Source organism: Pseudophryne corroboree, chromosome 4 (assembly GCF_028390025.1).
Source record: "Pseudophryne corroboree isolate aPseCor3 chromosome 4, aPseCor3.hap2, whole genome shotgun sequence".
Lineage (NCBI taxonomy): Eukaryota > Metazoa > Chordata > Amphibia > Anura > Myobatrachidae > Pseudophryne > Pseudophryne corroboree.
The window spans coordinates 271391987-271530809 of NC_086447.1; the positions used below are offsets into that span (position 1 = coordinate 271391987).

Consider the following 138823-nt stretch of genomic DNA (forward strand, 5'->3'; position numbering starts at 1 on the left):
CATGCCCGGACATAAAGGGCCTGCTGGCACCTGTAGTCCACCTGCAAAGAATAGTAATATTGTTCTTTACAGGTAGCCTACAGGTCCCAGCAAGCCTGCCCCAGCATGCTGGCACTTGGAGAACCACAAGTGCCAGCATGCCCGGACATAAAGGGCCCGCTGGCACCTGTAGTCCACCTGTAAAGAAAATATTAATATAAAACACCACACGTCTTGAAAATAAGCTTTATTAAACTGGGTCTTCACCTGGGGGCGGCGGCCTTTAAGCCCTTTTGCGTGGCCGCCGCCTTCCCAGGGCTTCCGGCGTCTTCACCTGGGGGGGCGCCACCCCCCCAGGGCTTCCAGCGTCTTCACCTGGTGGGCGGCGGCTGCTAAGCTCTTTTGCATAGCCGCCGCCCAGCCAGGACCTCCGGCGTCTTCTCTCTTCAGGAGCTCTTCACTGCTCCTCCTCCGCCGTCGGACTGACTCTCCTCCGCCTCGCGCTGACTTATATAAGTCAGCCGGAGGGGGCGGGGCGATGACGCAGCGAGCCGTGATTGGCTCGCGGCGGCCATCTTGAATTTCAAAAATGACGCTGAGGCGCCATTTTTTAAACTGGAACCGCTCTGCTGCCAAACTCTGCAGGATAAAGATACATTTCCGCCGCCGCACAGCCGCCGCAACCCGCCACCCGCACCGCCGCCGCCCGCACCACCACCGCATCCCGCCACCCGCACCATCGCCGCATCCAGCCGCCCGCACCTCCTCCACCAGCGTCACCGACACAGTGATTGACAGCGGATCCAGTGACGGATCCGCTGGCCAATCACTGTGGCCTCACTGACAGGGACGTGCTTTCATAGGTTGAAAGCACGTCCCTGTAGGAAAGCGGCACCACTAATGGTGCCGCTTTCCCATATATTTTCAATGGGCTTTTACAGCCCATGGCTAGTCCCCGCCCGTGCCCGCCCCCCGCTCCCCATACTTTCCCCAGTGACAACGGGAGGCACCACGATCGGTGCCTCCCAAACACATACAGAGGGGAGCAATGCAAAGAATAATATTAAGAAGATACATATGACACAGAATATGTGTCATATGCATCTTCTTTGTATTATCTTAATCATTAATGACAGGGGAGGCACTGCCTCCCCTGCCTCCCCTGACTGCACGTCCCTGCTGTCCTCCTACTATATACTGCGCACAACTACAATGCAGCACAGATATGGATAGTATACTTGACGACACAGAGGTAGAGCAATGGACTACTGTACCGTACTGCTATATATATATACTGGTGGTCAGCAAAATTCTGCACTGTCCTCCTACTATATACTGTGCACAACTACAATGCAGCACAGATATGGATGGATAGTATACTTGACGACACAGAGGTAGAGCAATGGACTGCTGTACCGTACTGCTATATGTATACTGGTGGTAAGCAAAATTCTGCACTTTCCTCCTACTATATACTGCACACAACTACAATGCAGCACAGATATGGATAGTATACTTGATGACACAGAGGTAGAGCAATGGACTACTGTACCGTACTGCTATATATATACTGGTGGTCAGCAAAATTCTGCACTGTCCTCCTACTATATACTGCGCACAACTACAATACAGCACAGATATGGATGGATAGTATACTTGACGACACAGAGGTAGAGCAATGGACTACTGTACCATACTGCTATATATATACTGGTGGTCAGCAAAATTCTGCACTGTCCTCCTACTATATACTGCGCACAACTACAATGCAGCACAGATATGGATAGTATACTTGACGACACAGAGGTAGAGCAATGGACTTCTGTACCGTACTGCTATATATATATACTGGTGGTCAGCAAAATTCTGCACTGTCATCCTACTATATACTGCGCACAACTACAATGCAGCACAGATATGGATAGTATACTTGACGACACAGAGGTAGAGCAATGGACTACTGTACCGTACTGCTATATATATACTGGTGGTCAGCAAAATTCTGCAGTGTCCTCCTACTATATACTGCGCACAACTACAATGCAGCACAGATATGGATGGATAGTATACTTGACGACACAGAGGTAGAGCAATGGACTACTGTACCGTACTGCTATATATATACTGGTGGTCAGCAAAATTCTGCACTTTCCTCCTACTATATACTGCACACAACTACAATGCAGCACAGATATGGATAGTATACTTGATGACACAGAGGTAAAGCAATGGACTACTGTACCGTACTGCTATATATATACTGGTGGTCAGCAAAATTCTGCAGTGTCCTCCTACTATATACTGCGCACAACTACAATGCAGCACAGATATGGATGGATAGTATACTTGACGACACAGAGGTAGAGCAATGGACTACTGTACTGTACTGCTATATATATACTGGTGGTCAGCAAAATTCTGCACTGTCCCCCTACTATATACTACAATGCAGCACAGATATGGAGCGTTTTCAGGCAGACAACGTAGATATTTGCAGCACACTGAGCACAGATATTTGCAGCACACTGAGCACAGATATTTGCAGCACACTGAACACAGAAACTGAGAAAACGCAGCCACGTCCTCTCGCTATCATCTCCAATGTACGAGTGAAAACGGCGGCGACGAGAATACGACAGCGGGATGATGACGTTCGGGCGTGTTCATGTAAACCGAGCAAGGCGGGAAGATCCGAGGCTGCCTCGGAACCGTGTAAAATGGGTGAAGTTCGGGGGGGTTCGGATCTCGAGGAACCGAACCCGCTCATCTCTACTACAGATACACTCTCCATATACCACATTTTATCAAAATCTGAGCTAGTGATATAAAATTTTAACAAAAAGTGTGTTGATCTGACACGGAATGACCCAGTAGTAAAACAGGCAGGCCCGGCGCTACCCGCTCAGCAAAGGGATGCAGAGCAGGTAGGCGCCAGGCCAGGAGAGGCGCTGTCTCTGCTCTGCATCCCTGCTGCTGCGCTGGCCTGTCCCCCCCTGCTGCTGCTGCCGGCTGCTTTGCCACTAAATGACAGGCAGCAGCGCCAGCAGCTTGGACCCTCCTCTCCCCCTCACCTGTGACAGCGGGGTTGGTCGGGTTGGTCTGGGCCGAAAAGGGGGCGTGGCTACACGGGAATAGGGGGCGAGATACACGGAACCAGGCTGCTGCTGCTGCTATGGCCAGCCAGACTGTTAGGTAAGTGGAGGGAAGTGTGTGTGTGTGTGTGTGTGTGTGGGGGGGGGGGGTTGTTTGTATAAGTGCCATTTCTATGGGCATTACATAAAAGGGTCACTTCCACTATGGACATTACATATAAGCGTCACTACCACTATGGGCATTACATATAAGCGTCAGTACCACTATGGGCATTACATATAAGCGTCACTACCACTATGGGCATTACATATGAGCGGCACTACTACTATGCACATTACGTAAAAGCGCCACTGCTACTATGCGCATTACGTATAAGCGGCACTACTGCTATGGGCATTACGTAAAAGCGTCACTGCTACTATGCACATTACGTATAAGCGGCACTACTGCTATGGGCATTACATATAAGCGGCACTACTACTATGGACATTACGTAAAAGCGGCACTACTGCTATGGACATTACGTAAAAGCAGCACTGCTACTATGGGCATTATGTAAAAGCAGCACTACTATGGGCATTACGTAATAGTGGCTCTGCTACTATGTGCATTACGTATAAGCGGTGCTACTACTGTGGGCATTATGTTTAAACTGCGCTACTACTATGGACATTACGCATAAGAGGCACTACTACAATGGGCTTTACATATAAGGGGCGCTAATACTATCGGTGTTACGTATAAGTGGCGCTACTACTATGGGCATTACGTATAAGGGGCGCTGCTATTATGGCCATTACGTATACAGGGTGCTACTACTATCTATGGGTATTATGTGTATAAGCGGCACTACTACTTGCTGTGTAATGTGAATACGATTGTGCTACTGAGTGGCGTTAATTGAAATGGGGGTACTTTGTGTGGCCTTGCCCATTCCTTGTGAGACCACACCCCTTTTTCTAGCGCACGCTGTCCCTTTATAAAGTGTGGGAGGGCGCAATTTTATAGATTTCAGGAGGGCGCCGAACACCCTAGCACCGGCCCTAAAAACAGGGGTTCACTGACAAATTATTATAGAAGTGCTTGCCACAGAATCAGGTGAGGAAGAATCAGCAGTTAGTCTAGAAAGATTCACTAATTATAGATATCAGACATAGGCGTTTCTATCATGGGTGCGGGCCCCTGAGTCCAGGGGGGCCACACCGCACACATTGCACCCATATTTTAATACTTACTTCTCCGGAGTCCAATGTCAGACGCTGCAGCCGCAGCTGTCGCGGAAGAAAATCCCTTCCAATATGTCCGCCGCACATGCGCAGTATGAATTTTGTCTCCAGAACATGGTGGGCGCCATGTTTCCAGAGACCTGCGCATGCGCAGTAGACTCCTGCTCAATGCCGGAGCCTACGGCGCTGTGGAGAGGAGGGGGCCCACCCGGAGTCTACACTTGGGTCCCCTCCTCTCTTAAGATGCCCCAGGTGTCAGAGGTTCTCAAACGTGTTCCTCAAGGCACCCCAACAATTTAGGTTTTAAGTATATCCAAGGCTCAGCACAAATGGGTAAATCAAATAAACTGATGTACTAATTAAGTCACCTGTGGCCAAGCATGGATATACTTAAAACCTGGAATGCTGTATTGCCTTGAGGACTGCATTTGAGAACCTCTGGTGTATGTACTGTCTATGTACATGTACACAAGCACAGCTCATATTTGTTTATTGTTATATATTAGAACACGCTGTTCTACCCGTTCTTTGCACGGGAGTTTCTGATTTTCATGCCAGCAAATATAAATGAATGTTAAACATGTGGTAAATCTCTAGAGATGTAAATTTAAGACGTCTAAATGTAAGTAAATATTAATCCATGGGCCCTCATTCCGAGTTGATCGCTCGCAAGGCGATTTTAGCAGAGTTACACACGCTAAGCCGCCGCCTACTGGGAGTGAATCTTAGCTTCTTAAAATTGCGACCGATGTATTCGCAATATTGCGATTACTAACTACTTAGCAGTTTCAGAGTAGCTTCAGACTTACTCTGCCTGTGCGATCAGTTCAGTGCTTGTCGTTCCTGTTTTGACGTCACAAACACACCCAGCGTTCGCCCAGACACTCCCCCGTTTCCCCGGCCACTCCTGCGTTTTTTCCGGAAACGGTAGCGTTTTTTCCCGCACGCCCATAAAACGGCCTGTTTCCGCCCAGTAACACCCATTTCCTGTCAATCACACTACGATCGCCGGAGCGATGAAAAAGCCGTGATTAAAAATACTATCTCCATTGTAAAATTACTTGGCGCAGTCGCAGTGCGAATATTGCGCATGCGTACTAAGCGGAATTTCACTGCGATGCGATGAAAAATACCGAGCGATCAACTCGGAATGAGGGCCATGGTTCTTAGCATTACCCGAGGAGCACCAGTAGCAGATACGGGTAGTTTATTAAATTCTACCCACTGAAGGTGCAATCCAAATTTTGATCCGATTGTCTGTTTGGGCATTATCGTTCACGCAACACAAGCCATGCATCGATAATGACGTCATTATGTCAAACCCCTGTTCATCCCCTTAGGGGAGGTTTATTAAATTCTAATTACGTAGTTTTACTATTTTCCACATGAAGAATACCTATAAATTTTAGCTTCCTAACATATCGGAAAGTAAGAGAAATAGAGGTGAGTCAGTCAGTCAGTGAGTGAGTGAGACATATACGGTAAAAAGTGAGAGGACCATTTTTGTAGTTTATTAAATTCTACGCACTGGAGGTGTAATCCAAATTTTGATCCAATTGTCCGTTTGGGCGTTATCGTTCATGCAATGCAAGCCACGCATCGATAATGATGTCATTATTTCAAACCCCCTTTCATCACCTTAGGGGAGGTTTATTAAAATTCTAATTATGCGAACTTCCGGGGGCGGAGCCAGCGAGTATGGCTGCCTTTTAATGTGGCTCCCTGAGCTGAATTGGAATCCACAACGATCCCCTAATATTAACAAAAATTGGGACTTCAAACACCTATATTTTCGTTGCTGACACCTGAGGGATCTCAGGACTGCACAATTATTGGGGAGACTTGCCAAATACCCCGGAGTCAGGCCATCGGAAGAGACGGCCGGCAGGCTTGCCAACATGGCGTGGGCGCGAAAATGAGGCTGCCTATGTGAACGTGCCCTGATGGTTCATATCCCTGGTGATGCTTGAGCCCACTTGAACTACAACCCCTACAGACCTAGAGGACGGCGGCGCTGTGAGCGGTGAGCCCGTGGAGCGGGGCTGAGAGGGAAGGAAAGACGCCTGATCGGAGGACGCTGTATGCATGTGCCGCGTCTCGGACGGGTGCCCGGCCACTGAAAACAGCTGCAGGTGCTAACCTCCCAGCGGGACGCCAGAGCCGCTTGCGAACACGGATGAAGAGGAACCGCTGGCAGCCTTGTCCCTGCTGAGCCCGCGACACGCTGGCTGGACCGGAGGGCACTTCAAGGCAGAACAACTGCGGCAGTGGACAGCGGAGTTTCCCGCACGTCACCCGCAGCGCGGTGATCGGAGCCTAGACAGGAGTTTAAAAGCGGAGACCACAGGACCACACACACACGGCTCCCCGCAGTGCCCCTCCAAGATCCGCGCCTTTTGTTTCTTCTACCTACCCAGGTACTAATTCTGTGTGTACACCCCTTTTCTCTACTTATTAACATTCCTTATAACTACCTACACCCTTCCTATACTTGAATCCGCCCCCCCTTATGTGTTTCCCACATCCCCCCCTTCCCATATTTTCCCTCCCCACTCCATGATCCCTTCTGATATCTCCCTCCCCTCTACTCTACACATTTCTCCGGGACAACAGGACGTAGGCTGTGATCAGCTGTTTGTCACTCCGTATAATAATCACAGGGCACAAGGTGGACTGCTCTAATTTGATTTACGGACAGTTTATGGACTGGTTCTAATTGGCTCCCACACCTATCAGAGAAAGTGGACGATCCTATACACTGGGGAGGTTCTTTGATAGAGAACTTCTACGATCCCCCTTTTCCCCCTGTTTCACATTTCTTACCTCCACACACAGTACAGGTTTTCAGACTTTCCACAGAGTTAGAAACGTTGTATATGTGCCTGTAGTGACACCTGGTGGCGGGATTGAAAATATCTCTTAAAATCTAACTTGCAGGCTGCTGCCATCGATTTAACATACTTACTTGTTGTATGATCCGCACAGGTTCCACTACGCTTGGTTCTGCTACGGGTTTAAATTTTTGCTTTTATTCCTAATTTCTTTTTTTTTTTTTTTTTCCCCTCCCTTTATTTATCACGAAATTGCTATGACCCTTGCATATGCTTCTGAACTAGACGACTAAGATATGATGTCTGTTATGTGAGTGGCAGTTGCTACGTCTCTTATCTACCGTTCATTTGCCCGTACACGACTACCGGCGTTGGTGTGACCGCTGGTCTTTTGACCTCCGGCTCTATATACTTGCCAGGTGCCCTTTTATGTACAAGCTACTCATTTTGTGATAATATGTAGTTAACGTTTCACTTTCAGAGTCTAACGAACACATCTCAGTAAGACTTATGTATACTTTATAGGGGTTATTTTACTACTGTGGTTATTATTGGTCCCCCCTGCTCTGCTTCTACCGCTGGTCTGCCGTGGTATGGACAAGTATTTGGCTAAGAGCCAAAATCCCTCCGCAGACATGCCTAGTTCCGCGGCTAAATCAGGCTATAAACGCCAAACCAACCAGAAAACAAATGCTTCTCACCCACCCTCTCCTCCTTCTCCATTATCGGGAGGAATTGAGGACACCCATTCTATCCATATGGCAATTCCGTCACCAGCGGATAATGCCAAAGAAGTTATTAACATGCTAATGCCCCTCATTGATAAAAAATTCGAGGATCTGCATGCGCGACTAGACACATCTCTAGCTAAGATAGAGTCAAACACGGCTAGAATAGACACTTTAGAACAACGAACCAGCGATGCTGAAGACTCGGTTCACGCGTTGCAACAAGAACTAGCGATTAAATCTCAAACTATACACACCATGGTCGAGAAACTTGATGACCTGGAAAACAGGAATAGGAGATGTAATTTACGTTTTATCGGCATTCCCGAAGAGGTAACTGACACACAATTGCAGGATTACGTTGGGAACCTTGTCCCGTCTGCTCTAGGTCTGCTAGATTCTGACTTGCCACTGCCAGTGGAAAGGGCGCATAGGCTGGGTGCAATTCGCAGGGATAGAGGTAACCAATCTAGACCTACTATTGCTAAATTCTTGGATTACAGAGACAAAGAAAAAGTACTGCAGGCTTACCGCGCTGCCCCAGAGCTGCGAGTGGGGGGTCATAAAATCCTGGTGTTCCAAGACTTCTCAGCCTTGGTCTCACAGAAACGTAAGGCATTCTCGGAGGTCTGTAGGTTTTTAGTAGACAAAAAGATAAGATTCGCTTTACTCTATCAAGCCAAATTGAAAGTAACTGAAAATGGCCGCACTCAGTTATTTACTGACCCCCAACAGGCGAAGTCCCACTTCCTTAGACATGGCCCGCCCTCGCCTGCTCGCTCTAATGCCAGTTCACGGGACTAGGTGGGTCACACTCATATAGCCCCTAGTCATACTATCTTCTCAGGGGGAAGGGGTGCTTGACCTGAGCCCACTTGGCAACCACACCCTTACAATTATCGTTTATTTATTTGCCGCCATGCCAATGAAGGAGGGGGCTCTGGGGGTCGGAGGGCCGGACGCACTTCCCCCTTTTATTAGGTCTTACCCAAGATTTTAATATTTACCTAGACTCTGAAGGTTTTGTTTTTTGTTTTTTTTTGGCTTTTTGTTTTTTCTCAATCTTCTCTTTGTTTTTCATTTAGGATGTTTTGTGGGTTTTCTATAACTGCACTACAATGTTTGTTGTTTGTGTTGTTTTTTGTTCATGAACGGAGCATTCCCTCCATTACGGTGGGGAATCCTCAGTTTGTTGGCATGGGTCAATTAGATGACCCACGTTTAGTTATAGTTCTAAAACATGGAAATGCATTACTTCACCTGAAATTACTGTATGTGATAACCTGCTCTGTACCCCCAGCAGTCTCCAGGGGTTGTGTGACGGGGGAAGGGGGCTGGGACCTGAGCGCCAAAGTCTCTCGGACCCCTGCTGTTATACTCTCTGAGGGGGAACAGTTGCTCCCAATTGGGAATGTTTGGGGCGCTCCGGGGAACCTCAGTCATCTCTTCATCGCCGATGATGGCGGATGATATTAGCCGCACAGCTGCGGGCCGGGAGACCAGCCACCGTTCTATACTGTCTTGGAACGTGGGTGGACTAAATACCCCGATCAAGAGAAAAAAAGTACTCATTCACCTTCGTCGGAAAAAACCCTCTATTACCTTCCTCCAAGAAACTCATTGGAGGCTGGGCGATGAATCTACTTTACGAACCCCCTGGTTGGCGGAATGCATACAGGCCTCTTACTCCTCAAAGTCCAGAGGAGTGGCAATCTTGTTTCATAAACACTTGAGATACGAGATTCTCCATACACTGGTGGACCCTGAGGGCCGCTATTTAATTCTTGATGTGGAGATTGAGGGTAGAAAATTTACCTTAGTGAATTTATATGCACCCAATGTGGCAACCGGGGAATTTTTACGTCACATTACGCAGATTCTAGCCAGCAGAACCAATTACTCTTTAATAGTTGGAGGAGACTTCAACGCGGTGGATGACCACATACTGGACAAATCGGCTCATGTTGCTAGACCGACCTCCCCATGTTGGCAATTTATACAGGAGATGAAGGAACTCTTAGAATTGAGTGACCCATGGCGCTTACTAAATCAAACGGACAGGTCTTATAGTCACCTTTCTAGGGTACACGGCACTATGTCCTGGATAGATTATATATTGCTGGCCAATCATCTATTGGATCAGGTGAAAAGTACTGCATTGGACGATATTGTTATCTCGGACCATGCTATTGTACGATTAGAGCTATATGTGGACTCCCGGGGGGGCGTGGACCGCCTTTGGCGTTTTCCGGATCACCTATCAAATTCAGAAGATTTCAAGAAATTCCTATTACATTCCTGGCATAATTTTGTAGATGACAATATAGCACATTGGGATGACACGGTCCTTTTTTGGGAAGCGTCAAAGGCGGTGTTGCGAGGTCATATAATAGGTTACGTAGCAAAGTTGAGGAAGGACAGCTCAAGACAATATCATATTTTACACAACGCTTTGTCCCAAAGCTTCAACATGTATAAAGCCATCCCCTCGGAGGAACATCTGGAGGGATATGTCAGAGATAAAAAATTACTTGATGCCTTTCTGACGGCTCAAGCTCAACAACGCTTAGACTACACCAAATTTCATTACTATAAGTGGGGCAACAAAACTGGTAAACTACTGGCCACTATGTCTAAGCCGAGAAGACAGCGCTCCTTCATAGCAGCGTTGAGAGATGATTCCCTGAACAAAACTTACACAACGACAGATGACATTTTAACACATTTGAGTGATTATTACACTGCCCTTTATAGCCCCATACCCCCACACGAAGAGTTACAAAGGGAATTCCTGACTATGGCGAATTTACCTCACCTCAGTACTGATCAGCAAGAGGCGCTTGACGGGGACATAAGGGAAGAGGAAATACGGGAGGTTATTGCTTCTCTACAGCCACACAAATCGCCTGGACCAGATGGGTTCACAGGGACATACTATAAATTGTTACAACGGGAACTGACACCGACGTTGTTGGAACTATTTAATAAAATCTACAGGGAGCACCCAAACTACTCTTCCTTTTCTCAAGCATTCACGACACTAATCCCCAAACCGGATAGGGATTTAATGTCAGCCAACTCATATAGGCCCATTACTCTTTTAAACTCTGATTTTAAGATTTTTACGAAAATAATGGCCAATAGGTTACAATTGATTCTCCCTGACTCACTGACGGACCACCAATATGGCTTTGTTCGGGATCGCCAATCAGTTAAAGCCATCCGAACAGCCATAGCGGCCACAATTGCGTCGAGGAATTCACCCCATTCAGAACATATCCTCTTAAGCCTAGATACACACAAAGCTTTCGACACTGTGGCGTGGCATCATTTATTTGATGTGTTGGAGTGTAGGGGCTTCAGCGACAGGTTCGTGAACCTCATTAAATATCTATATACTGCCCCGAAAACCTCGTTATTGGTTAATGGCAAACGCGGTACTCAAATTACCATGCAAAGGGGCACTAGGCAGGGCTGCCCATTATCCCCTCTTCTCTTTAATTTGTCTATAGATCCCCTCTTCCGAGTTCTACAAGACTCCACCGTTTATAAGGGTATTCCTATTGGAAACATGGAGATAAAATTATCTGCCTTCGCGGATGATGTTCTATTATATATAGGGAACCCTAGAGAGTCATTACGGGATACTTTGAGATTGTTAGACGACTTTGGTAAAATATCGGGCTTTCAGGTTAACCTTGCCAAGTCAGTAGGTTTATGTTTAAAAACCGGAATAAGAAGTCCAGGGTGGGGCCGCCAGCTGCCTATCAAGTGGGCTCCCACATATATCACGTACTTGGGCATCAAACTCCCTAAATACCCATCAGAATTATACAGGCTGAATGTTAAGGCGGCGATTGACAACATAGCGAAGGAGTTGGAGGCTTGGAAGAGCTTGACGCTCTCATACCTAGGACGGGCTAACTTGATTAAAATGTGCACATTCCCCAAACTGTTGTATATCCTGCAATCCCTCCCTGTACTGCTTAGTAGATTTGACGTAGCATACATAACTAAATTGTTTAGACAATTCATATGGAAGGGTAAAAGACCGCGTATTGCTATGCATAAATTACAACAGCCTAAAATTAATGGGGGAATTAATTTCCCAGACGTCCAAAAATACAACCATGCTTCTTTATTGAGATTTTTAAGAGACTGGTTACATGATAGTAACACTTATGCTAATACACAGCTGGAGGCACAATTTGTAGGGTCCAGAAACCTAATATCTTTCCTTCACGGGGTGGAAGCGGAATTCGACCAGGAATTGAAAGATAACCCTCTTCTTTGGTCGACATATCGCCTGTGGCATATTCTCAGACGCGTTAGAAATTTAGGGGGGCACAAGTCCTTGTTTCAGACGTTCCTGGGCAATCCGGAGTTCCAACATGGGGAGGCGGTCTTTCCGTTCACGCTGTTCAGTAGAGGGGGCCTGAAAAACATACGTCACATAATTAATGAGGGTAGAGGGAAGCCATTGACATTTGCAGAGGCGCGGGAGATTTACCCATTTATCTCTGACTTCCCGTTAGCGTTCTTTCAGATGCAACATTATGCCAGCTCAGTGATCACAGCTCTTTCGGAGGCGGATTTTACTAACGATTTAGATACTATGCTATTGACCCCGCCTGCCACGAAACGAGCTATGTCCATACATTATAGAAAACTCACCACTTTACTCGACCATTCTGCATCACAATATGGGATGCAGAAATGGACATCTGATTTCCCTAGGCTTACCTGTGAAATACTTTTAAACAGCCTGCTTCAATCCTGTAAGCTATTGCCTTCGGCACAGTATCAAGAAATGTTCTATAATATTATCCATAGGACCTATTTCTCCCCACATAAGCAATATTTGGCAGGCATGACGGATTCGGATAGGTGTCTGAAATGCCATACGCCCGAATCCGATCTCATGCACTGTTTCTGGCTATGCCCGATTATCCGACGTTTCTGGCTGCAAGTACGGCGGTATGCCATGGATGAGCTGATTAATTTTATCCCCTTCACGGCGGAATGGGCAATTTTCGGAATTCTTCCACCGGGGCAGAGAGTCACAAAGGGATGCAAAAGGTTACTTTTGGCAATAAGTGCGGCTGCACGAAAGGCGATTTTACAGGCCTGGATCCTTAAAGATCCTCCTACCTTACTTCTATTCAAAGGGAAATTACACCACCTATTTCAAATGCATTGGATAGAAACTACTATACAGAAAGATAAACTGGTGGGGCAGTTCTTTGAATCCTGGGAAAGCTACATCGCCACCCTCCCCACTGATTTTCAAATTAGAATAAAGAATTCATTGAAAGAAACGCTATGGTATGAGACCAGATCGGCGGTTGGTGACCCTCCTATAGTAATAGTAAATTGATTGTTGGGGGTGCTGCATGGTCCCGGCCTCCTCATAAACCCATAGTATGGAGACTAGCAGGGTTTTTTTTTCTCCTTTCCCCCATTCTTTTTATTTATTTATTTATTTTTACTTTTATTCTGGGGTTCTATCGCTTATAGTCTTTTTACACGGAGGTGTATTAAGTGATGTTATGATGTGTACATGCCTCTGCTCAACACTACATCTGATAACAGACCGAAGATCGGGGCGTGGCCTGGCTGTGAATGGAGTCAGAAGCAGAGTTACTGAGCTCCTCTGACTACCAGAGTCTAAAAGCAATTAGACCCCTCTTGCAAGCCCCCCTGGGCACACAACGATCCTCACTATTTCCCCAGGCCCCCCTGCTGAGACCCTGAAGGAACCGCGGAGTCGGGGAGCAGTTTTCACTGCTCCTGCGGATTGCGGCCTTCAGACCAAACGAAGCCGGGACCTCGATTTTTGGGCCTCTCCGAGGAAGGCTCCAGGAACCCGCGGACCGCAACTCGGACTCATTCCGGGGCCCGAATCCGGATAAACCCGCTGCCAGCAGCTGAGGAGGACCCACCCAAGGCCGGCCAAGCACCTCTAAAGAACCATCTACCCGGGGATCCGGAGATAGAAGGCCGGAAAGGGACCGGACGGACGCCCGGCAGACCTCACGCAAGTAAGTCCCCTCACTGCTTGCCAGCACCCCTGTAGCCTCTAACCCTCTCACCCGGCCCCACACACCGCTACAGACATCCCCCTGTACGCGGTGCACACCAAGAAGGTCCGCACACTTCAGACGGAATCGGGGCCTACACGGCTGTGAGACCAGGGCCTCAATTTTCACATCTCCCCGCCGACGAGCTCCAGGCCCAAGGAGAGTCTGAAACGGGTCCCACAGCGGCGCCCAGCGTACCCTCCGCCTCCACACCCAATCCCAACCCCCCAGTCACCCACCAGACGGGGCCACACAGTCCAAAAAGCACTGGGGCAGCATCTAATCAGCGACTCTTCAGGCCTGCATGCTCCTCAGTGGCCATCTTGGATCCTCTGGCACCCCTGGTTGTAAAAACTCGGAGTTTTCACTCAATATCATAATCTCCGATTCCGGGGTCACCTATATTAGAAGCAACCCTGCAGCCGTGGCCTGGACACCTGTCTGAACAGATCCCTGTAGCTTGCACTCTCACCTGTGTGGTCTCCTATACTCTGAAAAAGGCCTCCGGGATGTATATGTAATTCACCTCCCTTCTGCTGCACGGCACGGGACAACACCCCATCCTCTTCACAGTTTTTGATTTTTTCCTATACACCTGCGCAGAGTCATCCTAGATCAAAAGGATCATGTCTAACAGGAACCGTAAAGCACCCCCGGGTGACTCAGCGGCATTCTTCGGCCCTAAACGAGGCAAAAATACGAATCAACACCCGGTCTCACCCGGAAACACACAAGATACGTGTTCCTCTCCGGCTAGATCTGACTCAGCCCTTACGGTCGATGCGGATCCATATGACTCTTTAGTGCAACGCATAGCGACCACGTTCAGAGTTGAACTGCGCGCGGCTATCCAAGAACTTAAGACAGAAATGTCCTCCCTGGGGTCCCGCACCGACGCGTTAGAGCGCAAGACCGACGACATCTGCAATTACCAAGATGTGGTCACCCAGGAGGTCTCGGAACTACGATCGGAAGTCGACCTCATACGCGAACAAGTAGAGGACTTGGAAAATCGCTCGCGCAGAAATAATCTGCGAATACGCAATGTACCCGAGTCTGTGGACACCCCTACACTGCCGGAATTTCTCATGGGCCTCTTCCAACAGCTACTCCCGGATCTCTCGGACGACCAATTTTTGTTGGATCGAGCGCACAGAGCCCTTCGCGCAAAACCACCTCCAGATCAACCACCTAGAGATATTATCCTCCGCATGCACTTTTTCCACATCAAAACGAAAGTGCTCAACGCTTGCCGAGGCACCCCGGCTATCCCATACAAAGGATTAAATCTCCTAGTTTTCCAAGACCTTGCCCCCTCCACCCTCAAAAAACGGAGAGAAATGTTACCCGTCACTAAAGCCCTACGTAACCGCCAGATCCTCTACAGGTGGGGATTCCCGTTTGCCCTACAGTTCACGTACAACGGCCGAACCCACTCAGTCAAGAACCCCGATGATGGACTGTCCGTACTAAGACGACTGGGACTTTTCTCGACCTCTCCCCCTGAATCTTCCTCAGACTCAACGGACAACCCGAAGTCGAGAATCCCCCCGCAAGCTGAGTGGTCGACCGCCCGCTGAATGCCCAGGATTTCTAGTTCAAGGATGAACAGAAGGTTTTTCTTTCCATAAGAGTAATGTTTTGGAATCATTGTCTGTATAAATGTTAATGTTTGTCTGTTGGTCTCGCCGGGTGCCGGGGCGGGGCCCCCCGCTGGGTCCCCCGCGGACCGTCTTCCCGACGCCCTGAGTTGTCGGCGTCGCGGATGGAGCGGCGGGGGTGCCCCGGGGTGGCCTCGTCCGGGCGCCCGGCGACGACACAATGACGCGTTCGCTTGTAAGCTTAAGAATTGTTTATCTCCATTAACGGTTCCATGTTTAAGTTCACCCTTGTTCAATTCTTAGGCTGTGATATCTCATCTGTATACGCCAGGGTATCATCTTTCCTAATACCAAAACCAAGCAGTCGCTGGGTTTACCCACCGACTCCTGCGGTTCAATCAAGACCCTACCTAAAAGATATTGGGGTGTTCCCCCCTCCCTGCCGTGCAGATTACCCCCCTCCCCATGCTCAAGTTCATATCAACCCTTTTTGTGTTGCTATGCTCAATTGACACCAGACGTTCCTCTGGTCGCCCCCAGGTCTCGCCCCCACAACACCGGACCTCCCTCCCAAACGGACGGAGTCCATCAAAGGTGTTGAACGTCGTGTCTCTTAGACTACGACCATACCCGGATACTTGGTTGGCCGCGAGGCCCCAATTTCCCTTGTTTTGATCTCCCAGCTTTTTCCGTCCCGCCCATATCCCCCCTACACAGCTCTGCGCTACCCCCGCGAGGGTTAGACCCTCCCTAAGCCGAAACCGGCTCTGGAACCCCCCATGACTCTTAAATTTGTGTCACTGAATGTCAACGGACTCAACTCCCCCCAAAAGCGTACTATGGCCATCCAATATTTTAAAAAACAAAGGGCGGACATAATTCTTCTACAAGAAACACATTTCAAATCGATACACCCCTCCCTTACCTCGAGAGCTTACCCCCAGGCCTTCTACTCCACTACCCCCCAAAAACGTAAAGGTACCGCCATTCTTCTCCACGCCTCACTCCACTGCACTGTCGAGAACTCCTTTTCAGACCCCAAGGGCCGCTTCAATATAGTAGTACTCCAACTTGGAAACTCTTTCTTAACTGTGGCCTCAATTTATTCCCCCAATATGGAGCAGGGTTCCTTCCTCAGCGACTTCCGCCCTCAACTGGAAAAAATAACAAAGGGACGAGTGGTCGTCGGTGGAGATTTTAATGCAATACCAGATCTGATATGGGACCGCACCCAATCCAGTAATCCCAGCCCATCGACAATCAGGGAATCCAGACGACTGACGGACTACATAACATCTTCGGGCCTATACGATGCCTGGAGAGTACTACACCCATGTGAACGCACGTACACCCACTACTCAGTCCCCCACAAATTACACTCCAGAATAGATCTATTCCTGGTAGACTCCTCCACTGTACAGGGCTTGGTCAGAACTTCAACTTCCCCGGTGGTATGGTCAGATCACTTAGCAGTGTCCCTGACCATCGACTCCTCCCCTGCACTCCCTACAACTTTTCGATGGAGATTGAACACGACCCTCCTATTGAAAAAAGAATACCTTACCCAGACGACTGAAGTCTTGAAGGAATTCTTTACTCTAAATACCACTGACGAGATCTCACCTGCAATAATATGGGAAGCGCATAAAGCTTCCATTCGAGGTCACTTCATATCCCTAACGAAAGCGCAAAAACTGAAGGACCTCCGGGAGGTCGCGGATCTCGAGATCCAAATTAAAGAACTCACAGCTCGACACCAGCGTACCCCCAAACGCACGATCTATAGCAAACTCCTGGCCCTTAAAAGCCAATTATATCAAATTCTGTCGGCCAAAGCGGCTAAGACCATGCGATGGCTACAACACAAATTTTATTCAAAGGGTGACAAGGCGGACTCCCTCTTGGCCTCTCGCCTACGGGCCCGCAAACAGAGAAATAGGATCCTTTCCCTAAAAGACCAGCAACACAAAGTGACATATGATCCCCAACAAATTGTCCATTGTTTCAGGAATTATTATCAATCCCTATACAATCTCCCCACCCCGGAGGACCCCACCAGTCTACAAAAACGTATAGATAGTTTCCTCTCTTCTAGCTCCCTCCCAACCTTATCTCAACTTCAGATAGACTCACTTAATCAGGAAATTTCCCCTGAAGAAATTGATCTCACAATTAAATCACTAAGGAATTCATCAGCCCCTGGCCCAGACGGTCTACCGGCCCTATACTATAAAAAATTCAGTGGAACACTGACCCCGGCCCTGACGATGTTGTTCAATGCTATTTTGGCTGGTACGCCCTTCGACAGCGCCACCACTAGAGCAGAAATAGTGGTCATCCCCAAACCCGGCCGCGATCCCACGGAGTGTAGTAACTACCGCCCGATATCATTACTGAACTCAGATCTGAAGTTATTCGCAAAAATACTCGCTAATCGCCTCGCGGTGATGATCGCCTCTTTGGTCCATCCGGACCGAGTCGGATTCATCCCAGGCAGGCAAGCGTTTGATAACATCAGAAGAGCTATTGATACCCTGCACTTTGCAGACGCCTCCGCAATTCCCTCCTTAGCGATGGGATTAGACGCTGAAAAGGCGTTCGATCGCATATCATGGGCATATATGGATCGAACACTTCGACGCTTTGGATTCACGGGCCGATTCCTTACGGGCATTGAATCCCTTTACGCATCCCCTTCAGCCAGCATCCTAGTAAATGGCCAACTGTCTCCTCCATTCACGATTGCGAATGGTACAAGACAAGGCTGCCCTCTGTCACCCTTAATCTTCGCGCTGATGATGGAACCATTGGCGTCGAGGATCCGCGATTGCCCGGATATCTCAGGGATTACAATTGGTTCCTCTCAATTTAAAATCTCCCTATATGCAGACGATATCTTGCTCACTCTCTCAAACCCCCACATCTCCCTCCCAAACCTTCTACACGTTATACAAGAATTTGGACTCGTTTCAAACTTTAAAATTAACGATTCTAAAACGGAGGTGCTAGACTTTCATCTCCACGCCCAGTTAAAGAAATCCCTGCACAGTAATTTCAAGTTTGATTGGAAGAAATCTCACCTAAAATACTTAGGCGTCTTCCTCACTAGACAACACTCCCAACTATTTAAAGCTAACTACCCTGAACTTATACATAACGTCACTAGAGATCTGCAGAAATGGTCAGATCAGTATATTTCTTGGTCCGGAAGAGCCAACGCCCTGAAAATGAACATCTTGCCTCGACTCCTATACCTATTCCAGGCACTCCCGATACGAATACCCTCAAAGGTGTTCGCAGACTTACAGAAGAAATTTTCACATTTCCTGTGGTCAGGTAAAAGACCCCGGGTTCGCTTCAAGACACTCTACAACAGGAACAGAGAGGGTGGACTTGGAGTACCTAACATTAAACTATATTATTACGCGGCCCACCTATCTCAGGCCGTCTTATGGCACTCACAGACAACGTCACGTAGATGGGTTCAATTGGAATCCGAACTCGTACGTATGAGATCCATCTCCACCCTCCTCTGGATCCCACGAACTGATAGACCACCAGAAAGCGCTAATTTCCCGTCAATATTATTTACTGTCACACTCTGGGACAGGCTCACTAAGATTTTCTCCCTATTGTCCTCCCCCCCCGCTCTGGCACCCCTCTGGAACAACCCGTCGTTCCCCGAGGGACAGCTCGCTCATACTTTCCCACACTGGCAGACGCACGGCCTACTGTTTATTAACGACATAGCACCATCTCGCTCTTTCCCAGCCTTCTCCGATATTCAGAGTAAATATAATCTACCCCCACACTGCTTTTTCCAATATCTACAATTGCGTAGCTTGCACATTGCATATTTACACTCACATAGTTCCTTAACACGCTCACCTCTCGAGTCATTATGCTTCCTGCGATCCCCTTCAAGGGGCCTTCTATCATCTATTTACCGGCTCATGCTCACCCATGATCTTCCCACAAGGACCCCCCATGAAATAGCCTGGGAAGCTGAATTACAGGACCATCTAGAACCAGACACCTGGGAACAAATTAAACAAAATCTTGTATCCTCAGCGACCTCAATCAGACATAGAGAAAATTTGTTTAAAATTTATGTCCGATGGTACTTGGTTCCATCCCGTCTCAGTAGAATATTCCCCTCAGCATCGGACAGATGTTGGAGGAATTGTGGGTCAGAGGGAACCCTGCTCCATATATTCTGGGATTGTCCTCGGATAACACCGCGCTGGAAAGCCATTCGGAATTTGATATTACGAATAACCGGAGTAACGGTGCCCTTCTCCCCTACTTTCTTCATATTTCCAAGGCCCCTCCCCGGAATTCCAAAACCTAAACAAAAACTCATTTGGCACATTGCGACCGCACTGAAATGTAAGATTGCCTTCCACTGGAAATCGCATACAATCCCCTCCATTGCGGCGGTGATTGCGGCTGTATGGGATACGTATCACATGGAGTTCCTCTCTAGCATAATTGAAAGCAGGGCGGAAACCTTCACAGAGGTCTGGTCCCCATGGTTGGCTCACTTCAAATGCCCCCCTCCGTTGACATTCGGTTTCTAATATACTAACAAAATGAATAACAAATGATTGCATTGCTGTATCCCCCCCCTCCCCCCTTCCCCTCTTTCCTTCTGTCTTTCCCACCCCCTTCCTCCAATGTATTTTGAAAAAACTTCAATAAACAGTGTTTAAAAAAAAAAAAAAAAAAAACAGACCGAAGATCTGGTGTTAATTGGCATTGAGGATTTTTCTGCTTAATGTATTTGATTACTTGCATGTACATATTTCTCGATAATGCGGAACCTGATATTTTTGTATTGTGAAGTGATGCATTGTTAATAAAAATGATTACGTTAAAAAAAAAAAAATTCTAATTATGTAGTTTTCCTATTTCCCACCTGCAGAATACCTACGTTAAATTTCAGCTTCCTAACATATCGGGAAGTAAGAGAATTAGTGAGTGAGTGAGTGAGTGAGTGTGGGCTTTTGCATTTATATATATCTAGACAGTGCTCGAAATGGGGAGGTATACAACGGCATACCGGCATACCGCTACTTCGAGCACTGTACAGGGCTGACGCAAAGGAACTGAGCTCCTGGTCCCCGGCGTGGAGCCTTCAGCTCCGCAGACAAGCTCTTGCACCTCAGCACCCAGCACTGCTCAGGGAGCCGGCTAGCGTTGTCCCCCTGTGTGCGGCACACTCAGGCTGCAGTGGGTCCTCACTCCCCCCACCGCCGCACTGGGAGCCGTGGTCCCAGACTCCCAGCTGCAGCAGGGTACAGCTCTCTCCACACCCGGGCACACCGGGGTTAACAGGCTGTCCTGCCACCTTGTGTGGCTGAGGTGTTTGAAGCTTAACCCCCCCAGTTCCCCCCGCGCAGCACACCGGGGGTTAACACTGGATAGTGCTGCCGGGCAGCAGTAAGTACGAGTGCTGCGGCCCTGGACAGGTCTTCTGGTTGCACAGCTCCTTTACATCCCCGCCTTCCTGGAGCAGCACGCGGCCACCAGAGAGGGTCCGGCCGTGGCAGAGCAAACATATTAAAAAAAATAGTTTTGTTTTTACAGTTGGCGACTATTAGCACCAGTATTACATTTTCAAAGTGGCACCTAGCACCTTTTGTCCCCGAGCACATGCCACGTCGAGCACTGTGCCAGGGCCGACGCAGAGGAGCATGGGGAGCCGAGCTACAGAGGGGGCACCAGGAGGAAGATGCTGCTCACCCCCTCCTCTCCCTTGGTTGTAGGGGCTGCCGGCCACAAGAGGGGGCAGAGACTGGAGAGCATGGAACTCAAGGTATGAAACCACTGGCAACGAGCATGAAACTGCTGGCAACAAGCATGAAACCGCTGGCAACGAGCATGGAACCCAGGGAATTAAACCATTGGCTACAAGCATGAGACCCCTGGCAAAGAGCAGGTGATTTAAAAATAATTAGAGGCCTTACTGTGGGCATAATTTGTAAGGGACATTATTGTGTGTGGAGCATAAAATGGTGTCAGTGGCATAACTGTATGTTGCATAATGTGTAATGGGCCTTATGGTGTGTGGAATAATGTGTAAGGGGCATTACTATAAGGAGCAAACATGACAAATAATGTAAAGGGCATGAATCTGATTTATTCCTGTGTTTTTGTTTTTCCTGTTTTGTATAGGGGGCTCTACCTGGCGTAACGTGTATAAGAGGTACTACTCTCTTCAACCACTGTATATAGATGTAGGTAGAGTATCTATTTAGAGGTGTCTGTGTATTAATTTTTATACAATACAGGTATATACAATATCCTGTATAATATATCTACATTGTGTATGCTTGTGTGTGTATTTCCTGTATAAAACTTAATGTATTTACAAGTAAAGTATTTCTTAGAAAAAAATCTATTACTGGTGATTTAAAGAAAATTAAGTGGCACTTCCAGTAAAGTGCCATTAATACTATATTTAGCCTTTGGATTTTTGAGACCCAATGCATGATTTTGCATTTTTTTTTTGGCAATAAACTGTAATTGCTACACTCTTGACCATTCCTCTAGTCTACCTAGATCCTCAATCATTTGTTTTACCCGACCTGGTGTGTCTACCCTGTTGCATACATTTGTGTCATCTGCAAAAAGGCATACTTTCCCTTTAATGCCATTTGCAATGTCACTAATAAAGATTGTTAAAAAAGCACTGGTCCAAGTACAGATCCCTGGGGTACTCCACTGGTAACATTCCCTCCTGTGAATGCACTCCATTTACCACAACTCTCTGTTTTATATCCTGCAACCAAGATCTTATCCATTCAATAATCCTAGTATCCAATCCCAAGCTTCCAAATTTATTTAGCATCCTGCGATGTGGAACAGTGTCAAAAGCCTTACTAAAGTCTAGATAAGCTATATCCACAGTTCCACCTTTATCCATCACTAGTAACACAGTCAAAAAAGTCAATAACATTTGTTTGACATGATCTCCCCCCAGTGAATCCATTCTGTTTGGGATCCTGTAAATTGCTGGATTTGAGATAGTCTACAACTCTTTCTTTAAAGAGTGTTTCCATCAATTTCCCTACTACTTATGTAAGACTCACTAGTCTGTAGTTGTTTGCCTCTTTCTTGCTTCCACTTTTGTGCAGTGGGACTACATTCGCTCTTTCCAGCCCTCAGGAAATTCCTGTAGCTAATGACTGGTTGAATAATTATGTCAATGGTGCTATCAGCACCTCTTTAAGTTCTTTTAGTATCCTTGGATGTATCCAATCTGGCCTCATAGATTTGTCCACTTTCAGCTATGAGAGTTCTGTTAGGACCTTCTCCTCTGTAAATGTACTTGTTTCATTTTACTGAATATCCCTGCAACTTAACTGTGGCTCCTTCCCCTCTCTTTCAGTAGTGAATACTGAGCAAAAATAATTTTTAAGATGATCTGCTATTACATTGTCTCCCTCAACAAGACTCCCAGTCTGTCTTTAGTTTTATTATTCCGCCTTTTGTTTTTCTCCTTTCGCTTATATACCTAAAAAAAGTTTTGCCTCCTTTACCCACTGACTGTGCCATTTTCTCCTCAGCTTGTGCCTTTGCACATCTGATTACCTTCCAAGTCTCCTTCTGTCTAACAAGATATATCTCTTTGTTTTCATTATTTTGTGTCTGCTTATATTTCCTAAAAGCCATCTTTTTTGCTTTCACAATATTTGCTACTTCTTTTGCACACCACACTGGCTTCATTTTCCTTGTGTTTTTCCTAACACTTTTGATACAAAGGTCTGTTGCCTTTAATATTGCACTTTTTAATGTTTCCCACCTCTCATGCACTACTTCCAAGTCCCTACACTCTTCCAAAGAATCGCTTACATATTTTCCCATCCCTACAAAATCAGCTCTCCTAAAATCCAACACCTTTGTTTTTGTATGGGATGAGTCAGTCTTTATGCTGAACCATGCTGCTTGATGATCACTGGATCCCAGGTTTTCACCCACTTTCTTTTACGTCCGATATTCTGTCTCCATTTGTAAGTATTAGGTCTAATATTGCGTCTTTCCGAGTGGGCTCCCTCACCAATTGGTGGAGGGATGCTCCTTGAAAGGGAATTTAAAATGTTCCTACTTTTAGTGGAACTAGCAACAGACACCTCCCAGTTTACGTCAGGACGATAAAAGTCTCCCATGATTATTACCTCTCCTTTTAATGTCATTTTAGTTATGTCCTGCAATAGGTTCTTGTCCAGTTGTTCTTCCTGTCCTGGTTGCCTGTATATCACGCCAATACGAATAATCGACTTCTCCCCTGTTTCTATGGTCACCCAAAGGGCTTCAGGTTTTTTTTCAATACTTTGTATTAAGGTAGTATTTTTTATTTTTTTTCATACATTGCTACCCCTCCTCTTATTTTTCCAATTCTGTCCTTCCTAAATAAAGTACAGTATATCCCGGTATAGCTATATCCCAGTCATCATTTTCATTGCACCATGACTCTGTAATTGCCACAATATCTAGATCATCCCTTGTCATTACTGCAATTAGTTCTGGGATTTTGTTTCCTAGGTTCCTAGCATTTGCACACATAGCTTTTAGAGTATTGTTTGTGCTTTTTCTATTCCTAGCTATGTTCTTCTCTCTGCCTATGTTTATTTGGTTTTGATCTGCATTATCTTCTGTTGCTGTAGACATGCTTCTTATTCCCTTTGCCTGCAGAAACAATACCTCTGTGTTGAGGGAGCAGATTGCTTTATTCCTATTTGGTTCACTGTAGACAGTGAACAATCATGAACGATCTAGCAAATATTGACCTTGCTGCAAAGTCTATCAACGATTTTGTTGTTTATCCATGGAAGCGTGCCTAGTGAACGATCTAGCCTGTATACACAGAACAATATTATCGTTTAACGACCTATCTAGCCAAAATACAGTAGTTGGCTAGATCGTCCCTTTTGTACCCAGCTTTAGATGCATCATCGCTTGGAGAGTGATAAAATGGGGAAAGGAAAAGTGCCAGCCAATCAGGTCCTAACTGCCATGTCACAGGCTGTGTTTGAAAAATGGCAGTTAGATGCTGATTGGCTGGTACTTTTTCACTCCCCATTTTATCACTTTCTGAGTGATGATGCATCTGGCCTTAATATTTGTTAGGTTTGTGCCTAGAGGCCCCTAACTATCACTAAACAGACATTACAAGTACAGGGTAACACATGGTACAGGGTGACACATGGCACGGGGGGCATAGGGTAAAACAGGGTACAGCGGAGCACAGGTTAACTGAGTTCAGTAATGTGCGTGGAGAAGGCCAGAGGGGCAAGAGGGATCCAACTGGATCAGGGCCCTGGGATCAGTTCCCACAATCAAATTCCAAAAATGTTCTGCTGCGGAAACAAGAGGCCCCACCCAGAGCCGGCCCTAGGCATAGGCAAACTAGGCAAATGCCTAGGGCATTTGGTATGCTTAGGGGCACCAGCAGCTTCTGCTGATTAAAATGATATGCGGCATGCCTATATTCTGTGGAAATCACTGTAATGTAGCATTTTGTATGCAGATACAGCCGCAGTCACACACAGAATATAGGCATGCTACATATCATTTTAATCAGCAAAAGCTGCTTGTGAATCCTAGCCACATAGTAATGCAAATAAGATGCATTTTCATAAACAAAAGGCGCCCCAACGTTAGCGGAGCTGCCAGCTGACTCATGCCAGGCATGTCCTGCAGAACTAGCGGCGGTGCTAGGGGGCACCAGCCAAAATCTTGCCTAGGGCATCATATTGGTTAGGGCCGGCTCTGGCCCCACCCCTCCCAAGAAAAAGCAGAGGCAGTTGTGAAACTCAAAGTTGCTGAGGGTAGGGTCATGAGGCAGGGATAAAAGTAGTGAGGCTGACCTTAGCAGGCACATTATGATGCCCTGACCAGGCGAAAGACCCCAGACCACTCTGCATAGCGCGCGACAAGGTGTCCTTCCACATGACGCATGCATCACCCTAGCACACAATCACAGGGGCCGCTGGGAATGGTAGTGTCAGTTAGTGATGAGCGGGTTCGGTTTCTCGGAAACCGAACCCCCCCGAACTTCACCTATTTTACACGGGTCCGAGGCATACTCGGATTCTCCCGTATGGCTCGGTTAACCCGAGCGTGCCCGAACGTCATCATCCCGCTGTCGGATTCTCGCAAGATTCGGATTCTATATAAGCAGCCGCGCGTCGCCGCCATTTTCACTCGTGGATTGGAAATGTTAGGGAGAGGACGTGGCTGGCGTCCTCTCCGTTATTGTTGAACTTGATTGTGCACTATTGCTTAATTGTGGGGAGGGCTGGGGAGCAGCTGTATAATATAGGAGGAGTACAGTGCAGAGTTTTGCTGATCAGTGACCACCAGTTATCCGTTCTCTGCCTGAAAAAAACGCTCCATATCTGTGCTCAGTGTGCTGCATATATCTGTGCTCACACTGCTTAATTGTGGGGACTGGGGAGCAGCTGTATTATATAGCAGGAATACAGTGCAGAGTTTTGCTGACAGTGACCACCAGTATACGTTGTATGCCTGAAAAACACTCCATATCTGTGCTCAGTGTGCTGCTTTATTGTGGGGACTGGGGACCACCAATATAATATTATATAGGAGGAGTACAGTGCAGAGTTTTGCTGACCAGTGACCACCAGTATATAATATATAGCATTACGGTACAGTAGGCCACTGCTGTACCTACCTCTGTGTCGTTATTAAGTATACTATCCATCTAGATTCTATACCTGTGGTGCATTTCAGTTGTGCAGTTTGCTGACACAGTGACCACCAGTATATATAGCAGTACGGTACGGAAGGCCACTGCTGTACCTACCTCTGTGTCGTCATTAAGTATACTATCCATCTACATTCTATACCTGTGGTGCATTTTAGTTTTGCAGTTTGCTGACACAGTGACCACCAGTATACTATATATAGCAGTACGGTACGGAAGGCCACTGCTGTACCTACCTCTGTGTCGTCATTAAGTATACTATCCATCTACATTCTATACCTGTGGTGCATTTTAGTTTTGCAGTTTGCTGACACAGTGACCACCAGCATACTATATATAGCAGTACGGTACGGAAGGCCACTGCTGTACCTACCTCTGTGTCGTCATTAAGTATACTATCCATCTACATTCTATACCTGTGGTGCATTTTAGTTGTGCGCAGTATATATAGTAGTAGGCCATTGCTATTGATACTGGCATATAATTCCACACATTAAAAAATGGAGAACAAAAATGTGGAGGTTAAAATAGGGAAAGATCAAGATCCACTTCCACCTCGTGCTGAAGCTGCTGCGACTAGTCATGGCCGAGACGATGAAATGCCATCAACGTCGTCTGGCAAGGCCGATGCCCAATATCATAGTAGAAAGCATGTAAAATCCAAAAAACAAAAGTTCAGTAAAATGACCCAAAAATCAAAATTGAAAGCGTCTGATGAGAAGCGTAAACTTGCCAATATGCCATTTACGGCACGGAGTGGCAAGGAACGACTGAGGCCCTGGCCTATGTTCATGGCTAGTGGTTCAGATTCACATGAGGATGGATCCTCTCGCTAGAAAACTGCAGTGCCACTCCTAGATGGGCCAGGTGTTTGTGTCGGCCACTTGTGTCGCTTAGTTTAGTCACACAGCGACCTTGGTGCGCCTCTTTTTTTCTTTGCATCATGTGCTGTTTGGGGACAATTTTTTTGAAGTGCCATCCTGTCTGACACTGCAGTGCCACTCCTAGATGGGCCAGGTGTTTGTGTCGGCCACTTGTGTCGCTTAGCTTAGTCACACAGCGACCTTGGTGCGCCTCTTTTTTTCTTTGCATCATGTGCTGTTTGGGGACAATTTTTTTGAAGTGCCATCCTGCCTGACACTGCAGTGCCACTCCTAGATGGGCCAGGTGTTTGTGTCGGCCACTTGTGTCGCTTAGCTTAGTCACACAGCGACCTTGGTGCGCCTCTTTTTTTCTTTGCATCATGTGCTGTTTGGGGACTATTTTTTTGAAGTGCCATCCTGCCTGACACTGCAGTGCCACTCCTAGATGGGCCAGGTGTTTGTGTCGGCCACTTGTGTCGCTTAGCTTAGTCACACAGCGACCTTGGTGCGCCTCTTTTTTTCTTTGCATCATGTGCTGTTTGGGGACAATTTTTTTGAAGTGCCATCCTGTCTGACACTGCAGTGCCACTCCTAGATGGGCCAGGTGTTTATGTCGGCCACTTGTGTCGCTTAGCTTAGTCACACAGCGACCTTGGTGCGCCTCTTTTTTTCTTTGCATCATGTGCTGTTTGGGGACAATTTTTTTGAAGTGCCATCCTGTCTGACACTGCAGTGCCACTCCTAGATGGGCCAGGTGTTTGTGTCGGCCACTTGTGTCGCTTAGCTTAGTCACACAGCGACCTTGGTGTGCCTCTTTTTTTCTTTGCATCATGTGCTGTTTGGGGACAATTTATTTGAAGTGCCATCCTGCCTGACACTGCAGTGCCACTCCTAGATGGGCCAGGTGTTTGTGTCGGCCACTTGTGTCGCTTAGCTTAGTCACACAGCGACCTTGGTGCGCCTCTTTTTTTCTTTGCATCATGTGCTGTTTAAGGACAATTTTTTGGAAGTGCCATCCTGCCTGACACTGCAGTGCCACTCCTAGATGGGCCAGGTGTTTGTGTCGGCCACTTGTGTCGCTTAGCTTAGTCACACAACGACCTTGGTGCGCCTCTTTTTTTCTTTGCATCATGTGCTGTTTGGGGACAATTTTTTTGAAGTGCCATCCTGCCTGACACTGCAGTGCCACTCCTAGATGGGCCAGGTGTTTGTGTCGGCCACTTGTGTCGCTTAGCTTAGTCACACAGCGACCTTGGTGCGCCTCTTTTTTTCTTTGCATCATGTGCTGTTTGGGGACAATTTTTTTGAAGTGCCATCCTGCCTGACACTGCAGTGCCACTCCTAGATGGGCCAGGTGTTTATGTCGGCCACTTGTGTCGCTTAGCTTAGTCACACAGCGACCTTGGTGCGCCTCTTTTTTTCTTTGCATCATGTGCTGTTTGGGGACAATTTTTTTGAAGTGCCATCCTGTCTGACACTGCAGTGCCACTCCTAGATGGGCCAGGTGTTTGTGTCGGCCACTTGTGTCGCTTAGCTTAGTCACACAGCGACCTTGGTGCGCCTCTTTTTTTCTTTGCATCATGTGCTGTTTGGGGACAATTTATTTGAAGTGCCATCCTGCCTGACACTGCAGTGCCACTCCTAGATGGGCCAGGTGTTTGTGTCGGCCACTTGTGTCGCTTAGCTTAGCCATCCAGCGATCTCGGTGCAAATTTTAGGACTAAAAATAATATTGTGAGGTGTTCAGAATAGACTGGAAATGAGTGGAAATTATGGTTATTGAGGTTAATAATACTATGGGATCAAAATGACCCCCAAATTCTATGATTTAAGCTGTTTTTTAGGGTTTTTTGTAAAAAAACACCCGAATCCAAAACACACCCGAATCCGACAAAAAAATTTCGGTGAGGTTTTGCCAAAAAGCGTCCGAATCCAAAACACGGCCGCGGAACCGAATCCAAAACCAAAACACAAAACCCGAAAAATGTCCGGTGCACATCACTAGTGTCAGTGCAGGCGCTCTGCTGCAGTGAGCGCCGAAGAGGAATGCCAAATTCAGAGGACACGGATCACCAGAGAGGTGATTTAGCACACTCCCATATCGGCAAGATGGGGGTTAACACATGCTGCCAATAACATGACCCGTTTCACCGCGATAATGTGGTGAAGGGGGACTACACGTATAACGATAGCTAAGGGAATATTTATACATTTTACCCCTCAGAGGGAAAGGAAAGTTGAAGTTTAAATATTTTCATTTGTGTAAAAATATATCCCAAACTGAATCATCTGTGCTGACAAAGATCTACGCATATCAGCAATCAAACCTTCTTCCCATTCCTGGTTACAGGACTTTTTTTGGGCTGCACCTACTCTGTACAAACAACTCCCTCATTCAGGGCTTAGGGCCTAATTCAGACCTGATCGCAGCAGCAAATCTTTCTCTAATGGGCAAACCCGTGGGCGTAATTCAGACCTGATCGCAGCAGCAAATTTGTTATCTAATGGGCAAAACCATGTGCACTGCAGGTGGGGCAGATATAACATGTGCAGAGAGAGTTAGATTTGGGTGGGGTGTGTTCAAACTGAAATCTAAATTGCAGTGTAAAAATAAAGCATTCAGTATTTACCCTGCACAGAAACAAAATAACCCACCCAAATCTAACTCTTTCTGCACATGTTATATCTGCCTCCCCCGCAGTGCATATGGTTTTGCCCAATTGCTAAAAAAAATCCTGCTGCGATCAACTTGGAATTACCCCCATGGTTTTGCCCATTAGCTAACAAATTTTCTGCTGCGATCAGGTCTGAATTAGGCCCCATGTGCACTGCAGGTGTGGCAGATATAACATGTGTAGAGAGAGTTAGATGTGGGTGGGTTATTTTGTTTCTGTGCAGGGTAAATACTGGCTGCTTTATTTTTACACCGCAATTTAGCTTTCAGTTTGAACACAGCCCAGCCAAATCTCATTCTAAACCTCTGTTCCACACTCACTGTCTCCCCCCTCACTGTCCACCCCCACTGTCTGTCTGCCCCTTCCCTTTAGAATGTAAGCTTTCACGAGTAGGGCCCTCTTCCCTCGTGTGCTTATCCTTTTCTTAATTTAATAATCTTCAACTGCACCAAATCCTGTGGTTTTCTGCCATCCTGATTTTTATGTTCGTGTCGTCTTCTGCTGTAGCTATGTTTATTTACCCCGTACTTGTCCTATATTGTCTTCACCTGTAAGTTACTGTTTTCAAGTTTTGATTATTTGTTTATGTACTCCGTAACTGGGCGTTGCAGAACCCTTGTGGCGCCATATAAATAAAGGATAATAATAATAGGCACATAACATAGGAAATTAGTGTCACTAAAAAATTTAATTGCACAAACAAATCTGCATGCAGTGAGCTAAACCAGGGTACACACTACACAATATGCTCCATGAGCGATAACGTCAGTGTCTGCCCTTGAACCCCCAGGTAAACAAAAAATCGTCTAGTGTGTACACAGTTTAACACAGTGCATGACTTCACCTGCCCTGGGTGAGGGAGAGGGCAGCCTGCAGCATTAACCGATGCAGGAGATGATATTGTGAAAATCCCATTGGCTGCCTGCATTGTCCTCTGCACAGTCCCTGCTGTGCTCCTCGGGGTACAAGCACTAAATTGTGGGGGATGGATGAAATCAGCTGCAGGTATACACGCCCAAACTCACCCAGTGGGAGGCCACTATAATCCACATTCCACACAGATTTCCCTGTCCTCTGGCTGATGGCAGACATTGCCATTCTGCTGCTCTCAAACCTTGCGCACTGATGTCACTCACTGAGCATGCCCCGATGGTAGATGCTAGATCTAAGTGGACTAAAGGACCTCTGATGTCACAACCATGTGACCCGCCATGGCAGGTGGAGGGGCAAGGTTACTATTCATGTGGACATCTATTGGGAATAGTAACCTGCCCGAAGCATAATGAGTGAAGCGATTTGAGGAGGTCCGGTGTTCTAAACTTGAACTGACCATGCCCCTCTCCCTGCCATCGCTTACATGGTTATGAGATCAGAGGTCTTTTAGCCCACTTAAATGTAGACTCAACCCTGCCCCAAACTTCCTGTATGACATCTTTCCTATCTGAGCAGCCGAGGCATTGCACAATGCACAGTGTTCCGCCCCAAACTCTGAAGTCGCCGTCCCCCAACACTGAAGGCTCCGCCCCAAATACTGAAACCCCCCCACATAATTATTGCATACAATTGGTGCGGTGGCCCCCACCGCACTTTCTTGTTATGATAAAGCACTTTGCTCACAGACAGTGTCAGCGCCATATACCCCACCCTCCCACATTAGAGGGAAGGGCTTTAAGTCAGTGGGTCCCACTGGGGAATACTCCAACTCCCCCATAGGCCAGTCCAACCCTGTCTGCACTAAATACTGTAAATACATGCTAATAACAATAATGCCATTATTCTTGCTAAGAGTAATCACCCAGGAGAAGTGTTTTAGCCTGACATCTAGTGGCAGATTGTTCTAAATAGTACAATATCTAATATTTATGTTGTGTGATATTTAATGACTCATTTCCTCAATGCAAATGCTGCAATTTACTGATAAACTTTTAGAGCTTTGGACATTTATTTGAATTAGCAGTATTGCTGTGGTAGTTTGAGAAATGAGTATAGAAACTGCATTTAAAGGCATAGCATATCTTAACTTACAGTTTGTCAATGGAAATAAAAATATTATATTACACTAATAAATGTTATGTAAAAATGAATACAAGGATAACTAAACCTTAACTAAAATCTGTAATCTCTCTCTCTCTCTCTCTCTCTCTCTGTCTCTCCACTAGTATCTGTCCATCACTAATCAAACATGCAGTGATTACTCAGGATTCTGTCCCTAACTCTCACTCACACTACTGTCCCATCTCTCAGCAGCTCCCACACCACTCCATGCTACTGTGTGAGAGACTTGCTTACACCCGCCTAACCAGGGCTTAAAGTGGTCCTGGTGAGGTGGTGGAACTCATGGAGGAGGACCATGGAGGCACCAGGACCTGAGGAAGGAGTAGGTGGCTGCAGCTCATTAGTAACACTAGTGCCGCCTGTATCATCAATTGACGCAGATAATGGGGTGGGCTTTTCTGTTGGAATTACTGTGCAGGGCAATGGAGATGGTGGAACTAGTTCCCCCTACCATTACAGGTGGTGGAACTCAGTTCCACCTCGTTCCCCCCCACTTTAACCCCTGCGCCTAACACATTTTCTTCATTCTCACAATTTAATGGACCCACCACTTCAGTCAGACTTTTGTTCCCAACACTTCACAGAGACAGCACTGACTAATGGGGCGCATAGGTCTGTGATGTATTGCCCCAATTCCCCTTTATGCCGGGGTTGAGGAATCGTGTAAATCCAACATTTGGATTTCTCCAATTTGCCGATTTTGACTAAAAATGACTGGGATTGACAAATCAGGCATTTTCAATAAACAGAATTTACCTGATTCTCCGATGGATCGCCGATTATCAGAGGCCGCTGATCTGATCACTGCTAAATCTAAAGGTCATTACTCGCTTCTTATTCTTCTAGATCTATGCTGCATTTGACACTGTTGACAACTCACTGCCCATACAAACACTACAATCCCTAGGTCTTCAGGACACAGCACTATCCTGGTTCTCATCCTACTTATCTAATTGCTCTTTCAGTGTTGTTTCTTTGAAGTCTGAATTTACTTCCTCTTTGCTACCTTTATCAGTCATAGGTCAAAAAAAGAAAACAACAGGTGCTAATGTGTACCCGTGTCCAGTCTCAATAAATGATGGGTGGTATGAAGGAGATTTGCCTACTCGTCTGTGGGTGTGGGGGACTAACCAAAAAATCATGAATCTCCAGCAACTTACGGGTGAGTAGGCAATTATGGGAGAAACCCTTCAGTGTGGGAACTGCTATCTCTGATGTAGATAGGGAAGCAGTCAGGATCCCGGCTGTCGGAAACTCGGCAGTCAGAATACCGACGCTGGGATCCCGACACTAGTCTAAATGCCAACACCGGCATTCAGAAAGGGGGCAACATCCCTGCGCCTGAATCCTAACAACCGTGATCCTGAACGAGGATGCACCGCAGCGCTGCAGACGTAACCCGTGGGGGGGGGGGTTAGGTTTTGGCTGCGTCCCAGGGGGTTATGGTTAGGCTGCGTCCCGGGGGTTAGGTTTAGGCTACGGGGCGGGAGTGTAGGTTTAGGCAGCAGGGATGAGGGGCTAGGTTTAGGCACAAAGGTTAGGGTTAGACTGCAGCTAGGGAGGGTTAGGGGAGAGGGGAGAACACCCTTAACTCACCCCTGTTGGTATTTTACACACTGGCAACCTGGCATCTGTATTTCGCACGCCGGGATACCATACGCCGGGATCCCTTACTGATCCCTGTAGATAAATGGTTCCCTGTGACGCTTTGCAGTAGCTCACAGGAATCCTCCAACATGAAATAAAGTTCAAAATGTAAAAAGTGCATACAATCAACTGCCATCAAGGTGTGTTAGTACGCTGTCAAGGTTTGTTAAAACAATTGTTATTTTTATTCAGCAGTGTAAATGTAGACACTCAGGGGTAAATTTACTAAGATTCGTATTTTCCCGTTTCAGGTCAAAGTTCAATCACGAATGACATCGAAAGTGTAAAACTGCAACTTTTTGAATTTGTTACGATGGATTTACTAAGCTGTCGTATTCGGGTTTTTCTTTTCTTCCGATGTCGATGTCATTCGTGTTTTTTTTGTGTTTTTTACGGCAGTGATTAGCAAAACACTGCCGACTTTTTTACAATTAATCTCGGCCGGATCTGTGTGATCCGTGCTGGGGTTCTATTTTTTTTTTTTTTTAATTAAACACTGTAAAATTTTAAAAAAAAATTGCGTGGGGTCCCCCCTCCTAAGCATAACCAGCCTCGGGCTCTTTGAGCCGATCCTGGTTGCCGAAATATGGGAAAAAAAATGACAGGGGTTCCCCCATATTTAAGCAACCAGCATCGGGCTCTGCGCCTGGTCCTGGTCCCAAAAATACGGGGGACAAAAAGAGTAGGGGTCCCCCGTATTTTTAAAACCAGCACCGGGCTCCACTAGCTGGACAGATAATGCCACAGCCGGGGGTCACTTTTATATAGTGCCCTGCGGCCGTGGCATCAAAAATCCAACTAGTCACTCCTGGCCGGGGTACCCTGGGGGAGTGGGGACCCCTTCAATCAAGGGGTCCCCCCCCCCCAGCCACCCAAGGGCCAGGGGTGAAGCCCGAGGCTGTCCTCCCCCATCCAATGGGCTGCGGATGGGGAGGCTGATAGCCTTTGTTGTAAAAGAAAAGATATTGTTTTTAGTAGCAGTACTACAAGGCCCAGCAAGCCTCCCCCGCATGCTGGTACTTGGAGAACCACAAGTACCAGCATGCGACGGAAAAACGGGCCCGCTGGTACCTGTAGTACTACTACTAAAAAAATACCCAAAAAAAGACGAGACACACACACCGTGAAAGTATAATTTTATTACATACATACACACATACATACATACTTACCTTAAGTTCCCACGCAGGTCGGTCCTCTTCTCCAGTAGAATCCAAGGGGTACCTGTTGAAGAAATTATACTCACGAGATCCAGGGGTCCAGGCTCCTCGGGAAATCCAGGGGTAATCCACGTACTTGAAAAAAATAACAAAACGGTGTCCCGACCACGAACTGAAAGGGGACCCATGTTTGCACATGGGTCACCTTTCCACGAATGCCAGAAACCCACTTTGACTTCTGTCTAAGTGGGTTTCTTCAGCCAATCAGGGAGCGCCACGTTGTAGCACTCTCCTGATCAGCTGTGTGCTCCTGTCCTCACTGACAGGCAGCACACGGCAGTGTTACAATGTAGCGCCTATGCGCTACATTGTAACCAATGATGGGAACTTTCTGCCCTGCGGTTGACCTAAAGTGACGTCACCGCTGAGCAGAAAGTTCCCAGCATTGGTTACAATGTAGCGCATAGGCGCTACATTGTAACACTGCCGTGTGCTGCCTGTCAGTGAGGACAGGAGCACACAGCTGATCAGGAGAGTGCTACAACGTGGCGCTCCCTGATTGGCTGAAGAAACCCACTTAGACAGAAGTCAAAGTGGGTTTCTGGCATTCGTGGAAAGGTGACCCATGTGCAAACATGGGTCCCCTTTCAGTTCGTGGTCGGGACACCGTTTTGTTATTTTTTTCAAGTACGTGGATTACCCCTGGATTTCCCGAGGAGCCTGGACCCCTGGATCTCGTGAGTATAATTTCTTCAACAGGTACCCCTTGGATTCTACTGGAGAAGAGGACCGACCTGCGTGGGAACTTAAGGTAAGTATGTATGTATGTGTGTATGTATGTAATAAAATTATACTTTCACGGTGTGTGTGTCTTGTCTTTTTTTGGGTATTTTTTTAGTAGTAGTACTACAGGTACCAGCGGGCCCGTTTTTCCGTCGCATGCTGGTACTTGTGGTTCTCCAAGTACCAGCATGCGGGGGAGGCTTGCTGGGCCTTGTAGTACTGCTACTAAAAACAATATCTTTTCTTTTACAACAAAGGCTATCAGCCTCCCCATCCGCAGCCCATTGGATGGGGGGGGACAGCCTCGGGCTTCACCCCTGGCCCTTGGGTGGCTGGGGGGGGGGACCCCTTGATTGAAGGGGTCCCCACTCCCCCAGGGTACCCCGGCCAGGAGTGACTAGTTGGATTTTTGATGCCACGGCCGCAGGGCACTATATAAAAGTGACCCCCGGCTGTGGCATTATCTGTCCAGCTAGTGGAGCCCGGTGCTGGTTTTAAAAATACGGGGGACCCCTACTCTTTTTGTCCCCCGTATTTTTGGGACCAGGACCAGGCGCAGAGCCCGATGCTGGTTGCTTAAATATGGGGGAACCCCTGTCATTTTTTTTCCCATATTTCTGCAACCAGGATCGGCTCAAAGAGCCCGAGGCTGGTTATGCTTAGGAGGGGGGACCCCACGCAATTTTTTTTGAAAAAATAAGCACTTTCCCACCCCTTCCCACTGATATACATGCACGGATCTCATGGATCCGTGCATGCCTATCCAATCACGAATAAAAAAAAAAGGTCTGTTTTTTTTTAGCACTTTTTTACGAGTTGTAATTTTTCACGGCAGTGTTTGTTTGTTTTTTGCTTTGCACTTCTTAGTAAATGACCGAGATTCATACTTAAACAGCCGCGTTTTGACCGATGGTGTATTCATTCGTAATTTTTTACTTGGACTTGCAAAAAATTACGAATGCCCTCATCTCTGCCGTGATTAGTGTTTAGTAAATTACCGAGATGACACTTTGATGAAAAAACGGCATCTCGGTCAAAATCGGGAGCTTAGTAAATTTCCCCCTCAGATTTATATCTTTCTGAATTCTGAGTTTGATATTTTCCTCTTAAATATTCAAATAAAAAATACTATAAATATTTCTGTGTTCTGGTGTCTTCTTTGGGGAAGGTTATAATATCTATTATGTCCAGAGTCTATATTACAATATTCTTCCAAGATATTCTAGTATTGATCTGTCAATATAGAGTCTCATTGAAACAGTTTTATTCTTAATTCTTCACATCCCCAGGGAAATATATCACAAGGACATAAAAATATTAATATAAAAGATAGGGAAAGGAGTGATACATGATATAAATAATATTTCAAGGGAAATCTAATTTTCCACTGTGCGGGTCAACTTTAAAAGCCTCTAATATTAACCAAACTACACCAACATATATCTCTTTGCTTATCTGAAAATATCTCCCAGTTTGACCTCTCTAATCAGCATCTGAGTTTTTCATCCACACGCATTACTTGATCCCATTCGCGCAGTCACAGGACTTTTTCCAGGATTTGCTCTAGTCTCCCAACCTTCCCTTATCAAATTCCAGAACCACCCACCTGCATAAACTATCCTACCCAATTGCATCCCATCTATACAGGTGCATAGCCAGAACATTGTGGGCCCCATAGAAACATTTTGAAAGGGCCCCTGCCTCACTGCTTTTAGAGAGATACCTCTCTCTGCATCTATTGTTATCTTTGCACCCCAGATGGTTACCTCGGATGGTTCCTCTGCGGGCAGGATGTACTTCATGTGTATCTTTCCGTACTGGATATAGCATACTACTACACAAGTGTCAGATTTCCCATATATGCGTTGGGCTCTTGTATAGCTCACCTCCCACAGTGAAACCTTCATAGTGCCCCCAACATGGCTGCCTCATCTGGTACGCTTCTGGATGGGATGAAAATTACATGGACCTGAAAGTTTTTTTGGGACCCAACTCTGAGCGTTTGGATGCTGCAATCACCCCTTTTTCTCTAACGTCCTAGTGGATGCTGGGGACTCCGTAAGGACCATGGGGATAGACGGGCTCCGCAGGAGACATGGGCACTTTAAGAAAGAATTTCGGTTCTGGTGTGCACTGGCTCCTCCCTCTATGCCCCTCCTCCAGACCTCAGTTTGATACTGTGCCCAGACGAGCTGGGTGCTTTTCAGTGAGCTCTCCTGAGTTTGCTGAGAGAAAGTATTTTGTTAGGTTTTTTTATGTTCAGGGAGCTCTGCTGGCAACAGACTCCCTGCATCGTGGGACTGAGGGGAGAGAAGCAGCCCTACTCTCTGAAGCTAGGTCCTGCTTCTTAGGCTACTGGACACCATTAGCTCCAGAGGGATCGGTACGCAGGATCTCACCCTCGCCGTCCGGTCCCGGAGCCGCGCCGCCGCCCCCCTCGCAGAGCCGGAAGACAGAAGCCGGGTGAGTATGAGAAGCAAAGAAGACTTCACAGGCGGCAGAAGACTCCGTGTTCTTCACTGAGGTAACGCACAGCACTGCAGCTGTGCGCCATTCAGGCTCGGACTGGCCTGCCGGGGAACCGGTGGTTCCACCGGTGGGTCACAATCATGTTTAGCCACGCCCACTTCTGTCAGGGGGCGGGGCTTGTCAGTCAGGAGTTTGCAGAAGAGCCGAGCATCTGCTGCGCCGCACCACACCACGCCGTGGTCCGGAGGGGAAGGCACGCATCCCCTGGAGGCTGGAGCCTGCAGTCGTCAGTGGGCAGCGGTGGGCCGCGGCTCCCGTCACCCAGTCAGCAGCAGACATCACATTTCCCTCCCGGGCGGCCAATGCAGTCAACTGAGTCTGAGTGGCTGACTGCAGCAGGTACACGCACCTCCCGTACAGCATGTGAGGGGGTGACGCGCACCACCCCCTCCCCCGCCAGCACACAGTATAACCGCGCACCCCTCTCCCCCGCCGGCGTACATGTCCACCGCACCTCCCCCCACACATGTCCACCGCGCACCCTCTCCACCCCTGCCTGGATCACAGCAGCAATGGAGGCAGAGCATGATCAGCCCTGCTACTAATTCTGGTAGGCAAGTCCTTCTCCCCAGTGCCCAACAGTGCTGCAGTATTATATTAGATGTGCCCCCCTAAGACTGTATATAAAGGACCCCTGTATAGTGTCTGTGTGTATGGACCCCTGTATAGTGTCAGTGTGCGTGTATTGACCGCTGTATAATGTCAGTGTGTGTGTGTGTGTGTGTGTGTGTGTACCCCTGTATAGTGTCAGTGTGCGTGTATTGACCCCTGTATAATGTCAGTGTGTGTGTGTGTGTATGGACCCCTGCATAGTGTCAGTGTGCGTGTATTGACCGCTGTATAATGTCAGTGTGTGTGTGTGTGTGTGTGTACCCCTGTATAGTGTGTGTGTATAGACGCCTGTATAGTGTCTGTGTGTATGGACCCCTGTATAGTGTCAGTGTGTGTGTATTGACCGCTGTATAATGTCAGTGTGTGTGTGTGTACCCCTGTATAGTGTGTGTGTATAGACGCCTGTATAGTGTCTGTGTGTATGGACCCCTGTATAGTGTCAGTGTGCGTGTATTGACCCCTGCATAATGTCAGTGTGTGTGTGTGTATGGACCCCTGCATAGTGTCAGTGTGCGTGTATTGACCGCTGTATAATGTCAGTGTGTGTGTGTGTGTGTGTGTGTGTGTGTGTACCCCTGTATAGTGTGTGTGTTTAGACCCCTGTATAGTTAGTGTGTGTGTGTGTGTGTGTGTGTATGGACCTCTGTATAGTGTGTGTATGTATGTATGGACCCCTGTATAGTTAGTGTGTGTGTGTGTGTGTGTGTGTGTGTGTGTGTGTGTGTGTGTATGGACCCCTGTATAGTGTGTGTGTGTGTGTGTGTGTGTGTGTGTGTGTGTGTGTATGGACCCCTGTATAGTGTGTGTGTGTGTGTGTGTACGTGTGTGTGTATGGACCCCTGTATAGTGTCAGTGTGTGTGTGTGTGTGTGTGTGTGTGTGTGTGTGTGTGTGTGTGTACGGACCCCTGTATAGTGTCAGTGTGTGTGTGTGTGTGTGTGTGTGTGTGTATGGACCCCTGTATAGTGTGTGTGTGTGTGTGTGTGTGTGTGTGTGTGTGTGTGTGTGTGTGTGTGTGTGTGTGTACGGACCCCTGCATAGTGTCAGTTACGCCTCTGCCCTCTACCTGTTATCCAGTGTCTCCCTGTCACCCACTATCTACCTGTTACCCTCTATCACAGCGTCACACACTATCTCCCTGTCTCCTATGCTTCCCCAGTCACCCACTATCTCCCTGTCACTCAATATCTCTGTCACAGTCTATCTCCCTGTCATCCTCTCACCATGTCACCAGCTATCTCCCTGACACCCTCTCCCGGGGCGGGGGGGTTTAGGGGCAAAATATTGCCATGGGAATCAAAATAGTTAGGGCCAGATGTTCAATCCAAATTTTTATCTTATTGTCTGTTTTGGGGCGTTATTGTTCACACAACGCAAGCCACGCATGAATGATGTCATTATGTCAACCCCCATTTCATCCCCTTACGGGAGGTTTATTAAAATTCTCATTACGCAATCTTCCTATTTCCTATCTGAAGAATACCTATGTTACATTTCATCTTCCTAATATATCGGGAAGTAAGAGTCAGCGAGTGAGGGCTTTCATGTGTGTGTATGTATATGTGTGTGTGTGTAGAGATGAGCGCCTGAAATTTTTCGGGTTTTGTGTTTTGGTTTTGGGTTCGGTTCCGCGGCCGTGTTTTGGGTTCGAACGCGTTTTGGCAAAACCTCACCGAATTTTTTTTGTCGGATTCGGGTGTGTTTTGGATTCGGGTGTTTTTTTCAAAAAACACTAAAAAACAGCTTAAATCATAGAATTTGGGGGTCATTTTGATCCCAAAGTATTATTAACCTCAAAAACCATAATTTACACTCATTTTCAGTCTATTCTGAATACCTCACACCTCACAATATTATTTTTAGTCCTAAAATTTGCACCGAGGTCGCTGTGTGAGTAAGATAAGCGACCCTAGTGGCCGACACAAACACCGGGCCCATCTAGGAGTGGCACTGCAGTGTCACGCAGGATGTCCCTTCCAAAAAACCCTCCCCAAACAGCACATGACGCAAAGAAAAAAAGAGGCGCAATGAGGTAGCTGTGTGAGTAAGATTAGCGACCCTAGTGGCCGACACAAACACCGGGCCCATCTAGGAGTGGCACTGCAGTGTCACGCAGGATGGCCCTTCCAAAAAACCCTCCCCAAACAGCACATGACGCAAAGAAAAAAAGAGGCGCAATGAGGTAGCTGTGTGAGTAAGATTAGCGACCCTAGTGGCCGACACAAACACCGGGCCCATCTAGGAGTGGCACTGCAGTGTCACGCAGGATGTCCCTTCCAAAAAACCCTCCCCAAACAGCACATGACGCAAAGAAAAAAAGAGGCGCAATGAGGTAGCTGTGTGAGTAAGATTAGCGACCCTAGTGGCCGACACAAACACCGGGCCCATCTAGGAGTGGCACTGCAGTGTCACGCAGGATGTCCCTTCCAAAAAACCCTCCCCAAACAGCACATGACGCAAAGAAAAAAAGAGGCGCAATGAGGTAGCTGACTGTGTGAGTAAGATTAGCGACCCTAGTGGCCGACACAAACACCGGGCCCATCTAGGAGTGGCACTGCAGTGTCACGCAGGATGTCCCTTCCAAAAAACCCTCCCCAATCAGCACATGATGCAAAGAAAAAGAAAAGAAAAAAGAGGTGCAAGATGGAATTGTCCTTGGGCCCTCCCACCCACCCTTATGTTGTATAAACAAAACAGGACATGCACACTTTAACCAACCCATCATTTCAGTGACAGGGTCTGCCACACGACTGTGACTGATATGACGGGTTGGTTTGGACCCCCCCCAAAAAAGAAGCAATTAATCTCTCCTTGCACAAACTGGCTCTACAGAGGCAAGATGTCCACCTCATCTTCACCCTCCGATATATCACCGTGTACATCCCCCTCCTCATCATCATCTTCTCCACATTTTCTGGATGTAACCTCGTACGCCGATTGCTGACAAGGTGAGCGGCGGCACTAAACACTCTTTCGGAGTACACACTTGTGGGAGGGCAACTTAGGTAGAATAAAGCCAGTTTGTGCAAGGGCCTCCAAATTGCCTCTTTTTCCTGCCAGTATAAGTACGGACTGTGTGACGTGCCTACTTGGATGCGGTCACTCATATAATCCTCCACCATTCTATCAATGTTGAGAGAATCATATGCAGTGACAGTAGACGACATGTCCGTAATCGTTGTCAGGTCCTTCAGTCCGGACCAGATGTCAGCATCAGCAGTCGCTCCAGACTGCCCTGCATCACCGCCAGCGGGTGGGCTCGGAATTCTGAGCCTTTTCCTCGCACCCCCAGTTGCGGGAGAATGTGAAGGAGGAGATGTTGACAGGTCGCGTTCCGCTTGACTTGACAATTTTGTCACCAGCAGGTCTTTCAACCCCAGCAGACCTGTGTCTGCCGGAAAGAGAGATCCAAGGTAGGCTTTAAATCTAGGATCGAGCACGGTGGCCAAAATGTAGTGCTCTGATTTCAACAGATTGACCACCCGTGAATCCTTGTTAAGCGAATTAAGGGCTGCATCCACAAGTCCCACATGCCTAGCGGAATCGCTCCCTTTTAGCTCCTTCTTCAATGCCTCCAGCTTCTTCTGCAAAAGCCTGATGAGGGGAATGACCTGACTCAGGCTGGCAGTGTCTGAACTGACTTCACGTGTGGCAAGTTCAAAGGGCATCAGAACCTTGCACAACGTTGAAATCATTCTCCACTGCGCCTGAGACAGGTGCATTCCACCTACTATATCGTGCTCAATTGTATAGGCTTGAATGGCCTTTTGCTGCTCCTCCAACCTCTGAAGCATATAGAGGGTTGAATTCCACCTCGTTACCACTTCTTGCTTCAGATGATGGCAGGGCAGGTTCAGTAGTTTTTGGTGGTGCTCCAGTCTTCTGTACGTGGTGCCTGTACGCCGAAAGTGTCCCGCAATTCTTCTGGCCACCGACAGCATCTCTTGCACGCCCCTGTCGTTTTTTAAAAAATTCTGCACCACCAAATTCAAGGTATGTGCAAAACATGGGACGTGCTGGAATTTGCCCATATTTAATGCACACACAATATTGCTGGCGTTGTCCGATGCCACAAATCCACAGGAGAGTCCAATTGGGGTAAGCCATTCCGCGATGATCTTCCTCAGTTGCCGTAAGAGGTTTTCAGCTGTGTGCGTATTCTGGAAAGCGGTGATACAAAGCGTAGCCTGCCTAGGAAAGAGTTGGCGTTTGCGAGATGCTGCTACTGGTGCCGCCGCTGCTGTTCTTGCGGCGGGAGTCCATACATCTACCCAGTGGGCTGTCACAGTCATATAGTCCTGACCCTGCCCTGCTCCACTTGTCCACATGTCCGTGGTTAAGTGGACATTGGGTACAACTGCATTTTTTAGGACACTGGTGAGTCTTTTTCTGACGTCCGTGTACATTCTCGGTATCGCCTGCCTAGAGAAGTGGAACCTAGATGGTATTTGGTAACGGGGGCACACTGCCTCAATAAATTGTCTAGTTCCCTGTGAACTAACGGCGGATACCGGACGCACGTCTAACACCAACATAGTTGTCAAGGACTCAGTTATCCGCTTTGCAGTAGGATGACTGCTGTGATATTTCATCTTCCTCGCAAAGGACTGTTGAACAGTCAATTGCTTACTGGAAGTAGTACAAGTGGGCTTACGACTTCCCCTCTGGGATGACCATCGACTCCCAGCGGCAACAACAGCAGCGCCAGCAGCAGTAGGCGTTACACGCAAGGATGCATCGGAGGAATCCCAGGCAGGAGAGGACTCGTCAGAATTGCCAGTGACATGGCCTGCAGGACTATTGGCATTCCTGGGGAAGGAGGAAATTGACACTGAGGGAGTTGGTGGGGTGGTTTGCGTGAGCTTGGTTACAAGAGGAAGGGATTTACTGGTCAGTGGACTGCTTCCGCTGTCACCCAAAGTTTTTGAACTTGTCACTGACTTATTATGAATGCGCTGCAGGTGACGTATAAGGGAGGATGTTCCGAGGTGGTTAACGTCCTTACCCCTACTTATTACAGCTTGACAAAGGGAACACACGGCTTGACACCTGTTGTCCGCATTTCTGGTGAAATACCTCCACACCGAAGAGCTGATTTTTTTGGTATTTTCACCTGGCATGTCAACGGCCATATTCCTCCCACGGACAACAGGTGTCTCCCCGGGTGCCTGACTTAAACAAACCACCTCACCATCAGAATCCTCCTGGTCAATTTCCTCCCCAGCGCCAGCAACACCCATATCCTCCTCATCCTGGTGTACTTCAACACTGACATCTTCAATCTGACTATCAGGAACTGGACTGCGGGTGCTCCTTCCAGCACTTGCAGGGGGCGTGCAAATGGTGGAAGGCGCATGCTCTTCACGTCCAGTGTTGGGAAGGTCAGGCATCGCAACCGACACAATTGGACTCTCCTTGTGGATTTGGGATTTCGAAGAATGCACAGTTCTTTGCTGTGCTGCTTTTGCCAGCTTGAGTCTTTTCATTTTTCTAGCGAGAGGCTGAGTGCTTCCATCCTCATGTGAAGCTGAACCACTAGCCATGAACATAGGCCAGGGCCTCAGCCGTTCCTTGCCACTCCGTGTGGTAAATGGCATATTGGCAAGTTTACGCTTCTCCTCCGACAATTGTATTTTAGGTTTTGGAGTCCTTTTTTTACTGATATTTGGTGTTTTGGATTTGACATGCTCTGTACTATGACATTGGGCATCGGCCTTGGCAGACGACGTTGCTGGCATTTCATCGTCTCGGCCATGACTAGTGGCAGCAGCTTCAGCACGAGGTGGAAGTGGATCTTGATCTTTCCCTAATTTTGGAACCTCAACATTTTTGTTCTCCATATTTTAATAGGCACAACTAAAAGGCACCTCAGGTAAACAATGGAGATGGATGGATTGGATACTAGTATACAATTATGGACGGGCTGCCGAGTGCCGACACAGAGGTAGCCACAGCCGTGAACTACCGCACTGTACTGTGTCTGCTGCTAATATATAGACTGGTTGATAAAGAGATAGTATACTCGTAACTAGTATGTATGTATAAAGAAAGAAAAAAAAACCACGGTTAGGTGGTATATACAATTATGGACGGGCTGCCGAGTGCCGACACAGAGGTAGCCACAGCCGTGAACTACCGCACTGTACTGTGTCTGCTGCTAATATAGACTGGTTGATAAAGAGATAGTATACTCGTAACTAGTATGACTATAAAGAAAGAAAAAAAAACCACGGTTAGGTGGTATATACAATTATGGACGGGCTGCCGAGTGCCGACACAGAGGTAGCCACAGCCGTGAACTACCGCACTGTACTGTGTCTGCTGCTAATATAGACTGGTTGATAAAGAGATAGTATACTCGTAACTAGTATGTATGTATAAAGAAAGAAAAAAAAACCACGGTTAGGTGGTATATACAATTATGGATGGGCTGCCGAGTGCCAACACAGAGGTAGCCACAGCCGTGAACTACCGCACTGTACTGTGTCTGCTGCTAATATATAGACTGGTTGATAAAGAGATAGTATACTCGTAACTAGTATGTATGTATAAAGAAAGAAAAAAAAACCACGGTTAGGTGGTATATACAATTATGGACGGGCTGCCGAGTGCCGACACAGAGGTAGCCACAGCCGTGAACTACCGCACTGTACTGTGTCTGCTGCTAATATAGACTGGTTGATAAAGAGATAGTATACTCGTAACTAGTATGTATGTATAAAGAAAGAAAAAAAAACCACGGTTAGGTGGTATATACAATTATGGACGGGCTGCCGAGTGCCGACACAGAGGTAGCCACAGCCGTGAACTACCGCACTGTACTGTGTCTGCTGCTAATATAGACTGGTTGATAAAGAGATAGTATACTCGTAACTAGTATGTATGTATAAAGAAAGAAAAAAAAACCACGGTTAGGTGGTATATACAATTATGGACGGGCTGCCGAGTGCCGACACAGAGGTAGCCACAGCCGTGAACTACCGCACTGTACTGTGTCTGCTGCTAATATATAGACTGGTTGATAAAGAGATAGTATACTCGTAACTAGTATGTATGTATAAAGAAAGAAAAAAAAACCACGGTTAGGTGGTATATACAATTATGGACGGGCTGCCGAGTGCCGACACAGAGGTAGCCACAGCCGTGAACTACCGCACTGTACTGTGTCTGCTGCTAATATAGACTGGTTGATAAAGAGATAGTATACTCGTAACTAGTATGTATGTATAAAGAAAGAAAAAAAAACCACGGTTAGGTGGTATATACAATTATGGACGGGCTGCCGAGTGCCGACACAGAGGTAGCCACAGCCGTGAACTACCGCACTGTACTGTGTCTGCTGCTAATATATAGACTGGTTGATAAAGAGATAGTATACTACTAATATTATATATACTGGTGGTCAGGTCACTGGTCACTAGTCACACTGGCAGTGGCACTCCTGCAGCAAAAGTGTGCACTGTTTAATTTTAATATAATATTATGTACTCCTGGCTCCTGCTATAACCTATAACTGGCACTGCAGTAGTGCTCCCCAGTCTCCCCCACAATTATAAGCTGTGTGAGCTGAGCAGTCAGACAGATATATAATATATATAGATGATGCAGCACACTGGCCTGAGCCTGAGCAGTGCACACAGATATGGTATGTGACTGACTGAGTCACTGTGTGTATCGCTTTTTTCAGGCAGAGAACGGATATATTAAATAAACTGCACTGTGTGTCTGGTGGTCACTCACTATATAATATATTATGTACTCCTGGCTCCTGCTATAACCTATAACTGGCACTGCAGTAGTGCTCCCCAGTCTCCCCCACAATTATAAGCTGTGTGAGCTGAGCAGTCAGACAGATATATATAATATTATATATAGATAATAGATGATGCAGCACACTGGCCTGAGCCTGAGCAGTGCACACAGATATGGTATGTGACTGAGTCACTGTGTGCTGTGTATCGCTTTTTTCAGGCAGAGAACGGATTATAAATAAAACTGGTGGTCACTGGTCACTATCAGCAAAACTCTGCACTGTACTGAGTACTCCTAATGCTCCCCAAAATTAGTAAATCAAGTGTCTCTCTAATCTATTCTAAACGGAGAGGACGCCAGCCACGTCCTCTCCCTATCAATCTCAATGCACGTGTGAAAATGGCGGCGACGCGCGGCTCCTTATATAGAATCCGAGTCTCGCGATAGAATCCGAGCCTCGCGAGAATCCGACAGCGTCATGATGACGTTCGGGCGCGCTCGGGTTAACCGAGCAAGGCGGGAAGATCCGAGTCGCTCGGACCCGTGAAAAAAAACATGAAGTTCTGGCGGGTTCGGATTCAGAGAAACCGAACCCGCTCATCTCTATGTGTGTGTGTATATATATATATATAATATATATATATATTCTCTCTCTCTCTCTCTTTATCTCTCTCCCTAACTACTTTAAAAGTGCAGGATCATTGGAAGTTGAGGGGCCCCAGAGATATCAGTGTACCGGGCCCCAAAATTTCTGTTGCTGGCCCTGCGTACAGTCACCCCAGCCAATCAGCGTGGTGCAAGATGGCACCTGTAGCCTCCGCTCAGTGACCCAAGCATTCCTTGCCGCCACTCACCCCTGCTCAGTGCCGGCTCCCTGTTGCTGCCCACTCAGTGTCTACCAGGACGGCTTATGCGCCAGCACCCGTCCCTGCTGTTACTCCTCCATAGTGCTGCCACCTCTGCTGCTCCTCTCCTTTCTGCGGTGGACTGCTACCCGCCGACGGCTGCTTGACTGTGTGCCGCCTGTGACCCACTTGCCCCTGATGCTGCCCTACCGTCGACGCTGGTGTTCCTGCTCCCTGGGCAGCATTTGGGACCTCTTTTGGCAAAGTTAAGCATATATACAGCTGGGCACTGTATATATGTATGAGCCCAAGCCAAAAAATTGCATATTTAAGCGGGACAGAAGCCCGCCGCCGAGGGGGCGGGGCTTATTCCTCAGCACTCACCAGGGCCATTTTTTCTCCACAGCTCCGCTGAGAGGAAGCTCCCCAGGCTCTCCCCTGCAGATACACGGTAGAAGAGGGTAAAAAGAGAGGGGGGGCACATAATTAGGCGCAAAAAGCAATATAAACAGCAGCTACTGGGTTAACATTAAGTTACTGTGTTATTCCTGGGTTTATAGCGCTGGGGTGTGTGCTGGCATACTCTCTCTCTGTCTCTCCAAAGGGACTTGTGGGGGAACTGTCTTCAGAGAGGGCATTCCCTGTGTGTGTGGTGTGTCGGTACGCTTGTGTCGACATGTCTGATGAGGAAGGCTATGTGGAAGCAGAGCGGGAGCAAATGAATGTGGTGTCTCCGCCGACGGCGCCGACACCTGATTGGATGGATATGTGGAAGGTTTTAAATGATAATGTTAATTCCTTGCACAAAGGCCCTCATTCCGAGTTGTTCGCTCGGTAAAAATCTTCGCATCGCAGCGATTTTCCGCTTAATGCGCATGCGCAATGTCCGCACTGCGACTGCGCCAAGTAAATTTGCTATGCACTTAGTAATTTTACTCACGGCTTTTTCATCGTTCTGGCGATTGTAATGTGATTGACAGGAAATGGGTGTTACTGGGCGGAAACAGGCCGTTTTATGGGCGTGTGGGAAAAAACGCTACCGTTTCCGGAAAAAACGCAGGAGTGGCCGGAGAAACGGAGGAGTGTCTGGGCGAACACTGGGTGTGTTTGTGACGTCAAACCAGGAACGACAAGCACTGAACTGATCGCAGATGCAGAGTAAGTCTGAAGCTACTCAGAAACTGCTACGAGGTGTGTAATCGCAATATTGCGATTACTTCGTTCGCAATTTTAAGATGCTAAGATTCACTCCCAGTAGGCGGCGGCTTAGCGTGAGCAACTCTGCTAAAATCGCCTTGCGAGCGAACAACTCGGAATGACCTCCAAAAAGTTAGAAAAAGCTGAAGCCTCGGGACAGTCAGGGTCCCAACCCGTGCCTGATCTTATGTCGCAGAGGCCGTCAGGGTCTCAGAAGCGCCCACTATCCCAAACTGTTGACACAGATACCGACATGGATTCTGACTCCAGTGTCGATTACGATGATGCAAAGTTACAGCCAAAATTGGCTAAATCCATCCGTTATATGATTAAAGCAATTAAGGATGTGTTGCACATCACAGAGGAAACCCCAGTCCCTGACAAGAGGGTGCATATGTATGGGGAAAAGAAGCCGGAGGTAACCTTTCCCCCCTCATACGAGCTAAATGAGTTATGTGAAAAGGCTTGGGAATCTCCAGATAAAAAACTGCAGATTTCCAAAAGGATTCTTATGGCGTATCCTTTCCCGCCAACGGACAGGTTACGCTGGGAATCCTCCCCTAGGGTGGACAAAGCTTTAACACGCTTATCCAAGAAGGTAGCCCTGCCGTCACAGGATACGGCTACCCTCAAAGATGCTGCGGATCGCAAACAGGAGGTTACCCTGAAGTCCATTTATACACATTCAGGTACCTTACTGAGGCCGGCAATCGCATCGGCTTGGGTGTGTAGTGCTGTAGCAGCATGGACGGATACCTTATCTGAGGAAATTGATACCTTAGACAAGGATACTGTATTGTTGACCCTGGGGCATATTAAAGACGCTGTCCTATATATGAGAGATGCTCAAAGAGACATTAGTCTACTGGGTTCTAGAATAAATGCTATGTCGATTTCTGCCAGAAGGGTCCTGTGGACTCGGCAATGGACAGGTGATGCCGACTCAAAAAGGCAAATGGAGGTTTTACCTTACAAGGGTGAGGAATTGTTTGGGGAGGGTCTCTCGGACCTGGTCTCCACAGCTACAGCTGGAAAGTCAATTTTTTTGCCTTTTATTCCCTCACAGCCTAAGAGAGCACCGTATTATCAAATGCAGTCCTTTCGATCACAAAGAAACAAGAAAGTCCGAGGTGCGTCCTTTCTTGCCAGAGGCAGGGGCAGAGGTAAGAAGCTGCACAACACAGCTAGTTCCCAGGAACCGAAGTCCTCCCCGGCCTCTACAAAATCCACCGCATGACGCTGGGGCTCCATAGGCGGAGCTAGGCCCGGTGGGGGCACGTCTTCGGAATTTCAGCCACAAGTGGGTTCACTCCCAGGTGGATCCCTGGGCGATAGAAATTGTGTCTCAGGGATACAAGCTGGAATTAGAAGAGATGCCCCCTCACCGATACCTCAAATCGGCCCTACCAGCTTCACCCAACGAGAGGGAAATAGTGTTAACTGCAATTCACAAATTGTATCTTCAACAGGTGGTGGTAAAGGTTCCCCTCCTTCAACAGGGAAGGGGTTATTATTCGACCATGTTTGTAGTCCCGAAACCGGACGGTTCGGTCAGACCCATAATGAATTTAAAATCCCTGAACATATACCTGAAAAGGTTCAAGTTCAAGATGGAATCGCTGAGAGCGGTCATCGCAAGCCTGGAAGGGGGGGATTTTATGGTGTCTCTGGACATAAAGGATGCATACCTTCATGTCCCCATTTATCCACCTCATCAGGCGTACCTCAGATTTGTGGTACAGGATTGTCATTACCAATTTCAGACGTTGCCGTTTGGTCTCTCCACAGCACCGAGAATATTTACCAAGGTAATGGCGGAAATGATGGTACTCCTGCGGAAGCAAGGGGTCACCATTATCCCGTACTTGGACGATCTCCTCATAAAAGCGAGATCAAGAGAGCAGCTGCTGAACAGCGTCGCACTTTCTCTGGAAGTGTTACGGCAACACGGCTGGATTCTGAATATTCCAAAGTCGCAGTTGGTTCCTACGACTCGTCTGCCTTTCCTGGGCATGATTCTAGACACAGACCAAAAAAGGGTTTATCTCCCGATAGAGAAAGCTCAGGAACTCATGACACTGGTCAGGAACCTATTAAAACCAAAACAGGTGTCAGTACATCACTGCACTCGAGTCCTGGGAAAGATGGTGGCATCATACGAGGCCAATCCCTTCGGCAGGTTCTATGCGAGGACCTTTCAATGGGACTTACTGGACAAGTGGTCCGGATCACATCTTCAGATGCATCAGTTAATCACCCTATCCCCCAGGGCCAGGGTGTCACTCCTGTGGTGGCTGCAGAGCGCTCACCTTCTCGAGGGCCGCAGATTCGGCATTCAGGACTGGGTCCTGGTGACCACGGACGCAAGGTTGGGGAGCAGTCACACAGGGAAGAAATTTCCAAGGTCTGTGGTCAAGTTAAGAGACTTGCCTTCACATCAACATCCTGGAACTAAGGGCCATATACAACACCCTACGTGAAGCGGAGACCCTGCTTCGCGTCCAACCGGTTCTGATTCAGTCAGACAACATCACCGCAGTGGCTCATGTAAACCGACAAGGCGGCACAAGGAGTAGGGTGGCGATGGCGGAAGCCACCAGAATTCTTCGCTGGGCGGAGAATCACGTAAGCGCACTGTCAGCAGTGTTCATCCCGGGAGTGGACAACTGGGAAGCAGACTTCCTCAGCAGACACGACCTCCACCCGGAGAGTGGGGACTTCATCAGGAAGTCTTCGCACAGATTACAATTCGGTGGGAACTGCCACAGGTGGACATGATGGCATCCCGCCTCAACTAAAAGCTATAGAGGTATTGCGCCAGGTCAAGAGACCCTCAGGCGATAGCTGTGGACGCCCTGGTCACACCGTGGGTGTTCCAGTCGGTCTATGTATTTCCTCCTCTTCCTCTCATACCCAAGGTGCTGAGGATAATAAGAAAAAGAGGAGTGAGAACAATCCTCATTGTTCCAGATTGGCCACGAAGGACTTGGTATCCAGATCTGCAAGAAATGCTCACAGAGGACCCGTGGCCTCTTCCTCTATGACAGGACTTGTTGCTACAGGGGTCCTGTCTGTTCCAAGACTTACCGCGGCTGCGTTTGACGGCATGGCGGTTGAACGCCGGATCCTAGCAGAGAAAGGCATTCCGGATGAGGTCATTCCTACGCTGATAAAGGCTAGGAAGGACGTGACAGCTCAACATTATCGCCGTATATGGCGAAAATATGTTGCTTGGTGTGAGGCCAGGAATGCTCCTACGGAGAAATTCCAGCTGGGCCGTTTCCTTCACTTCCTACAGTCCGGAGTGAATTTGGGCCTAAAATTGAGTTCCATTAAGGTCCAGATTTCGGCCCTATCCATTTTCTTTCAAAAGGAGTTGGCTTCTCTACCTGAAGTTCAGACGTTTGTAAAGGGAGTGCTGCATATTCAGCCTCCTTTTGTGCCTCCAGTGGCACCTTGGGATCTTAACGTGGTGTTAAGTTTCCTGAAATCCCACTGGTTTGAACCACTTAAAACGGTGGAGTTGAAATATCTCACATGGAAGGTGGTCATGCTATTAGCCTTGGCTTCGGCTAGGCGTGTGTCAGAGTTGGCGGCTTTGTCACATAAAAGCCCCTATCTGGTTTTCCATGTGGATAGAGCAGAATTGCGGACCCGTCCACAATTTCTGCCGAAAGTGGTTTCATCTTTTCATATAAACCAACCTATTGTGGTGCCTGTAGCCAGAACGGCTAGGGTCAGGAAAACAGAGTCGTTGTTTATCCTGTATGCATCCAACAAGCTTGGTGCTCCTGCTTCAAAGCAAACTATTGCTCGCTGGATCTGTAACACGATTCAGCAGGCTCATTCTGCGGCTGGATTGCCGCTGCCAAAATCAGTTAAGGCCCATTCCACTAGGAAGGTGGGCTCTTCTTGGGCGGCTGCCCGAGGGGTCTCGGCATTACAACTTTGCCGAGCGGCTACTTGGTCAGGTTCAAACACTTTTGCAAAGTTCTACAGGTTTGATACCCTGGCTGAGGAGGACCTCTTGTTTGCTCAATCGGTGCTGCAGAGTCATCCGCACTCTCCCGCCCATTTGGGAGCTTTGGTATAATCCCCATGGTCCTTACGGAGTCCCCAGCATCCACTAGGACGTTAGAGAAAATAAGATTTTTCTTACCGGTAAATCTATTTCTCGTAGTCCGTAGTGGATGCTGGGCGCCCGTCCCAAGTGCGGACTTCTTCTGCAATGCTTGTATATTGTTATTGGTTCAATAAGGGTTATGTTATGGTTGCATCAGGGTTTGACCTGATGCTCTGTCGTTTGTCATGCTGTTAACTGGTTGTTTTCACATGTTATACGGTGTGATTGGAGTGGCTGCTATGAATCTTGCCCTGGATTACCAAAATCCTTTCCTTGTACTGTCAGCTCTTCTGGGCACAGTTTCTCTAACTGAGGTCTGGAGGAGGGGCATAGAGGGAGAAGCCAGTGCACACCAGAACCTAAATTCTTTCTTAAAGTGCCCATATCTCCTGTGGAGCCCGTCTATCCCCATGGTCCTTACGGAGTCCCCAGCATCCACTACGGACTACGAGAAATAGATTTACCGGTAAGTAAAATATTATTTTGTGTCATCTCTTCTAGGGGTAGACTATTCCACCCTGGGTAATCCTATGCAGTGCGCCCAAGACGGCTGCCTCATCTGGTACCTTGTGAGGGTGGAATACACAACCCATGGAAGTTATTACCCAAAATGCCTACAACAATACTGCATTACGCTTATGTGCAGTCTAGGTTTTCTTTTTTATGTCTGTGTGGCTTGTCTATTGCTGTCAGGCCCGGGGAAAAGGGGGGTCACAGGGAACACCCGTACCAGGCCCCGAGGGTCTGAGGGGCCCAGCCGAGGATCTGGGACAAAAAACACAGGCCCGCAGCACCGATTAACACTTTTTAGCCTGTCTGCCCGCCACCAAAACTAAGAGTCCAGGCACACCAAACCCCCCCTTCCCCTTACCCTGTCACTTTGTCCGTTCCTTGCCTGGTGGTGCATGCGGCCGACGCAACGTCATGCCGCTGCTCCAGCCCTTCCCGGTCTCCTGCCACCACTGAGTAGCAGCTCCGAGCCAGCCCAGCACACAGCAGGTGTGACCAGCCTCCTGCCAGCACCAGACACTCTCGGACACTTACAGATAGAGAGACACCCTGGCTGTAGTGATGGTGAGTCACTGGGTCCTGGCACCCTCCCTCACCATCGTGACAATCTATGTCTAGTTTACGTGTATACGTATATACACACACACACACACGTATATCTATGACACACACGTATATCTATGTGTGTGTGTAGATGTATACATATAAGCATGTATATGTGTTTGTGTTCCAGTAATGGGCACAGGAGCTTTCAGTTTGTGTTCCAGCACAGGGGTCGAGGTGGGAGGTGTCAAAGTCGAAAAAATATTGCAGTACACACATCACGTACAAACTACACACAGATGGCCTCCGTGCGCGTACTTGTTCTGCAGTGCGTGCACATATTCGCAATTTGCGTATGGTCACTCCTGCGGTCCTGCGCATTAGCGCGTGGTATGAGTATTTACGGTAGAGTTTGTGAACGCATGGAAAAGCCTTCAAAACACATTACATATTTAATCCAAATAGTGCACATTTTACACATAGTCTCCCTGCACCCCACTAGCAAGTTACAACAGTTTAAATGGTATCAGAACAAAGGGATTCACCTTTACAGGATAGGAGGGGACAGAACAAGGTTATAAGGTGGTGTTTGGTATCCAGCTGTAGGGTATTTTAAGGGCAATATTCTGGTGTTGGTTTGCAGAAGATTGCACATTCCAGCGAATAGTTATGCGCAGGAGCAGAATATAGATATAAACTGTATTTACTGTACATTTGGTATGCAGCGGGAACCCAGAGGAGACCACCCAAAAGTGCATCTGGAACAGACATCGCCCACCTATTCAAACCAACCTATGACCTCTCCTGTACTGTAAATGACCATCCCTGTGTCCAATGGACAAAGAGATTACAGTATCCATTGTGTTAAGTTTTGGAAGATTGTATAAATGAGCCAGCTGCATGCCTGGTCAGAGACAGACTCAAAGGGTCATCTACCCAGATGACTGAGGACCAGACTGGGAAGCGCGGCGAAAACCAAACACGTATGTACCATTGACTGTAGCCATTATTCTATTGTATTGCTTTGTTATTGTAACCCCCTTTCAGTAATAATATGGTGTGGTGTCGGAACCCGGCATTTTAAATACAAACTGGTGTCGCATTTTCTTTTCCCTGATAAGGTTATAAGTGTATTACTATCACATGTATAGCTATTAAGGGTTCACGGTGTATCTTTAGGTGTGTACGCACTGAGTGTACTTTGTACAGCCAGCGCAGCGTTTGTACGCAAAGTACGTACACGGTACGGGGCTCTGTACGCTAATGGTGTAATAAGTACGTAGGTTGAGGATTAACTATAGCGGCCGCAGCGGCTCCATTTAGGAAATGTCTTTTTAGAGTGTTGCTTTTAGTCCTGTATGTAAATCAGCATTTACAGAGGGGGGCCGCAGGGATATCAGTGTACCACATTTTTGTTGCCGGCCCTGATTGCTGAATTACTTAAATCTTCTGTATTATGTGCATTGTTTTTGATCACTGTAAAGTGCCTTGGGTACTGCTGGAGAAAGAGTGCTTTATAAATATATTATTATTAGTATTATTATTATTATTATTATTATGTGCTATTTATTTGCAGTGTATTTCTTTTTTTGAGCTTGATGGTGATTTGTGAACCTGCAGCTTATAACTAGAGATGTGCACCGGACATTTTTCGGGTTTTGTGTTTTGGATTCGGTTCCGCGGCCGTGTTTTGGATTTGGACGAGCTTTGGCAAAACCTCCCTGAAATTTTTTTGTCGGATTCGGGTGTGTTTTGGATTCGGGTGTTTTTTTTCAAAAACCCCTCAAAAACAGCTTAAATCATAGAATTTGGGGGTCATTTTGATCCCATAGTATTATTAACCTCAATAACCATAATCTCCACTCATTTCCAGTCTATTCTGAACACCTCACACCTCACAATATTATTTTTAGTCCTAAAATTTGCACCGAGGTCGCTTGATGACTAAGCTAAGTGACCCAAGTGGCCGGCACAAACACCTGGCCCATCTAGGAGTGGCACTGCAGTGTCAGGCAGGATGGCACTTAAAAAAAAATTGGCCCCAAACATAACATGATGCAAAGAGAAATTAAAAAAAAAAGAGGTGCAAGATGGAATTGTCCATGGGCCTTCCCACCCACCCTTATGTTGTATAAACAGGACATGCACACTTTAACAAACCCATCATTTCAGCGACAGTGTCTGCCACACGACTGTGACTGAAATGACTGGTTGGTTTGGGCCCCCACCAAAAAAGAAGCAATCAATCAATCTCTCCTTGCACAAACTGGCTCTACAGAGGCAAGAAGTCCACCTCCTCCTCATCGTCCGATTCCTCACCCCTTTCACTGTGTACATCCCCCTCCTCAAAGAGTATTAATTCGTCCCCACTGGAATCCACCATCTCAGGTCCCTGTGTACTTTCTGTAGGCAATTGCTGGTGAATGTCTCCACGGAGGAATTGATTATAATTCATTTTGATGAACATCATCTTCTCCACATTTTCTGGAGGGTGGTCTTCTGTTTGCCGGCGGTCGGGCTCCCGGCGCTCAGTATACCGGCGCCGGGAGCCCGACAGCCGGCATACCGACAATTATTTTCCCTCGTGGGGTCCACGACCCCCATAGAGGGAGAATAAAATAGTGTGGCGCGCGTAGCGCGCCACCGTGCCCGTAGCGTGGCGAGTGCAGCGAGCCCGCAAGGGGCTCATTTGCGCTCGCCAAGCTGTCGGTAAGCCGGCGGTCGGGCTCCCGGCGCCGGGATGCTGGTCGCCGGGAGCCCGACCGCCGGCCAGCCGTAGTGAACCCTTTCTGGAAGTAACCTCGTACGCCGATTGCTGACAAGGTGAGCGGCTGCACTAAACACTCTTTCGGAGTACACACTGGAGGGGGGGCAACTTAGGTAAAATAAAGCCAGTTTGTGCAAGGGCCTCCAAATTGCCTCTTTTTCCTGCCAGTATACGTACGGACTGTCTGACCTGCCTACTTGGATGCGGTCACTCATATAATCCTCCACCATTCTTTCAATGGTGACAGAATCATATGCAGTGACAGTAGACGACATGTCAGTAAACGTTGGCAGACCCTTCAGTCCGGACCAGATGTCAGCACTCGCTCCAGACTGCCCTGCATCACTTCCAGCGGGTGGGCTCGGAATTCTTAGCCTTTTCCTCGCAGCCCCAGTTGCGGGAGAATGTGAAGGAGGAGCTGTTGACGGGTCACGTTCCACTTGAGTTGACAAGTGTCTCACCAGCAGGTCTTTGAACCTCTGAAGACTTGTGTCTGCCGGAAAGAGAGATACAACGTAGGCTTTAAACCTAGGATTGAGCACGGTGGCCAAAATGTAGTGCTCTGATTTCAACAGCTTGACTACCCGTGAATCCTGGTTAAGCAAATTAAGGGCTGCATCCACAAGTCCCACATGCCTAGCGGAATCGCTCCGTTTTAGCTCCTCCTTCAATCTCTCCAGCTTCTTCTGCAAAAGCCTGATGAGGGGAATGACCTGACTCAGGCTGGCAGTGTCTGAACTGACTTCACGTGTGGCAAGTTCAAAGGGTTGCAGAACCTTACACAACGTTGAAATCATTCTCCACTGCGCTTGAGTCAGGTGTATTCCCCCTCCTTTGCCTATATCGTAGGCAGATGTATAGGCTTGAATGGCCTTTGCTGCTCCTCCATCCTCTGAAGCATATAAAGGGTTGAATTCCTCCTCGTTACCACCTCTTGCTTCAGATGATGGCGGGGCAGGTTCAGGAGTATTTGCTGGTGCTCCAGTCTTTGGCACGCGGTGGCTGAATGCCAAAAGTGGCCCGCAATTCTTCGGGCCACCGACAGCATCTCTTGCACGCCCCTGTCGTTTTTAAAAAAATTCTGCACCACCAAATTCAATGTACGTGCAAAACATAGGACCTGCTGGAATTTGTCCACATGTAATGCATGCACAATATTGGTGGCGTTGTCCGATGTCACAAATCCCCAGGAGAGTCCAATTGGGGTAAACCATTCTGCGATGATGTTCCTCAGTTTCCGTAAGAGGTTGTCAGCTGTGTGCCTCTTATGGAAAGCGGTGATACAAAGCGTAGCCTGCCTAGGAACGAGTTGGCGTTTGCGAGATGCTGCTACTGGTGCCGCCGCTGCTGTTCTTGCTGCGAGAGGCAATACATCTACCCAGTGGGCTGTCACAGTCATATAGTCCTGAGTCTGTCCTGCTCCACTTGTCCACATGTCCATGGTTAAGTGGACATTGGGTACAACTGCATTTTTTAGGGCACTGGTGACTCTTTTTCTGACGTCTATGTACATTCTCGGTATCGCCTGCCTAGAGAAATGGAACCTAGATGGTATTTGGTACCGGGTACACAGTACCTCAATCAATTCTCTAATTCCCTGTGAATTAATGGTGGATACCGGACACATGTTTAACACCACCGCAGCTGCCAAGATCTGAGTTATCCGCTTTGCAGCAGGATGACTGCTGTGATAGTTCATCTTCCTCGCAAAGTACTGTTGGACAGTCAATTGCTTACTGGAAGTAGTACAAGTGGTCTTCCGACTTCCCCTCTGGGATGACAATCGACTCCCAGCAGCAACAACAGCAGCGCCAGCAGCAGTAGGCATTTCACTCAAGGATGCATCGGAGGAATCCCAGGCAGGAGAGGACTCGTCAGACTTGCCAGTGACATGGCCTGCAGGACTATTGACTTTCCTGTCTAAGGCGGAAATTGACACTGAGGGAGTTGGTGGTGTGGTTTGCAGGAGCTTGGTTACAAGAGGAAGGGATTTAGTTGTCAGTGGACTGCTTCCGCTGTCACCCAAAGTTTTTGAACTTGTCAATGACTTCTGATGAATGCGCTCCAGGTGACGTATAAGCGAGGATGTTCCTAGGTGGTTAACGTCCTTACCCCTACTTATTACAGATTGACAAAGGCAACACACGGCTTGACACCTGTTGTCCGCATTTCTGTTAAAATAATTCCACACTGAAGAGGTGATTTTTTTTGTCATTTGACCAGGCATGTCAATGGCCATATTCGTCCACGGACAACAGGTGTCTCCCCGGATGCCTGACTTAAACAAAACACCTCACCATTAGAATCCTCCTTGTCAATTTCCTCCTCAGCGCCAGCAACACCCATATCCTCATCCTGGTGTACTTCAACAGTGACATCTTCAATTTGACTATCAGGAACTGGACTGCGGGTGCTCCTTCCAGCACTTGCAGGGGGCGTGCAAATGGTGGAAGGCGCCACCTCTTCCCGTCCAGTGTTGGGAAGGTCAGGCATCGCAACCGACACAATTAGACTCTCCTTGGGGATTTGTGATTTAGAAGAACGTACAGTTCTTTGCTGTGCTTTTGCCAGCTTAAGTCTTTTCATTTTTCTAGTGGGAGGATGAGTGCTTCCATCCTCATGTGAAGCTGAACCACTAGCCATGAACATAGGCCAGGGCCTCAGCCGTTCCTTGCCACTCCGTGTCGTAAATGGCATATTGGCAAGTTTACGCTTCTCATCAGACGCTTTTAATTTAGATTTTTGGATCATTTTACTGAACTTTTGTTTTTTGATTTAACATGCTCTCTACTATGACATTGGGCATCAGCCTTGGCAGACAACGTTGATGGCATTTCATCATCTCGGCCATGACTAGTGGCAGCAGCTTCAGCACGAGGTGGAAGTGGATCTTGATCTTTCCCTATTTTACCCTCCACATTTTTGTTCTCCATTTTTTATTGTGTGGAATTATATGCCAGTAATATATCAATAGCAATGGCCTACTGTACCGTACTGCTATATATATATATATATATACTGGTGGTCAGCAAAATTCTGCACTGTCCTCCTACTATATACTGCGCACAACTACAATGCAGCACAGATATGGATAGTATACTTGACGACACAGAGGTAGAGCAATGGACTACTGTACCGTACTGCTATATATATACTGGTGGTCAGCAAAATTCTGCACTGTCCTCCTACTATCTACTGCGCACAACTACAATGCAGCACAGATATGGATAGTATACTTGACGACACAGAGGTAGAGCAATGGACTACTGTACCGTACTGCTATATATATACTGGTGGTCAGCAAAATTCTGCACTGTCCTCTTACTATATACTGCGCACAACTACAATGCAGCACAGATATGGATAGTATACTTAATGACACAGAGGTAGAGCAATGGACTACTGTACCATACTGCTATATATATACTGGTGGTCAGCAAAATTCTGCACTGTCCTCCTACTATATACTGCGCACAACTACAATGCAGCACAGATATGGATAGTATACTTGATGACACAGAGGTAGAGCAATGGACTACTGTACCGTACTGCTATATATATACTGGTGGTCAGCAAAATTCTGCACTTTCCTCCTACTATATACTGCGCACAACTACAATGCAGCACAGATATGGATAGTATACTTGACGACACAGAGGTAGAGCAATGGACTACTGTATATACATACTGGTGGTCAGCAAAATTCTGCACTGTCCTCCTACTATATACTGTGCACAACTACAATGCAGCACAGATATGGAGCGTTTTCAGGCAGAGAACGTAGATATTTGCAGCACACTGAGCACAGATATTTGCAGCACACTGAACACAGAAACTGAGAGAACGCAGCCACGTCCTCTCGCTATCATCTCCAATGCACGGGTGAAAATGGTAGTGTCGCGCGACTCTTTATATGCAATACGAATCTCGCGAGAATACGACAGCGGGATGATGACGTTCGGGCGCGTTCATGTTAACCGAGCAAGGCGGGAAGATCCGAGGCTGCCTCGGAACCGTGTAAAATAGGTGAAGTTCGGTGGGGTTCGGATCTCGAGGAACCGAACCCGCTCATCTCTACTTATAACATCTGACAGTATGTGTTCCGAGCTGAAAGAATTGGGATAGTGAGTTGTTGCAAGCCTGTCATTGAGTCTGATTCAGACTCCCACTCATGTGTCTTTTGCATTTCCTCCGATGTGACTTTAGGTGCGCCATCGGTGCAGCATCACTCACACCATAGAAACTTGCAGTAACCCTATAGCAGATAGTCTGAGCATGGCCTCCTACAAATGCTGCTTTTAGGACCCTGCATCCAAATTTGGTTAGAGAATCAGTATTCCTGTGCTGTGTGACACAGACGCACGAGCCAAAGGGAAAACATCGTCCATTTGCAAATCGGACCCATTATTAGGAGATTTTCCAGCCACTTTGCCTTTAGTACTTTAGTACATTCAGCTGTTTGTAAAAAACCCCCCCCCCCCCCCCCCCCCCAAGAAAGAAAACAAAACAGAAAATTGTACCATAACTTCCAACATGACCCTCTCCAGGAGGGACAGAATGCTCTGCTACTGGACTTCCCTCTTAATGTATGATTGCCATCACCTGTGCAGAAACACCTTTCTTGTCCATTACCCTGTTTAACACAGGTGCAGACAATCATACATTAAGAGAAGAGCCTAATGCCCAGGGTCACCTTATATGCCTGACGGCCGCACTTTATCTAGGGCCTAATGCCCGCTAATATGGCTCAGGCCTAATGCCTGCTGTTGTTCCATGGGCATAGTGACTGGCTAATAGGGGCCATGGGCCTAGTGCCCACCTGCTGTGCCACAGGCCAGAGGCCTGACTTTGCCCACTGGCCTAATGCCCGAAAAATAGGGGCCATGGGCCCGACTATACGTGGCCACGTGCCGAGAGGACCCGACTAGTTACCCACAGGCCGGGAGGGCCTGACTGTGCCTACGGGCCTAGTGCCTGATCCCTGGTGGTCTAGGGAGGAGAGAGGGTAGCAGGGGCACCTGAAAAGTGCATACCTGACCCGGTGGGAGAGGCACCAGGGGGGGAGCTTCGTCAGCTCTTTTTCTTACCACCCCTGGTGGCCTCTCCGGCACTCCTCTTTACTCTTCGGCCGCTGGCCCGTCCTGGACAGCTGCGCCGCCGTCACCTCTCTGCGTACAGCCGCCGCTGGACATCTTATTCCCGGAGCCTGGTGTCTTCTGGCCTCTTCTGCGGCCACCGGAGCTCTTCCCACCGCGTCTTCTTCTCTTCAGCGCCGCCCGGCTTTTCGACGCTCTTCAGCGTTGCTTCCTGTCTTCTCCTCCTGGCGGCATCATCAGCGCATTTCCGCACGGTCCTCTTGTTCGGCTCCCATCCGGCGTCTGACGACAGACGCCGGGGGCGGGGCCTATGACGCGGCAAATGCCGATTGGCTCACCGCACCTTCCTGTGATTGGCCGGCGCCCCGCGAGCCATAATTGGCTCGCGGACGGCGCCGGATTTCAAATCCCACGGGCGGTGCTTTCCATTGGCGGGCAAAATGGCGCCAAGTGTAAAGCGCAGCTGCCGCGCTGCTGCCCGCTTACTGACAGGTGCTGGGGACAGACACACTCCCCCAGCGACGGCCACCACTGTGCTCTGCAGGGGACGCAGATCCCCTGCACCCTGCACCCTGCCGTTCTAATGTGCCCTGGAACACAGGGCACATCTCTACATTTCCCCCCCCCCCCCCTTTTCCTTTGTAGTCCCTACAAAGGTCCTCACGAAGTCCATTATCCGCGGGTCAGGGAATTCCAAGGTCCTTCCAGAGAGGGTGCGTTCGAGGGCCCAGCCCTGACAGACTGTGACCACAGATCCTTCCTCCGCCGGCTCAGGGTTCCTCTTCGTACCTCCTGACCTCCATCGGTGGATCCTCTGGGTGAGTGGCAACTCATCATGTCCACTTACTTTAGCCCACAAGGGGGAATCCTCTTCCACAGGGACAACAGTCACCCACTCTTGGCCTCCCATATCGTCTGGGGCATCATCACTGTCTTCAGGGTGTGGGACCGACCACCACCCAACAGTGGAATCATCCAGGGCATCCATTTCCTCCCGGGCAACAACCACAATCTGTTGCATTTCCTCGTGGGGCATCTCCAAAGGTCCTACGTCTTCCTCTGGAACGGGTCCTCCCACGGCATCACAATCCTCTCCCCGTCTGTCTGTCCAACTTGCTACTTCCGGCAGGTATTCTTGCTCCAGGACTATCTCCTCCTCTTCACGGAGGGCAATCAACTGTGAGCACGGCTCCACCCAATCCTGCCAGTCACACTCATCGGCACTCCCGATGCCAGAGTCTTCCTCCATCTATTCTTGGAGGGATTCGTCGGCGGACATCTCACAGTAGTCCGAGTCCTCCTCCACCGATACCTGGACTAGGGGACTATTTTCTTCCCCAGCGTACTTCGTCTCTTCCGCTGGCATCTCTATTTCCTCAGCGTACTTCTCTTCCGCTGGCATCTTGTGGTACCCAGGACACACCTGTTCCACACGTCCTGGTCGTGGACAGTTCCAACGCGGGGAAATTCCGGACGTCCTCTTCACTGGGTCTTCACTCTTTTCCTCGCAGCGTGGTTTCTTCTCCCCCCAGTCGTCCACCTCCGCCTTATGCTGGAAAGGATCCTTCTTTGCTGGGGTCACTTTCTTGGGGCAGAGTAGGTCTGCGGCATCTTCCCAGGGACACTCATTGGCCGAATGTCCTGGTCGCCGACACTTCCAACAAGGGAGGGTACCACCTGCTTCAAGACGGGTTCCTTGGCCACCTCCTTCGCTGAGGAATCTTCACCCGTTGGTTCCGGCTCAGATGAAATGGGCACCTGCGAACTAACTTCAAGCAGGCTCTTCCGCTCCATTTCTCTGGTTTCTTCCTCCCATCTCTGGGCACGAGCATCCGCAATCATCCGGTCTTCATTTCACGGACAGTTGGGAAGCTCATGTCCCCTAGCCTCACAGAGCACACACACGGGCTCTGCAGCCACCCGGTTCCAAAGTTGCTGACGAGACTCCGTCAGCTGCTTCACCGTGGCCTCGTAGTCTGTCCTGTCCTCAGTCCATGGACACTCCGGAAGCCGATGTCGGGGATCTCCACAGCCTTCACACTAGAAATCAACCTCCTCTTGGCTCCACTCTTCGTCCCAGGGACAACTGTTATGCTCATGCACGTAGTTTCCGCAGAGCAAACTCCAGGACTCTTTCTTCGGTTGGCCCTCCTTCAGTCCGCTTGCTGGACCAAATTCTTTGAGGATGTCTATCGCCAAGTACACTCGTCGGCAAAATGTTGCATTTGCCAACATTTCTTGCAGGGCACTTCCCATTGGCGGCCAAAATGGCGCCAAGTTTAAAGCGCCGTTGCCGCACCGCTGCCAAACGGTGCTCACTGACTGGCGCTGGGGACAGACACACTGCCCCAGCACCGGCCACCACTGTGCTCTGCAGGGGACGCAGATTCTTTGCACCCTTACGTTTTGATGTGCCCTGGGACACAGGGCACATCTCTACACCAGAAGTAGAGCATTGTGTCCCTCCTGGAGACGGTCATGTTGGGAGGTATGTTGTACACTTTGGCAAATATTATTCATATTCAAGTTTCATGCAGTTCACTGTATATTTATAAATATCAATCATCCATAGTTTCACTAATAATCTAACCGACTAAAATTATTATTTTTAAACGATTGTGTAGGTTCACAATGTTGGTGTATCCTACAAAATGACAAATTCACTCAACAATGGTTTGCACAGTCTCTTCCAACTTATTTTCCAGTTGCTGTCATTATGGGTGTATTAAATAAAATTTTGGTTGTGCTCTATGTATATTATAATAATAATGAAATCACAAAACAGTACCAACGGAACATGCAGGTAAGCCGATGGGGCAAGGAAATTGTTGTTGGCTGTCTCTACTCAAAAAAAAAAAAATGTGCTGCAGGTGTGGCTACAGGTCATTCTCCCATCAGATTATTTTGGAGAAGTTCTTCCATGTCCACTGGATGGATTGGCTGAAGGCATCTTTGCAGAAGGAGATATTCACCCTGTGGCTTTCCTTCTTCTCATTTCTCTTTATGTTTTAAAGTAGGGTCTAATCCTATTCCTATTATTGTAATTGTATTCTCTTTTATATTTATGCTTATCATTGTTACACAATTACTTTATTGTAATGTAGATCTGATTTCTGATTTTGTAAAGCAAAAATGTTTAAGATTTTTTTTTTTATAAAAGCATCAACAATGATTTAAGTGTTACATTTTGCTTTGGTTGTAATCCTGTAAGCATTCCTTTCAGTCTACCATGTTCATATTTATTTGGAATGTCCACCACAAGGGTGTGGATTCCGTGTAAGAGGCTAATGCTGTCATGCTGTGTCCCAACTTTTTTGTTGTTTTGTTGCCAGAATAGTATTTAAATCCTGCAAAGTGATCAACAGAACTGGCGGCGTCCAGACATAGAAGTGTTATACTCCAGCACACCCTAGAACTGATCGCTCTGCGCCGTTTCTTCCGTAGTTCCACAGGCAAAGCACAAACCTACTGTGCCAGATGGCTGACTGACTGCAGTACTGATGTTGTGGATCTCATTCACACCTTCACAGCATTGCATAGCATATGTCACATTGGCAGCTGTGAGCTTGTTTATCTATTTTTAATGCTTTGTAGTAGAGATGAGTGTAGCGCTGTGCTGTCCCTCGGTGGCAGAGAGGAATACATTGGGCTGCTGCTTAAAGCATACACAGTCAATGCACAGTGTGCCACTGAAATTGTTAACATACTATGATATTGCTGTTTTTACTTCTCCGCATTTTTAGCAGTAATTGACGTAATTCAGGAGGAAGTGCTGCTGGGAACACAGTCATTGTGTACTCTGAGTGTTTCACTTGGGTGAAATTTGGTAAATACAGAGTTGTGCTCATACAGAAAGAATTTCACCATGAAGGTGTTTTGGAATAAGGATTTTATTACTACACTGCATATGACAATGTAGTTAATAGTTTTACAGTAAGTGCAATTACATACTCTACTATTGGTATATCGTTGGAGAAGGTGTCTGAATAGTTTGGCACTTTTTGCTTGAAACATTTGTAACGGAACTATATTCAGTCGCTCAGCATTTGATGGAAATACGAATAGGCTTAAAGCTGTCTGTATTTTCAAAACAGAGAATGTTAGTTCTATGTTTAACAATATATGCTAAACTGACAACACACAGGAAAGTCTTCCCCTCAGTCTGGCCAGTCCTATACTATAGATCAGTGGTTCTCATCCTCGGTCCTCAAGTTACATAGGGGGTCATTCCGAGTTGATCGCTCGCTAGCAGTTTTTTGGTTGCTCCCTTATAGCTATGTTTCTTGAAACTGATGTTGAATGTGATCATATAGTGATCGCTGTTTCCGAAGGTCTCCCCAACTTTAGTGTTTGATATAATGTCCACATTATTGGTAATAACTAGGTCCAGGATAGTTTTACCTCTAGTTGGGTCCTCGACTAATTGAGTCAAGAATTGATCCTTCAATGTATTTAAAAACCTGTTGCTCCTAGTTTTTAAACATGAATCGTTACTCCAATTTATATCAGGATAGTTAAGGTCTCCTAACACTAGGATGTCCCCCATTCCAGCTGCTTTTTCAATTTGCTATAAGAGTTGTTCCTCCTCATGTACGCTAATATCCGGTTGCTTGTAGCACGTGCCAATGACTAGTTTCTTTGCTTCAGTGCCCTCACTTGTGATCTCAACCCATAGCGACTCCACGTTATCTCCAATCCCCTCATAAATAATATCTATTAAGCATGGTTTAAGAGATGGTTTAATGAAGAGACATACCCCTCCTCCCCTTTTGGTAGCCCTATCCCTCCTAAAAAGAGAATAAGCCTCCAAAAACGCAACCCAGTCATGAGAGTCGTCCCACCATGTTTCCGTAATACCTATAATATCGTATTGAGACTTTGATACAAGCCATTCGAATTCTCCCATTTTACCTGATAGGCTTCTTTCATTCGCAAGTACCCCCAACAGTTCATGTTTTCCAGGTCACCTAGCAGTTGAACAGGTGTATTCATTACTCACTGACACATTATAAAAGACCCACAGGTGGATATTATTTCACATGCAATCCTGTGAGGAGACCTGGAAAACATGAACTGTTGGGGGTACTTGAGGACCGAGGTTGAGAACCACTGCTATAGATCACCACTCAGTATTTGGGGTCAATTTAAGTAGATGCGAGTTTGTAAAAGTGAACTTGCATCACAAAACTTGCATACATCACGGCAACGTGCACATCTGAGAAATGTGATATGCAATTAGAAATGGCAATTTGCAGGATGGTGATTTTGCACTTTTTTTTCAATAATAGGTATCCTGGAAGACATGCATGAAAAATTGGGGAAACTGTCCTGGACCCCAAAAAGTGGCAACTCATTACTTTCTGTACTATATTATGCTATGTATCTGTTAAGCTTGAGTCCTATTGGAAAAAGAGCGCTATATAAATAAAATTATTATTATTATTATTATTATTATTAACTCATATAGCAGGACTATATAGAAGGCGGTTAGTGGTCATAAGGAAAGGACTTGTTGTTCCTACAATCTGTCAAATGGTTTATTTTTACATTTTTCTAAGCAATGGTGAAAAAGTGATATATAATAAATATTATTATTTTTTTACTGTTATATACAGGTTTGTAAAATATTGGAAAATACACTTTTAACTCCCATCTGCTAGTTCAAAACTCCCTTTCAATAAAACATCACACCATAAATGTCCCACATAATTTTAACCCATTGTGGGGCTTTTAAGAGGAATTCACCTGAAAACGTACCTTTCTATACTGCATACTTGCCTACTCTCCCGGAATGGCCGGGAGGTTCCCAAAAATCGCGTGGCACTCCTGGCCACCCAGTAAAGTGGTCAAGTCTCCACATTTTGCTCACCCCCCGCCACCAGCCCCCTCTTACCTCCGCATGCCACTCTTGCCACCACATCTTCTGTTCATGGAGGAAAAGTGGGCAGGCCGATGACACGATTCATGCTGAATCACATCATCATAGTCCGGCCCCCCACTTTCAATGTCAATAATGTGGGCATTGTAAAGCAGAGGCAGAGCGGTGATGAGGCGATCTTCACACCCCTGGACCACCCCCATTTTCTGGAGCCAAACTGACTGCTTCCTCCTGGAGGGAGCAACTATTAAGTCGGCAAGTATGATATTGACACATTATACTATTTAAACCCCTCCATGTGCATGATTATTCATTAAGATGGCACAGAAAAACACGAATTTGCTTGGAAAATGCAATGCAAATTTGTCATGATTGAATCAACCCCTGCAATTGCTACTGTATGTTTTTTTACCACTGTGAAGCATATGAGTGTCCCTGTCTGTAAGTGTAGCAAATAGGGACAACACTTTGCCCCAAAAGGGACATAGAACCAGATAGTACCACCAGATATGGAGTGGGGAAGCAGCTGCCTTATTGCATTTCCAACAATTGTCAGAAACCCAGGGAACATTTGTGTAAGAGCAACAGGCCTTAAGTTGGATTTTTATTATAAAGTTTCTAACGATTGGGGTCTGTTTGGATTTACAAGTCTTGTTCCCAGTCTCTGGTGAATTTAGGAAGTGTCTGAAATGTTTGTTCAGTCAGCGATTTAGAAAGAAAATGCGTTGGGTGCAAGGGAACTACACACATGCCCTCAAAAGGTGTCAGGGGTCTGACAGATACATTCTTGCTTTGAAGAAAATGCTTGAGCTAAAGGTAATCCCAAACTTCGGAGTCTTCTGTAGATCATCAAAATAAGACACACCTGCAGTTTCCACCAGTTGACCAAATCGTACCACCCTCTTCTGTAACCACAATCAAAATGCAGTGTTTAATATACCTAAAGGGGATACTGTCAGCAATTTATAAACCCTTCAAACACTAAAATGTACCATGTAGGCAGTAAAGGCAAATGCCAGAAGGGACGATGTCCTGATGGACGCTGGTCCAGCCACAGAGATGTGCTGACTGAGCAGTTTAGCCTCCCGGTGCTCCGCTCAAGTGCCCAACACATTGAAACACAAGGGCATGCTAATAGGCCACGACCCGTGAGCCATGACCACGCACCCTTTCAGATGATCAGGGACCTCTACTATGCCAGGGCCATTGTACAACCCCAGTCCACCCTGTACTGGACAATAAGTAATACAAATCAAACAAAGAATAAAGAAAATAGATAAGCTTAAACACATAAGGTATATAGTACATTCAGCAAAACAAATCAACCAATGTATAAGAAAAACATAAAAACATAACAAGCATGCACGAGGAAGACAAAGGAAAGATGAGACAGAAGGAGGTGAAAAGGGTCCTGCTTGTGATAGCTTACAATCTTCTAGAGTGAGAGGAAGCAACTCTGCAGTGTTCACTAACATAGAAGGGGGAATTCAATTGTTTGAAAAGTCGGTTGGGTGTCTATTTTTTCCTGTCTATTAGATAGGAAAAAACAGACACCCAACTGACTTTTCAAACAATTGAATACCGCCCAGAATGTACACACAAAAAACTCTGTTGGATGATTACTTTAAATAGTGATCACCTCCTATTTATCACCTTGCTGTGTCATGACTAATGCTCAGCTTGCTGAGCTTGTGATTGAGGACAGTGGCTGTGATAGCAACACAGCTGTATAATAATGAAGCAGAATAATAAAAACACAATTAACATGCCCCACAGAAGAGAGGCCCTGAATTACGGGCTGTGCTAGATGTACTATAATGCAAGTTACGCCATTCCCCCCTTTTTCACATCAGCAAATAAGAACCTACCATTGGCTGGTGTGGACTCATAATGGAAAGTATTGCCCAATTGAAAAGAAGCAATAATGCTGTTAAAGTAAACACATTGTCATGCATGGCAAGTCAAACTGCACAACCTTCTTTATACAAGTTTCCATGATCTTATTTATCTAAATTAAAGAAAATTCACCCAATGGTCAATTTTCATTTGTAAACATATTTGACATTTTTTTTAAGCTTTCAGTAAACACTGGCTTACCATTGTCCTTTTGTCCAGCACAAGTGGATCCTGACCTCCATACATATGACATTCCACTTCCCAGAAACATGCCGAGTAATGACAGTGGTGATTCATTAATCTACCTGTGAAATGTCTATTCTGTACAGAGCCGAAAGAACTCACAAAGCTAAATTAGAAGAAAATGTTCTAACAGCACTTTCCAAATCCCAGTATGGACTTCAGAACTGTTTGTCTAGAAAATGAATCCAGCAATCTCATTAAAATCAAGAAGTGAAACAATGAGGCACATTGACATGTTACTGGTAATATGTTAATGGCACGATATGCCCTACAGATGTATCCTCTGCAGTAACTGCATACGTCAGCCATGAGTCAACAGTAGTTATTCCATGGGCAGTTTAAAGCAACAGTGCACCCTACATTGCACCACCATATCTTGTATGTTTTGGAGCTACCATATTGTATGGTGGGTAGCGTAGGTGAATCTCCCTCAGCAGGGCTGGATTAACAATGCGGCAAATGTAGCTGCAACTCCAGGCCACCATGAAAATAGGTCCAGTGTCCCATGCGTGGCAGCAGACTGGGCTGGGTGCCTTGTATGTGATTTGCTCTTGTGATCGGCTGGCTAAGTGGTCTTTGATACAGCTTTAGTTGCTTCACTCATTTGCAGCATTTGGCCAATACATCCAGAGGCGTATCAAGAGAGGAGGAGGCTGTGTGCAGGATCTGTCTGGGCCCCCTCCTCTCTTGCCAACAGCGCTGTAGAGTCTGGGCACTAGGGTCACTAGGGGACTCTAGCGCTGGCACAGAGTCTAGTGCGTATGTGCAGGTCTCTGGGAAAATGGTACACCGGCTATTTTCCCAGAGATTTTCTTACTGCGCATGCGCAAAACACCTGAAGAATGGCCACCGCGCCATTTTCCTAGTGATTCCTGCAGTGCTGTTGCTGCTGATGCATAATTCCGGATGGTAAGTATTGAAAAAAATAGGTGCAGGGTCTGCTTTTGATAGTCCCTCTTACTTACCTTACTATGCCAATCTCACTACCCTTTCACAGCCTATGCCAGCCCCACTGCCCTTTTTATACATATGCCAGCCTCTCTGCCCTTTTCCTGCATATGCCATCCTCTCTGCTCTTTACTAGCCTGTGGCAGACTCTCTGCCATTCCCCTTTTCTGCCCCAGCCTCTCTGCCCATTCTTGTCTGTGCCATCCTTTCTGCTGTTCTGTCTGAACCGGACATGATGATATTATCCTGTCTTAGTCTCTATGCCAGCCCCCTTTTGCACCAGTCCTTCCCTAGCTGTGCCCACCGCTCTATTCTTCTACTGTCTACAACAGCCTCTGGCGATCTTTTTTCCAGCCTTTCTGTTCTTCTCTTGTCTGTGCCAACCTTTATGCTGTTCTTATGCCTGTACCAAACATTCTGTTCTTCTCATATCTGTGCAAGGCACTCTACCCATCTCCTTCTGCCTGATTCCTGACAGAGGGTGGAGCCAAGATGAGGGGGGGGGGGCATCATAAAGGGGGAGTGGGGCTGAGGTTCATTAAACTGGTATGTATTTATGTATTAATCTCATATAATTGAAGAGAGAAGAGAGATTGAGACGGTTGAAGATAGGTGCTAGCCACACCCATGACACACTCCTGTGCAGACCACATTTCCACAGCACTTGTCATACCCTTCAAATCATTAGTCACAATGCCATGGCGCTCATCACACCCTCTGTCATTCTACACAATAGGCCCTTGATAATTTTCAGCTCCAGGCCCATGTGGACTGCCTCCTGAGGTCTAGCTCAGTCCCTATGATCTGTTCTTTGTGGACAACTCAGCATGCAGGATATTACTATAAAAGTATGTGTAGTTCAGGTGCAGCAGTGTACATGTTAGATATTGGAATCTGGCTATGTCAGATTCACATTGCTGTACATTTGTTTTATACTTGCAGTACCATGTTTCACCAGTGTTTTGTTGTTCAGTGCTATTGTGCAGCTTGCTGCAAAAGTGTGTTGCTTTATGTTTGTTTGCAGTCAAGTAAAGTGAAAGCCGCATACTGAACTCAGCTCCTGGTCTCCATGAGGTATATTTACAAAGATTCGTGTTTTTGCCGTTTTTAAGGGTGTTTGAACTCGAATGGTATCGGGTGCATTTTACTGCAACTTTTTGAATTCTGATACGATCATTCACTAAGCTGCCGATTTTTCCAAATTCGTATTTTCCGATGTCGATGTGATTCGTAATGTCAGGCAGTGTTTTACGGGAGTGATGAGTAAAACACTGCCTGACAAAACACAAGGAATCCCGGATGGATCTGTGAGATCCGTGCAGGGCTTCATTGTGTACCTTAAGAAGGTGTTTAAAGTGTTAAAAAATCCGGAAAAAATTGCGTGGGGTCCCCCCTCCTAAGCACAACCAGCCTCGGTCAGCGGTTGACCGAAAGTAACCTCACCGCTGACCGCAAAGTTCCCACCATTGGATACAATGGAGCGCATAGGCGCTACATTGTATCTCTGCCGTGTGCAGCCTCACAGACACTAAAGGAGCACACAGCCAATCAGGAGAGTGCCACGACGTGGCGCTCCCTAATTGGTTGAAGGGACCCTCTTTGACAGGAGTCAGGGGGGGTCCTGGCAGTCGGGGAAAGGGGTCCCATGTGTAAACATGGGACCCCTTTCAGTGCGTGGTCGGGTTTCCGTTTTTTTGTTTTGCCAAGTATGTGGATTATACAAAGAAGACAAGCAACACTGGATTATGTGAGTATAATTTTTATCACAGGTACCCCGAGGATTCTACATGGAGAAGAGGAGCGAGCCTCGTGTGAACATAGGTAAGTATGTATGTTTGGAGGTGTGCATGTATGTAATAAACTTATACTTTCACGGTGTGTGTGTCCTGTTTTTTGTTGGGTATTTTTTTAGTAGTAGTACTACAGATACCAGCAGGCCCGGTTTTCCACCGCATGCTGGTACTTGTGGTTCTCCAAGTACCAGCTTGCGGTGGAGGCTTGCTGGGACTTGTAGTACTGCTACTAAAAACAGTATTCTCATTTTTTACACAAGGCTATCAGCCCCCCATCTGCCGCCCTTGGATGGGGGGGACAGCCTCGGGCTTCACCCCTGGCCCTTGGGTGGCTGGAGGGGGGGGGACCCCTTGACTAGTTGGGTATGTAATGCCAGGGCCGCCGGGACCACAATAAAAGTGTCCCCCGGCTGTGGCATTATGTACCTGGCTAGTGGAGCCCGGTGCTGGTTTAAGAAATACGGGGGGACCCCTACGCTTTTTGTCCCCCGTATTTTTTGAACCAGGACCAGGCGCAGAGCTCGGAGCTGGTTGATGAAATATGGGGGAACCCCTGTCATTTTTCCCCCCATATTTTGTCAACCAGGACCGGCTCAAAGAGCCCGAGGCTGGTTATGCTTAGGAGGGGGGACCCCACGCATTTTTTTTCTGTTTTTACACTAAACACACCCTTTCCCATAGATAACCATGCACAGATCTCACTGATCCGTGCATGGTTATCCAAACTCGACTGGAAAAAGCAGGTCTATTTTTTTGCTGCTTTTTTTAACGATTCGCAAAAAAATAGACCCGCACTTGAGCACTCAGAGACTAACACCCAAATACGAATGAATAGTGAATACCTGTAGTGTATGAAATAACAGCCGCGTTTGACCAAAGGTCTATTCATTCGCATTTCAGAACTTTGCCGTTAAATCCATTACGAATTGACCAGACACTGCCGAGATTTGTGCTTAGTGAATTCCCGGATTGGGACTTTGAAAAAAAAACACAAATCGGACAAACTCGATTCTTTAGTAAATATTGGCCCATGTCTGTTTGTGTCAATGAGCACTTACACAGACACTACAATTGGCGACGAGTGGCTTCTGAACCCAGGCCACATCTGTTAGACCAGAAAGAAGTGGCAGTGTTTGTGAAAGAATCACCGTGCACTCTGTTAAGCTGCAAGCACTGGTTAGGACCCATTGCCATGGCTCTGCATATAGGCACCTTAAGTGACTTTGACATTGAAAAAGATGACTGGTTTCTCTATACCAGGCTTTCCCAACCACGGTCCTCAAGGCACACCAACAGTGCAGGTTTTAGTGATATCCAGGCAGCAGCACAGACGGTTAAATCAAAATAAGTGAGCTACTAATTAAGTCACCTGTGCTGAAGCCTGGATATCACTAAAACATGCACTGTTAGTGTGCCTTGAGGACCGTGGTTGGGAAAGCCTGCTCTATACTAAAAGGCTGGAACAGTATTTTCTGGCAAATAACATTGCTGTAGATCAGGCATTCCCAACCACGGTCCTCCAGGCACACCAACAGTGCAGGTTTTAGTGATATCCAGGCTGCAGCACAGATGGTTAAATCAAAATAATTGAGCTACTAATTAAGTCACCTGTGCTGCTGCCTGGATATCACTAAAACCTGCACTGTTAGTGTGCCTTGAGGACCGTGGTTGGGAATGCCTGCTGTAGATAATCAAGTACCAGTCCTATTGGGTACGATGGGAGGAAAAGCCTATGGTCTGCTCTGCAATTTAACGTCCCATGTGATACCTGCAACTAAGTCTTATGCAGATATTGTTAAGATTTTACAAGAACACCTGTCCCTAAAGGGGGGTACTCACGGAGCGATATTCTAAGCAATCTGACTAGATTGCTTAGAATATCGGCAGGATCGCTCCGTGTGTAGCCCCCTCGGCGATAGCGATGCGCGGCCCCGCACATCGCTATCGCCGCTGCTAGATTGGCCTGCATGCAGGCCAATCTAGCGGGTCGCTCACTTCACCCGCTGGGTGAAGTGAGCGGCCCCCCGTCTCCCCCCGCACGCTCAGCACAGATCGCGCTGTGCTGAGCGGCAGGAGAGATGTGTGCTGAGCGGTTCGCTCAGCACGCATCTCTCCTTGATCGGCCCGTGCGTACTGGGCTTAAGCCTCTCCTGATAGCAGAACGGTTCAGATTTCATAAACGTACCAAGAGGAGGGGGAATCAGTGGCTGCATATGTGGCAGCATTAAAAAGAGCACTGTCAGTTTGGAGATGGCCTGAATGATGCCCTGAGAGACCGTCTGGTGGGTGGGATTTTGGGGGTAATTCCAAGTTGATCGCAGCAGGAAATTTTTTAGCAATTGGGCAAAACCATGTGCACTGCAGGGGGGGGGGGAGGCAGATATAACATTTGCAGAGAGAGTTAGATTTGGGTGGGTTATTTTGTTTCTGTGCAGGGTAAATACTGGCTGCTTTATTTTTACACTGCAATTTAGATTGCAGATTGAACTCACCACACCCAAATCTCTCTCTGCACATGTTATATCTGCCTCCCCAGCAGGAGACTCTGGACTTATACATTGTTCAAAAAGGCGGTGCAGCATTGTGGGGTCGGGAATGGCTACGAAAAATTCAATTAGACTGGTCAGTCATCAAAAGCCTGAGCGTCAGACACACACACACACACACACACACACACACACACACACACACACACACACACACACACACACACACACACACACACACACACACACACACACACACACACACACACTGTCTTTGTCCCTGAAAACAGTCCTTAACCAAGCTACAACTGTTTTTCAACCAGGCATTGGGACTTTGCAACTCATAAAAGGAAAGCTAATGCTCAATGATGGAGCTGTTCCCAGGTTCCATAAAGCGCGGCCAGTATCGTACACTATCAGACAGAAGGTGGAGCTGTAGTTGGACCGGCTGGAAAGTGAGAAAATCATATCCAAGATGGATTGGAGCCCTTGGGCAACTGTAGTAGTTCCTATTGTAAAAAAAAATGGCACAGTACGGCTGTGTGGGGATTTCAAGGTCACCATAAATCCAGTATTGCAAACTAATCACTAGCCATTACCAAAAATTGAAGATATCTTTGCAAATCTGGCTGGAGGACAGAAATTTAGCAAGATTGACCTAGCTGATGCTTATCTACAAATGGAGATAGAGGACGATTCCAAGGTGTTCCTCAGCATTAACACACACAAAGGACTTTACAGGTACAATTGGTTGATATTTGGCATTGCTTCTGCCCCTGCCCTTTAGCAACGAGCCATGGACCAAGTGTTACAAGGTGTTCCTGGTACCCAGTGCTATCTGGATGACATTATTGTGACAGGTTCTTCTGATGCAGGACACCTCCAAAATCTTAAACTGGTGTTGTAGCGGCTTGAACAATATGGGCTCAGAGTCAAAAGAGACAAGTGTGAGTTCTTCATGGCCTCTGTCACACACTGTGGGCACACAATTGATACAAATGGACTACACAAATGTCAAGAAAAAGTGGAAGCTGTGTTAAAGGCTCCCCCACCAAAAGACGTGTTCAATCTTTGCTACTTAGGATTCATTAACTATTACCACAGATTCTTGCCTAACTTAGCCACAGTTCTGCATTCATTACATCAGTTGCTCTAGCAGGGTCAGAAATGGTTATGGTCTACAGAATGTGAGCATGTTTTCACAAAGGCAAAGGACTTGATAACATCAGACATGTTGTTAACCCACTACGATCCCTCGCTTCCTGTTAGAGTGGCCTGTGATGCCTCATCTTTTGGCATTGGAGCTGTCATGTCACAGATTATGCCAGATGGACAGCAGCGTCCAATAGCTTTTGCACAGATTGACAGAAACCATAAGACTGATTTGGGGAGTTAAACTATACAATCAGTATTTATATGGCAAGAAATTCACACTTGTGACTGACCATCAACCGCTTTTGTCCATCTTTAACCCTCAGAAAGGTATTCCTGTCATGGCGGCTGCAAGGATGCAGTGCTGGGCCCTGTTCTTAGGTGGACATTGCTATACTATAGAATTCAAGTGGACTGCACAACATGCCAATGCAGACAGGTTGTCCCGACTGCCTTTACAGACTGCCCCATTGCCGGGTGTAGTATGCGTTGCCGGCGGTCGGGCTCCCGGCAACCAGCATAATGGCGCCGGAATCCTGACCATTGGTATACCGACAGCTGGGCGAGCACAAATGAGCCCCTTGTGGGCACGCTGCGCTCACCACGCTGTGGGCACGGTGGATCGCTACGCGCGCAACACTATCTATTCTCCCTCCAGGGGGTCGTGGACCCCCAAGAGGGAGAAAAGTTGTTGATATGCCGGCAGTTGGGATTTCAGCGCAGGTATGGTGGTCGTCAGGCAACCTGAAGACCACCCCCATTGCCACAGACAACTGAGGATTCGTGGAATGTTTTCACGATGACACAAGTGGAATGTCTTCTCATAACTGCCAGTATGATCAGCTCGGGACCCTATCCTGGCTCAAGTACTCACAGCCATACAAAAAGAGTGGATTGTACCTGTGCGTCGGCAGTTTGCTCCTTACTTTCATCGGAGGCGTGAGTTGACCGTTGATATCGGTTGCCTCCTGGGGGTTGCGGATCATCGTGCCTATCAAGATGTGTGCAAGAGTTTTGGAGGAGCTCCATGTGGGTTATTTGGGTGTGGTCAAAATGAAGGCACTTGCCAGAAGTTTTGTATGGTGGCCAGGCTTGGATCAGTTGGAATAGTTGGAGGATCTGGCCACAGAATGTTCCGGGTGCCAATCTGTTCAACATATGTTTGCTCCAGCACCATTGCATCCATGGGAGTTGTCATCCACTCCAATGCAGTGGACACATGTGGACTTTGCAGTGGATGCCTGTTCAAAATGGCCTGAAGTTTTTACAGTTACTTCTACTACAGGTGCATTCACGGTGGAAGTTTTGAGGAATCTTTTTGCCAGAACAGGGGTACCAGAGCAGTTGGTCAGTGACAACGACCCTCAGTTTACCGCTGAAGAGTTCCAGACTTTCCTGAAGAAAAACGTAATTCGTCATATTACCCGGCTACAAATGGACTGGCTGAATGGTTCATACAAACCTTAAAGCAAGCTTGCCGTGCCATGCGCACAGACAGGGGGGGCATTCTGAGTTGATCACTCGCTAGCTACTTTTAGCAGCTGTGCAAATGAATAGTCGCCGCCCACGGGGGAGTGTATTTTATCTTTGCAAGTGTGCGAACGCGTGTGCAGTCGAGCGGGATGAAAAAGTTTTTTGCAGTTTCTGAGTAGCTCTGGGCTTACTCAGCCCTTGCGATCACTTCAGTCTTTTTGGTCCCGGAATTGACGTCAGACACCCGCCCTGCAAACGCTTGGACATGCCTACCTTTTTCCAAACACTCCCTGAAAAAAATCAGTTGGCACCCACAAACGCCCTCTTCCTGTCAATCTCCTTGCGATCAGCTGTGCGAATGGATTCTTCATTAAATCCATCGCCCAGCAACGATCCGCTTTGTACCCGTACGATGCGCCTGCGCATTGTGGTGCTTACGCATGCACAGTAGTAACCTGTTCACTGCACTGCGGAAAATGTCAGCAAGCGATCAACTCAGAATGACCCCCAGGGGCACTTTACAACACAAGCTCTCCAATTTCTTGTTTGCCTACAGGAATGCGGTTCATGCCACAATGACAGGGTACAGAATATAGGGATAGCAATATGTGTGAGATACACGGAATAGGAACCACACAGCAGCTATTGGCACACACAGTCACAAGTACAATGCAGAAATGATTACAAACAACAAAAAAACTGCACTGGACTAGCAATACTAAGTAAAGCTATGTATGTATACAGATATAACAATGCACAGTAAATACTGGATGTATATCACAGGATACTTGTACTAAATATCCCTATAGTTATGCACTTGTTCTTAACTAACACTCTCTAAACAACATGTAGAATACTTAAGTGTCCTGTAAATGCACAGCGCTGATGAGGCAGGTGGCTTTACAGAGAAGACATTGCCCAGCAGTCCCAGAATCACTGCAGGTCTGTGTAATGGCGCCGAAACGCTGACAGGGAGTGAGGGAGAGAGATGCAGCTCCAGGGCGGGAACATCTGCTGTAGATGGCGCCTGGGGCTGCGGGATGGGCTACAGGTCAGAGCCTTATCCCCTCTGCTAGACGTCACCACCGGGTACTATGGAGCCTGTACTAAATGGATTTTCGTAAATCCGACCTGTGCTCCTTGCCCTGGTGGATATAGCGGGGTCCCTGCACGGCCACAGTGTCCACGCCAGCGGTGCAGTCCATCCTTGGAGACCGTGATTGGATCGCGATTTTGGCGGGTCCCACCTGGGGGACCCTCTTACCTCCTCCCTATTGTGTGGCCACGCGATCCAGGAGAGCAGCGGTGGTATGTGTGCCTGGTGAGACCGGAGTGCCTCCGCTGTAAGTACCTGGCAACCAGAGCGTCGGAGTATACAGCGCCGCTGGGGGCGGTGAGGGAGCCACAGCATGATATGTCAGTATGACATATAGCACCAAGTGCCTATGCTGCGGCCCTTAAAAGTCTTCTTTCTTGTCTCCACACCAAAACCTGAATACAAGGCTAGCTGGATCCGATCAGGAAAGCAGTCAGACAGGGTCTCAGAATCATGGATATTCACAGGCTGACAGGTTCTCACTAAGAGCATGAACTATCACCAGCGATTTTGGAGAGACCAGGAAGGGAATATAAATGGTGCCTGCACCAATCAGAATGCTGTAGTCTAATTAACAAAACTCTATGCAGCTGCCCTGCTGCACGTAGATCACACCCTAAGCAATGGGGAACGCCATCTGCCTCCATTGTCCATGTTGCTAGGAGTCCGGCGGCTCCCAGTGCCCAGTGTCTGCCTGTTGCTAGTCGCCGGGTGTGGACCAGGAGGCATTGCGTCCGGCGTCAGCCTGTTGCTAGGCGCCTTGCGGGAATCAGCGGGAGATGCGGCTTCCCGGCTCCCAGGCAATGGCCGGGACGTGCGTCTCCTGCTGCAGCTGCTGCTGACACTAGCATGCATCATTGGCCATTGCAATGTTGTCCTCATCCTAGCTGTATGCTAGACCTTTGAGCTCCTGCAGATCGCTAAACCTGCTTTGCCTACAAGTGCAACTTCTCATCATCAACCATCTCTCAGCACTCCTGGCTCTAGAATTCCAGTTCAATCTCAATGTCCAGTATTCATGTTCAATTCTATTGTCCAGTATTCTGGTACAATCCCGGTGACTCCAGTATTCCGATTCAATCCCGGTGTCCAGTATTCTGTTTCAGTCCCAGAGACTCCACTATTTCGGTTCAGTTCTGGTGACTCTAGTATTCCAGTTCAACTCTGGTGACTCTAGAAGTCCGGTTCACATCCGGCGACCCCAGTCTGTTAACTCCCTACTGGTATCAGATCCTTTGAGTTCCTTTATCTGTCCCACCTGTGCGGGATACAGTCTCATCCAACCCCAGCTCATGATTAGGAATTATATTATATCCCAACTTCTGTCCAGCCGCCTTTTACTCAGGACCAAACAAAACCCCTAGTCCGGTTCCAAAGACAAACACAGTCATGACACTGTGCCCAGTAATAAGATTTTATTGATAGTGTTTTGGGGGAAAGGGGATACAAAATGAAGTTCCAGACATAATAAAAAATAAATCCTAACAGGGAAAGAAACGCTGTGGTCAGATAATTTAAACCAATTCCCTATAACAAACAGTCAATTCAAGGCATTGTTATTCCAATCCTAATTGGATTGCATACTAAAAGCTTTCTTTCTGGCATATCAGACTATCCAGATGAGAGTTCATAATTATACACTGTGGAACTAATTAACCATACTGACGTCATTGGTCTGTTTATTACATAGATTTAGCGTTGGAGTGTTTATTACACTCCCTACTGCTTACTATCAGTTGGACAGTTGTGGATCTAGTTCTCTTCAGCCTGTCACTGGAATGTATAAGATGAACAACAGTGCACTAAATGAATTATCTACATCATAGACAATTGTCCAGCGGGGACATGACATCTAGATACAGTATGCATGTGATATATGGATTATTCATTTTATGTGGTTAATTAGTTAACTATTTCTGTTACATTATTAAATAGGAATTATATGTTATTTTTTTACTTATATGTAGAAATTGTTCATATTGGTATTTTAGGTAAATATTTGATTTAAACAGACATATTGCCAGTTCTGTGGGTCTTGTTCCAGACTAAAGTTTGTGATATGCCATTAATCATAACAGTTATTTATATAGTACACACATAGGGGGTAATTCAGATCTGATAGCTACTGTGCATTTTCGCATAGCGGGTGATCAGATCCGAACTGCGCATGTGTATGCACTGCAATGCGCAGGCGTGACGGACAGCTGCAAACTGGATCGCCGGTCAGCTACAGGTTTTGTGAAGGATCCATTCGCACGGGCGTTTGCAAGGTGATTGACAGGAAGAGGGCATTTGTGGGTGGCAACTGACCGTTTTTAGGGAGTGTCTGCAGAAGCGCAGGCGGGACCAAGCGTTTGAAGGGAGGTTGTCTGACGTCAAATTTGGTCCCGAACAGGCTGATGTGATCGCAGTGGCTGAGTAACTCCTGGGTTGCGCAGAGACTGCACAAAATCAGTTTGTGCAGCTCTGCTACACATGCGTTCGCACACTTGCGCAGCGAAAATACACTCCCTCTGTAGGCGGCGACTATCTGAATGCAGGACAGCAAGAAACGCTGCCTAGCGATCAGATCTGAATTACCCCCATATTCCACAGCATTTTACTTCCCCAGTGTAGCTATATTCGGTATCACATGTACACACACACAACCGCCATACATTTAGAGTCTGTGTGGGTATCGAACACAAGTCCTCAGTACTGTAAAGCAGTAATGCTGACCATAGCACCAACCATGCTGCACATACTCAGTATATTGGTAGGCCTAATCCCACATAAGGAAATAGTTTTTTTTTCTCAAAAGGCACTTTGCACTTACATTTTGAATAGATATTTTGCTATGTAAAAATCACAGAATGAGCACACTTTACACGCCCTAATAATGATAAGGATGATGGTGACAAAAGTAAATGCAAATGAGTGAATGAGAATAAAAGGTAAAAAATTAAAATAAGAAATAATTAAAAATACAATTAATGAACAAAGAAACTAAAATCAAATAAATGGGAAATAAAAGACAATGAATGAAGTAGTGGTCATATGAAAATGACTGGGTAGTAAGACGAAACACTGACATAGAACTGGGAATGAGTAAAGTCAAGGGCGTAGGTAGCTACCATAGGTGCAGGGAGTACAGCTGCCAAGAGGGGCCCATTTTCCCTGTCAAAGTTACATGTTACCATATACGGTTTTCACCATTGGGTTATACAAATGGATCCTTACAAAGTTTTGCCTTGGTGCCTACAATATATCTAGCCCCTGGACCAGGTGGTATACAATGAACTGGAGGGCATTATAATGTTAAATAATATGAACTAGGGCACTGCAATGTGGCACAATATAAAATGGGGGCACTATAGTGTGGTATAGTACGAACTGGAGACACTATGTAGTAATATGAATTGTAAAGTTCTGTGTTGCATAATGTGTACTGGCAGCCCTACAGTGTTACATAAGGTGTACTAGGGCACTACTATGGTTCATATAATAAACTAGGGCACTACTGTATGGTTCATAAAATGAACTATGGCACTATTATGGGCAGTACCGGACGACTGTGGCTTAAATGACTGGTTGGTTTGGGCCCCCACCAAAAAAAGAAGCAATCAATCTCTCCTTGCTCAAACTGGCTCTACAGAGGCAAGATGTCGACCTCATCATCATCCTCCGATTCCTCACCCCTTTCACTGTGTACATCCCCCTTCTCACAGAGTATTAATTCGTCCCCACTGGAATCCACCATCACAGGTCCCTGTGTACTTTCTGCAGGCAATTGCTGGTGAATGTCTCCACGGAGGAATTGATTATAATCAATTTTGATGAACATCATCTTCTCCACATTTTGTGGAAGTAACCTTGTACGCCGATCGCTGACAAGGTGACCGGCTGGACTAAACACTCTTTCAGAGTACACACTGGAGGGGGGGGGGCAACTTAGGTAAAATAAAGCCAGTTTGTGCAAGGGCCTCCAAATTTCCTCTTTCTCCTGCCAGTATACGTACGTACTGTCTGACGTGCCTACTTGGATGCGGTCCCTCATATAATCCTCCACCATTCTTTCAATGGTGACAGAATCATATTCAGTGACAGTAGACATGTCAGTAATCGTTGGCAGGTCCTTCAGGCTGGACCAGATGTCAGCACTCGCTCCTGACTGCCCTACATCAGTGCCAGCGGGTGGGCTCGGAATTCTAAGCCTTTTCCTCGCAGCCCCAGTTGCAGGACAATGTGAAGGAGGAGCTGTTGACGGGTCACGTTCCGCTTGAGTTGACAATTTTCTCACCAGCAGGTCTTTGAACCTCTGCAGACTTGTGTCTGCCGGAAAGAGAGATCCAACGTAGGCTTTAAACCTAGGATCGAGCACGGTGGCCAAAATGTAGTGCTCTGATTTCAACAGCTTGACCACCTGTGAATCCTGGTTAAGCGACTTAAGGGCTCCATCCACAAGTCCCACATGCCTAGCGGAATCGCTCCGTTTTAGCTCCTCCTTCAATCTCTCCAGCTGCTTCTGCAAAAGCCTGATGAGGGGAATGGCCTGATTCAGGCTGGCAGTGTCTGAACTGACTTCACGTGTGGCAAGTTCAAAGGGTTGCAGAACCTTGCACAACGTTGAAATCATTCTCCACTGCGCTTGAGTCAGGTGCATTCCTCCTCCTTTGCCTATATTGTAGGCAGATATATAGACTTGAATGGCCTTTTGCTGCTCCTCCATCCTCTGAAGCATATAGAGAGTTGAATTCCACCTCGTTACCAACTCTTGCTTCAGCTGATGTTGGGGCAGGTTCAGGAGTGTTTGCTGGTGCTCCAGTCTTCGGCATGCGGTGGCTGAATGCCGAAAGTGGCCCGCAATTCTTTGGCCACCGACAGCATCTCTTGCACGCCCGTCATTTTTTAAAAAGTTCGGCATCACCAAATTAATTGTATGTGCAAAACATGGGACGTGCTGGAATTTGCCCACATTTAATGCACGCACAATATTGGTGGCGTTGTCCGATGTCACAAATCCACAGGAGAGTCCAATTGGGGTAAGCCAATCTGCGATGATGTTCCTCAGTTTCCGTAAGAGGTTGTCAGCTGTGTGCCTCTTATGGAAAGCGGTGATACAAAGCGTAGCCTGCCTAGGAACGAGTTGGCATTTGCTAGATGCTGCTACTGGTGCCGCCGCTGCTGTTGTTGTTGCCATACATCTACCCAGTGGGCTGTCACAGTCATATAGTCCTGAGTCTGCCCTGCTCCACTTGTCCACATGTCCGTGGTTAAGTGGACATTGGGTACAACTGCATTTTTTAGGACACTGGTGAGTCTTTTTCTGACGTTTGTGTACATTCTCGGTATCGCCTGCTTAGAGAAGTGGAACCTAGATGGTATTTGGTACCGGGGGCACAGTACCTCAAGAAATTCTCTAAGTCCCTGTGAATTAACGGTGGATACCGGACACATGTCTAACACCAACACAGTTGCCAAGGCCTGAGTTATCCGCTTTGCAACAGGATGACTGCTGTGATATTTCATCTTCCTCACAAAGGACTGTTGGACAGTCAATTGCTTACTGGAAGTAGTACAAGTGGTCTTCCGACTTCCCCTCTGGTATGACGATTGACTCCCAGCAGCAACAACAGCAGTGCCAGCAGCAGTAGGCGTTACACTCAAGGATCCATCGGAGGAACTCGTCAGACTTCCAAGTGACATGGCCTGCAGGACTATTGGCGTTCCTGTCTAAGGAGGAAATTGACACTGAGGGAGTTGGTGGTGTGGTTTGCAGGAAGAAGGGATTTAGTTGTCGTCAGTGGACTTCTGCTGTCACCAAAAGTTTTTTAACTTGTCAATGACTTCTGATGAATGCGCTCCAGGTGACATATAAGGGAGGATGTTCCTAGGTGGTTAACGTCCTTACCCCTACTTATTACAGCTTGACAAAAGCAACACACGGCTTGACATCTGTTGTCCGCATTTCTGTTAAAATAATTCTACACCGAAGAGGTGATTTATTTGTAATTTGACCAGGCAAGTCAATGGCCATATTCATCCCACGGACAACAGGTGTCTCCCCGGGTGCCTGACTTAAACAAACCACCTCACCATCAGAATCCTCCTTGTCAATTTCCTCCTCAGCGCCAGCAACACCCATATCCTCATCCTGATGTACTTCAACAGTGACATCTTCAATTTGACTATCAGGAACTGGACTGTGGGTGCTCCTTCCAGCACTTGCAGGGGGCGTGCAAATGGTGGAAGGAGCCACCTCTTCCCGTCCAGTGTTGGGAAGGTCAGGCATCGCAACCGACACAATTGGACTCTCCTTGGGGATTTGTGATTTAGAAGAATGCACAGTTCTTTGCTGTTCTTTTGCCAGCTTAACTCTTTTCATTTTTCTAGCGGGAGAATGAGTGCTTCCATCCTCATGTGAAGCTGAACCACTAGCCATGAACATAGACCAGGGCCTCAGCCGTTCCTTGCCACTCCGTGTCGTAAATGGCATATTGGCAAGTTTACGCTTCTCCTCAGACGCTTTTAATTTAGATTTTTGGATAATTTTACTGAACTTTTGCTTTTTGGATGTTACATGCTCTCTACTATGACATTAGGCATCGGCCTTGGCAGACAACGTTGATGGCATTTCATCGTCTCTGCCATGACTAGTGGCAGCAGCTTCAGCACTAGGTGGAAGTGGATCTTGACCTTTCCCTATTTCACCCTCCACATTTTTGTTCTCCATTTTTTAATGTGTGGGATTATGTGCCTGTAATATTATTATATCAATAGCAATGGCCTACTGTACTGTACAACTATATACTGTTGGTCACCAAAATGCTGCACTGTACTACTATATATACTGCTCACAGCAACGCAGCACAGATATGGATACTTGAAGTGACATGGAGCTGCAAGATACAGCAATGGCCTACTGTACTGTACAACTATATACTGTTGGTCAGTCACCAAAATGCTGCACTGTACTACTATATATACTACTCACAACAATGCAGCACAGATATGGATACTTGAAGTGACACGGAGCTGCAAGATACAGCAATGGCCTACTGTACTGTACTACTATATATATACTGGTGGTCCCCAAAATGCTGCACTGTACTACTATACTGCTCACAAACAATGCAGCACAGATATGGATACTTGAAGTGACATGGAGCTGCAAGATACAGCAATGGACTACTGTACTGTACTACTATATATATATATACTGGTGGTCCCCAAAATGCTGCACTGTACTACTATACTGCTCACAAACAATGCAGCACAGATATGGATACTTGAAGTGACACGGAGCTGCAAGATACAGCAATGGACTACTGTACTGTACTACTATATATATACTGGTGGTCCCCAAAATGCTGCACTGTACTACTATACTGCTCACAAACAATGCAGCACAGATATGGATACTTGAAGTGACACGGAGCTGCAAGATACAGCAATGGACTACTGTACTGTACTACTATATATAATCTGGTGGTCCCCAAAATGCTGCACTGTACTACTATACTGCTCACAAACAATGCAGCACAGATATGGATTCTTGAAGTGACACGGAGCTGCAAGATACAGCAATGGCCTACTGTACTGTACTACTATATATATACTGATGGTCCCCAAAATGCTGCACTGTACTACTATACTGCTCACAAACAATGCAGCACAGATATGGACACTTGAAGTACACAGAGCTGCAAGATACAGCAATGGACTACTGTACTGTACTACTATACTGGTGGTCCCCAAAATGCTGCACTGTACTACTATACTGCTCACAAACAATGCAGCACAGATATGGATACTTGAAGTGGCACGGAGCTGCAAGATACAGCAATGGACTACTGTACTACTAAACTGGTGGTCACCAAAATGCTGCACTGTACTACTATATATAATAATATATATAGTATATACTGGTCACACAACAATGCAGCAGCTATTGAGCACTGATGATCAGGATACTGTCTAGAAATGTGCCTGTAATATTATTATATCAATAGCAATGGCCTACTGTACTGTACAACTATATACTATTGGTCCCCAAAATGCTGCACTGTACTACTATATATACTGCTCACAACAATGCAGCACAGATATGGATACTTGAAGTGACACGGAGCTGCAAGGTACAGCAATGGCCTACTGTACTGTACTGCTATAATTATATACTGGTGGTCCCCACAATACAGCACACTGAGCACAGATATTTTCAGCACACTGAGCACAGATATGGAGCGTTTCAGGCAGAGAACGTAGATATTTGCAGCACACTGAGCACAGATATGGAGCTTTTCAGGCAGAGAATGTAGATATTTGCAGCACACTGAGCACATATATTTGCAGCACACTGAGCACAGATATTTGCTGCACACTGAGCACAGATATGGAGCCTTTCAGGCAGAGAACGTAGCCACGTCCTCTCTGTTCAATCTCCAATGCACGAGTGAAAATGGCGACGACGCGCGGCTCTCTCTATGGAATACGAATCTCGCGAGAATCCGACAGCGGGATGATGACGTTCGTCCTCGTTCAGGTTAACCGAGCAAGGCGGAAAGATCCGAGGCTGCCTCGGACCCGTGAAAAACACGTGAAGTTCGGGGGGGTTCAGATCTCGACGAACCGAACCCGCTCATCTCTAGTTACTGCTAGTGCTACTCTATATACCCTTGTCAATCAGGTTGTCTTTATTGAACATAATTAACATTTAAATAAAACAAGCATGTGCTTTATCGGGTGAATAACCCTTTCACAATTGTGCCCTAGATAGGCAAATATATGTGTATCCATATGGATTAATGCCTGTAGAATGTATATGTAAAGAAGTTGCCAAAGCAGATAGACAATGAAGTTGCAGAAGCGAATTGAACGAGAAAGGGAAACTGATTTAGTGGGAGAATGGTGTTAAATAAGGCCTCCATAAAGTTATTATAATAACCAACAATATATCAACCTATACCTCTAAAATAACCAAACAAATGCAAACTGCAGTAGTTTAAAGGTCTTAGGGGTCTATTTACTAAGCCTTAAACAGAGATAAAGTGGACGGAGATAAAGTACCAGCCAATCAGCGCCTAACTACCATGTTATAGGCTGGTTTTGAAAAAATGACAGTTAGGAGCTGATTGGCTGGTACTTTATCTCCGTGCACTTTATCTCCATCTAAGGCTTAGTAAATAGACCTCATAGGTTTTTTTTATTGAAAGAATGACTGCTTTTTCTTAAATGGGTGTGAGGGTTTAGACTGTAGAGAGTCTTTTGTTATTAACCTGATTGTTGTAAAATGCTGTCTGGGAGCAGGAGCTCTTTTTGCCTACTGACCCCAGGCAGCAGATATCCTGAAAGGCACTGGGGGGAGGTCCACTGACATATCCCTGTAAACTGCAGATGAACAGGGTATAGTGCTGGGACCCCACCATGTTGGTTAAGCGCAGTGGCTGTGAAGAGTTTGTTGTAGTTATTTACCTGAGTCTGCTGGAACTGTTTACCTGAGCTCCTGGTAGGAACTGTGTTAAACTGGGGTAACTGCCTCTGATGAGTTTTGGGGACTCTGCTGGGTACTTCTGGGGAGACTAGTGTTTAAACTGTTAATTATGAGATGTTTTTCAAAGCCCTTTGGTGATTGTGCTAGGGAGCTTGTATTGTTTTCTCACTACCTTTTAATAAATGCGGTACCCTCACAATGGATGTCAAAGAAGGACGCTACAAAACACCCAGCTTCAGCCAGGTATGATTTGTTGGGTCTCAAATATAAGCTGCGCTGTGAAGACTACCCACCCCTTACTAAAGTACAAGCACGTCCAAAAGAGACAAACGCCCAAAGTCCTCCCACAGAGCTAGTCCATTCTCTTCAGCAGTTGTTCATATTATGGCCCTCATTCCGAGTTGTACGCTCGCTAGCTGCTTTTAGCAGCATTGCACACGCTATGCCGCCGCCCTCTGGGAGTGTATTTTATCTTAGCAGAATAGCGAACGAAAGATTAGCAGAACTGCTACTAAATAATTCCTTGCAGTTTCTGAGTAGCTCCAGACCTACTCCTAGATTGCGATCAGCTCAGTCCGTTTAGTTCCCGGTTTGACGTCACAAACACGCCCTGCGTTCGGCCAGCCACTCCCCCGTTTCTCCAGACACTCCCGCGTTTTTCCCTGGCACGCCTGCGTTTTTTTAGCACACTCCCGGAAAACGCTCAGTTACCACCCAGAAACGCCCCTTTCCTGTCAATCACTCACCGATCAGCAGTGCGACTGAAAAGCGCAGTAGGATCCACAGCAAATCTACTAAGTTTTTAGTTAAATAACTAAGCGCATGCGCCCTGCGTGCCTTGCGCATGCGCATTTAGCAACAAATCGCAGCATAGCGAAAATCGGCAACGAGCGAACAACTCGGAATGACCCCCTATGTCCCATAGTAGTGCCCTAGTTAATTTTATTCCCCTGTAGCAGTACCCCAGTTAATGTTATGCCCCATAGTAATGTCATGGTTCATTTTATGTCCCATAGTAGTGCCCTTGCTCATTGTATTCCCCATAGAAGTGTCCTAGTTCGCAATATGCCACATTGTTGTGCTGCTAGTATACATTATACAACACAGTGCTCCCAATTCATATTATGCCATATATTATCTCCAGTACATATTGTCACATTAAAGCTTGCACTGTCACATTGTAGTGCCCCAATTCCATATTACGCCACACTGTAGTGCCCACAGCTATAACAGCGCAACATTTCAGTGCCCCAATTTATATTATACCACATTACAGTGCCTCCAGTACTGTTTATATCTGTTCATATAGATACGCCTGTGATGGTACTGGATTTAAAAAATATTTTGTGAGCCTTTTGGCAGATGGGTACGCCCCCATATGTTTGTGAACAACCTGGTTTTGCCTTGTGAATGATTGCCGATTTAAAAAAACTGGCAGACTTGCACAAAATTCCTGCACCACCGGCAGGGCCGTCTTTTCATATGGGCTCTTGCCCAAGAGCCCCAGAAGTATAAGGGCACTAGGCTGATAGCTGAGGGTCTCCTCTTTCCAGGGGTACCAGATTCTTTTAAAATCAGTCCTGGGGTACCGGATATCCAACTTCAAAGCAGTGGTCCCCATCCAAGCCTCTTAATTGCTTTTCCCTGCCAGATATCTCGGGTTCTGTCTGACTTACAGTTTTTCTGACAGTATGCTCCAAAAGCTGTGACTCTCCCCTTTTGGGGAACACTGGCAGCTTGTCTCTTTTGCACCCCGATCCAGAGATATCAGCCTTCCAGCAGCTGTCTCCAGCTCCACACGCCTAATATATATTATAATATATTTTTATATTTTCGTTGGTGGATTGCTCTGGCTCCTGAACTCTTGTCCCCAAGTCGCCAGTTCCTCCTGAAAGGTGGGACACTCTAGTTTTGTAATCCCATTGAAAGCTAAGAAATGTATTTCAAGGAATTTAAGATATCTGCAATCAAGTAAGCTGCTCTTCTACCGGAGAATTATGAATATTAAGCCCACTCCATTATCCACCCCTCCCCTATGTATTAAACACCTCCTACCACCCTGGAAGTCATGTACCAGGGCCCCTTTATTCAGCCCAATGTCCCCTTCTACAGTTTAGTGTTCTCCCTCATGCCCCATCTGTGCAGTAAAGGAGTAATTAGCAGCAATTACTGCGCCAGGTCCTACATGCTGAGCAGAAGATAGAACACCCCCTACCAGGGCTTAAAGTGGTCCTGGAGAGGTACTGGAACCCATTTCCCCCGTAATCTAGCCCCTCCCCCTCACATTATGCAGAGTCAAGGCCAGTGCTAGTGTTTTCGTCAACCCCCTGCCAACTATAAATTAGTGTCCTATTTCCCATACTGTATAAAGAAACACTGATCTCACAAGAAGCAGCGTGGTCACACAATAGTAGCCCCTGATTCATATTACACCACATAGTAATGCCCCTAATTATGGTTACGTCACTCAGTAGTGCCCTTTATTCACATTGCGCTAGACAATAGTACCCTTTATACACACTATGCCACACAGTAGTGCCTGGTATAAACAATGCCCACAGTGGTGTTCCTTATACACAATTCCCAAAACAGTAGTGCCCCTTCTACATAATGACCACAGAAGTGTCGCTTATACACATAATGCCCACAGAACTGCCACTTATACACAAAATTCCCACAGTAGAGGTGGCGCTTATACACATAATGCCCACAGTAGTAATGCCCCTTACACATAATGCCCACAATAGTAGTGCCCCTTACACATAATAACCACAGTAGTGCTGGGACCTGAGGAGGGGATGAATGCTTTCCCACAGAGACAGCCTGTGTGAGTACCAAGAGGGATGGGCTGAAGGTGGATCATGGATCCACCAGGACCTGAAGAAGGGGGAAGTGGTTGCAGCTCATCAATAACACTAGCGCCGCCTGCATCATCGAGGTAATGTGCAGGCTTTTCTTTTGGAATTACTGTGCAGGGCAATGGAGGAGGTGGAACTAGTTCCCCCTACCATTACAGGTGGTGGAACTCAGTTCCACCTCGTTCCCCCCCACTTTAACCCCTGCCCCCTACAACTCGCAGGACATCAAAGCTGCTGATGATATCACCCCCCACCCCTTCTTTTGCCAGCTTAACTCTTTTCATTTTTCTAGCGGGAGAATGAGTGCTTCCATCCTCATGTGAAGCTGAACCACTAGCCATGAACATAGACCAGGGCCTCAGCCGTTCCTTGCCACTCCGTGTCGTAAATGGCATATTGGCAAGTTTACGCTTCTCCTCAGACGCTTTTAATTTAGATTTTTGGGTAATTTTACTGAACTTTTGCTTTTTGGATGTTACATGCTCTCTACTATGACATTAGGCATCGGCCTTGGCAGACAACGTTGATGGCATTTCATCGTCTCTGCCATGACTAGTGGCAGCAGCTTCAGCACTAGGTGGAAGTGGATCTTGATCTTTCCCTATTTCACCCTCCACATTTTTGTTCTCCATTTTTTAATGTGTGGGATTATGTGCCTGTAATAAAATTATATCAATAGCAATGGCCTACTGTACTGTACAACTATATACTGTTGGTCACCAAAATGCTGCACTGTACTACTATATATACTGCTCACAACAATGCAGCACAGATATGGATACTTGAAGTGACATGGAGCTGCAAGATACAGCAATGGCCTACTGTACTGTACAACTATATACTGTTGGTCAGTCACCAAAATGCTGCACTGTACTACTATATATACTACTCACAACAATGCAGCACAGATATGGATACTTGAAGTGACACAGAGCTGCAAGATACAGCAATGGCCTACTGTACTGTACTACTATATATATACTGGTGGTCCCCAAAATGCTGCACTGTACTACTATACTGCTCACAAACAATGCAGCACAGATATGGATACTTGAAGTGACACGGAGCTGCAAGATACAGCAATGGACTACTGTACTGTACTACTATATATAATCTGGTGGTCCCCAAAATGCTGCACTGTACTACTATATTGCTCACAAACAATGCAGCACAGATATGGATACTTGAAGTGACACGGAGCTGCAAGATACAGCAATGGCCTACTGTACTGTACTACTATATATATGCTGATGGTCCCCAAAATGCTGCACTGTACTACTATACTGCTCACAAACAATGCAGCACAGATATGGATACTTGAAATGACACGGAGCTGCAAGATACAGCAATGGACTACTGTACTGTACTACTATATATATATTGGTGGTCCCCAAAATGCTGCACTGTACTACTATACTGCTCACAAACAATGCAGCACAGATATGGACACTTGAAGTACACAGAGCTGCAAGATACAGCAATGGACTACTGTACTGTACTACTATACTGGTGGTCCCCAAAATGCTGCACTGTACTACTATACTGCTCACAAACAATGCAGCACAGATATGGATACTTAAAGTGGCACGGAGCCGCAAGATACAGCAATGGACTACTGTACTACTAAACTGGTGGTCACCAAAATGCTGCACTGTACTACTATATATAATAATATATATAGTATATACAGGTCACACAACAATGCAGCAGATATTGAGCACTGATGATCAGGATACTGTCTAGAAATGTGCCTGTAATATTGTTATATCAATAGCAATGGCCTACTGTACTGTACAGCTATATACTGTTGGTCCCCAAAATGCTGCACTGTACTACTATATATACTGCTCACAACAATGCAGCACAGATATGGATACTTGAAGTGACACGGAGCTGCAAGGTACAGCAATGGCCTACTGTACTGTACTACTATAATTATATACTGGTGGTCCCCACAATACAGCACACTGAGCACAGATATTTTCAGCACACTGAGCACAGATATGGAGCTTTTCAGGCAGAGAACATAGATATTTGCAGCACACTGAGCACAGATATGGAGCTTTTCAGGCAGAGAATGTAGATATTTGCAGCACACTGAGCACATATATTTGCAGCACACTGAGCACAGATATTTGCAGCACACTGAGCACAGATATGGAGCCTTTCAGGCAGAGAACGTAGCCACGTCCTCTCCGTTCAATCTCCAATGCACGAGTGAAAATAGCGGCGACGCGCGGCTCTTTATATGGAATACGAATCTCGCGAGAATCCAACAGCGGGATGATGACGTTCGTCCTCGTTCGGGTTAACCGAGCAAGGCGGAAAGATCCGAGGCTGCCTCGGACCCGTGAAAAACACGTGAAGTTCGGGGGGGTTCGGATCTCGACGAACCGAACCCGCTCATCTCTAGTTACTGCTAGTGCTACTCTATATACCCTTGTCAATCAGGTTGTCTTTATTGAACATAATTAACATTTAAATAAAACAAGCATGTGCTTTATCGGGTGAATAACCCTTTCACAATTGTGCCCTAGATAGGCAAATATATGTGTATCCATATGGATTAATGCCTGTAGAATGTATATGTAAAGAAGTTGCCAAAGCAGATAGACAATGAAGTTGCAGAAGCGAATTGAACGAGAAAGGGAAACTGATTTAGTGGGAGAATGGTGTTAAATAAGGCATCCATAAAGTTATTATAATAACCAACAATATATCAACCTATACCTCTAAAATAACCAAACAAATGCAAACTGCAGTAGTTTAAAGGTCTTAGGGGTCTATTTACTAAGCCTTAAACAGAGATAAAATGGACGGAGATAAAGTACCAGCCAATCAGCGCCTAACTACCATGTTATAGGCTGGTTTTGAAAAAATGACAGTTAGGAGCTGATTGGCTGGTACTTTATCTCCGTGCACTTTATCTCCATCTAAGGCTTAGTAAATAGACCTCATAGTTTTTTTATTGAAAGAATGACTGCTTTTTCTTAAATGGGTGTGAGGGTTTAGACTGTAGAGAGTCTTTTGTTATTAACCTGATTGTTGTAAAATGCTGTCTGGGAGCAGGAGCTCTTTTTGCCTACTGACCCCAGGCAGCAGATATCCTGAAAGGCACTGGGGGGAGGTCCACTGACATATCCCTGTAAACTGCAGATGAACAGGGTATAGTGCTGGGACCCCACCATGTTGGTTAAGCGCAGTGGCTGTGAAGAGTTTGTTGTAGTTATTTACCTGAGTCTGCTGGAACTGTTTACCTGAGCTCCTGGTAGGAACTGTGTTAAACTGGGGTAACTGCCTCTGATGAGTTTTGGGGACTCTGCTGGGTACTTCTGGGGAGACTAGTGTTTAAACTGTTAATTATGAGATGTTTTTCAAAGCCCTTTGGTGATTGTGCTAGGGAGCTTGTATTGTTTTCTCACTACCTTTCAATAAATGCGGTACCCTCACAATGGATGTCAAAGAAGGACGCTACAAAACACCCAGCTTCAGCCAGGTATGATTTGTTGGGTCTCAAATATAAGCTGCGCTGTGAAGACTATCCACCCCTTACTAAAGTACAAGCACGTCCAAAAGAGACAAACGCCCAAAGTCTTCCCACAGAGCTAGTCCATTCTCTTCAGCAGTTGTTCATATTATGGCCCTCATTCCGAGTTGTACGCTCGCTAGCTGCTTTTAGCAGCATTGCACACGCTATGCCGCTGCCCTCTGGGAGTGTATTTTAGCTTAGCAGAATAGCGAACGAAAGATTAGCAGAACTGCTAATAAATAATTCCTTGCAGTTTTTGAGTAGCTCCAGACCTACTCCTAGATTGCGATCAGCTCAGTCCGTTTAGTTCCTGGTTTGACGTTACAAACACGCCCTGCGTTCGGCCAGCCACTCCCGTTTCTCCAGACACTCCCGCGTTTTTCCCTGACACGCCTGCATTTTTTAGCACACTCCTGGAAAACGCTCAGTTACCACCCAGAAACGCCCCTTTCCTGTCAATCACTCACCGATCAGCAGTGCGACTGAAAAGCGCCGCAGGATCCACAGCAAATCTACTAAGTTTTTAGTTAAATAACTAAGCGCATGCGCCCTGCATGCCTTGCGCATGCACATTTAGCAACAAATCGCAGCATAGCGAAAATCGGCAACGAGCAAACAACTCGGAATGACCCCCTATGTCCCATAGTAGTGCCCTAGTTAATTTTATTCCCCTGTAGCAGTACCCCAGTTAATGTTATGCCCCATAGTAATGTCATGGTTCATTTTATGTCCCATAGTAGTGCCCTTGCTCATTGTATTCCCCATAGAAGTGTCCTAGTTCGCAATATGCCACATTGTTGTGCTGCTAGTATACATTATACAACACAGTGCTCCCAATTCATATTATGCCATATATTATCTCCAGTACATATTGTCACATTAAAGCTTGCACTGTCACATTGTAGTGCCCCAATTCCATATTACGCCACACTGTAGTGCCCACAGCTATAACAGCGCAACATTTCAGTGCCCCAATTTATATTATACCACATTACAGTGCCTCCAGTACTGTATATATCTGTTCATATAGATACGCCTGTGATGGTACTGGATTTAAAAATATTTTGTGAGCCTTTTGGCAGATGGGTACGCCCCCATATGTTTGTGCACAACCTGGTTTTGCCTTGTGAATGATTGCTGATTTAAAAAAACTGGCAGACTTGCACAAAATTCCTGCACCACCGGCAGGGCCGTCTTTTCATATGGGCTCTTGCCCAAGAGCCCCAGAAGTATAAGGGCACTAGGCTGATAGCTGAGGGTCTCCTCTTTCCAGGGGTACCAGATTCTTTTAAAATCAGTCCTGGGGGGCCGGATATCCGACTTCAAAGCAGTGGTCCCCATCCAAGCCTCTTAATTGCTTCTCCCTGCCAGATATCTCGGGTTCTGTCTGACTTACAGTTTTTCTGACAGTATACTCCAAAAGCTGTGACTCTCCCCTTTTGGGGAACACTGGCAGCTTGTCTCTTTTGCACCCAGATCCAGAGATATCAGCCTTCCAGCAGCTGGCTCCAGCTCCACACGCCTAATATATATTATAATATATTTTTATATTTTCGTTGGTGGATTGCTCTGGCTCCTGAACTCTTGTCCCCAAGTCGCCAGTTCCTCCTGAAAGGTGGGACACTCTAGTTTTGTAATCCCATTGAAAGCTAAGAAATGTATTTCAAGGAACTTAAGATATCTGCAATCAAGTAAGCTGCTCTTCTACCGGAGAATTATGAATATTAAGCCCACTCCATTATCCACCCCTCCCCTATGTATTAAACACCTCCTACCACCCTGGAAGTCATGTACCAGGGCCCCTTTATTCAGCCCAATGTCCCCTTCTACAGTTTAGTGTTCTCCCTCACGCCCCATCTGTGCAGGTTAGGAGTAATTAGCAGCAATTACTGCGCCAGGTCCTACATGCTGAGCAGAAGATAGAACACCCCCTACCAGGGCTTAAAGTGGTCCTGGAGAGGTACTGGAACGCATTTCCCCCGTAATCTAGCCCCTCCCCCTCACATTATGCAGAGTCAAGGCCAGTGCTAGTGTTTTCGTCAACCCCCTGCCAACTATAAATTAGTGTCCTATTTCCCATACTGTATAAAGAAACATTGATCTCACAAGTAGCAGCGTGGTCACACAATAGTAGCCCCTGATTCATATTACACCACATAGTAATGCCCCTTATTATGGTTACGTCACTCAGTAGTGCCCTTTATTCACATTGCGCTAGACAATAGTACCCTTTATACACACTATGCCACACAGTAGTGCCTGGTATAAACAATGCCCACAGTAGTGTTCCTTATACACAATTCCCAAAACAGTAGTGCCCCTTCTACATAATGACCACAGAAGTGTCGCTTATACACATAATGCCCACAGAACTGCCACTTATACACAAAATTCCCACAGTAGAGGTGGCGCTTATACACAGAATGCCCACAGTAGTAATGCCCCTTACACATAATGCCCACAGAACTGCCACTTATACACAAAATTCCCACAGTAGAGGTGGCGCTTATACACAGAATGCCCACAGTAGTAGTGCCCCTTACACATAATGCCCACAATAGTAGTGCCCCTTACACATAATAACCACAGTAGTGCTGGGACCTGAGGAGGGGATGAATGCTTTCCCACAGAGACAGCCTGTGTGAGTACCAAGAGGGATGGGCTGTAGGTGGACCATGGATCCACCAGGACCTGAAGAAGGGGGAAGTGGTTGCAGCTCATCAATAACACTAGCGCCGCCTGCATCATCGAGGTAATGTGCGGGCATTTCTTTTGGAATTACTGTGCAGGGCAATGGAGGAGGTGGAACTAGTTCCCCCTACCATTACAGGTGGTAGAACTCAGTTCCACCTCGTTCCCCCCCACTTTAACCCCTGCCCCCTACAACTCGCAGGACATCAAAGCTGCTGATGATATCACCCCCCACCCCTTACGCTGGAGGATGGGTAGGGGCCCAGTCAGGGACTTGCAGTGAGCCAAATGGCTCAGGAGGTACTGGCTAACCCTAGAGCCAGATATCCATGCAATATATGAGCCAAAGGGTACATCTGGGCATTATACACAGGTACAGCAGTATAAACTCCTGGAAATTTGGTGCGTTTTGAACAGAGATGTGTGGAAAAGATAAGCAGTTGAGGCACTGCCTCACCTGCCATAGACTTTTTACTCCAGAGTTTGGGCTATAAAAATTATTAGAATAATGCAAAGGAGATATTTCAAACAAATTATTAGTATTTTTCATATACTTTATTCAGTCAAAACTCTGGTTTAAACTTAAGTATGAAAGGAAAGGCTCTGCCTCACCCTACCGCACGTCACTGGGCCCAGTGCATTGCTTTGCCCAGGGGCCTACACTGCTGTTAAGACGGCCCTGACCACCAGAACTTGGAGCCTATTACATTTAGCCGAATATGTTGTGTAATGGATTCAGTGGTGTCATTATAATAAAACTTCTTGTTAGAGACTTTTTCAGGTTGTTCGCTTTTTTCATATATAATTTTTGATTGGTTGGGGATGACTGGTTTTAAGTATTGTACCAGTATGAGTATATGCAGGATGGTCTGCAATGGCTTGGTGTTTCTGTATTATTTTGTTACGAATGTCACTTCAAAATTGTTTTCTTCCTTGGTTTTGTAGGTCATTTTGCTATGTTTTGTTTTACCTATTAGAACTGCCTGAAGCTGAGTTTGAAGACCGTAGTGGTCTTCCTCTGCCTATGTTATCCTTTTCCAATCCTAAGGGGAGTACAAGGAATCTTGCCTGCAGCTGCTTGATCTATTTTTTACCCTCTGTATTCAATTATTATTATTATTATTATAGGCTACAACAGCACGTATCTTGCTGAAACATACATCATCTGCTGCTAGGGTGGTTCCCGAGTATCACACTTGCAGAACATAATGTCACATCTAAGAAATCACACTGGCTGTTACAAAATATAACTAAGGTCATGAAATTTACAAGGACTAGTAATATCCTTATAATTTACACAAAGAGTAGATTATCTTTTATATAAACTCTAATTAATGCAACATCATAATTACTTGTCAACAAGTACAGGACTGAAGTGTTGGTTCTTGACATTAATGTAAATTGATGCTTTATATATAAACCTTTAATGTGATTTAGTAATTCAAATATGTGCAACACTGTTTTTGAAATGAATGATTTTAAGTGGCCTGCATATAGAAACTTATTTAAGAGATTGCACCTGAAATGTACTCATATGACACTGGTATTTCTGCATTCCTCCACCATTACACTGTAAATGTCTACTGTTTTCACATGCAAGCTCTTCTTGGAGAACAAGATTGCATCTACTGTACTTACTAAAGTTAAAAAAGATAAACATTAGATAAAATTATCCAAACTCTAAATTTACATTGCATCAATTGCTGTGCATATGAAAGCAATAGACATTGCACAACCATTATGCTTTCTGATTGAAATCACACTTGCTTACTCTTTATACTTCCTGCCAGGGCCTGATTAACCATTAGGCTTATTAGGCTGCAGCCTAGGGCGCCAGAACTTGGGAGTTGCACACAGTTTGGTAGAAAAAAATGAAGACCTAACTCATTCCATGTTGGGGGCAGCCACACAACTTAAAGATGCTTGTTAGTTATCCTGCCATTTTGAGGCAGTGATAAGGAATGTTCTTACAGCATCACTAAGTACTCAGGAAAAGGTAATTGCTTCACAATGCTCCTGGCCACACTGAGGGGGATGGGCTTCAAGATGGGATTTGCATCATTGCAACATGTACCTGTCCACCTTGGTAAGGGCCCTTGCAGATGTATTGTCCCTCTGGAGTCTTAAAGTAGGGATGCCCATCTAATTGTTCATCATTGATGGTCTCCATTGATGGTGCTATTGGTTCTTTACCTCTTTGACAGGAAACAATCACTGAAAACCATCAAGGGGATCAGTACTTTGGGTCACAGGAATGTGTCAGGCTAATCAGGGAAGGGCATACTTGCCTACATTTAAAGTCTCTTCCTGGGAGAAGCCCGGAGAGATGATGCTTGCTAGACATCACTAGGCACAAAAATGGTGTGATTTCCTGGTCCACGGGGAGGGTGTGGGGCTAAATTATGCAAATTCATGTAATTTATCCCTGCTTCCTCAATCTGGCACTGCAATTCCCTGTATGTTCTCCTCACCCTACCCACTTCAGGTGAGATGCGGGAGATCTGGCCAATCCTGGGTGTGGGGGACTATCCGAAAAACAGGGAATCGCCAACAACTTTCATAATAATAGGCAAGTATGTGAAAGAGGGTGAGACTAGAGTGACTAGAGTGACAACAGGAGGGCTAATATTCAGAAACAAAGCAAATTTGTATGATTTTATGTACGCTGGGATCTTTCATATTGTTGACCATTGGTGGAAAGCCATTGATGGTCGATGGCCATGCTTACTTGAAAGTCAAATCCTGATTTGAGAGTCTCCCAGAGATGCCTGGACAGTAGGAAACATAATTTAGATGGGGAATGTGTTGTTTTAAAGTTCACCAATTCTAGGGTTCCACTTCTATTTCTGAATGTTGCTATGTGGATAATGTGCTTATGGAATCCATTTACAGTGATGTTTTGTAGTTGTTTTCCTGTGTTTTTGCTGCCAGGAGTGGATGATAAATGAGTATCTTGATATGTTTCTGTGAAAATGTTTGTGATGAACAATCATTGTCGTACTTGTACCAAATATAGTCATCAGTTCCCTGTAAATATTAGAAAGTGAAGAGCTCAGAGTAATGCAGTTTGTGTATATGCATGACCTGTCATTACTCTCATTACAGACCAGCACTATAGTCTTTCTTTAATGATAGCACCTATTTTCTTATCCTAGAACAGCAATGTTCCCTTCACTTCAACAGTAAAAATTACAAAATTGTTGGAGATGATTGCTTGAAAAATGTTTTGTAATTATTCCCATTACACAAAGAGGAACAGGTCAATCTTTAAGCTATGGGTTTGTATATTCTGAAAGCTAAAAATCACGTTACTCAAATCACAGAAATTAGGCAGCAAACTCTCAGGCAACAAATGTTACATAAACTAGTGTACCCATACTAGTTTTTTTACCTTAGCAACTTGCAGAAAGAAATAACTTTACAGCCGTATAAGGCAACAATTGTCTGTGTAGGTGCATCATTTGATATTATAGCATAAGTCATATTTGCTGAAGAAGTACAGGACCATTGTCTAAAATGCAGCAGCTGTTATCCTATGGGAACGCTGTCATAATCCCGGCATTGCACAGTCAGGGTGGACCACCATAGTGTTGGGATATCCGTGTAGAAATGTCCACTGAAGGATTCCATCGTTTTAGTAAAGTTTTCCTGGATATTTCTCTGCTTGGAAGATTCCCATCACTGATGTTGAATGCAAATGATTATAATGTAAATGCATTATATTTTACAAACCCTCCTTTCATAATTATTTAAAAAAACCACAATTCTACCCTCCACAGTTGGTTTCAGATACTGTATTTCCACTGTCACAGTCACTAACCAGCCATACTAGCCTCATGGCTGCACTCTGTCCAGCAACAGGGTATGGACTGGGCTGCTGGGAGCACCCTTTCACTCTTGGCAGCGGTGCACCTCCCCCTTTTGAATGAGGCGCATCCCCACTAAAGTGTAATCGCCAATCCTTAATGTGGGGGAGTCATCCACTGTTATTATGGTAATGTTGGAAGCTGCTGGCTGCTTCTCTGTCATGTCATTATGCAGAGCAACTTGTTGAAGCACCTTTAGTACATTAAAAAAATGGAATGTTTAATGTTATGTCACTCATTCAATGTATTTTGTGCCCACTAACCATTTGCATTCTAGACAACTGCCTAGGATAGCGCCAGCTTCGGTTGAAACTTTTACTAGGGTGCCTAATACCTTAGCATCAGCTCTGGTAGTAGCAAACCAGCTATGCCCCAGTAGTCAGGAGACAAGTAAAAGAGTCAGGAACAAAGTAAAGGGGTCAGGAGCAAAGTAGGCAGCAGAATTAATAGGAGAAACAGAGGGATGCGGTCAATTTGACGGCGATCAGGATCTCGGTGTTCAAGATACCGACGCTGAATTCCTGACAGCCAAAATTGCCGACATCCGGAATCCCGGCTCCCCAAGGCTATTCCCACTCGTGGGTGTCCATGACACCCATAGAGTAGGATTAGATCCTTTGGAGAGCACAGGGAGCCACTGAGTCCGTAGCATGGTGAGCACAGTGAGCCAGCAAGGGGACTCTTAGCACTCGCTCCGCTGCCGGCATTCTGGCAGGCGGGATGCTACTGTCGGGATATTAACAGCCGGCATCCCATCCGCCAGTAATACATATGTAATCCGCAACATGTACAAGCTGCAGACATCCAAGCAATGAGTAAAAGTTAATGGTGTTCTTATACAGTCATAGTAAATGTATTATTATTATTATCCTTTATTTATATAGAGCCACAAGGGTTCCGCAGCGCCTAACAAAGTACATAAACAAATGAGCACACAAGAAAACAGTGACTTATATAATACAAGTACATGGTAATAATCATTGCTGCATCAGTGGTCATTGTACTCATGTACTGTAAGCAGCAGGGGGGTGGAAACCAAGGGTTAGGTGCCACTGAAGGGAGTATGGAGTAGATGATAGTATAAGTAGGGGAAGCCAAAGCACATGAGGGAAGAGGGCCCTGCTCGTGCGATCTTACATTCTAAAGAGGGGCAGACAGACAGGGGTGACACAGATGGGTTAGACAGGGAGCAAGGGACAGAGGGTTAGAATGAGACATGGCTGGGTTTGATGAATGTACACCATATAAAGTGCACACCTTGGTGTTGAATCTCCCTACTCCCCTCATCTTGTGCACACTGTTGAAAGTGATCTTCGATGTCATGGGAAACGTCCACCTGATCTCACAATCCTCCACTCGTCTGTCATGTAATTGCTGATAACTTTCTTACATATGCTTTATTATGTAAAATCTTTTCCTTAATAATTCTAGTCATAACAGTTAGCAATGTCAGACCAGTAATGCAGATGATGCTAAACTACATATCTGGTGATGCCCAGTTGGCATTTAATATAGGTCTACAACAGCTGGAGTGTTTTTATTGTGCTAAAATGAATATGAACTACTACAAGTCCCAGCAGTAATTATGGGATTAGTAGCTCCACAACATCTGGAAAGCCACAAATTGCCTCAGCTAGATTAACTCAGCAACAAGTCTGCAATGAAACTGAAACTCAAAGTATATAACAGGGTTATTAACCTTTTCTCTCATTTCAGTAATTTGCTTGGTCATAGGGCAACAAGTTAATAAGTAAACAATGTCATTAGGAAAACGTTGTGTGTAACTCAAACTGAAAATAATCTGAGTTTTATGTGGAATTGCTTTCTGTTTAACATGTTCTTTGATGGTATATGAACCACAATACTTGTACTATGGTAGAGTGGAAATATGTTTTAGTTACTGTAAGATTTTGACTGACAGTGATAAAACAAACATCCAAGTGCAGCCCCCCAGCAAGTGGTGCCCCTTGGCACTTGCCACACGTGCCCTAATGGGTAATTCCCCACTGCCACCAATAGAGTAACGCGTGTACTCTGTCCGTATAGAACTAATTGCTCGTTAGCTTTGTCTTTATGCCACTTGTTACACTATTGCATACTCTTATTCTAATTGGAAAATAAATCTGCACGTGTAATTATCCAGATCTGTATATAGAAAATAATGGCAAGTGAGCTGTAATTGTAATGTGAAGTATTTGGCTGTCAGAAACCTCACTGTATGTGAATGGGATGTTTTTATCATCCTGGCTGTTGGGATGTCGGCGGTATCCCGACACCACTCAGGACACCGGCGCCGAAATACCAACAGCCGAAGGTGAGTTTCGGGTATGTGTTAGGGCCCGGGAGTGTGGGGGTCAAAGTTAGGCACTGGGGGAGAAGGTAGCCCTAGCCATCACCATCCGAGGGTTAGCTGTACCGGCACCCCCAGAGGGATATCCCTAGCAACCACCCCATGAGAGTTAGGGTAGGGGACAGGGGGGGTACAAAAATTCTTACCCCCTCCGATGTCTGAATCTTCTATGTTGGAATGCCGTGGTTGGTCATGTGACAGCCAGAATCCTGATTGCCAGGATATAGTATGTATACCATGTGAATGACCCAAGTCATGATGCTCAGCTCCTGGTAAGTACTGACTTTAGTCAGGGAGTGGTTGTAATTCACAGTGGGGGTTATCACAAATGACTGCAGCCATGTTCTTATATGTACAGCTTCCAGCCACTCTCCAACGGGTGTAGTACTGCTGACCGGCGGTCAGCTTACCGACGCCGGGATCCCGGCGGGGAGGGGCGAGTGCAGCAATCCCCTTGCGGGCTCGCTGCGCTCGCCACGCTGCGGGCTCGGTGGCGACCTGCGGTCGCCACGGGTTCTATTTCCACTCTATGGGTGTCGTGGACACCCACGAGTGGATATAGTCCCTGTTGGTCGGCATGCCGACCATCGGGATACTGACCCGTCGGCCTGGTGGAGGAGGTCATGTGACTGTCGGTCAGCTGACCGGCGGTCACATGAATACCACCCTCTCCAACACATGGGGACTGGATAGTATTAAGCCCACTCGCCCCTCCCCGCCAGGATCCCGGCGTTGGTATGCTGCCGGGATCCCGGCGTCGGTAAGCTGACCGGCGGTCTCCTGACCGCCGGTCAGCAGTACTACACCCCTTAACAATACATATTGCTGCAGCCGCTCAATCATATAGGTGTCAGACTTCGAGGGTTACTGTTAGTAGATGCAGCTGTGTTCCTGTTCTCCCCACCAGGAGGCACACTGCATCAACACACAGAACTCAGTCCAGCAGGTGTGTGCAAGAGTGTGCATCCAAGTTTGGCAGCCAGAAGACCTTCATGCCGATAGTGAATGGTCAAAGTGGAGATAGGTCAAAAGGTAAGTCTTTTATAGTGATTGTAATGTAATGTTAAAGCTGAGACTCCGCTTCTTGCACTTTGTATGTGACTCATAATCAGACCCTGAATCTCAAGTGATACAAGGTAGAATAAAAATAAAGATGTCAAAGTAATAAAGGCAAAACTCTCAGTACATTGACATTCCATGGTAACTACTTCGTGTATTACTTTCTAGTCTGAATATAACTTTTTGACTCCATAGCTTTTGCTTCCTCACTTCCCCGCCATATAGATTCCTGTCCCTGACTTCCATCACGTATCATCTGTATATGATGTCCCAGATGTGCTCAATTGGATTCAGGTCTGGGGAACGGGCGGGCCAGTCCATAGCATCAATGCCTTCGTCTTGCAGGAACTGCTGACACACTCCAGCCACATGAGGTCTAGCATTGTCTTGCATTAGGAGGAACCCAGGGCCAACCGCACCAGCATATGGTCTCACAAGGGGTCTGAAAATCTCATCTCGGTACCTAATGGCAGTCAGGCTACCTCTGGCGAGCACATGGAGGGCTGTGCGGCCCCCCAAAGAAATGCCACCACACACCATTACTGACCCACTGCCAAACCGGTCATGCTGGAGGATGTTGCAGGCAGCAGAACGTTCTCCTTGGCGTCTCCAGACTCTTTCACGTCTGTCACATGTGCTCAGTGAGAACCTGCTTTCATCTGTGAAGAGCACAGGGCGCCAGTGGCGAATTTGCCAATCTTGGTGTTCTCTGGCAAATGCCAAACGTACTGCACGGTGTTGGGCTGTAAGCACAACCCCCACCTGTGGACGTCGGGCCCTCATACCACCCTCATGGAGTCTGTTTCTGATAGTTTGAGTAGACACATGCACATTTGTGGCTTGCTGGAGGTCATTTTGCAGGGCTCTGGCAGTGCTCCTCCTGTTCCTCCTTGCACAAAGGTGGAGGTAGCGGTCCTGCTGCTGGGTTGTTGCCCTCTTACGCCCTCCTCCACGTCTCCTGATGTACTGGCCTGTCTCCTGGTAGCGCCTCCATGCTCTGGGCACTACACTGACAGACACAGCAAACCTTCTTGCCACAGCTCGCATTGATGTGCCATCCTTGATGAGCTGCACTACCTGAGCCACTTGTGTGGGTTGTAGACTCCGTCTCATGCTACCACTAGAGTGAAGGCACCGCCAGCTTTCAAAAGTGACCAAAACATCAGCCAGAAAGCATAGGAGCTGAGAAGTGGTCTGTGGTCACCACCTGCAGAACAACTCCTTTATTGGGGGTGTCTTGCCTATAATTTCCACCTGTTGTCTATTCCATTTGCACAACAGCATGTGAAATTGATTGTCAATCAGTGTTGCTTCCTAAGTGGACAGTTTGATTTCACAGAAGTGTGATTGACTTGGAGTTACATTGTGTTGTTTAAATGTTCCCTTTATTTTTTTGAGCAGTGTATAAAGGGCACTATAATGGAAACTAGAGGAGGAAAGAGATCTAGGAGTCACTATTTTAGTTAACTTAAAGGCAATTCGGGTCCTGCTAAAAGTCTGTGGAGTGCTGTCTCGCCTGCGCTTAATGATGGCTTTGCAAACAAATTTTTTTTTTCTACATATTTGTTATTAAAAGCAATAAAAATAAATAAATACAAAGACATTCCTTTAAAACCAATGGCTCAAGCCACGTGAGTGGTTTGTTTTGGATTTGTTTTTGCTTTGTATCTTTTTGCATTTACTGTTTTTGGGATGCAGCATGCTTATTTTTCTCCAGTAATATTGCATCTTTCATTATTTCTTAGGGAGGAATAATGTATTTTGATGCCTGTTTGATTGGTGATTTTTGAACTCTAACACCAAAAAATTCTAAATGATAAAGATATATATTTTATAAATAATGGTTGAGCAGAACAATTATCAGATGGACATTAAATTACAGACAAGCCAGTAAATGTCTCTTGAAAATAATAGGTGTTTGAGAATAATGACAGGTCTAAGGTTTAAGTGACTTTTAAAGCATTATTGCTTAGAATGCTATTGTATTTTGGGAACCTTTAGGATATCAGGTTATGTGCACAAGCATGATGTGTTCCTGAGTAGCACAAAAAGCACCTAACATTCTAGTACATAGTTACTGGTGAGTACAAGCTGATACTTAGGAACAATTTGAGAGGCAATGAAGCACAACGCACTATGTTGTTTTCCCACAGGACACCTGTCTTGCTGAAAGTAAGGGTTACCAATAGACTTACCAGGACACCATGTCATCAGACTGTGATTATGTAACAAAGGATGTTGGTTTGTCAGCTATTATTAGATCTTGCTTGTAATTTATATTATTTTAACCTTGCAAAATGAGACTAATGGGCATATTTATTAATAGTTTTTACTAAAATAATGTAAAAAAGGGTATTTCACACCCTTTTTCACATTATTTTAGTTTCACTGAAATATATTAAAGGGCTTTTGGAGCAGTTTTCCTGAAACACTACTCCAAACCCTTTAATCCATTTTCTTTTTTTTTAGTAATCATATCACATTCCCCATACTTGTAATGTGAGATGTGATCTAATCGAATTTACAAAAAAAAATAATAAGATTTTAAACCTACCGGTAAATCTTTTTCTCGTAGTCCGTAGAGGATGCTGGGACTCCGTAAGGACCATGGGGATAGACGGGCTCCGCAGGAGACATGGGCACTTTAAGAAAGACTTTGGATCTGGGTGTGCACTGGCTCCTCCCTCTATGCCCCTCCTCCAGACCTCAGTTAGAGAAACTGTGCCCAGAGGAGACGGACAGTACGAGGAAAGGATTTTTGTTAATCTAAGGGCAAGATTCATACCAGCCACACCGTATAACCTGTGATATACAATCTAGTTAACAGTATGAACAACAACATATCATCGGTCCAAAACCGACGAAACTATAACATAACCCTTATGAAAGCAATAACTATATACAAGTCTTGCAGAAATAGTCCGCACTTAGGACGGGCGCCCAGCATCCTCTACGGACTACGAGAAAAAGATTTACCGGTAGGTTTAAAATCTTATTTTCTCTAACGTCCTAGAGGATGCTGGAACTCCGTAAGGACCATGGGGATTATACCAAAGCTCCCAAACGGGCGGGAGAGTGCGGATGACTCTGCAGCACCGATTGAGCAAACAGGAGGTCCTCCTCAGCCAGGGTATCAAACTTATAGAACTTTGCAAAGGTGTTTGACCCCGACCAAGTAGCAGCTCGGCAGCAGCTGTAGTGCCGAAACCCCTCGGGCAGCCGCCCAAGACGAGCCCACCTTCCTAGTGGAATGGGCCTTAACCGATTTTGGTAACGGCAATCCTGCCGTAGAATGCGCCTGCTGAATCGTGTTACAGATCCAGCGAGCAATAGTCTGCTTTGAAGCAGGGCCGCCAACCTTGTTGGCTGCATACAGGACAAACAGTGCTTCTGTTTTTCTGATCCTAGCTGTTCTGGCCACGTAAATCTTCAAAGCCCTGACCACATCAAGGGACTCGGAATCCTCCAAGTCACGTGTAGCCACAGGCACAACAATAGGTTGGTTCATATGAAAGGATGAGACCACCTTAGGTAGGAATTGAGGACGGGTCCGCAATTCCGCTCTATCCATATGGAAAACCAGATAGGGGCTTTTATGTGATAAAGCCGCTAATTCCGAAACTCGCCTAGCCGAAGCCAAGGCTAACAACATGACCACCTTCCAAGTGAGATATTTCAACTCCAGTTTTAAGTGGTTCAAACCAATGTGACTTAAGAAAACTTAACACCACGTTAAGGTCCCAAGGCGCCACTGGAGGCACAAAAGGAGGTTGAATATGCAGTACTCCCTTCACAAAAGTCTGTACTTCAGGTAGAGAGGCCAATTCCTTTTGAAAGAAAATGGATAAGGCCGAAATCTGAACTTTAATGGAGCCTAATTTTAGGCCCAAATTCACTCCAGTTTGTAGGAAGTGAAGAAAACGGCCTAGATGGAATTCTTCCGTAGGAGCATTCCTGGCCTCACACCAAGAAACATATTTCCGCCATATTCAGTGATCATGTTTAGATGTCACGTCCTTCCTAGCCTTTATTAGCATAGGAATGACCTCATCCGGAATACCTTTTTCCGCTAGGATCCGGCGTTCAACCGCCATGCCGTCAAACGCAGCCGCGGTGAGTCTTGGAACAGACAGGGACCCTGTTGCAACAGGTCCTGTCTTAGAGGAAGAGGCCACGGATCTTCTGTGAGCATTTCCTGCAGATCTGGATACCAGGTCCTTCGTGGCCAATCCGGAACAATGAGTATTGTTCTCACTCCTCTTTTTCTTATTATTCTCAACACCTTGGGTATGAGAGGAAGAGGAGGAAATACATAGACCGACTGGAACACCCACGGTGTCACTAGGGCGTCCACAGCTACCGCCTGAGGATCTCTTGACCTGGCGCAATACCTTTGTAGCTTTTTGTTGAGACGGGACGCCATCATGTCTATTTGGGGCAGTCCCCACCGACTTGCAATCTGTGCAAAGACTTCCTGATGAAGTCCCCACTCTCCCGGATGCAGGTCGTGTCTGCTGAGGAAGTCTGCTTCCCAGTTGTCCACTCCCGGAATGAACACTGCTGACAGTGCGCTTACATGATTCTCCACATGAGGCTCCTTGTGCCGCCTTGGCGGTTTACATGAGCTACTGCGGTGACGTTGTCCGACTGAATCAGCACTGGTCGGTCGCGAAGCAAGGTCTCCGCTTGATGTAGGGCGTTGTATATGGCCCTTAGTTCCAGGATGTTGATGTGAAGACAAGTCTCTTGACTTGACCAAAGGCCTTGGAAATTTCTTCCCTGTGTGACTGCTCCCCAACCTCGGAGTATCGCGTCCGTGGTCACCAGGATCCAATCCTGACTGCCGAACCTGCGGCCCTCTAGAAGGTGAACACTCTGCAGCCACCACAGGAGAGATACCCTGGCCCTGGGGGACAGGGTGATCCGCTGATGCATGTGCAGATGTGACCCGGACCATTTGTCCAATAGGTCCCATTGGAAAGTCCTTGCATGGAACCTGCCGAAGGGAATGGCTTCGTATGTCGCCACCATTTTTCCCAGGACTTGAGTGCAATGATGTACTGACACTTGTTTCGGCTTCAACAGGTTCTTGACTAGAGTCATGAGTTCCTGCGCTTTTTCTACCGGAAGAAAAACCCTTTTCTGGTCTGTGTCCAGAATCATGCCCAAGAAGGGCAGGCGAGTCGTAGGATTCAGCTGCGACTTTGGAATATTGAGAATCCAGCCGTGTCGCTGTAACACCTTCAGTGAAAGGGATACGCTGTTCTGCAACTTCTCCCGTGATCTCGCTTTTATGAGGAGATCGTCCAAGTACGGGATAATTGTGACACCCTGCTTGTGCAGGAGCACCATCATTTCCGCCATTACCTTGGTGAAAATTCTCGGGGCCGTGGAAAGCCCAAACGGCAACGTCTGAAATTGGTAATGACAATCCTGTATCGCAAATCTCAGGTACGCCTGATGAGGAGGATATATGGGAACATGCAGGTATGCATCCTTTATGTCCAGTGATACCATAAAATCCCCCCCTTCCAGGCTGGCGATGACCGCTCTGAGCGATTCCATCTTGAACTTGAACCGTTTTAAGTAAAGGTTCAGGGATTTTAAATTCAAAATGGGTCTGCCCGAACCGTCCGGTTTCGGGACCACAAACAGGGTTGAGTAGTACCCCTTCCCTCTCTGAAGCAGGGGAACCTCGGCCACCACTTCTTGAAGACACAGTTTTTGAATCGCATGTAACACTATCTCCCTTTCCAGAGGAGAAGTTGGTAGCGCCGATTTGAAAAACCGGCGAGGAGGCACCTCTTCGAATTCCAGCTTGTATCACTGGGAAACAATTTCCATTGCTCAGGGATCCACCTGTGATTGAACCCAGATGTGGCTGAAAAGTCGAAGACGTGCCCCCTCTGGAGCGGACTCCCTCAGGGGAGCCCCAGCGTCATGCGGTGGATTTTGCCGAGGCCGGGGAGGACTTCTGTTCCTGGGAACTAGCTGTGTTGTGCAGCTTTTTCCCTCTGCCCTTACCCCTGGCAAGAAAGGACGATCCACGTACTCTTTTGCTTTTATTTGAACGAAAGGACTGCATTTGATAATGAGGCGCTTTCTTAGATTGTGAGGGAATATAAGGCAAAAAATTCGATTTACCTGCCGTAGCTGTGGAGACGAGGTCCGAGAGGCCCTCTCCAAACAATTCCTCACCCTTGTAAGGCAATAACTCCATATGCCTCTTTGAGTCGGCATCACCCGTCCACTGTCGGGTCCATAAGACTCGCCTAGCAGAAATGGACATAGCGTTTATTCTGGAACCCAGTAAACTAATGTCTCTTTGAGCATCCCTCATATATAAGACAGCATCTTTTACATACCCTAGGGTCATTAAAATGGTATCCTTATCAAGGGTCTCAATATCCGCTGATAAAGAATCTGTCCATGCTGCTACAGCACTACAAACCTAGGCCGACGCAATTGCCAGTCTGAGTAACGTACCAGAATGTGTGTAAATGGACTTCAAGGTAACCTCCTGCTTGCGGTCAGCAGGATCCTTGAGGGTAGCCGTATCTTGGGATGGGAGCGCTATCTTTTTTGATAAGCGTGTCAAAGCTTTGTCTACCCTAGGGGAGGATTCCCACCGTATTCTGTCCTGTGACGGGAAAGGATACGCTGTTAGAATCATTTTGAGAATCTGCATTTTTTTGTCTGGAGTTTCCCACGCTTTTTCGCATAACTCGTTCAGCTCATGTGAAGAGGGAAAGGTGACCTCAGGTTTCTTTCCCTTATACATGTGTACCCTCGTGTCAGGGACATGGGGTTCCTCAGTGATATGCAAAACATCTTTAATTGCGATAATCATATATCGAATACATTTAGCCACCCTTGGCTGCAATTTTGCATCATCGTAGTCGACACTGGAGTCTGAATCCGTGTCGGTATCTGTGTCAACTATTTGGGATAGTGGGCGCTTCTGAGACCCCGAAGGTCCCGGCGACATTGGGACAGACATGGGTTGACTCCCTGACTGTACCCTAGCTTCAGCTTTGTATAATCTTTTGTGCAATAAATTAACATTAGCACTTAAAACATTCCACATATCCATCCAGCCAGGTGTCGGCGCTGCCGACGGAGACCTAATATTCATACACTCCCCCTCCTCCTTAGGTGAGCCTTCAACCTCAGACATGTCGACACACGCGTACCGACACACCACACACACAGGGAAGCTCTTTTCTGAAGACAGGTTCCCCACCAGGCCCTTTGGAGTGACAGAGAGAGTATGCCAGCACACACCCCAGGCGCTATATGACCCAGGAAAAAACACAGAATGTTTACCCAGTAGCGCTTTTGTAGCATGTATATGCGCCAATTATGTGCCCCCCCTCTACTTTAAAACCCTCTTTCACCGTTTGTCAAGCAGGGGAGAGTCCGGGGAGCTTCCTCTCAGCGGTGCTGTGGAGAAAAAATGGCGCTGGTGCGTGCTGAGGGAGAAGCCCCGCCCCCTCGGCGGCGGGCTTCTGTCCCGCTCAAATTTCCTAATAACATGGCGGGGGCTCTTTTTATACATGTACAGTGCCCAGCTGCACATGTATATATGTGTATTTGCCAGAGGAGGCGTTTATTGCTCCCCCTGCCCGCCCGGCACCCTTACAGTGACTGAAGTGTGTGAGGTGAATGGGAGCAATGGCGCACAGCTTCACTGCTGTGCGTTACCTCTATGAAGATCAAGGTGTCTTCTGCCGCCTCTGAAGTCTTTTCCTCACATACTCACCCGGCTTCTCTCTTCCGGCTCTGCGAGGAGGACGGCGGCGCGGCTCTGGGACGGACGGCGAGGGTGAGACCTGCGTACCGATCCCTCTGGAGCTAATGGTGTCCAGTAGCCTAAGAAACAGAGCCCTGAAACTCAGAGAAGTGGGTCTGTTACTCTCTCCTCAGTCCCTCGATGCAGGGAGCCTGTTGCCAGCAGGCTCCCTGAAAATAAAAAACCTAACTAAAATGCTTTCTTTTACAGGAAACTCAGGAGAGATCCCTGAAAGCACCCAGTCTCCACTGGGCACAGTATCAAACTGGAGGAGGGGCATAGAGGGAGGAGCCAGTGCACACCCAGATCCAAAGTCTTTCTTAAAGTGCCCATGTCTCCTGCGGAGCCCGTCTATCCCCATGGTCCTTACGGAGTCCCAGCATCCTCTAGGACGTTAGAGAAAAAAGTAAAATAATCCCAGAGGGAGTCATGTGATAATAACGTTATCCTGAGACAGCGTTATCCACAGTCCCCTCTGGTTTCCGGCTCCATTCTTCACTCTGATAGGCAGAGCAGAGTCGGGAGCTGGCTCCTGTGATCAGCCATGTGTGTCTAATAAGGCCACAGACTGATCACCCTGAAGAAAATTTTGTGTTTCTTTTAACTTGCTCCAGCACAGATTTTATTTAAGTGTTCATACAATTAAAAATATTTTATACCACACACGGATTTTTAGCTTAATTGGTACAGCGATATACACATTTACATTGTTGTTTTATGCTATCTTTACTATTGCATATTAAGTGTTCTAGGGGTTCCTAACCATATACCCACATGGCTATTACCTCTTTTCATTATATTATTGTTAGAGCCTATATTGCAACTGTACAAATGTGCTCTTACAGTATGCAGCATGCTTCTGCTCCCTTTCCAGGTGTAAGGAGTCACAAGTCAATGATAGCACCTCTGTGGGACACTTGCTAGGGAGAAGGATTTCCTGAAGCATAGAGCGTAGATGGGGGAAGCAGTTAGTTTCCCGGCTTTTGGGATCCCGGCAACCAGTGACAGCCAAGAGAACCCCGGCGGAAGTGCGACGAGCCCGCGAGTGCACACACTGCTTATGACCGCCGAGATCCCGACCGTCAGGATCCCATACTGAATCTGTAGATGGACCCAGTCACAGTTCCTCCACTGCATATCTACTACGTGGGGGAAGGAAACGACCCCACTCACTTCGTTCACAATAAAACATTCCATAAAAATCTCCTTTTAAATCTTTGAATATTAAATTAATTTTCTTACTGTTGCAGTGGCTCAGAACGGCACAATTAATTGACATATTTTATTTATTTATTTTTTACCAAGAAGCCCTCATATTTTTTTTTACCTAAACATATTTTCAAAAATGCATTGAAATATTTAATTGTAAAAATAATAATATGCCCTGTGGCATAACCCCCTAGCCCCCCCTTCCCCAGTGCAAATAGGTGACCATTGTGGAATTTATCCCCTATTGTCACTATATAGGTATCACACACACACACACACACACACACACACACACACACACACACACACACACACACACACACACACACACACACACACACACACACACTCTGTAAAATGGGAACCTGTCTGCCGGAATGTGTAAAATGGGGACACTTGCCTGCTGTAATATGTAAAATGGGGACACCTGTCTGCCGTACTGTGTAAAATGGGGGCACATGCCTGCCGCAATGTGTAAAATGGGGGCACTTGCCTGCCGTACTGTGTAAAATGGGGACACTTGCCTGCTGTAATATGTAAAATGGGGACACCTGTCTGCCGTACTGTGTAAAATGGGGGCACATGCCTGCCGCAATGTGTAAAATGGGGGCACTTGCCTGCCGTACTGTGTAAAATGGGGACACTTGCCTGCTGTAATATGTAAAATGGGGACACCTGTCTGCCGTACTGTGTAAAATGGGGGCACATGCCTGCCGCAATGTGTAAAATAGGGACACCTGTCTGCCGCAATGTGTAAAATGGGGACACTTGCCTGCCGCAATGTGTAAAATGGGACACTTGCCTGTCGTACTGTGTAAAATGGGGGCACGTGCCTGCCGCAATGTGTAAAATGGGGACACTTTTTCCTGCCGCAATGTGTAAAATGGGGGCACGTGCCCGCCGTACTGTGTTAAATGGGGACACTTGCCTGCCGCAATGTGTAAAATGGGGACACTTTTTCCTGCCGCAATGTGTAAAATGGGGGCACGTGCCTGCCGTACTGTGTTAAATGGGGACACTTGCCTGCCGTGCTGTGTAAAATGGGGTAGCGTGCCTGCTGTAATGTGTAAAATTAGGATTTTTTTTTTTTTATATATCCTGTGGTGGCCGTGTTGATGAGATCAGATGAGGCCACGCCCATCTTAACAAAGCCATGGCCATTTTAACGAGGCCACGCCCCCTTACCGGGTGCGCGCATGCTTTTCCTCTTTATATCTATCGGGGGGTGGGGGGGGCGCATTTTTAAATCTCGCACTGGGAGCCAAATTGGCTAGAAACAGCCCTGTTACAGACCATTACATCACTGCAAGAGGGCATGGACAGCAGGAGACTGTATTTTCTTTTCAAAAGCCAGAGGATGATACTTTTGCATAGAATGCGACAGTGTCAGGCAAAGCACAGTTGGCTGCAGTCGCACCCCATGTGAAAGCACCAGCTATGTGGTTAATGATGCCAATAATGCTGCATTGATGGTGTTTATTTCTTCATTTATAAATCTTGCTTTTTCTTTTGCTCCACATTCTGATGTCACTAACCTTTTTACCAGTCACTTGTTTTTATCACACGCTTCTTCTTCTCATCTGTTTATCTTTTTGATCACTTTGCTTTCTTTCTTCATCGTTTTCTCTGACCAGCCTTCCTCTACTTCAGGGAAGGGGAACCTTCGGTCCTCCAGTTGTTTCATCACCACATTTAGGTTGTGTTTTCATTTCAACTATTCATTATAATTTCTTGCATAGTGCTATGTGCCCCGTTAAAACAAACAAATTGGAGGTACTTGGACAAGTGAAAGAAAACGTCAATAAATCAAATGATGTTGATAAAATTCCTTTGTATTAAAAAAAACAGTTAAGTAGCATGTGACAGCAATTCATTTGCAGATGAAGAGATCTCTACAGATGACAATATGAAAACAATATTACTGTATGTGCCAATCTCGCATCAAAAGTGGAAACATTGACATTTTCAGTGAGATGAAGTGACATTTTAGCATGAAATGTAATGGTGCAACTCTGGAAACAATCAGTTGGATGAGGCTTCAAGGACAGCAATTTCACACTTCATAACTACAGGGAAGTGCACTAGTACTATGCTGAATTTGTGCCCTAATAAATAGCACCACCATGTGGCCTATTGTTGCATTAATAGCAGAACGAGCTGTAACTTATTTACACTCGGGTACAAACTGGGATAAAACAAGACTGGGCATTAACAAAGACAGTCTTACATTGTTACATTCTATGGGGAAAAAAAAGGAGATTTATGGTAGACTTACCATAGTTAAATCTCTTTCTGCGAGGTACACTAGATTTCACAGGGAACAACATTGGGGTGTAGAGTTGGATCTTGATCCGAGGCACCAACAGGCTAAAGCTTTGACTGTTCCCAGGATGCATTCCACCGCCTCCTCTATAACCCTGCTTCCAGGCACTGGAGCTCAGTTTCGTTAACCAGTCCAATGCAGTAGCAGGTAAAAGAGACGGTAGATGTTAATCACATAGAACCACATTCTCACGACAGGAGAAGGGACTAATGGCTAATGCCATACAAACCCAAAGAAGCTAAGTGCGTCAGGGTGGGAGCCCTGTGGAATCCAGTGTACCTTGCAGAAAGAGATTTAACTATGGTAAGTCTACCATAAATCTTCTTTTCTGCAGCGGGGTACACTGGTATTCCACAGGGAATAACATCGGGGATGTCCTAAAGCAGTTCCTCATGGGAGAGGATGCACTGTAGCGGGTACAAGAAATCGCCCGAATTGTAACGTCTCGTAGGCTGCAACCATCTTTCCTAAGATACGAATGCAAAGGTGTAATGACACCTTCCTTGGCTTGAGGACTTTCTGAACCATGAGCCGGATACCCTGAGCCTTGTCCTCTGGCAGGAACACTCTCTGTAGTTTGGCATCCATGATCAGGCCCAGAAACTGGATGCGCTAGGACGGCAAGAAATTGGATTTTCTGAAATTGAGGATTCAACCGTGTCTTAAGAGGACTTCGTGAGTGACCACAGCATGTTCCCGAAGTCTCTCTGCTGATGACGCTTTGAGCAAAAGGTCATCCAGGTACGGTACAATCGTCACCCCCGAGAGCGAAGGTGTGCTACCATGACTGTGGTAAACACTCTGGGAGCCGAAGACAGGCCGAAAGGAAGTGCTCTGAACTGATAATGGTCTTGTAGAATTGCGAATCTCAAGAATTCCTGATGGGGATCCCAAATGGGGATGTGCAGGTATGCATCCTTTATGTCCAGGGATAACATGAAGTCCTCTGGCTCCAGACTCGCTATCACGGAGCCAATCGACTCCATCTTGAATCGGTAATACGTGAGATATTGATTCAAAGACTTCCAATTCAGGATGGGTCTTACCGATCCGTCCAGCTTTGGAACTACAAACAGGTTTGAGTAGTAACCCTTTGTTTGTTGAGGGCCTGGGACCAGCATTAGCACCGCTGAGTCCAAAAGAGACTGAATCGTTCCCTGAAGAGCCATCTGTTTGTCCTCCGAAGCCAGAAGACCGGTGGTAAAGAAACGTGGTGGAGGTAAAACTGCGAAATCGATTTTGTAACCTCTGGACACAAAGGCACGCACCCACACATCCATGGAAGTGTGCACCCACACCTCCTGAAAATTTTGGAGACATGCACCCACCGTGGGAGATCCCAGATGGGAAGGGAACCCGTCATGCCACTGTTTTGTCAGTAGGCTTGGGCGACAAGAGGTAGTTTGTTGGCGACCTCGGCCTCTCCCACCTCTGGGTTGACCTGTCAAAGTTCTGGATCGAGGCCGAAAGGAAGCAGAGGCCCGAAAGGAAGGGCCCGAATAAGTCAGTTTAGGTGGAGGAGTTACGGATGGCAGGAAGGTGGATTTTCCACCCGTAGCTTGTGAGATGAGCTTGTCTAACTCATCTCCAAAAAAAAACCTTTCAAGTAAACGGTAAGGCTTCTGCCGTTCTCTTAGATTCTGTGTCAGCCTGCCACGAGCGTAGCCACAGAGCCCGACGAGCCGCTATGGCAGAGGCTGAAATCCGTGCCCCCACTTGACTAATGTCCTTTGAGGCTTCTCCCAAGTAGGCTGCAGATTCCTTGATATGTTCCGCGAGAATGATCAAGTCATCAATTGGAACACCAGCTTCCAAATCAGAAATCAATTGGGCAGCCCAATGTTCCACTGCCTTATTTACCCAAGACCCGGCCAATGCTGGTCGAAGTAAGGCACCAGCAGCTGTATAGATAGATTTTAATGTCGTTTCCATCTTACGGTCCGAGTGATTCTTCAAGGCTGTTGCCCCCGGAACCGGCAAAGCAGTCTTCTTGGACAATCGTGAGAGTGACGAGTCCACCGGAGGAGGTTGTTCCCACTTCACCGTCATAGTAGGAGGAAAAGGATACGAGGCCAGGAAACGTTTCGGTACATGGAATCTTTTATCTGGGTTTTTCCAAGCCTCTGAAAAAAAGTTCCTCCCGCTTCGGTGAGAAGGGAAAAGTTTCGGAGGATTTGCGTTTATTACCAAATAGGGAAGAATCCGGGGATTCCGGAGCCGCTGTGTCCGAGATATTCAAGACCTGGCGAACAGCCTTTATAAGGGCTTCTACTCCTTGAATGTCCTCCCATGACGTGGTATCCTCCGTATGGGATACGTAATCAAGTTCACCTTCTTCTTCCTCTGTCCCTTCTCTCCCCCGTCGCTCTTCGTCAGACTCATCTGATTGAATGATCGCCGGAATTGGACGCTCCAGCAAAGGAGCCTGTCTGGAAAAGGAATCCAACCGTTTAACTAGATCTTCTACGGATCTGGCCAGAGCCGTTGCCCACATCGGCTCTGCAGAAAGAAGTGGACAAAGAGGGATCACCAGACCTGGCTGACTATCTCTGCGAGAAGCTGCCAGTTCGGATCGGAGATCCAACATAACCTGTGCTAAGGTAGAGGCCCAAGGGAGGTCAGAACCCTCCAAAGTAGGACTGGACTGGACTACCTCCTCCTGTGTACATGCAGAACAAACGGTTGAACCGTCAGAGGCCTGGGCAAGTTCTTGTTGCATTTGATGCATACAAAGACCTTCTGAGAAGCCTTTGGCGCTGTATTTCTCCCTGACATTGTGGTCCAGGCAAAAGGATAAACTATATAGGCTCACAAGCACAATAAGGTATTAGGGAGCTAGATAAGAGTAGGAGAGCACACTCTGAGTTAGAAGCAAGTAGCTATATGCTGCAGTGGGTAAATAACTCCCTAATCTGTCCCTTGCACCTTCAGCCTCCAGTGAGATGAAGGATTATCAGGGCTGTTCAGGAATCCGTATGTTGTCTCCGTGCAAAACAAACAGAGGGATATCACAGCGTGCTTGCGGAGCTGGGCAAAGAAGCTCCGCACCCTTCCCCTTCCTGCCACAGTGTACCCGCTCAGCGCCATTATGAGCATGGATGGGTACACTGTTGTAGCTGTTCAAGGCTGTTTTCCAGCCGCAGCAGCCGATCAGCGCTAGGCGCTGTTAGTCTTACACCTTAACTGTGAAACACTCTCACAGTGTGCTCCCGGAAACCCACTGCACTACCGCTGCGTCTGTTTGCCGCCTCCCGCGGCTCCGTCAGAATGCCTCATGCTGAGCTAGGCATTACCCCGCTGGCGGTTAGGCCGGACCAGCAGCGTAGACAGGGGAGGGGTGCAGCGGGGAAGCCGCGCTCTTACCTGAAGCGGGAGACCCCAGGCGTGGCATGCAGATAGGATGCTGGCAGGCAATTTTCTGGAAGTGCTGACAGACCTCTCCTGACGTGTCAGGCTGCTTGAGGAGCCGGACCCCACCTTTACAGAGGTGGCAAAGGGCCTCCCTAGAGTATCACATCTTATTTTCTGTAGTGTAGTGCAGGAGCACTAGAAGTGTGACCGGCTCCTTCGGCATATTAAAAAAACTGGGGCTGATGGGGGAGGAGTCTGTACGCTCTTTCAATAAATTTAAAGTGCCAGCTCCTGATAGCCAGCCCGTCTATCCCCAGTGTCTTTAGCCTCCAGTGTCCCCTAGTAGATGCTTGAGAAAATAGGATTTTAATTACCTACCGGTAAATCTTTTTCTCGTAGTCCAAAGAGGATGCTGGGGTCCATTTTAGTACCATGGGGTAGAGACGGGTCCACTAGGAGCCATGGGCACTTTAAGAGATTAATAGTGTGGGCTGGCTCCTCCCTCTATGCTCCTCCTACCAGACTCAGTCTAGAAACTGTGCCCGAGGAGACGGACATACTTCGAGAGAAGGAAATACACAGATAGTGGTGAGATTCACACCAGCTCACACTTACAACAAAAGGAAAGCCAAGCTTACTAGCTAACTAACTAACTCGGAACAATTCAGCACCGGCTGAACCAACAAACTGAACCAAGTAACAAAGCAGGAATACGAAGCACTGGGCGAGCACCCAGCATCCTCTACAGACTACGAGAAAGGGATTTACCGGTAAGTAATTTAAAATCCTATTTTCTCTTAAGTTCTAGAGGATGCTGGGGTCCATTTTAGTACCATGGGGATGTACCAAAGCTCCTAGTATGGGAGGGAGAATGCTGAGGTTCCTGCAGAACAAATTTACCAAACTTTAGGTCCTGAGAGGCCAAACTATCGAACTTATAGGACTTAGCAAACGCAATCGACCCTGAACAAGTTGCTGCTCGGCAAAGCTGTAAAGCCAAGACACCCCGAAGAGCTGCCCAGGAAGAACCCACGTTACGAGTAGAGTGGGCCTTAACAGATTTTTGACATGGTAAGCCTGCCATAAAATAAGCAACCAGATCCAGCGAGAAATTGTCTGCTTAGAAGCAGGACACCCAACCTTGTTGGGATCATAAAGGACAAAGAGCATCCGACTTACTGTGACGAGAAGTTCTCTTCACATATATTTTCAAAGCCCTCACAGCATCCAAAGACTTTGAGGTAATTGAGGAATCAGTAGCCACTAGCACCACAATAGGTTGGTTGATATGAAAGGCTGACACAACCTTCGGAAGAAATTACTGACGCGTTCTGAGCTCAGCTCTATCCTCATAGAAAATCAAGTAGGGGCTCTTGCATGACAATGCCCCCAATTCCGACACACGTCTAGCAGACGCCAAAGCCAACAGTGTGACCGCTTTCCAAGTAAGAAACTTGATGTCCACATCCTGTAAAGGCTCGAACCAATCTGATTGCAGGAACTGCAGTACCACATTAAGATCCCAAGGTGCCATAGGTGGCACAAAGGGTGGTTGAATATGCAGAACCCCTTTCAAGAATGTCTGAACTTCAGGAAGAGCAGCCAATTGTTTCTGGAAGAAAATGGACAACGCCGAAATCTGGACCTTTATGGAGCCCAAGCGTAGGCCGACATCCACACCTGCTTGCAGAAAGAGGAGGAACCGTCCCAGTTGAAACTCTATCTTAGGAAACTTCTTGGATTCACACCAAGACACATACTTTTTCCAAATCCGATGGTAAAGTTTTGACGTTACTCCCTTCCTAGCCTGTATCAGGGTAGGAATGACCTTTTTCGAAATGCCCTTCCGAGCTAATATCTGGCGTTCAGCCTCCATGCCGTCAACTATAGCCGCGGTAAGTCTTGATAGGCGAGCGGCCCCTGTTGCAGAAGGTCCTCGTGAAGAGGAAGAGGCCTCGGATCCTCCAGCAGTAATTCCAGAAGATCCGCGTACCAAGCCCTTCTTGGCCAGTCCGGAGCAATAAGGATCGCCTGAACTCCTGTTCTCTTTATGAGCTTGAGAATCCTTGGGATGAGTGGAAGTGGAGGGAACACATACACTGACTGGTATGTCCACGGAGTTACCAATGCGTCCACCGCCACTACGTGTGGGTCTCTCGACCTCGAACAGTACCTCCAAAGCTTCTTGTTGAGGCGAGAGCCCATCATGTCTATATGAGGTACACCCCATCGGGTTGTCACCTCTGCGAACACCTCCGGGTGAAGGCCCCATTCTCCTCGATGGAGATCGTATCTGCTAAGGAAGGCCGCTTCCCAGTTGTCCAGTCCCGGAATGAAGAATGCTGACAGCGCCACCGCGTGTTTTTCTGCCCAGAGGATGATTCTTGTTACCTCTGACATTGCAGCTCTGCTCTTCGTTCCGCCCTCCCTGTTTATGTAGGACACCGCTGTGACGTTGTCCGACTGAACCTGAATAGCTTGATCTTGCAGAAGATGTGCTGCTTGAAGAAGACCGTTGTAAATGGCCCTCAGTTCCAGAGCGATTATTGGAAGGAGAGATTCCTGACTGGACCACCTTCCTTGGAAGTTTTCCCCTTGGGTGACTACCCAACCTCTGATACTTGCATCCGTGGTTAGAAGGATCCAATTCTGAATCCCGAACCTGCGGCCTTCGTGTAGGTGAGAAGCTTGCAGCCACCATAGGAGTGAAATTCTGGCTTTCGGTGACAGGCGTATCCGTTGGTGCATGTGAAGATTTGATCCCGACCATTTGTCTAGGAGATCTAGTTGGAAGAACCTTGCATGGAATCTTCCGTACTGAAGAGCCTCGTAGGATGCAACCATCTTTCCCAGAAGGCGAATGCACTGATGAACCGATACCCGGGCTGGCTTCAGGAGCTCCCGGACCATTGATTGGATCACCAACGCTTTCTCCACCGGTAGAAACACCCTCTGCACTTCCGTGTTGAGTATCATCCCCAGGAAGGGCAGTCTCCCTCATTGGATCCAAATGTGACTTTGGAATGTTCAGGATCCACCCATGATCCTGGAGTAGTCGAGTTGAGAGAGCAATACTCTGCAACATCTTCTCCTTGGAAGATGCTTTTATCAGCAGATCATCCAGATATGGAATTATGTTCACTCCCTGTTTGCGGATGAGTAGCACCATCTCCGCCATGACCTTGGTGAACATCCTCTGTGCTAAATGGCAGTGCCTGGAACTGATAGTGACAGTCCAGCAGTGCAAATCTGAGATAAGCCTGGTGAGGAAGCCAGATCGGAATGTGAAGGAATGCATCCTTGAAAACAAGGGATACTAGGAATTCCCCCTCCACCAGACCTGAGATCACCGCTCTCAGACTCCATCTTGAATTTGAATTCCCTCAAGTAGGGGTTCAATGACTTTAGGTTAAATATCGGCCTTACCGAACCATCCGGTTTTGGTACCACAAACAGGTTTGAGTAATAACCCTTGTGCTGTAGGTGAAGTGTAACTGGAACAATGACATTCGTTTGAACCAATTTTTGAATGGCTTCCTGTAGGATGGCACTTTATGTCAGCGAAGCTGGTAAGCCTGATTTGAAGAATCTGTGAGGTGGGTGTTCTTGAAACTCCAGTCTGTATCCCATGGCAACAATATCCTTTACCCAGGGGTTTAGTCTCGCTCCCACCTGCCCGACCTCCAGGCTGGGAGGTCCACCGTCATGCTGAAAATTTTGAGGAAGCAGAACCTGGTTTCTGTTCCTGGGAACCTGATGGTGCAGGTTTTCTGGACTTTCCCTGTCCTCCTCTGAAGAAGGTGGTTGGGGGTTTGGATTTTTTAAAATTTTGCGGTCCGAAAGGACTGCAGTGTAGGTGGATAAGATTTCCTAGCCGGTGTTACTGCTGAGGGAAGAAAGGTTAACTTACCCGCAGTTGCCGTAGAGATCCACGCATCCAATGCTTCCCCAAACAAAGCCTGACCTGTGAAGGGTGGGTTCTCCACGCTTCTCTTGGATTCTGCATCCGCAGTCCATTGGCATAGCCAGAGTCCTCTGCGCTCCGAGACCGCCATAGAAGTAGCCAGTGCATTCAGCATGCCAAGGTCCTTCATGGTCTCCACCATGAACCCTGTAGAATCCTGTATGTGACGCAAGAACAAATCAATGTCACTCCTGTACATGGTATCCAAGTCCTCTAGCAATGTGCCCGACTACTTTGCTATGGCTCTAGAAATCCACGCACAAGCAATAGTGGGCCTTAAAGCTACGCCAGTAGCTGTGTATAGTGAGTTGAGTGTAGTCTCAATCTTGCGGTCAGCCGGCTCTTTTAAAGCTGTTGAACCAGGAACAGGTAAAACCACCTTTTTGACAACCTAGATACAGAAGCGTCAACTATGGGGAGGGGGGGGGGGGGGGGGTTTCACACTTTTTTTCTATTCTCCTCAGGGAAAGAGAAAGCAATGAGAACCCTTTTTGGGGATTTGGAATTGTTCCTTTGGGTTTTCACAGGATTTTTCAAACAAAGAGTTTAACTCCTTGGAAACCCGGGAAGGTAAGCAAGGATTTATTACTTTCTGTACAATAAGATTCCTTCACCTGCTCAGGTACCTTCTCAGTAATGTGCAAAACATCCCTAATGGCTTCAATCATTCGTTGCACCCCTTTAGCAAGGGATGCATCCCACCCACCCCCCCTGCATATCCCCATATCAGTCCCTGGTATCAGTGTCAGCTTGCATTATCTGTGTAAGTGTACGCTTTTGTGGGTATGTAGGTGGGGTTTTTGATGAATCAGTCGGGGCCAAATACTGCAAACCATCCACAGATTTCCTCAAAAACTGCATCTCTTTCTCAGTATATGACATCCTTGTAGAAATCTGGGATACCATTCCCCTTAAAGAATCCACCCATGCGGGTTCGGATTCGGAAGGCTGAGAAAGCATACTGCAGTCCTGCGTACATGGAATAGACTCCTCAGGAGAAGATAAACATTCTGCAGCGCAGGACACAGAGTCCTTGGACATGGTAATGTGGGATACACACACAGGATACAATTACCCCCAGAGTACCTTCAGAGAGCCACAGAGTCTAAGGAGCCAGCCACACAGCAGTGGGCAGTTATGATAAAAGCCCGACGCTGACTAACCAACCTTAATAGGTTAATTAGTACTAACAACACACTCCATCCCCCTGTCTGTAACACCCTGGTACCGCAGAGGATAACTTGAGTTATGTGGAGGGCAGCGCTCCCTGTCAGCATCTTGCTTCCTATATCTGCAAGGAGAAAATGGCACTGGTGAGTGCTGGATCCGCTCTGAGGAGAATCCCGGCCCCCTGTAATGGTGCGCAGCTTCCCGCACAATTTGATTATACTGAAAGTCTTATATGCTAACAGCGGGATTAGCCCGTTAGCTGCTTTTACCAGTGTAGGGTGATCGCGCTGGCCCAGGATGCCCCTCTAAGCGCCTACACCGTGTGTTGCTGAGCCCTCATGGAGCGCAGCCTGTCAGAGCTGTGCTCCCACCCTTGTGCCGCCATACCCGCTGGCGACCAGCTAACCGAGACGTCGGCGCTGTACTCACCACTCTTCTATCTTCTGGCTCTGTTAGGGGGTTGCAGCTGTGCTGCGGGAGTGAGCGGTTGCCTCGTGGGCTTGCGATCAGCACCCTCAGGAGCTCAGTGTCCTGTCAGCGGAGATAGAGAACCATTAAACTTCAAGAGTTGGTTCCTACTCCCCCTTCCACTAAGTCCCACGAAGCAGGAAGGCTGTTGCCAGCAGCCTTCCTGTACTGAATGCTCTATTAAAACAAAACACTAAGAAAACTCCTAAGAGCTCCCCTAGCTGTGACCGGCTCCTCCGGGCATATTTTCTAAACTGAGCCTGGTAGGAGCACAGAGGGAGGAGCCAGCCCACACTATTAATCTCTTAAAAGTGCCCATGGCTCCTAGTGGACCAGTCTATACCCCATACTACTAAAATGGACCCCAGCATTCTCTAGGATGTAAGAGAAAAGGGTAAGAGATGTATCCCCAGACCCCACAGTTGCATACGTCAGAGGACATTAAACACCAGCTCTAGGAGTGCAGTCTATTATTTTTCCTGTTCCAAAGTATATACCTTGATAAGCCTATTGAGGTATTTGAGATTGAGAATAGAGCAATGAGACCCATCTGGATTCTGAATCAGGAACAGGGTAGAGTAAAAACTGGTCTCACATTGTGACAAAGGGACTTGAATTATAACTCCTGATTGCAGTAGGGACTGAATGACCTGCTGGAGGGCCGAGGCCTTGCTTGGGTCCAATAGGGAGCTTGTGAAGAAGATTTATTGAGGTGGGTGTCTCTGGAACAAGAGCGCGTACCTGAGAGACACCACTTCTTTCATCCAGGCATCTGTGGTGTCTGACACCAGGACTGTGCAAACGGAATAAGTCGGTCTCCCACCCTGAGATCCCCCAGGAGGACACCCGACCCGTCAGACTGATAGTTTTTCATCAGACTTGCTAGGTGGACGTCTGGTAGCCCAAGCCTGCTTAGTGGTCTTTGTAGAAGCTACTGCTGAGTGAAGGACTGACCATTAGCTTTGCCTTGGGGATGGAAGGACAGAGACCGCGGTGTAGAAGCATAGAGCAGTTTTGGCGGCTGCCAACACAGCCAAAATCTTGTCCAATTTTGCGTCAAATAGGATATCCCCTATGTAAGGTAGTAGTTCCAGGGCCTTCTTGGAATCCGTGCCTGCTTTCCATGAACGTAACCAGAGCATGCAGCGGGCTACCACCGAGGTAAGCAGACACCCTGGATGCCAAGAGACCAGTATCCAGAACCGTTTTACCGAGGTAGTAGGCTGCATCCCTGATATGCATGATGTAGGACATCATTTTCGTGGAAATGTGAGAGGGAAGTCCTTCTTCCAGAGCCTCTGTCTAGCTCTCAATGGCCTTGGCCACCTTAGGCAGCAGCCACAGCTTGCTGGGAAATAGCTTCTGTAAGGGAATAGATAGATTTGAGACAGGCTTCAATCCTACTATTCGTAGGCTCCTTTAAGGATGATGTTGTAGGGATAGGTAAAAGTAGTGGGTTTAACCAGATGTGCCACACAAAAATCCATGGCTGGAGGAACAACTCACTTAACACAATTAGCCACTGGAATAGGATAAAACAAAGCAATAACCTGAGGGGCAAATCCTGGTGAACAGGACTTGCCTGAAACCAGCAGCCTCCTTCAAACACTGGTAGCTGTGATGTTAAACCCCTAAACAGTTGCTCTTAGGGTTTTAGAGAAGCAAAAGGTATAAACCGACAGTAGAAAAAAAAAATATCAGACAGCAAAGCTAGCACAAGACACATACAAAGCAGGATAGATTATAAAATAGGATTTTGGTACTTACCAGGTAAATCCTTTTCTTTGAATCCATAGGGGGCACTGGAGTACTCTTGGGATATGGATGGCTTCCGCAGGAACAGGGCACTGAATATTTATATTTAGAACACTCCACCCCTCCATATCCCAGAGTACCTCAGTGTTTTTTACTGAGCCGAACAGGAGCTATAGAGAGGTTGACAATGGAGAATTACATATAACATAACGGACAACAATAAAGTTGGCACAAAAAGTTACTGACAACTAAACAGTTGACACCATAACCGATAGAACTTGAAACTTTGAACCAGTCAATGAGAATGTGTTACCATAAGATCCCCTGAACTTACCACAAACCAGGTAAAACTGCTCTGGGTGGGTGTCCAGTGCCCCCTATGGATTCAAAGAAAAGGATTTACTTGGTAAGTACCAAAATCCTATTCTCTTTTTCATCCACTAGGGGTCACTGGAGTACTCTTGGGACGTAACAAAGCTTCCCCCGTGGGCGGGAAAGCTGTTTGGCACCTGTAACACTAGGCGGCCAAAGCTAGATGCTGATGCTGCAAACGTATCAAACTTGTAAAAGCACACAAACATGTGCACTGATGACCATGTAGCCGCATGGCAAAGCTGCGTCGTAGAAGCCCCACGACCAGCTGCCCATGAAGTTCCCAAAGAACGTGTGGAATGAGCTGTTACTGATGTAGGCGGCTGTAACCTAGAATGAAGGTAAGCCTGACGTATGGTCAGTTTAATCCATCTGGATAAGGTCTGCTTAGAAGCTGGCCAACCCATCTTGGCAGCATCATAGAGAACAAACAACGTATCTGTCTTACGAACTGTAGACGTTCGGGATACATAAACGCGTAGTGCGCGTACCACATCCAAAGTTCCAGAATCTTCCGTTAACACAGGAACTACTATTGGTTGATTGATGTGAAAAGATGACACTACCTTTGGCAAGAAAGCGGGATTCGTCCGAAGTTCCGCTCTGTCATCATGAAACACCAAATACGGTGGCTTGCATGACAAGGCACCCAAATCTGAAACACGCCTTGCCGAAGCTAAGGCTAGGAGAAAAATTGTTTTCCAAGTGAGAAACTTAATATCCACTTGTTGTAAGGGTTCAAAATATGAAGACTGTAAGAAATCTAAAACCAGATTCAAGTCCCATGGCGCTGTAGGTGGAATGAATGGAGGCTGTACTCTGAGGACACCTTGCAGAAAGGTGTGTATAGACGGCAATAGAGCCAATCGTCTTTGAAAGTAAATTGACAAAGCAGATACCTGCACCTTTAGTGTAGATAAACGCAGTCCTCCATCTAACCCCATTTGTAGAAATAACAAAAGACGGGATAACTTGAAAGATGATGTCGGAAACTTCCGAGCTTCACACCAACCTATATAGGCACGCCAAATTCTGTAATAATGAGCTGCCGTAACTGGCTTCCTAGCTCGTAACATGGTTGGTATAACCGATTCTGAAATGCCCTCTCTTCTTAAGGGGGCGGTCTCAACAGCCACCCCGTCAAACGCAGCCGCGCTAAATCGGGGTAAAGGAACGGACCCAGTTGTAACAGGTCCGGACGTAGTGGGAGCGGCCAAGGATCGTCTGCGAGTAGTCCGCGGAGATCCGAGAACCAAGCTCTCCGAGGCCAATGAGGCGCCACTAGTATGACTGTGGCGGACTCTCTTTTGATCCGTTTTGGCAACAGAGGGAGCAGCGGAAACGGTGGAAACAGATACACGAGGCTGTACGGCCACGCGATTGTGAGAGCATCCACCGCCACTGCCTTTGGATCTTGTGTTCTGGACACATACTGGGGCGTTTGGTGATTGTGGCGAGATGCCATCAGGTCCACTTGAGGGTAACCCCACCTCTGGACCAACATGTGAAACACTTCTGGATTTAATGCCCATTCTCCTGGATGAAAATCCCGACAGCTGAGATAATCCGCCTCCCAGTTGTCCACTCCCGGAATAAACACTGCCGACAATATCACTTGGTGATGCTCGGCCCAATTGAGGGTTCGAGCTACTTCCCGCATTGCCATGCGGCTTCTCGTTCCTCCTTGTTTGTTGATGTACGCGACCGCCGACGCGTTGTCTGACTGCACCTGGACAGTCTGAGACCGAAGCATGTGCACTGCTTGTCGTAGCGCATTGTAAATTGCCCGGAGTTCCAGGACATTTATAGACAGCAATCTTTCGTGATCCGCCCACAGACCCTGGAGCTGACAATTTTGAACTACAGCTCCCCAACCTCTGAGACTCGCGCCCGTCATTAGAATTATCCAATTCCAGGCGCCAAAGTGTTTGCCTGCGGTTAGATTGTGTACTTTGAGCCACCAGAGTTGAGATACCCTGGCCCGTGGCGACAACCTCACCCTGTGGTGAATCTGCAGATGCGAGCCCGACCACTGTGCGAGCACATCCAGTTGAAAAGGACGTGAGTGAAATCTTCCGAACTGAACGCTTCAAAAGCTGCCACCATTGTGCCTAAGAGGCGAATGCACAAATGTACCGAGACTGTGCGTGGCTTGAGCACTAATTGTACCAGATGACGAATAATCTGTACTTTCTGTTCTGGTAGGTAAATTCTTTAATTTACCGTATCGAGAATCATACTTAGGAATTGAAGTCGTTGAGACGGTTAGATGTGATTTCTTGAAGTTGACAATCCAACCGTGCTGAACTAGTACATTGTACGTTAGCAACGCATGTTGTAGGAGCATCTGTTGAGACGGAGCTTTGATGAGCAGATCGTCCAAGTACGGAACTATTATCACTCCCAGGGATCTGAGATGAGCTATCATCACAGACATCACTTTGGTGAATACCCGAGGCGCTGACGAGAGGCCAAACGGTAGAGCCTGAAACTGGTAATGGTTCTGCCGTATCGCAAAACGCAAGAACCTCTGATGAGGTGGCCAAATCGGAATGTGTAAGTACGCATCCTTGAGATCTAGCGCAATCATGAATTCCTGTGGCTCTAAACCTGCAATTACTGACCGCAGAGATTCCATCTTGAATCTGTAGTAAATGACGTACTGAAGTTCAATATTGGCCTGACGGAGCCATCCGGCTTTGGTACCACAAACAGACTGGAATAATAACCCTGACCTTGTTGGTGTACAGGGACCGGAATCAAAACTGCTGAATCCAGCAGGGACTGAATGGCAATTTGCAGAACCGCCCTCTTATCGTCCGACAGAGGCAGTCCTGTCTTGAAAAACCGCAGGGGCGGGAGACAGTCTAACTCTATTTTGTAACCTTTTAACACTAAATTGCGGATCCACCCATCTGTGGATGTCTGGAACCACGCCAAATGGAACGTCTGCAGGCGTGCTCCCACAATTGGAGATACGAGATGGGCTGGGAGCCCGTCATGCCACTGGCTTGTCGGTGACCTTAGCGTCCTGACGACTGGTGTTGGTTTGTTGGAAACCACGTCCTCGACCTCGTCTACCAGGCGTGGCTGTTCCTCTACCACGGCCTCGAAAAGGCTGAGGTCTAAAGGATTTGAACGCCGGCCCAGAGTATTTCCGTCTAGGTACCGTTGGAGGCAATTGTAGGAAAATAGACTTTCCTCCCGTGGCCTCAGAAATCCATTTGTCCAATTCAGGACCGAACAACTTCTCGCCACCGTAAGGCAACGCCTCTATACCTCTTTTAACCTCTGCCTCCGCTTGCCAAGAACACAGCCAGAGTGCTCGTCGGACTGTAACTAGCGACGATGAAATGCGAGAAGTGAGCTGACAAACGTCAGTAGAAGCTGTACATACTCAGCAGCTTCACAGATTTGATCAGCAAGAAGTATAAGCTGATCGTCATGTAGGGTAGACTTAAGTTCTGTTATCCATACAATTAGCGCCTTAGTGACCCAAATGCCAAACAACCCAGGTCTAAGCAACACTCCTGCTGCTATATACATGGACTTTAGCATAGCTTCTATTTTACGGTCTGAAGGGTCTTTAAGCGTAGTAGCCGTTGGTACTGGTATGGTTAATTTCTTTGTAAGTTTTGACACAGACGAATCCACCATTGGCGGATTTTCCCATGTACATGTCAACGGGTAACTAGACTTAAATCTGTGAGGTATAGAAAACCGTTTATCTGGATTCTTTCGTGTTTCTACTAACATCTTATTAAGAGATTCCGAAACAGGAAAACACACTGGAGATCTCTTTCGTTTAGTAAAGATGACTTCATCATTTGTCAGAGGCTCCTCAGTTTCCGTAAACTTCAGAGACTGACGCACCGCTCTGATGAGATTATCAATGCCTGGGCTGTCAATATCTTCACTATCTGACTGCTGGTCTACTTCGCCCTCCTCACCCTCATTTTGTGCAGTGAGGTCTGGCATAGAATCGTCAGAATGCAACATAGCAGAAACTGGTAAATGATAAGATATTTGAAATGTATCCCTTCTACCCAAAATTGACTTGGACTTATGGCAAGACTGAGACCCCTCCGGTAGTTCTAGCAGTCTCACCCTAGACTCAGATCTTGTCGCTTCCCGCTCTTGTCGAGTGGCGGACAATTCTGATTGCAATCCAGCCATGACATCTGTTAGCATAGCTCATGGAGGTTCCGGTACTGAAACCGGCTTTGAAACAGGAGCAGAAATTGTATTCGTAACTGAATCCACAAAACATACTGTACATGTGGTAGATCCATCCGGTAACACACTCTTACAGACATTGCAGTGAAACTGCTTTTTAGATTTTGCTGGTCACTTACTCATTATGCAGACAGACAATACAATATACAAAGACAGACAACTTGCACCACTCAGTAAAAATAAGATTTTACTTACCGGTAAATCTATTTCTCGTAGTCCGTAGAGGATGCTGGGACTCAGTAAGGACCATGGGAATAGACGGGCACCGCAGGAGATAGGGCACTTTAAGAAAGCTTTGGACTCTGGGTGTGCACTGGCTCCTCCCTTTATGCCCCTCCTCCAGACCTCAGTAAGGGAAACTGTGCCCAGAGGAGATGGACAGTACGAGGAAGGATTTTTGTAAATCTAAGGGCGAGATCCATACCAGCCACACCAATCACACCGTATAACTTGTGATAAACTTACCCAGTTAACAGTATGAACAACATAGCCACGGTTCAACCGAAAAACTATAACATAACCCTTATGTAAGCAATAACTATATACAAGTCTTGCAGAAGAAGTCCGCACTTGGGACGGGCGCCCAGCATCCTCTACGGACTACGAGAAATAGATTTACCGGTAAGTAAAATCTTATTTTCTCTAACGTCCTTGAGGATGCTGGGACTCCGTAAGGACCATGGGGATTATACCAAAGCTCCCAAACGGGCGGGAGAGTGTGGATGACTCTTCAGCACCGATTGAGCAAACAGGAGGTCCTCCTCAGCCAGGGTGTAAAACTTATAGAACTTTGCAAAGGTGTTTGTCCCCGACCAAGTAGCTGCTTGGCACAACTGTAATGCCGAGACCCCTCGGGCAGCCGCCCAAGAAGAGCCCACTTTCCTAGTGGAGTGGGCCTTAACCGATTTCGGTAACGGCAATCCTGCCGTAGAATGCGCCTGCTGAATCGTGTTACAGATCCAGCGAGCAATAGTCTGCTTTGAAGCAGGAGCGCCAACCTTGTTGGCCGCATACAGAACGAACAAAGCTTCAGTCTTCCTGATTCTAGCCGTTCTGGTCACATAAATCTTCAAAGCCCTGACTACATCCAGGGACTCGGAATCCTCCAAGTCCCGTGTAGCCACAGGCACGACAATAGGTTGGTTCACATGAAAAGATGAGACCACTTTTGGCAGAAAGTGAGGGCGAGTCCTCAACTCTGCCCTATCCACGTGAAAAACCAAGTATGGGTTTTTATGTGATAAAGCCGCCAATTCGGAAACACGTCTTGCCGAAGCTAACGCCAACAACATGACCACTTTCCACGTGAGGTATTTCAACTCCACAGTTTTGAGTGGTTCAAACCAAGGTGACTTGAGGAAACGTAACACCACGTTAAGATCCCAAGGCGCCACCGAAGGCACAAAGGGAGGCTGAATATGCAGCACCCCCTTCACAAAGGTCTGTACTTCAGGAATAGAGGCCAATTCTCTTTGAAAGAAAATGGATAAGGCCGAAATCTGGACCTTTATGGACCCTAATTTTAGGCCCAAAGTCACTCCTGTTTGAAGGAAGTGAAGTAGACGGCCCAAATGGAACTCCTCCGTAGGAGCAGCTCTGGCCTCACACCAAGAAACATATTTCCGCCATATATGGTGATAATGTTTTAACGTCACGTCTTTCCTAGCCTTGATCAGGGTAGGAATGACTTCCTCCGGAATCCCTTTTTCCGCTAGGATCCGTCGTTCAACCGCCATGCCGTCAAACGCAGCCGCGGTAAGTCTTGGAACAAACAGGGCCCCTGCCGCAGCAAGTCCTGCCTTAGAGGAAGAGGCCACGGATCCCCTGCGAGCAACTCTTTCAGCTCCGGATACCAAGTCCTCCGTGGCCAATCCGGAACAATGAGTATTGTTCTGACCCTGCTTCTTCGTATTATTCTCAACACCTTGGGTATGAGAGGAAGAGGAGGAAACACATAGACCGATCTGAACACCCAAGGTGTCACCAGAGCGTCTACCGCTACCGCCTGAGGGTCCCTTGACCTGGCGCAATACCGCTTTAGCTTTTTGTTGAGACGGGATGCTATCATGTCTATTTGAGGCAGTCCCCAACGATCCGTGATCTGTGCGAAGACTTCTTGATGAAGTCCCCACTCTCCCGGATGCAGGTCGTGCCTGCTGAGGAAGTCCGCCTCCCAGTTGTCCACCCCCGGGATGAACACCGCTGATAGCGTGCTTACATGGCCTTCCGCCCAGTGTAGAATCCTGGTCGCTTCTGCCATGGCCATTCTGCTCCTTGTTCCGCCTTGGCGGTTTATATGAGCCACTGCCGTGACATTGTCTGACTGAATCAGAACCGGTTTTCTCCGAAGCAATTCCTCCGCTTGACGCAGGGCGTTGTATATGGCCCTCAACTCTAGGACGTTGATGTGGAGACAAGACTCTAGGCTTGACCAGAGACCTTGGAAATTTCTTCCCAGTGTCACTGCTCCCCAGCCTTGGAGGCTTGCGTCCGTGGTCACCAGAACCCAGTCCTGAATGCCGAACCTGCGACCTTCTAGTAGGTGAGCACTGTTCAGCCACCACAGGAGAGATACCCTGGTCCTGGGAGACAGGGTGATCCTTTGATGCATTTGTAAATGGGACCCGGACCACTTGTCCAAGAGGTCCCATTGAAAAGTCCTCGCATGGAACCTGCCGAAAGGGATGGCCTCGTAGGAAGCCACCATCTTCCCCAGGACCCCCGCGTGCAATGATGCACTGAAACCTTTTTTGGTTTTAATAGGTTCCTGACCATGTCTATGAGTTCCTGAACCTTTTCGATCGGAAGAAAAACCTTTTTCTGGTCTGTGTCTAGAATCAGCCCCAAAAAGGTCAGACGCGTTGTAGGGACTAGCTGGGACTTCGGTATATTGAGAATCCAGCCGTGTATCTGCAACGTCTTCATGGACAGAGACACGCTTGTCCAGCAACCTCTCCAGAGATCTCGCCTTTATGGGAGATCGTCCAAGTATGGGATAATTGTGACCCCCTGCCTGCGCAGGAGCACCATCATTTCCGCCATTACCTTGGTGAAAATTCTCGGGGACGTGGAAAGCCCAAACGGCAACGTCTGAAATTGGTAGTGACAGTCCTGCACTGCAAATCTCAGGAACGCCTGATGCGGGGGGAATATCGGAACATGAAGATAAGCATCCTTTATGTCCAGGGACACCTTCCAATCCCCCCCCTCCAGGCTGGCGATGACCGCCCTGAGTGATTCCATTTTGAACATGAACCTCTTCAAGTACAGGTTCAGAGATTTCAGGTTTAAAATGGGTCTGACCGAACCGTCCGGTTTCGGGACCACAAACAGGGTTGAGTAATATCCCTCTCCTTGCTGGAGATGAGGAACTGTGACAATCACCTGTTGAATATACAATTTTTGGATTGCTGCCAACACTAGCTCCCTCTCTGACGGGGAAGCCGGCAGAGCCGATTTGAAAAATCAGCGAGGAGGCAAGTCTTCGAATTCCAGCCTGTATCCTTGATAAACAATCTCTAATGCCCAGGGATCCACCTGCGAGTGAACCCAGACAAGGCTGAAAAACCGAAGACGAGCCCCCACCAGATCTGCCTCCCCTCGGAAAGCCCCAGCGTCATGCGGTGGACTTTGCAGACGCAGGGGAGGACTTCTGCTCTTGGGAACTAGCTGTGTGCAGCTTTTTTCCCCTGCCTTTCCCTCTGGCAACAAAGGATGATCCACGTACCTTCTTGTTTTTATTGGAACGAAAAGGACTGCATTTGATAATGAGGTGCCTTTTAGGAATGCTGCGGGTGGACATAAGGTAAGAAATTTGACTTACCAGCCGTAGCGACAAGATCCGAGAGGCCGTCTCCAAACAACTCCACCCCTTTGTAAGGCAAGGACTCCATATGCCGCTTTGAATCGGCATCTCCCATCCACTGTCGGGTCCACAAGAACCGCCTAGCAGAAATAGACATAGCATTTATTCTGGAGCTTAATAAACAAATGTCTCTCTGAGCATCCCTCATATACAAGGCAGCATCTCTGATATGCTCTATGGTCATTTGAATGGCGTCCCTATCTAAGGTGTCAATTTCCGTAGATAAAGAATCTGCCAATGCCACAACCGCACTACAAACCCAGGCCGACGCCATAGCCGGTCGAGCAATAGTACCGGAATGATTGTAAATGTGCTTTAAGGTAATTTCCTGCCTGCGATCAGCAGGTTCCTTGAGGGAAGCCGTATCCTAAGAAGGCAGTGCCACCTTTTTGGACAAACGTGTCAGCGCCTTGTCAACTTTTGGCGAAGATTTCCAGCGTATCCTATCAGTTTGTGGAAAAGGATACACCATGAGAATCCTTTTGGGAACTTGTGGTCTCCTATCCGGAGATTCCCAAGCCTTTTCGCACAAGTCACTTAATTCAAATGAGGATGGAAAAGTGACTTCAGGCTTTTTCCCTTTATACATGTGTACCCTCGTGTCAGGGACAGGGGGTTCCTCAGTAATATGCAAAACCTCTTTAATGGCAATAATCATGTACCGTATACCCTTAGCCACCTTCGGCTGTAATTTTGCATCTTCATAGTCGGCATCTGTGTCATCAATCTGGGATATGGTGCGCTTCTGAGACCCCGAAGGACTTGGCGCCCCAGGGACAGGCATGGACTGGCTACCTGACTGATCCCTAGCTTCTGCCTTGTCTAATCTTTTATGCAATAGATTGACATTTGCATTCAAGACATTCAGCATATCCACCCATTCCGGTGTCGGCGTTGCCGACGGCGACCTGACATTCAAGCACTCCCCCTCCACATTAAGCGAGCCTTCCTCGTCAAACATGTCGACACACGCGTACCGACACACTTCACACACACAGAGGGAACCCCTTTCCTGAAGACAGTATCCCTGTCAAGGCCCTTTGGAGAGAGAGAGAGAGAGAGAGTATGCCAGCACACACCCCAGCGCAATAACCCTGGAGACCAACACAAAATGTTTTTCCCCAGCAGCGCTGTAGAATATGTAAACCGCCAATTATGTGCCCCCCCCCCCTCTCTTTTAAGCACCCTTTCACCGTGTGTAAGCAGGGGAGAGTCCGGGGAGCTTCCTCTCAGCAGTGCTGTGGAGAGAAAATGGCGCTGATGAGTGCTGAGGGAGAAGCCCCGCCCCCTCTGCGGCGGGCTTCTGTCCCGCTCAAACTTAGTAAAATATGTATTTTATATACATGTACAGAGCCCACCTGTACATGTATATAGTCTTTTTGCCATGCAGAGGTTTATATTGCTGCCCAGGGCGCCCTCCCTTGCGCCCTGCACCCTTACAGTGACCGGAGTATGTGAGGTGTATGGGAGCAATGACGCACAGCTGCAGTGCTGTGCGTTACCTCAGTGAAGCTGAAGGCTTCTGCCGCCTGACGACTTCTGTCTTCTGTACTTCTAGCTCTGTGAGGAGAACGGCGGCGCGGCTCCGGGGATGGACGCCCAGTAAGAACCTGCGTTCACCCCCTCTGGAGCTAATGGTGTCCAGTAGCCGAGGAAGCAGAGCCTATCTTTGACAAGAAGGTCTGCTCCTCTCTCCCTCGATGCAGGGAGCCTGTTGCCAGCAGTGCTCCCTGTGAAAAAGTAGTAAAAGGTAGAAAAAAAAATCCAAACAAAAATGCTTCTAGGCAGAGAACTCTAGAGAGCTCTCTGCAGTGCACCCATCTTGCTCTGGGCACAGTGTAAAACTGAGGTCTGGAGGAGGGGCATAGAGGGAGGAGCCAGTGCACACCCAGAGTCCAAAGCTTTCTTAAAGTGCCCTATCTCCTGCGGAGCCCGTCTATTCCCATGGTCCTTACGGAGTCCCAGCATCCTCAAGGACGTGAGAAATAGTACTAAGGTGTGTGTAATATATATATATATATATATATCTGGCCAAGTGCACTGCACGTGGCCAGTACTATATGAAATCTGATCCAGAATTCCCACTAACACCCCTGCGCCTCCGGTGGAGTAGAGATGTAGGACAGGAACGTTCTGGAATCACAACAGGAAGAAACAGGAAGCATGGGTAAAATGGCCCCCATGCCATGCTTACACTTATAATCATAGTACAGGTTATAATTTTGTGCAAAACATATAACCTGGGAATAATCTGTTTAATAACAAATTCTGTTAATAAAGGCTTAATAGCCTATGCTGACTTATAACCCATGCAGCGTTTCAAACTGCTGCTGCTATGGGTACAGTTCTACACAGACCGCAGTGGCTGGTGGGATATAGTGCTGTATAACCTAACTCCTAGGAGAGGTATACAGGGAGACTGTACCCAGCATTCCCAGAAAGCTGCAGCTGCTAAAAAAAATGGCTGCCGTGGGTCTTTGAAGGAGAAGAGGGTGAGGGAGAAGCAGCTCAGAGGCGGGAAGACCGCAGTGGAGTGGCACCCTAAGCTGGAGGAGGGGTCACAGGAAGAGGGCTTACCTTCCCTATGGTGACATCAACCACAGGTTCCCTGGCCTCTGTTTAAGAAAGCCTGTGCCAGTAAAGTTCACCCTGGTGGTCTAGTGGAGTCCTGGATGAACTGGTGTCCACACCAGCACCTCCGTGTCTGTCTCCCAAGACTGGAGGTAGGAGTGCGTCAAAGATGCAGGAACCCGAATTACCTGTCCTCCCGTGTTCCGGCTACAGTCCGGGATCTTCCCGTGGACCCAAGCTAGACAGGCCCGTAGGCCAGGGGTTGATGTAGCAGCAGCACTGGCTTTCCAGAGGGCTGCCTAATGCTGCTTACTGTGTAATAAAAAGAAATTCAAAGAAACCATAAAAAACAAGATTTTACTCACCGGTAAATCTATTTCTCGTAGTCCGTAGTGGATGCTGGGACTCCGTAAGGACCATGGGGAATAGCGGCTCCGCAGGAGACTGGGCACAACTAAAGAAAGCTTTAGGACTACCTGGTGTGCACTGGCTCCTCCCCCTATGACCCTCCTCCAGACGTCAGTTAGAATCTTGTGCCCGGAAGAGCTGACACAATAAGGAAGGATTTTGAATCCCGGGTAAGACTCATACCAGCCACACCGTACAACTCGTGATATTATACCCAGTTAACAGTATGACAACAACGGAGCCTCTGCACAGATGGCTCTCAACAATAACCCTTTTGTTAACAATAACTATGTACAAGTATTGCAGACAATCCGCACTTGGGATGGGCGCCCAGCATCCACTACGGACTACGAGAAATAGATTTACCGGTGAGTAAAATCTTATTTTCTCTGACGTCCTAAGTGGATGCTGGGACTCCGTAAGGACCATGGGGATTATACCAAAGCTCCCAAACGGGCGGGAGGGTGCGGATGACTCTGCAGCACCGAATGAGCGAACTCCAGGTCCTCCTCAGCCAGGGTGTCAAACTTGTAAAATCTTTCAAATGTGTTTGACCCCGACCAAGTAGCAGCTCGGCAAAGTTGTAAAGCCGAGACCCCTCGGGCAGCCGCCCAAGAAGAGCCCACCTTCCTCGTGGAATGGGCTTTTACTGATCTAGGATGCGGCAGTCCCGCCGCAGAATGTGCAAGCTGAATTGTGCTACATATCCAGCGAGCAATAGTCTGCTTTGAAGCAGGAGCACCCATCTTGTTTGGTGCGTAGAGGATAAACAGCGAGTCAGTTTTCCTGACTCCAGCCGTTCTGGAAACATAAATTTTAAGGGCCCTGACTACATCCAGCAACTTGGAATCCTCCAAGTCCCGAGTAGCCGCAGGCACCACAATAGGTTGGTTCAAATGAAACGCTGAAACCACCTTAGGCAGAAATTGGGGACGAGTCCTCAATTCCGCCCTATCCATATGGAAAATCAGATAAAGGGCTTTTACATGACAAAGCCGCCAACTCTGACACACGCCTGGCCGAAGCCAGGGCCAATAGCATGACCACTTTCCACGTGAGATATTTTAACTCCACGGTTTTAAGTGGCTCAAACCAATGTGATTTAAGGAAATCCAACACCACG

General features: G+C 47.0%; 1 long non-coding RNA gene across 1 annotated transcript; it reads right to left on the reverse strand.

Moving 5' to 3' along the window:
- Nucleotides 1-11980: 11980 nt before the first annotated feature.
- LOC134911332 (uncharacterized) lies at nt 11981-69672 on the reverse strand. The gene is made up of 2 exons (XR_010176488.1): nt 69402-69672; nt 11981-12292 (listed from the first exon to the last, which is right to left on the reverse strand). It is a non-coding gene; the product is annotated as an uncharacterized LOC134911332 (long non-coding RNA).
- Nucleotides 69673-138823: the final 69151 nt, after the last annotated feature.